This window comes from Tamandua tetradactyla, chromosome 6, assembly GCF_023851605.1.
Source record: "Tamandua tetradactyla isolate mTamTet1 chromosome 6, mTamTet1.pri, whole genome shotgun sequence".
NCBI classification, from domain to species: Eukaryota; Metazoa; Chordata; class Mammalia; order Pilosa; family Myrmecophagidae; genus Tamandua; species Tamandua tetradactyla.
Window position 1 is genome coordinate 85,977,163 of NC_135332.1, and position 121,896 is coordinate 86,099,058.

Genomic DNA, 121,896 nt, shown 5'->3' on the forward strand with positions numbered 1-121,896 from the left:
CACCGTGGTGAGGCCAAAGGCCATGGGGGACCTGCAAGGACCTCTGGCAGGGTTTTGGGGTGGGAGACTGGTGGGAGGGACCTGGGGCTTTTGCAGAAGAGTGGGTGCTCCAGGCTTCCTTGCTGTGCAGGGGGCTGCCTGCTCCAGGCTCCCTGGACCCCAGCTTGGAGCCACCATGGGTGCACAGAGCCCTGGGGTGGGCAGGGCGGGCCCCTTGGGTCCTGTTGGGGGTTGGCACCTGACTCCCTCCAAGTGTCTCGAGTGCCCCCAGCAGGAGAGGGTGGTCTCTCAGCAGCTCCACCCATACTCAGGCTGGACAGACCTGCCACCATCCAGAGAAGGCAGGTGACCAAAGTCCACAGCTGGGAGCCCAGCCCGGGCCTCCCCTCCCCCGCCCCCACACCCTTGTCCCTCGTCACATCTTCCTTCATTCGGCAGCACCTGCCAGCTCCTACATGTGTGGTAAAGGGCAGGCAGTGGGGGTTGGGGCTGAGCAAGCATGCTGCAGACCCCCAGGCACCCACCTACTCCCGCCTCCTTCCCGTTCTGGGCTCAGCCAGTTGCACCTGGAGCCCTCTGCACTCCCTCCAGCCCACCCGCCTGGCCTTCCTGAGAGCTCTCCCTATCTGCATCAGGCCAGCCCCCCCCACCAGTGTCCCCCCCACACACACCTCCTGGAGGGCCCCCTCCTGCCCTCTGTCCCCTGCCAAGCTTGCCCCCACCACGCCTCTGTGCCTTCACATACGCTGTGCCCTATGCAACCGTGCCCCTCCCGAGGGGAGAGTGCCACTCGCCCTTTGGGGGCCAGTGCCACCCCACCTGGGTGCCCCAACAAGGCCTCGGACCCTTGCATCGAGGCATCTCCATCCCCTGCCTCCCACATTCAGGCACTCCCTGGGGGCAGGTGTGTCGGGTGGGAGCCCCTCCGTGTCCCAGCACTGAGCACACAGCCTGGCACAAGCAGACCCCAGGGGACACTGACCAAGGGTCTGTGAAGGCATGTCCTGGGGGGACCTCGGTTTCCCGCCCTCCACCCCACGTCCTCTGTCTTGGCAACGGCTCCTTGTCGAGGGCTCAGGTTTTCCAGCCACTCAGATAAATTAATGTTCCCATCGCTGCTGATTCATGGATGAGGACATCAAGGCCCCTGCCCGGGGCCGCCCCCCACCGTGGCCCTGTGCCACTGGAAGCGGCAGCACACTCAAACACACACACCCTGCCACCCGCCATCATCCAGGGCCCCCGCCTCGGCTTCGTTCCTTGTGGAATCCGGAGTCCTTGCAGTTCTGTGCCCGCTGCGGCCTTGTTCGAGCCCTGGGAGGCAGGCAGGGACTGCACGGATGGGGAAACTGAGGCTCAGGAAGGGACAGGGTCTGAGGGTCCACATTCTCATCCGGCTGTGACACTACAGGGCCCGGAAGGCAGGGTGCCCCCACCCCGCCACCGCCACTCCCCCTGGATCCCTGGACCCGGGAGGTCTCAAGGACCAGCCACAGCCCTTCATCTCAGAACAGCCCAGGGGACCACACCACCCAGCCCCACCCTACCCCCAGGCCCAGGGGACCTCGGGGACTCTGTGGCCCAAACAGGTCACATCACAGGGCAGGACGTCGAGGTGCTGACGGGGAACCCAAGAGAACGGCCTCTGGGCCCCTTTGTCCCCCTGGGGCAGCACTGCGACGTGGACACTTCTGCTCTACCCTGAGCCTCAGTTTCCCTGACTGTAAAGTGGAGGAATTGCAGCTTCCGTCCAGGGCTCCAAGGGTAAGCGCGGGGCCAGGCTGCCACCACGCTGGTTCTTGGTGCCACAGGAGGCCAGTGCAGCACCGTGCCGCCGGGTAAAAGCACTCCAGGGGCCCCCACATCCCACCAGAGTGGAGGGGGGGAAGGACCCCCAGCAGGGCCAGCCCTGAGGGGCTCAGGCACACTGTCCGCAGGTCCCCACCTGGCTCCTTCAGGACACTCGGCAGACATAAGTGGCTTTAAAAAGATTCAGATTCTACTAACATTTATCTGGGGAACACATCCTCCCCTTTACCAAGCATTTAAGCCCCGCAACAGCACACTACGTCTATAAATGTTCAGCGTCACTGCTTTTAGCAGATACGCTGTCCTGTCCCCTTTCGAATTAAAAGCTCAGGGGATTTCAGCAGAGAAGGTGGGACACGGCAAAAGAGAGGGCAGGGAGGGGTGTTTTCCCTCCCGTCCCGCTGTGACTAAGGGCACAGCAGCATCACAAACACAACAGTGGACAAACCGGAGGAGGGAGAGTCTGGCAGAGGCGGGAAGCGATCTTTATCGGTGCAGGGGAAGGGTTCATTATCATCACAGACCTCGCCATTGTTCAGCTCGGTGGCGCGCTTCAGCTCCACGCTGCTCATCTCGCCCTGCCCGGGCAGGCCTCCTGGGGGCGGGCTGCGGACAGGGTGCCGTTTGCTCCCTCACAGGGCAGTCCGCAGGCGCGAGCACCCCCCTGCCCCCCCCCTCCACCGAGGCCACCTTACACCCAGTGGGGGACCCGGGCAGAGGTCAAGGCTGGAGTCTGCCGCCTCCCAGGTTAAGCATTGCCCTTCATGTCTGCGACCAGAAGTCCCGGGGCTTCGTCTTAATGGGACAGGGTTTGTGTTTGGGGGAACGGAGACGGTTGGGTAACGGAGGGTGCCGCTCATGGCCCAGGGTGAATGCAATTGATACCCCTTGAATTGTCCACCTGAAAGTGGCTAGGATGAGATGCTATGTTGCAGAGATGTTACCCCAATACAATTAAATATATATATGGAAGTATTCCTGGGAGAGTGGCAGAGGTCCCCAAACACACTAGTGAGCTATAAGAGGGCCAAGTCTGGGTGGCGAGGGGTTGGGGTTCGAGGATTTGGGATGGAGTCTTGTGACCCGGCTGGACACCACCTCTGGGCTCAGCTTCCCCCCTGCAGAGCATGAAGTTGAGCTGTGGGGATGTGCGTTAGGGCCGCCCCCTTCCCAGTCCCACTTCTGAGCCCGCTGCTGGGTCTCCCCATGCCTTCACACCTGCTCCTCCCTCTGCCTGTGAAGCCTTCCCCACCACGATGAGCTCGTGCTCAGCCCTCCAGACCCAGAGTGGCCGCCGTCTCACCTGAGAAGCTGCCTCCCACCTGCTCTCTGAGCCAAGGCAGGTCCTGCACCCCGGCTTCCCCAGCACCCAGCCCTCACCTCCGCTGTGGCTGTGGCCATGCAAGATGGTCATCCTCCAGACCCATGCCTGTCCTCCCAGGGTCCTACCCAGTGCATGTCTCCTCTGCACACCTCATACCGGGCCCAGCACAGAGGAGCCACCTGGGAAGGCCAGACAGGTGAGGGCTTAGCGTCAGATGTGACAGCGACACGCACCACCGCTGGTCCTCCAGAGCTCTCAGACGTGGGTCACACACCATCCACAAAGGAGCCCCGGGAAGGAGGCAGGACCCTTGTCACCTGCAACAGATGAGGAAACTGAGGCTCGAGGTCACACTGGGAGGGAGTAGCCAGGCCCTCCATGGAGCCCAAGACATGTCACACCCTCTCCTGGTCTTGCTCGCCCCAGCACCAAGTTGAAGACAAATTGGGCTCACACCTTGGCCGAGGACCACCCCCACCCCTAGAAACTGGCATGCACACTCAAGTACACAAATGCACACCTGCACACACCTACAAGCTGCCTGGTTCCCCAAACCATCTCTCCAGCTGTGCCAGCCCACGTCCTGGCCAAGGTGTGCATGGGGGTGGGATTGGGGAGGCAGCCTCGGGATGTACAGGTTGGGGTGGGGGCAGGGCAGGCACACAGGCGAGATGGGTGGGGAGGGCCAGGGCTTTGGGCAGGAGCTCGTGGTGTTCACTCCAGACCCAGATCCTTAGCACATGGGTAAGGGGACAACACCCAAGGTCTCCCTGACCCTGTTCCTCCCCGTCCCAGGCAGGGGTCACCCTGAAGGTGAGGATCTGGGTTCCAGCCGGGGTCAGTGCCCTGAGATGTGTAACTTTAGAAAATGACCTGACCTCAGTTATATACCGAGCTCTGACGTTGGTCACAAACTGACCCTATCTAGGCATACTCTGAGCCCTGACTTTGGTCACTCACTGAGTCCTGACCCTGGTCACACACTGAGGCCTGAGTGTGGTCGCACGCTGAGCCCTGACTCTAATCACATGCTGAACCCTGACTCTGGTCACACACTGAGCCCTGCCTGGTCACACACCGAGCCCTGACCCTGATCACAGGCTGAGCTTTGACCTTGGTCACACATTGAGCCCTGATCCTGGTCACACACTGAGCCCTGATCCTGGTCACACACTGAGCCCTGAGTGTGGTCACACGCTGAGCCCTGATCCTGGTCACAGGCTGAGCTTTGACCCTGGCCACGCACTGAGCCCTGACCTTCTCCACAGTCTCCTCCACAAGATTTTTGTATGAGGGACTTAACACAGTTTTTGTTAATTAACTAATTAGCTGGTTAATAAATATATCATTATATGCTTATCCCCCATCCTTCTGTTAGATTATAGGCTTTGTGTTGGGCAGAGACCAACCATGGAATCAGTGCTCAGTGAATATTTAAGTTGAATAATTGGATGAATGGATGGATGGATGCCATTATGTCCAAGGTAGCAAGAGATGCAGCAGAATTAGAGGAGAGTCCCTGTCCCCCTGCCCAGCTCTCCCTGCATTTGGAGGGAGACCACGAGGCCTGGGGAGGGGAAAGATGCTCTAGATAAGGGCACAGCATCTGCCAGGGCTCTAGGGGAGTCAGAGCTTGGCACCTGCAGGTCATCTGATGTGAATCCAGGTGTGAGTCAGACAGGCAAGAGGGAAGCTGTAGAGCTTGGCAAAGGCTGGGCTGGGTTCTTTAGTGGGCCCTGCTGTCCTGAGAGCCCTACCTTGTTCCACTTTCCCTGTCTTACCTGTGGAAGGTCAGAACCCGGCACTGGCTGCGATTGGCAAGTTTTGCTCTTAGTGAGCCCTCGGGCTGGTCTTTACCTGTGCCCTCATCCCACCTTTCCAGCCTCTGAGGGACCCTGACAGCCAGGGTGGCCATGTACAGTTGTGCAGGTTGTGAACTACATTTGGGGTCAGATAATTCAGCTCACAATTAACTCACTTAACTCATGCTCTGGGCACAGGACTACACTGTCTGCATCTGTCCTTTCCAAAACAAACAGTGACAACATTTCGGGGGTTCAAAATAACAAAGACTTTCCATGCATACAGTCTGCTGCAAGTCCAGGCAGCCCTGCAGGGCAGCGGACCTCCAATGCCAGGAGCCAGAAATCCAGGCTGCTGCCATGTCAACAGGGGCATCCTGCGCTGTCACCCCAGCAAGAAAAATCTTGCTTCCATAGGAGAGTCCAGACTCTGCCTTGCCCTTCATCCTTGTCCCAAAGTCCCCTCCCTTTGGCCAGCATGTCTCGGGGCCCAGGGCCCCATGGAGGCATGGAGTCTCTGGTTTGCAGAGGTGAACTCTAGGTAGGCAGGGCGGGTGCCATTCTCCCCATCACTGCCTAGGAAAGTGAGGCTCAGAGGGCCAAGCCCGGGGCCCAGCATCCCCCAGACCCAGGGCAAGCCCTGTGGGTTTCAGCCCCTGCTGAGGCTGAGCCTTGGAGAGCCAGATCCAAGCCCCCGCTGCAGCCTGGCTCTGCTCACCAGTCTCAGCATACACCATTCCGGGGGCTGCCGGTCCCAAATCCTCCTGACAGCATGAGGTAGGCGGATGAGGGTGCGATGACATCTGAGCTTGACATTGGAAGCAAAACCCCCAGGGCAGGGAAACCCCAGTCTGTGTAGGGGGTGGTGAGGACAGGGTGGGAGGGGGGGCATCAGGATGCACCAGGGGGCCACTGGGCTCCAGTTGGGTGCTCAGGGCACCCATATCGAGGCGCCCACATCAGGGCCCCTATCGGGGTACGGAAGGGCTGGTGCGAATTGTGGAACTCCAAGCACTTCCCATGAGAAAGCAAGTCCAGGAGAATCACACTCCTCCCCCCCAGTGCTCCTCCCTTTCCCCCCACTGCATACCTGTGGATGTGCTTTCCCTGCTTTCCCAACTCAATTCTCAGTGAATGAACGATAGAGGAGTGGGGCATGTGGAAAGGCCAAAGCTCTGGGGTGCAGCCCCAGGGAGCTGCCCCAGTCCTCCTCAGAGGGCCCCCCGCCCCGGGTGCCTCTCTAACCCACACCCCAGGAGCAGGACAGTGCCAGGGGAGGGCGTGGGGCTGAGCATGTGCATCTCCCTTGGCAAGAGGAGGCAGGCAGGGAGTGGCTCATCAGAACTGGGGAGTTCCATGCCTGGAGGTGGTCTTTTAAATCAGAGGGCCCACCCCTGCTTGACTCCCTTAAGGGGTTCCCATTGTTCTTGGGGAAAAAGCCCCATGTTTCAGTGTGGCCTGTGGTCCAGCCACGGTCCCTGCCACCACCGGGTTCTGCCCCAGGCCTGCCCTGCGCAGCCAGGAATCTCCAGCCACAGGACATTTGCACTTGCTGCTCCCAATCCCACCCCCTCTTCCTATGCTTTAGGCCTTCGGTGGTCACTTTCCTGACCCCCATCCCTCTGTTCTTTACCCTCCTGACTCAAGCCATGTACCACCCCTTCATAACATCGAAAACAGTTCACATTTTTGCAGTTATCACCTGCTAGTATCTGTTCCCCATGCCACCCCAACCCCCGACTACCAGGTCCAGGAGGGCAGGGCTTTGTCTCTTGTGTTACTGCTGTATTCCTAGTGCCTGTGATGGCGCCTGGCACACAGTAGGTGCTCAATAAATGTGGGTGGGAGGAATAAAGGAAGGGGGAATGAAGGAGGGAGCTGGGCTAGTTGGAGGACCCTGAGTGCTCATTCTGTAGAAAGATGAGCAAGGACAGTGACACATTAGGTTCCCCGGGAGGGGTAGGGTGAGTCCAGGTGGTGGAGTTTAGCTCAGGTGAGGGGAGGCCACACACCAGGAAAGAGAGGAGCTGGGACCTGGAGCTTTCATGGCAGAACCACAAATAGTTCTGCAGAACTATTTAGCATCTCCCCCCGCACCCCCCCCCCACATGCATGAGCCCATTGAATTCTCACCTGCCCCAATGGGAGAGGTGCCCTGTGCCCCCATTTTAAAGAGGAGCAACTGGAGGCCTAGGTAGGTAGTGCTCCTCCCCCTGCCCCACAGCCACAGCTGTTCTCCGCAGCTCTGCAGCCCTACAACCCCGGGCAGGGGGCTGGAGAGGAAGCTGGCCTGCTCCCGTGTTCCCTGAGGGCTCCGGCTGTCTCCTGGGGCCACTGAGGGTGGCCCTGGAGTCCCTCATTGCCTGCAGCTGCTAGGGGCCGCCCTGGCAGAGAGCCCACTGGAGTGTGAAGTGCTTCCCGAGGGAGTCCCCGGGGAAGCCCCCGGCAGACGCCTGCTGTGGAGTGCACCAAGGAGGAGACCTTCCTTCCGGGCTCTGGCGCCAGGGCCTCGCTGTCACCCCCCCAGCTGGACAGGAAGCCTGACAATCAGTGGGGGTGGGGGAGGCGACCCAGAGGGCTGGGGACACCAGCTGTCTGGACTGACACGGACAGGGTCAGGGGACGGTGCTCTCTGGCTGCTCTCCGGCTGCTCTCCTGCTCGGCAGCCAGCCACTGGAGACTCACGGGTCCCAGCGCTGTCCCCACCCTGGTTCTGCCGCTGCCCCATTGCACAGGCTGTGCTGGGCCATTGTATTGTCTCTCCTGGGTGCCCTCCTGGGCTAGGCTGTGAGGGGAGAGCCCAAAGTCCCTGACACAACTCCGGGCCCGCCACTGCCACTCTCTCCTGGACAACGGTCTCCTGCCGGCTTCCCTGCCCCGGCCCTGCCCCATAGCCCACAGGCGACACCTGTATCGTCTTCACCTGTGCTGTCCAGTTAGGGAGCCATTAGCCCCGTGTGGCTCCTGAGCACTTGAACTCCAGGCACGAGACTCCCCAACTGAACTGTGGCCCATACGAATTGAGATGTGCTGTAAATGGGAAACACATGCCCCACATGAAAAAAATGTGCCCTAGTACAGCAATAATTGTTTACATTAATCACATGTTGAAATAATATTGCAGATCAATTGGGGTAAACAAAATATAGTATTAACCTAAATTTCCCTGTTTTTGTAGTAAGGTCTCTAGGAAACTTTAATGTGCCTATGTGGCTGGTATTAGAGAGCCATTGCACAGCATGGTCTACACTGCCAACAGAGGGGGACTTTCGAGTCCAAGTCAGCTCTGCCCTCCCTTGCTTAAAGCCTCCTGGGGGCTCCCATTGCCTAGTGTGGCCTGTACCTCGTTTCTCAGCAACAACTCCACCTTTCGGCCACCCCAGCCACACCACTTTTCCTTCCATCTCCAGACCTGGTATAAGCAGCCCCCTCTGCCAAGAATGCCCTTCCCTGCTTCTGCCCTTGCCTGGGGTGGCCCTCCTGGCTCCCCTTCTCCCTGCCCACCCCTCACACAGCTGGTGTGCCACCACTGGCCTGGGCAGACTCTGCACGTGGTGCAGGTGTCAGCCAGGTTTGGGTGAAACCCCTTTCCTCTGAGCTTCAGCTTGTTGGTGTGTGAAACCGGAACCATGCTGATGGGACCCACGCCACTAGGTGCAGCTCGGGTGAGAGGGTGCCTAAAGCACCTACGCAGGGCCTGGCCCACAGCAGGTGCTGGGAACCTCTAGTCATTGGGACAGAAGTGGGAGAGGTCAGTGGGGCAGCCACCCGCCCAACAGAGCCGGTGAACTTCAAAGCATTTCCCAAACAGGAGCCCTTGCCAGGCCCAGAGGTAATCAGGTGGATCCTGCCAGCTACTTGCCAGCTGCTGAGAGGTTCAGCTCCCTGTAGGACAGGCCCAAAAATTCTGGTCCAAGGGGCAAATCTGCCTCAGCTCCTGTTTCTGTGAGGCCTGCCAGCTAAGAATGGTTTCTACCTTTTTAAATGATTGAGGAAAAATTCTAAAGAAGAACAATATTTTATGATGCATGAAAATGATGTGAAATTCAACTTTCAGTGTCCAAAGATTTATTGGAACACAGCCACATCTATGCATTTATGTATTATCTAGGGTTGCTTTCGAGCTACAACAGCAGAGTCGAGTAGTTGTGACAAAGAGTGGGTATCCTGCAAATAAGAAAATGTTCACTCTCTGGCCCTTTCCAGAAAGAATGTGCCAACCTCTGCCTTAGGTAAGCCTCCCAGCCACCTGGACAGGTACTACTTTTAAGCCCCATTTGGCAGATGGGGAAACCGAGGCACCAAGGGTCTAACAGATCACCCTTGGGTCCCTCCCATGTGACCTTGCTTCCTAACCACCAGGCACCCCTCCTCACGAGGGTGCAGACAAAAACTTCATGCCCTGCTTTTCCTGGGGCTGCCTGTTGTGGGGTCCTGGCCACAGATTTGTTGTTTTATCGAGGGTATGATCTTTTTCTTGGTAGGGGGTGGTGGTGCATGGTCCTAGAATTGAACCCGGGTCTCCCACATGGAAGGTGGGCGCTCTAACCACTGAACCACCCGTGCAACCCTGTGATGTGCTTTTTCAACTTCAATATAATCACTCACTCTTGCTGGAGGCCCACATCTGCCAACCCCTGTGCTCAGCTCTTCATATATATTAAACGAAGTCATCTTCACTAACATCCCCAGGAGGGGAGGCCCCAACACCCTTGTCTCGGTGCCCCAGAGATTACCAGGTCACCCAGTGGGCAGGCGCAGAGGGGCTGTGCTGCACCTGGCGGCTGGGAAGCTCCCAGAAAAAGGTGGAACCCAGACCGTAAGGTGAATCAAGTCCAACAGGAAGGTTGTCCTAGCCAAATTTCAAAATCTGGGGCCCTTGCAACAGCCTCCTCCTCCCCGATTAATTGGGGTGCTCAGGCGGCTGGGCCTCTGGCACCCACAGAAGTATCGATGTTTCTTCTTGAGGTCCCGGGTGGCGGGTTCCCACAGACGGGCCCCTGGGAACGCGCCCCACGCTGCATGGGGCCAGCCCCCCACCCTGCCCGGGCCCCCCATCCCGCAGCCCCCCACCCTGCCTAGGACCCCCACTCCCTAGTCCCCTCACTGTGTAGCACCCACCCCACAGGCCCCTACCCCGGGCACAGGGTGTCTTTCTCCCAGTGTGTTCTCAGCTCCACTCCATGGCCCGCTGGCTGTGCCTGGGCGCCCGTCTGCAACACGGGCTGCAAAGAGGGGTGAGTGAGTCCATGTGTCCAGGGAGCTCCCAGAATGGGACACACCACGCAAGCAGCAGTATTAGCACGAGAAGGAGCTTTGCCAGAGGTGAGTGGCCAGAGAAGCCCTACAGCCATCGGTCTTTATTGCTCTGCTGAGCCCCAGCTGGGGAAAGGGCAGGTTGGAAAGAGCATCTGTAAGACTGCAAAACCTCCTGCGGGGGACCTAACCCAGAGAGGGCCCCGATGGCAGCGTCGGGCTGAGCCAGCTGGAACTGGGGCCTGGCTTGGGCCTCACAGAGGGCCCCCGGCCCCCTCCACCTTCTCCTTGGCCGCTCACCCCTTGGCCTCCAAACCCCACGGGAGTGTGGGGCCAAGTGACTGATGGCCCCACTTTCTGAGCTCCTTCGTAGGGCACACGGGGAGCTTTCTGTAGTGCAGCCTCCTGTGCCCCGGCCCCCTGGCCCCAGTCCTCTGGGCGGACGCCCGGCCTTGAGCACATCTCGCAACTGCAGGCCTCGGTGTTTTTGCACATGCTGCTCCTTCTGCTGGAGCGCTTTTCCCTGACTCCTCTGTTCACAACGGCTGTGCCCTTGCTGACTGGCTCGTACAAACAACCCCCCCACCCCTCCCTCACTTCCCAAGCCGTCATAGTAACAACGCGAACGGCAGCACGCTCTGGCAGCCCCTTGACCTAAGGGTTGCCTTTCCTGTGCAGCAGCAAGGTGGTCTTGACGCCAGCCCTGTCCCTATTTCACAGATGAGGAAACTGAGGCACAGAGAGCCACATCCCCCTCTGGAGGCAGCCATCGAGGCCCTGGGTGCCCTCCCCTCCTTGCACCTGGGTATCTTCATCCACAAAATGGGTCGATTCCATCTGTACCACCTCTTACCCCTGGGGGGTTCAGAGTGCCAGTGGACTCCTCAGAGCCAGGCCATCCTAGCCACGCCACATTCCCTGCCACCTCTGGGCCTGGTATAAGCAGCCCCCTCTGCCAGGAATGTCCTTCCCCACTTCCCCCTTTGCCTTGAATCGCCCTCCCATAGCACCATGTGGCTCTGGGCAAGTTCATTTTTCCCCGAGGCCCTGGCACTTACTCTGGGAAGTGGGGTGGCAGCAGCTACATTGTGGAAGCCCCTGGGGATCATATCAGGGACCCTGCTAATGGCTTAGGGTGGGTTCAGGGTCGGGGCTGATTATTATTTCTTGAAGTCTTTTTTTCATTCTTCTGAAATCAACAATGAGGGGGTGCTGTGTGCTATGCAGGATGCAAGATCTTTTCTTGTCCCCAAAGAGCTCGGGCACAGGGAAAGCCCCTAAAAAAGGACCCCATGTCGTGGCCAGTGAGCGTGTCTGCTGCAGAGAATTTCCCCATCAACCTCAAGGAACCTGAGAAGCTTCTGTAGGAGCTGATGCCCCTCCAGGCCAGGCCACAAGCTGGATACAAGGAGGGAGGGACACAGGGCACACAGCCCCCTGCCCCTGGAGCAGTCCCCAGAAGAGGCGTGCATGCAGTTCGCCACTCTGGGCACAACCTGTCCCGTCCACCTCCTGGGGCTCTGTCCCCCTCCGTCTGCAGCAGGATCCCCAGAGGAACCTGCAGGGGCCTGGGAACCTGTGTCATGAGGCCTGACAGACCTGCAAGACAGGGCAAAAGCATGGCACACCCCTGGGGGGCAATGAAGACTTCCCCCTGGGGTATGCTGCCGGGCCCACATGTCCCAGTGTCCCAGTGTGGGTGAATGGGACATCGGCCTATGTCGGCCACTCGGGTGAAGAACGGGTGTGGGGACATATAGGTTGGACTGTGTCCCCCCAAAAGACATGTTCGAATCCTCAACTCCAGACCTCATTTGGAAATAGAGTCTTTGGAGGTGCTATTACTTAATGCTACACTGGATTGGGGTGGACTCTGTTCTGCATGGCAAGTGTCCTCCTAAAAAACTGCAGAACTGGACACCGACAGACACAGGGGAAATGTCCCAAGGCAGCAAATTGATGCCCCAGGACAGCCGCGACCCACAGAAGCCGGAAGAAGCCAGAAGGAGCCTCTCTTCCAGCCTCCTGGCAGTGGCCGTGTGCCACTCGATTGGCCTCCAGAGCTAGGAGAGAGAAACGCCTGTGGTTTTAAACCACCCAGTTTGTGGTACTTTGGGTGACCATGTCGCCACCGGGGCCCAGGCGGTGGCAGCAGTGAAGAGGGGGCTCGGTCCCGACACTTTGGCCAGTTCCTATTTCTCTTAAGCCGCTTAAGGCCTGAGGCCGGCTCCCTCAGGGAGGATGTAAGCTCCTGCACAGGTGTCCCAAGCAGAGGGGTGGGACGACGGGGGGGCGGGGGTTGAGGGGGGAAGGGAGGGGTAGGGGAAGGGAGGGGGGTGGGGGGCAGGGAGGGAAGACCCATGCCAGGTTTCAGATGTGTTTGGGGAGCCGGGGTGGGGCTGGAGGGCTCGTGCGTGCGAAGCAGGGGGAGAATGGGCGTGTGCTCCATGTGTGCAGTGGGCGGCACGAGGGGCAGGTGTCCGGGCGTGGAGCTGTGGCATCTGGGGTGAGCCTGGGAGTGACGTGTGTTTGTGCGTGTATGTGTGTGTGTGTGCACATGAGTGAATGTGTTCACCTGGGGGGTGGGGGCGGCGGCAGGCGGAGCACAGGCGTGTGTGCGTGTAGACCAGCACTTGACGGCCCACAGGCTCTCTTCGCCAACCTCTGAGAATCGAATACTCTCAAACAGTCCCTGCTGTGGTGCACACGGGGAAACTGAGGCCCAGAGCACAGCGGGGTGGCAGGCAGGTTGTCTGCCACCGTGCCGCTTGCAGGGTGTAGAACTGAGCCCCAAACATGAGGACCCGTCTGATTCCGGCCCCTGCCATGGGGCAGAAGGTACCAGGAGGTAGGCTCCAGGGCGGGCTGCTACATCCACGCACCTGACCCCATTGGTGGTCCAGGACGAGGGCGCTGAACCTTGTGTGTGCTGGGCCTGGGCCTGAACTCACAGCCCTTGCTTCCCGGAATCCTCCCAGGCCTGAGAGGGTGCTGGATGCTTATGTTACAGATGTGGAAACTGAGGCTCAGGACATTGATGGGCCTTATCTACAGACCAGACTTGAGGTGGGGGGGGGGAATTGTTTGTCACCCTAATGGGCTCCCCCAGGGCACAACTGCTTGAGATCTGTGAATGACCTCAGGGCCTCAGGTGGGCATCGCAGTATCTGCATTCACCCCTGAAGCTAGTGGGCCTGAGGCTTTGCCCCATGACCTGAGAGGGTGCAGTCCAGCTTCTGGAACCAGGTGTTCTCCAGATGCTAAGGACGGTAGCCCCAAGAGCCCACACACCAAATGGCAGGGTGAGGCCAGCCCGCCACGGCAGCAGAAGTTCATGCTCTTAGAGAAAGCCAGTGGGGAGGGCGGAACGGGCAGGTTCCCCAGGCGTGGGGCACTGGCAGGGCAAAACCGACCCAGCAGGTCGGGCAAGAACTGGGTGGGCCTTGTTCCACCCTGCACCCCTCTACCTGCAGGACTGGGTGACCTTATTCCTGGCCTTGAGGGTTGCCTACGGCAAGAGACAGATGGGTCAGAGCTCTGCAGTCATCTGCAGTGTTGTCAAACTACTGGGCCACTCTGAACGTTGGTCTCTGCATTCATACAATGGCGATCAGAATACGGTTCCCAAATGGCAAGGGTGAAGCTCAAACGAGCAAGGGATGGAAAGGCCTTTGCATTTAGTAAGTGCTCAATAAATGCCAGCCATGTTGCTATTATTATCAGGCATGTGTGACATTATGTTCAGGAAAGTAGGAGGAGTGAGGAGAGTAGAGAGGGTAAAGGAGTCCTTAGGGGGCCCTGGGAGGGTATTGGGCACCACTTATCAGCCCCCATTCACCTCTGAATTCAGATAGAGCCCCACTGTAAGTGGTCTTGACAGTTCCTGAACCCTGATACTTGTTCGTACTCTGAGACCTCACTTTGGTCAGACATTGAAACTCAATCCTGGTTACACCTTGGTCCCTGATCGGACTTAACACTGGCTCTAGTTCAGCTGACTGAATCCTGACCTGACTTGCTTCCTGCCCAGGTCTGACCCTGTTTACCGAGCCCTGATCCCTTTGCCAGGTGCAGGCAGCCTGGAGCAGAGCCTCTCAGCTCGGTCTCACCCCAGCCCCAGCTCCGTGCCTGGATCTAAGGTGGGAATGAGAGTGGTTTCCCAAGACTGCAAATGAAAGAGGGGTTGAGCCGCCCACCCCACTCACGTGCCATCTGCTGCCTCCACCCTTCTCAGCTGGCCCAGGGCGGCACCCACCCAGCCACCCCCACTGGCTTCCTCTTTCCCAGTGTGCTGCTGAGGGGGTGACCCTGGGAACACGGCCCAAGTGCTCAGAGCGCCTTCAGAGCCAGAGGAGCTCAGGAAACACCATGGAAAATAGTTCCCGCTGGCACCACGGCCTCGGAAAATGGGGTCAGCCTTCTCTGCACCCTTCCATCCTTGGCTCGGCCATCAGTCACCCGGGCAACTTCTCAAGGGCTGGCCTGCCTCGGGGTCAGATGGTCCCAACCTTGCCACCAGCAGCCGCCTAGCAGGGCTCCCACACTTGATCCAAAATGACCAGCCTCCACCCAATCACGATGGCCCCAAATCCTCTATTGGCTTCGTGCCTTGGGGTTTAGCATGGCCCTCTCCCACCTCCTTTCCAAAAAAGAAACCACTGTTTGTGAAACGCCTATTGCATGCTGTGTGCCTCTGGCCAGCACTCGTAGGGCCTCAGTCTGTAAAAGGCTTTGTGGAATGCATGGTCACTCCCCGCACTCCCCTTCCCTTGCGTTCTTCTTTAATAGCCTTGGCAGGGAGGTATTAGCACCCCCATTTTATGGATGAGAAAACTGAGGTGCAGGGGGGCTGATATGAGCTTACAAGGCCACTGCCATGTCCCGTGGCCAGTTCATAGGGCAGTCCTGTGGCTTCAGGGTTCATCCAGAATCCGGCCGCAGCTCATCCCTCCCTTGCCTCCCTACTGGGTGCAGCCACCTGCACCCTTGCAGAAGCCGGCCCAGTGGTCCCCCACTCTTCCCTTGCCCTTCCAGTAATCCAATGCAGGAGCCTGAAGGGTCTTTTAAAAGAAAAACAGGGGCTTTCCTGGCCCCCACCATAAGGAATGACCCTGTCCCTCTCCTCCCTCCTTTGCTTTCTTTTTCTCTACAGTATTTATAACCACCGGGATGCAAGCCCCCCTGAGAACAAGGACTTTATTTTACATGGAATATGAGCCTGGCACTGGATGAATGAATGATTGAATGAATGAATGTGGAAATAGGAGGCAACCCCATTCCTATTTCCTATTGGTTTTTGAAAGTTGTGCTGGTTCCTACATGGCCTGGGGTGGAGGGCAAATCCCTCTCATCTCCCACACCTTGGAAAAAGGCATGTGGTGATCCGGTCAGCACTTACCACCTGGCCTGTGCCATGCCTTTGTTTACCAAACGTGTGATGTGAGAGGGTCTGGGACCCATGCTGTGGGGAGCTCGCAGCTGAGTGTGGGGGCACTGACAGGCAGACAGGTGTGGGGTGAGTTATGGTGGGCCTGAGAGGGCTGGGCAGGTGGCGCCGGGAACAACTGCAGCATGGAGGCTGAGTGGGACCCCCTGCCCTTTGTTGGGGGCAGGGGGTGCAGGAGACAGGGCTGGCTTCCAGGATGGACACACTGGAGGCTGCTCCCCACCCATCCTTCTTGGCAGCACCTGGCACCATGTCACTTACTGAGCTCCTTGTTGTCTGTCTCCTGGCTAGAATGTGAATTCCAGGAGGGAGAGTGTGTCTGTTGTCTCCATCGCTGCTTCCCAGCATCAGGGGCAGAGAGCCTGGCACATAGAAGGTGCCCAGTCAATGATGAATGAAGGAAATCATGTAGACCAGCCTTGGGGGAAGCCTCTTGTAAAGTGTAGACCACCGTTCGTGCTAATCTGGGTCACTACTGCAATCCGGATGGTTTTTGCCACACTCTGCGGGAGACAGGGTTGCCATCCACTGAGAAGGCTTGGGAGGGCTGCCTGGAGAAGGTGCACATGGTGCAGGCAGGAGGAGAGCTCAGGAGGAGGCTGAGTCCTGAGGTGGAGGCAGGCTGAGGACCGGGCCCTGGCAGGGACACCTGGAGAGGGAGGGGTACCCCAAGGTACCCCTGGCCTTGCTGACATCAGCCCAGATGGAGCCTGCCTTGGGGCCCTGGGTGGGGTGGTCCTGCCAGATGCTCTGCCCTGCCACCTGTCCTGGTGGCTGGCTGCCATGATCTTCTCCAGGTCATCTGGTCATCTGACTCACAGCTCCAGTGCTCAGCAACAATTCCTTCACAAACCCCATGACCTTAGGTGTGGGGAAGCAAGACTCGGAACCAGATGACCTGAGTTCAAATCCCAGGTCACTACACTTTACAAGAGGCTTCCCCCAAGGCTGGTCTACATGATTTCCTTCATTCAATATTGACTGGGCACCTTCTATGTGCCAGGCTCTCTGCCCCTGATGCTGGGAAGCAGCGATGGAGACAACAGACACACTCTCCCTCCTGGAATTCACATTCTAGCCAGGAGACAGACAACAATTTTGAAATTTTGAAATTTCTTCAAAAATTAAATAGAGTCTCCATAGCTCTGGCTATTCTGCTTCTGTTCACCTCAAAGAATTGAAAACAGGGACTCACAAGATAAATGAAATGTATGTCCATGCAATGGAATATTATTCAGCTGTGCAAAGAAATGTAGCTCTGAGCTAGGCGACGACATGGGTCGTCGTTGAAAACATTCAGCAGAGTGAAAGGAGCCAGACCAAAAGGACAAGTATTGCATGATTCCACCTAGATGAAATATATCTAGAATAAACAAATTCATAGAGACAGAAAGTAGATTGGAGGTTACCACAGGTTGAGGAGAAGAGGCATCCGGAATGATTGCTTCCTGGGTATGGAGTTTCTGTTTGGGGTTGGTAAAAAAGTTTAGGTAAGGGATGGTGATGGTGGCTGCGAAACACGACAAATGTAATAACCAGCACTGAAGTGTACACTTGAATGTGGCTAAAATGGCACATTTTATGTTTTATGTATGTAACCACAGTAGAAATTTTTAAAGTATCCCAGTTTGGCCACTTCCCCTGGGAGAGACCTTGCTTGCTCCCTTACCTCTCTGCGGCTCGGTTTCCCCATTGAGCAGCTGGCAACACTGAACACAGGAGCCCGGGACTGTTGTGGGCCACGGCAACTCACCCCGTGCGCCGGTGGGTGGCATGCGGTCCCTCATGGTGGTCACTCCTCACCACTAACCCGGCTCACGATGGCCCAAGCTCAGCCCTGGTGGCACTGAGTCTGCTGAAACACGTTTCACAGATGAGAAAACTGAGGCACAGGGAAGCAAAATGTCCACAGCCAGGACTGGCTCCAGCACTTGGGGGCCTCCTGCACACTCAATAGTAGGAATTGGAAGACAGCGACTGCGCAGCCTGGAACCCAGCATGCAGCGCCTGTCCCGACGGTGGGATCCTCCCAGGGGGGTGGGGGTGTGTGGTCTCCTCACTGCCAGGATACCCGGACAGACAGGGGCCCCTCCCAGGGTTCAGGGTCAGTTGCAGCACCTGGGGTCTTGGACCTGTTCATGTGGTCTAGGAACCCTCAGGTGCGGGCCTCCCACCCTGCATCCTGGAAGGCCTTGTCCCACCCCTGGGGGTTCCCTCCTACCCTATGTCCCCGGGGGGTCCCCAGGCCCACGCTCTAGGGTTCCCACCATAGTCCGCACTTTGCTGCAGGGCCTACACAGATGAGGTGATTTTTTCCATTCAGCTGAAAGTGGCAGAGCTGAAATTCTGACCCTGGTGCTCTCTCCACTGCAGCCAGGTATGAGGTTTGGGGAGAAGGGGCGGGAACCCTGGGTAGAGAGTGGTTAGCATGGGTCAGCATCATCTTAGGGCCACACCCAGGGCCTCAATGGCCTGAGAGCAGGCATCCAGCATCCTCCTTCCCAGGGTGCATGGCGTGTGGCTGGAGCAGGAGCTGGGAACTCTTGGGCAGCTGCTGAGTGTGGTGACTGATGTTCTGGGGTTTTGCAATGGGGTTTGTTGCAAATGAGCAGAGAAGGCATCCGCAAATGGACTGTCCAGTTGGGACCCTGTCCCAGTCTCCACCTGTCGCCCACACTATGAGTGCTGTGGTCTCAGGAGAGAACTGTCTCAGTTCTATAAAGAGAACTGTGCTGGAAAGGGACCCGGTGCAGAGTAGGTACTCAACAATGAGTGTTCTCATTGTCTCTAATCACCATAAAATCTAAGCCAACTGGGATGAACCTAGGGTTTCCATGCACAGCACCTCTTCCCTTCCAGCAACCAGGAAACTGAGGATTTCTTAGGCGCAGGCCTGGCCCTTGCCTCCTGTGTGCCTGCACTTGCTGTATCGGAACTTGCTCATTTCTCAGAACAACCCAACGAGGTAGGGACAGTCTTTAGTCCCACTGGGAAGCTAGGGGTACAGAGGTCCAGGGAGTTGAAGTGACACACCCAAGGTCACAGAGCTGTAAAGGGCAGAGGTGTAGCTCTGCCCTCCTACCTGCTCACAGGTCCACTCTCTGCTACCTTTTCAGGTTAGATCACCTGCATTTCACAGAGGAAGACACTGAGGCTAATTTACAGTAAAGTCAAGGCTAATTTACTCAAGTTCAAACCCAGGACAGTGACCCCTGAGGCTGTTCTACTCTCACCTATGCTCTACTGAGGCCCCTTCCCTGCCCAAGCTTGGACCTGCCCAAATCCTACCCTTCCCTCTCCAGGCCAGCAGCTCCCATCTCCACCCACCTCCTAGCATTTGGGTCAGGGAAGCCAAAGGGGGCAAGAACCTTGTGCCTTTCGTAGCAAGTGTCCCGGACCTGCTGGGATTGCAAGGCAAAGATGGAAGCTGTGGACTCCATGTCCGGAAAAATGTAGTTTATGGGACTCATCCCTATCATTATGTGTAGTTATAGATTATTTGTTGTCATTCTTGTACAGTATTCCATAGTGTGAGTACCTCACGTTACACATCCATTTTAGGGTTGACAGGCATTTGGGTAGCTTACAGTTTTTAGCTATTATAAATGGTGCTGCTATGGACAGAAATACAATCATATTAGGTCTGTATCTAGGATTATGATTGCTGGGTCATAGGGTTTAAGTATAATCAAGAACTTGGATTATTTCCAAAGCCGCTGTACCATGTGCATTCCCACCAGCAGTATGGGAGAGTTCCAGTTTCTCCACCTCCTTGTCAACACTTGATATTGTCAGATGTTCCCATTTTAGCTTTTCCGGAGGCTGTGCAGTGCACCCTTTATTTCTAAATCCTTTCAACACCCCCCACCAGGTGGCTGCTACAATCACTATTTTACAGGTGGTAAAGCAATTTGGCCCACGGCTGGCTGGATGTGAGCAGAGCTCTGATACTACAGCCCTTCTATTACTTATTTGTCAAGTTTTCCCTTAGGTGTTGATGCTGCATTCAGGGACCTTCCTGGGATTCCCCACAGTTCCATCCTCAGTATCAGCCCCTCTGTAGACCAGGAGAGACCCAGGTAGGTGGCCCTGGAAGGCACGGGGACCAGGGTCCCAGGTGCTCTGGTCTGCAGAGGGAGTGGGGAAGAACAAGCCCAAGAAAGGGGCTCTCAGGGAGGGCGGAGAGCTGGAACCCTGAGCGGAATGGGCAGGGGAGATGGCCCAGGAGAGGGAGGGGGGTTGCAGACAGAGGCAGGGAGGGAAAGGAGGGTATTTGAAGCCCTGTTACAGGGTCAGGAGACCAGAGAGGTCAGCGGGTGTTTGCAGAGGGATGGTGGGTGGAGTGGCCTGGCCTGGCTCGCTGGACCCCTCCGTGAGGAGGGCAGAAAGGTGTTTACGGAAAGGGAGGGAGCGGAGGAGGGGCGGGGGCATGCAGAAGTCCGGCTATGGGGAGGAATGGGGATGGATTTCGTGGCTACGGCTTTGGGGGAAGGAGGGCAGCTGCTGAAGTCGCGAGGAGTTGGGGCTCGGGAGCGCGGGAAGCCCCCTCAAGCCGGTAAAGGGAGGAGGGGTATGGGGAGGGGCGGGGCTGGCCCAAGGGGCGGGGCTTTCGTGGGGCAGGGGTGGGGGAGGGGAGGGGGTAGGGCGAGGGGCGGGGTCCGGGGGCGCGGCGGGGGCGGGGCGCGGTCTCCTCCGGCCAGTGGGCGCACGCGGGTTAGGCCCCGCCCCTCCGGCCCGCCCCGCGGCGGCGGCTGCTGCATAGTCATGAGGCGCAGGGGCCGGCGCTGCGTCAGCGGAAGCGGCGCGGAGCGGCTGTTTCCGACCTGATAAAGCGGCGTTGTCCCCGCGCGCCGGCCGCAGCCTCGCAGCGCTCCCTCCGCGCTCGCGTCGCTGACTGACTGACCGAGCGAGCGGCCGGCCGGCCGAGGGAGCTGCCCCCCGTCCCGGACGCCGCAGCCTCTGCGCCTGCTCGCCGACCCCGGTGCGCCCGGGGCTCCGCGCCCCCGCCGTCCCTACCCGGCCCGGCCCGGCCGCCCCGCCGCCCCTGCGGCCCCGGCCGGAGGAGACAGGTGAGCGGCCGCCGCCCGCCCCCGCCGCGGCCCCCAGCACCTGGCGCCGAGCACCTGCCGTCTCCCAGCTCGCCCTCTGCGCGGCCTTGGCCTCGAACTCTTGGGTCCCGCTCGGCAGAGCCCCGGCCGCTCGGCCCGGCATCGCTCCTGCTTTCGGGAGGCGAGACCCGCGGCCTCTCCCGGAGCTAGCCCCGGCCCCTCAGGGCGCCCCGCAGCCCCACTCCTTCTCCTCCCTGCTCTCTTCTCTGGCCGGACCGCACCTGCCCTCCTTGGCCGGTCACGGCGCCTCCTCGAGCATCCCGGGTCTGCCCTGGCCCTCCCAGAGGTTGCACCTGCGCTTCCACCCTGCCCTCTTGTTGACCCGTCAGCATCCTTCCCGGGCCCGGTTCCCTGTGGCTTTCTTCTCGGACCCCAGCCCGGCGCCCCTCCCTCTGTGCCCGACCCTGTACTGCCTGCCTTTCCCTCGGCCTGACATCACCAACTTCTGGGAGTTTAGCCTCTGTCACCACCACTCGCGAAATAGGGCCCTTGCCTCCCCTTCTCTCCACCCCCACCCCAATACGTGCAAGCCCTTCCCAGCACGCTCCTGCAGTGTCTCACATGTCCAACTCGGAGCCTGCCCTGTGGGTTGTGGCTCGGTTCTGTTTTATCTGCCCTCCCCTCTAGCCTGCTCGTTTGGAGATACGTTTATTACCTGAGGCTCACCTTGCCCCAGTCCTGGTGCCAGCACCCAGAGCCTCTGCTTTGGGGAAGTCCCTGCAGTTGTCCGGATCTCGTCACACACTTTCCCCTTCCCAGCTCTCCTCCATCTCTTAGCCCTCTCCGACTTAACCCTTTCCTCCCCCAAGGTGCGACTCCCTCGATGGGATTCTCCGGGAACACAACTGCAGCCAAGGGCTTTTCAAGGGGAGGTAGAGCAGAATGTTTTTGTTTTGTTTTTTTCTTAAGTCCAGCATCCCGGTTAGCTGTTTCATAATGATTCTAGAAATAGGAGGGTTGGGAGGGGTCAGTAAGTTTCCTAGGGAGTTTTTATGCTTTTCAAATGCGGACATTGCTTTAAAAAAATGGAGTGTGGCCTCAGGTTCACTGACTCAGTCTTCATCCCATCTGGGTGACTGGGGTTGTCTTTCCTAGCTTTGGTCTGGGAGGGGAGAGGGCTTGGATGACAGTGATTGAAGCAATCGTGGCGTGAAATGACTGCTGTGGGCAGGGCATTCAGAGTTGAAGACTGTTTCTACCGGGAAAAACCTGCCCCGGCTCTTCCCACCTTTACCGATTGTGCCTGCAGTTTTCATTGAAGGCAACCTTTCACCCAGTCCTTGTCATCAGCAGACAGGTAGGGTGTGGTGGGACTCTCTCACCCCTTTGGTTGTGCACTGGTAGTAAAAAAAAAAAATAAAAGATGGGGATTTACTGATTAAGAAGTCTAACAAATGGTCAGGTATCAGAAACAGTCCTGCCTAGCCCCCTTTTAAAAATGTGAATGATTTCATCAGTTTTCTGTTAGGTTCGAATTATGTGTTTAAAAATGAGTCAAGTTATTTCATCCTCTGGAAAGCTTGCAGGAGGTTTGAGGATGGGAGAGGCAGACATTGCAGGCTCCAGATGTAATGAGGCTTGAGTATGATAAAGAACTCAAGAGCTTTGGTGAGAATTCTTAAACATGGAGAATTTTAGTTCCGTGGAGACTTATTATTTTTGTGGGGAGTGGCTATAAGGGCGAGAAGTAGATCGTTTGAGATGCATATTAGGTTTCCAGTTGTGGGTTTGTGTGGACTAGGTATGAGGCAGGGTGGGAGTGGGGGGTAAGCCCACAGGCACTGTGGGACAGTCCTGCTCCCCCTGCAGAAATGATGGGTGCCGCAGCCCTGGCCCAGTGTCGCATCATAAAATCAGATTCCAGGTTGGACTGGCAGATCTCCAAGGTGCCCCGCAGCTTGTCACATCCCCTGGCTCATTGCCCTCTAACTTAGCTTGCAGGCGGGGAGAGGAGAGGAGGAGCATGTAAAGAGGATTCTACCCCCTCTTCTGGAGCAGGCAGGAACCAGGAGATTCAGCCTTGTCCCCTCTGCAGATCTGAAGGGGAGGAGAGGACTGCGGCAAAAGCTGTTCTCCACCCCCCAGCCCCAATAGAGGAAAGGAATAGAAGAAGGTATTTTGGATTATGTTTGGATTGCACGGTGTTGAATTGATTTCATTCGTGTTGTTGGAGAGAAGGGTGGAAAGAAGGAGGAACAGGCAGTGCTACGGCTCTAGTTGTCGCTGCTGCTGTCATTATCCAGCCTCCGGTGTCCACTGGTCACTGTGCTCAGGCTCCATCCCGCCTTGCAGCCTCACTGCCCTGAGTCCAGCCTGGGTAGCCGGCAGGGACGGCTGTGACTCACAGCTTCCCAGCCTGGCATGCAGCAAGGGCGATTGGTGAGCTCTGTAGGTGGCAGACAACCCCTAATTGCCAGTGCCTTCCTCGGGGACACCGCTGGCCCAGCCATGTCTGTAATTTGTGGAGCCAAAATGTGCTGGAGTCTCTGTTCCTGCCAAGGATGGGTGAGGATGTCTGCTCCTCGTTTGCCTCATATGGTTCTCCAGATTTTTTTTTTTTAATCAAAACATAATTATGTGGATGAAGGTGCATTTAGTGAAACACCCTTGGAAGGGCTGCCTGTGCTGCAAGCCAGGGGCCATGGGCAGCATTTTAGCCTTGCCCAGTGAACATCTGGCCAGAGGCAGCAAGCAGTGCAAATGGAGGGCAGCCGTGCAGAAAGGAACGGGGCAAGAACAGACCCCTCGACACAGGAGTAGGACGCTGCTGTGTCTGCAGTGAGTTTACACAGTAGAACTCGGCTGTACCTCCCCCGCCCCCTGCAGGACAAGGTCCCCTTGTTTAGATTAGCTTAATTGCCCCACCAAAATCCGTGAACAAGGGTCTTTTTTAACTTGGATCTCTCAAAATGTGCTTTGAGCGGCCTTTCTTTTCTTAACGTTGACAAATGCTAAGCCTTGGTGAGACAGACATACTTTTAGCAACCTGGGAGATTGTGGGTCTCTTTAAGCCACCTGGAATCAAAGCTTCCCTGCCTTCAATCAGAAGAGGGCTTGCCGGAAGACAAATTTCACCAGCGTTTACAACAGTAGTTTTCAATCAGTTGCTGTTAATACCATTAGAAATTTGTCGTGGAAGTCTCGTAGTGTTTATGAACTTGCTGTCTTGGCAAGTGACTTTCAAAGGAGGCACTTTAAGAAGATTAAAATATTCTCAGAACCGGAGGGTGACAGCATAATCCACTTATTGTTTTTATATCACTAATGTATTTTTCCTTTTAAACTTGTGTTCTCACAATGGCCCTTTGAGGGCAGTGAATGTACCGATATGGTTCCCAATCAGTGTGACCATTTATTGAGTGTGAGTTAAGCACATTAGTTTTTCCTGGGCTATGAGTTTGGTTTGGCTTATCTGCTGGGCAGCTTTGGGACCTTAGGGGAGAATAAAAGGTATCTTTTGCTTTCAAAACAGAGGGTCTGCAATGACTTTATGGTGGAGATTGCTCTCAGGCCCGTCTTCCTTGGTAGTAAGGGCCATGGGACACACACGTCCAATCGCAGTGCCTGTGGGGGGCCCCTAAAGGCAGAAATGAGGGAGTGTTAGCTGTCCAGGAGTGGGTGCTCTCGCAAGTGAAGGGGCTTCTTCCGACATTATAAAGCTTGGCTCTGCTGCCCTCCCACCTCTGATTGGTCCGAAGCCTGGGCTGACCTTCATGATGGGTTTTCCTTCTCCTAAGCCTGTTGGGAGGATTTTGTTGCCAGGGAGAGGATCACCTGGGGCCTGAACCAAAGCCCCTGCCCCCACCCAGAGGGCCTTTTTTTTAGTTACCTTTGAAAAGGCCCTTGCAACATGAAGTCCTGTTGCACTGCTTATTTAGAAGCTGTGTACTTTGCTTATTTCCTGAGTTTCTGTCTTTCAGTCATGGAGATGGTTGAATTGGTTGGCAACCAAATTCTTCTCATTTCAAAAACAGGAAAATCTTGAGTGAAAAATACGTAGCAAACCCTTGAAGTAGACGATAAAGAGAAGGTGAAATATTCTATTTCAGTTATTTGATTCAGGTGTAGTAGTTGCTGTACTTTTGCATTCAAGTCTTATTGCATAATTTTAAGCAATTGTTGGGACATTGTAAAGGTCCGACAATAAGTTCCTTAATGCTGACATTTTAGTCATATTTAGGAGAATATATTTATCCAAAAGGAGTATGGTTTTTGGTTTGCTTCTTCCCTCAGAAAAATGCCTTTGGGGACAGAAAGGGAAAGGAATATTTTTCCATCAACTTTTTTTGAGGGGAGGGATCTCGAAATTCCTTACCTTATCAAAAATGTTTTGAAAATAAGCAGAGGACTAACTGGGTGGCAATAGGAGCAGCTGTTTTATCCTCAGTGATGGGTTAAATTATGAAAGTTTTAGAGGTTTATGACTTTAAAGCAGAGATCTTCAAGTATTTTTGCTCATGTGTTCTGTAAATGATTTTAAAAAACTATATCCCTTTTGGTATTTTGATTTTTTAGAATTTATTTTTGTGGTGAAATATATATAATATAAAAATCACTTTAACCCTTTTAAGTGGACAATTCTTTGACATTTAAGTACATTGGTGGTACTGTGTAACTTTCGTCACTAGATGTTTCTGGACCATTTTCTTCATCTCAAACCAAAACTCATACTCACTTAGCAGTAACTCCCTGTTCCCCTTCCTGCCACTCCTGGTAACCACTATTCTGCTTTCTATCTCTATGAATTCACTTATCCTAAGTATCTCATCTAGGAGAAGCCATGCAATAGGTTGTCCTTTTTTGTCTGTCTTGTTTCATTCAACGTGATGTTTTCAAGGTTCATCCATGTTGTAGCATGTACCAGCACTTCACTTCTTTCTGCGGCCAAAGAATGGTCCATTGTAAGCATAGACTGCGTTTGGGTTTGTCCATTCATCTGTTGATGGACGCTTGCTTCTACCTTTTGTCTGTTGTGAGTAGTGCTGCGATGAACATTGGGGTACAAATGTCTGCCCAAGCTCCTGCTTTCAGTTTGTTCTGTATAATAAACCTAGGTGTGGTATTGCTGGGTTGTATTGGTAATTCTGTTTAACTCTCTGAGGAACCACCTAACTGTGGTGCAGCTACACCATTTTACTTTCCAACAATACGGTCCTGCTTTTCCACATCCTCTCCAGAACTTGTTATTTTCAGTTTTTAAGGTAATAGCCATCCTGGGGGTGGGGTGGGGATGAAGTTGTATCTCATTGTTTAATTTGCATTCCTGTAATGGCTAATGATGTTGAGCATCTTTTCATATACTTAGTTGACATGTGGGTGTCATCTTTGGATAAATGTCTATTCACTTCCTTGATCCATTTTTTAATTGAGTTGTTTTTTTACTGTTGAGTTGTAGAAGTTCTTTGTATATTCTGGATATTAAACTTTCAACAGATAAATGGTTCCCATATTTTTCTCTCATTCTGTACATTGTCATTCCACTTTCTTGCTAATGTTCTTTGATGCATCAAAGTTTTTAAATTATGATGACGTTCCAGGTATCTGTTTTTTCTTATATTCCTTATGCTTTTTTTGTTTGTTTGTTTGTTTTACATGGGCAGGCACCGGGAACCGAACCCGGGTCCTCTGGCATGGCAGGCAAGCATTCTTGCTGCTGAGCCACCGTGGCCTTGCTTATGCTTTTTGGTATAAAGTCTAAAAATCTATTGCCTACTGCAAGTTCCTGAAAATATTTCCCCATGTTTTCGTGTAAGAGTTTTATTAGCTCTTATATTTAGGTCTTTGATCCATTTTGAAGTAATTTTTATATAGGGTAAGATATATACATTCATTCTTTTGCATGTGGATTTCCAGTTACCTCAATACCATTCGTTAAAGAGACTTTTCTTTCCCCGTTGAATGAACTTGCCAGGCTCGTCGGAAAATCAGCTGGCCACGGATGTATGGATTTATCTCTGGACTCTCAATTCTGTTCCATTGATCTAATGCCTATCCTTTTGCCAGTGCCACACTGTTTTAATTACTGTAGCTTTGTAGCCAGGTAGTCTTGTACCTCTGGAGCATTCTGTGAAAGGAGTGTCTCCTCCTGTCAAGTGGGGAGAGGGAGAGTGAAGGTGAGGGGAGGAGGAACAGGGGGGACTGGAGGGTTGGAATTTCCATCACTACCAAATTCCCAGGCAGTAGATTTAGAAAAAACTTATATGGACGTTGGAGGTCAGTGAGTTAGTTCTCTTACAATTTATCCTCACCTGTGCCCACCTCAAACAGTCTCCGAGTTTGCAGACTGTGCTTTAAAAACAACAACAAACTTTTGTTTTGTAAAATATAACATATACAAAGCAAAGAAAGAAAAAAGCAATTTTCAAAGCACTCTTCAATAAGTAATTACAGAACAGATCCCAGAATTTGTCATGGGCTACCAATCCACAATCTCAGAGTTTTTCTTCTTGCTGTTCCAAAACACTGGAGGTTACAAGGAATATTAATATAATTATTCAGCAGCCATACTTGTTTGTTAAATCCCATTTTCTCTATTATATCTCCTCTTTCTCCTTAATCCTTCTCCTAATCTATAGCGATCTTTGGGCAATGTCCGGTCTCACTTTGTCATGTTGAGAAGAGGTGCTGACACTAAAGATAGGAGGACGAAATTAATTGATAATTTTGGAGTGGCTGGTCCCTCTGAGTTTCAGAATTTGTCTACATAGGAACCCTCTGGGAATTATATGTTCCTAGTGTATGAAACCTTTTTAGAGTCTCAGTTCGAGCCCTAGTTCTTCTTAAGAGTCAACAGGAGTGATGCTTGTTGGGGTTTAGCAAACCATGGCAATTAGCACTATCTAACTGAAGCTTGCATAAGAGCATCCTCTAGGACAGCTTCTCTATTTGATCTCTCTTAGCCACCAATGCCTTATTTCATTATACATCTTTCCCCCTTTTGGTCCAGAAGGCATCGTCAGTCCCATGGTGCCAGGGCCAGACTCATCCCTGTCACACCCCACGTTGTGAAGGAGGTTTTAACCCCTGGATGTCATGTCCCATGTAGGGGTCTTTTATGTAGTAATTGTTGTACTTGGTTGCTGGAGGGGTAAACAGTTGTAACATCAAGTTGGGACATGAGTGTAGCCCTGTGTATACTTTAATATTTAATTGCATATGTTTGCTACACATGCAAAAGGTGATGCATTTCATAAATGTGTAGCTTTTGTTTAGTGGTGATGTGTGTTTAAAATTTGGCTGGATTAAAATATAAGCCTACAGAACTACATCTTGAATTAAATCTCGAGTTGCTAGAAATCTGTGTGAGAAGCAGAAAAGACTAATGCAGGTGGGCTTTGCCCCGTGGGAGTCCAGTCCTCCTACTCTGCTCACCTTCATTTGCAAGGTAACCATTTTTGCATTTCGGGAGAAAGCAGGCTTCCTGCTAGAATTCTTGGTTGTCTCTAGGGTTAGGGCCATGGGGTGGTTGAGGTGGAGCTGGACCAGGCCACAAGGATTGCAAAGAAAGCTGAGGTTCCCCCTGAGAAGCAGGGCGAGTTTGGCTTGCTGAAGCATCCATACTTAGCCCTCCTAAGAGCTTTCCTAGAAAAGTCCTGGGTTGGTCCTTTCTTGGGTAAGATGTGAGATGTACTTTGACAGCCATGCTCAAAGTATAAACATTTAATATTTTTAGCCTAAAAGCCAGTTGAAATTTGATCTGAAAAAAGAAAAAAACAAAAAAACAAATTACCATACCTTCACCCTCCGAACCAGAACATGCCTTGGACCAAAAGCAGAGAACCTGTCATTATGTGATTGTTTGATGACATGTAGGGAGATTTTAAGTAATTGCTCATCTCTGGTGTAGTCCAGCTTAGTGGGAGAAGAAAGCAAGCTGCTCGCCAACTCTTTGGATTTTGGTATTGTGGGTCATAGTAAAGATTTTACCATCTCCATCCTTGGGTGGCCAGTAAGTATTCTCTTAAGAATGTGGGAACGTGAATTTGGACCTGCAGATATTTGGGGAGTGACCCTGTCCTCTGATTGCCAGGCCAGTGCCTTTGTGGGGACAAGTGAAAATACAGCTAGTTCCAAGATCGTTTTCTAGAAATCCCAGGGTTTATCTAAATTGCAAAGAGTAGAACTGGACCAGACAATGCAGCCCTTTCAGCTCCTGCTGGAGGAGAACGGGATGAAGTGGAAGATGCAGCCCACATTGAGCTGGTCTCCAAAGTAACAAAGCCTTATTGTGTTTTCCTGGCATTTTGGCCATTGGTACTGAAATCAAGGTTGTCAGGCTCTGACTTGGAGAAAATCCTTTGGCGGCTGGTGGTGGACAGTTAAAGCAGCCAATTGATAGGTACAGTGATAGGTACCCCTGGGGTTCAGTTGTTTCTAGAGATTCCCACCCCACCCTGGGGTTTCACTCCAGCAGGCAGATCTCCTCTCAGCCCTCTGTGCTTTTGAGGCAGGGATACTCTAACGACCCTTATGTAAAACTGTTTGCGTTAAAAGCCTGGGTTAGGAAAAACCTGCCCCAGGCCCTGCAAAGCTTTACTCTTTCCTGCTTGTAGCCCCATCTTTCCCTGACCCCAGCAGGCTGCTTTTCCATTGTGAAGCGCGTCCTTAGAGCTGGCATGGGTCTGGTTCATGGCATTGCTGAGTGGCCAGCATGAAGTCGGTGACCTAATGGGAAAGATTTCCCTTGAAAAGGTGAAGGAAGTTCAGGGCTGCCTAAAATGTTTCTAGCTCCTAGTTGAATTATTCAGATGTGCAGAGTGTTTTTGATTCTCAAGAGGTTGGGGGGGGAAAGGGGCTATTCCTGTCCTTCAGAAGAAATGTGAAGCCTGGGATGTGGGCGGGGTGGGGAGCTGCCCCCCATCCCCCACTCCCATCTCCAGGGTTGTGACCAGGGATTGGAGCCGCCTTCTGCTTGCAACTTCTGCTGCTGCATTAGCACCTGCGGGGTACTCAGTGGGCCCTTGAGAAATGATGATGATATCTGCCAACAGAGAGAGTGCCTAGTCCTGTACTGAGCGCTCTGCCCTGGGCCTTGGCTCTGTACCCACAGCCAGAGACCCTGGACCTGTTGCACAGCAGTGCTCCCACCACCCCCGATTTTAAAATGACCTTTATCTACCATATTCAGATTGAGGGATACAAGTGGAGCAGGTGGCATTTCTTGGGCTCCCCTCCGAGGCCCCTTGGTGGTCGCCAGACAGGTCTTCCTGGAAGGGGTCCTTGAACAAGGGCTGTAGCTTCTGTATTCTCTTCCTGCACTGCCAGGGCCTTGCTACAGCCCCCCACCCCCAATAAAACAGGCCTAGAATGCTGAGCTGCATCTCTTGTAGAAGTCAAGAAAAGCTATTGATGTTTCCTTTAAGTGCCCCAGAAGTTTTTTTGATCTGGCCCTGCGGCTTGCTGGGAGTTCTTTGGGTACCCAGGGTTTGGCAGGTTTTGGTAGCTGCCAGTAAGGTTAGGCTGTCACCTAGGGAAGGCTTCCGGGAGCCATTGACATCTGCGTGCTTCGTGCGATCCCAGGGTACGGTTCTTGACTCTGGGTGCTGGGAGGGTGCACACACTAGGTGTCATCAGAGCCCAGGACGGGCATCGGAATCAGCGTGGGGTCATGGAAACTCCTGGGGGAGGTGAGACATGAACTGAATGGAGAGTTCATTTAAAAGCTTTTTATTATGGGTATTTCCAAACATAGGTGAAAATATTCTAATGAGCCCCATAGATGGGTAGCCCCATTTCAGCAGTTACTGACATTGTGCCAGTCTTCGAGCTGAATTTCAAAGGTCAGGTGGGAATGAGCCATGTGAAAAAGAGAAGAAAGGGTTTCGCAGTGAGGACATAGGAAACGAAGGTACAGGACACAGGAATGGGGGAGAGGATTGGGGGCGCACCTCACCTTGCGTGGCACTGGTGAGGGTGAGGTGATACTGATGTGTCTGGCTTTGCGGCAGGGCCTGTTCCTCAGGAGCCATGGGTCTCCTTTGTAGCCCTGAGAGCCCCTGGACAGGGTACGCCTCTACTGGGCAAAAGCTGGGTATATGGGATGTTGGGATATGAGTGATTTTTGCAATTTGAGGGTCTCATAGTTTCCTCTTCAGTGCTGTGCTTGGCGTGTGAAAAATATTGGTACCTCCCCAAAATGAAAAGAGGTGGTATTTAAGCTAATCAAATGAAAAATAAAGTTGGAACAATTTTAGTCAGTGACAGTTATATTGGTAATTCAAAAACTATGTGAGAAGAGAAAAAAGTACTTTACCAATTCATAGCAGAGCTGTATGAGCTGGAGCATTTTGTTAGGGGGAGGGGAGGTTCTCTGGGGCATTGTCACCAAACTGGGCCATTAGTCCTCAGTTAACTTGACAGTTTAAGCAGCTTTGGAGGCAGCAGAACTGTATGGTGATAAGACTTCTGTGGACATTGTCAGTTTGTGGTTGTAAAGTTCAGATAGGTTTTGGATTAAGTTTTGTGAGTCTGGGAAAGTGGATGACAGCCAAGCAAATGCTGGCTGTGGCTTTCTGCATGATTACGATATGGTTTTGGAAAGTAATGTTTAAACCTTTTATGCGCACACTTGGTATGTGCTACTTAATCCCACTGAGCCCTGGACCCCACCTTTAAAATGGAGTCAACCAGGCAGTGCGATGGTGCCTCAGTGGCAGAATTCTTTTCTGCCATGCCAGAGACATGGGTTTGATTCCCAGTGTCTGCCCGTGCAAAAAAAAAAAAAAGGACTCAATCGTTGGCTGCTGCGAGGACTGAGGAAGTCCATGAGTGCCCTAAGTCCCCACCGAGTACTTCTTGCCATCAGTAGCCAGTCCCCACACCCTGGTTGAGCTTTCCTGAGCTGTGGCCCTCTCCTGCCCACTGACTTGTGCACGTCACACATACCCCCAACCTGTGGTTCCTGTATCTTCCAGAGGCTTCTTTCCTTGGATGACCCAGCCCAAAGGGTGACACGCTAGACCGTCACAGGGACTTTTTGGGGTACATCTTACCCAAAGGACTTCCTCTTCTTGGCCTGGGTGGGATAGAAGTAGATTGCTGTCTTTAAAATGAGTTATTGCTTTGCGTGAGCTCAGGCCTACATGGCCAGCTTAAATAGAATTGCATAAAAGTGCCATTTTCTTGGCATTGTTCCCAAGTCACTACAAGTATGTGGGCATCTAGTGACTATTTCGAATGACTACTCTGTAGTTTGAGTCCTTAAGGCAAATATACCCCTTGCCGAAGTGACATGGAGTCAGGAACTTACTTATCCGTGCTTTCATCCTGCAGCTCAGTGTCAGTTTTGATAATGATAATTCTAGTCTTGGTTTATTGTAGAAATCTTTTAGAACATTGATCAAGAATTTCCTAGAATCAGGCCTTCATAATTGCAAAGAGGCTACAGTTTTTATCATTGACAGTCTCAGTGCTCTATGGTGGCTGTGCATGGGTATGCACGTGTGTGCATGTGCACTTGTGCATGCTTTTGTGTGCACGCCTGCACATGCACACATGCATGTGTGTGTTTCTTGGAGGGCTGTTAGTCGTTGTGTCAGTCAGGTCCTGGTCTTGCTAGGAAACAGAAGGCATTTGCAAACAGAGGAAGTGAGGAGAGTGTAATGAAAGGACTTCACACAGGGGTAGGCCTGGACACCAACACCCACCTGTATCCCTGACCATATTCTGCATTCTTCTGCCTTCCTGGGCCAGTGGTGACAGTTGGCCTGCACCGTCCCTTGTTGCTGGATGAGAGCAGCTATGAGTTTTGTGGGAATGTGGGATCTTGGAGAGGTGTAGAGGGGAAGAACTGCGTTGGTCAGTGTAGCTGAGAAACCGGAGCTTCAGGCAGGCCTGGGGCATCCAGGGCACGCAGCAGTGACCCTCCTCAGAATTAGTCCTGGTCTGTGTGCTTGCTCCATTTCCCTTGCTTGGTGCACATGTCCCGGGGCTGCATGTCTCCACCTGTCTTTCCTCCTTGTCTGTCTCCTGTACAGCCTTGTAGCACCCCGGGAGCAGTCCTGACCAGAGTATAATTGGAGGAGGAGCTCCATGGAATCCTTGCTGGGTGTAGAGTGTTTGATGTATTCAGTTTCTGTGGATTGTGGTACCTTGAATAATGCCCCAAACCGGTAAGTGTCTTGTGAGCAGGAGCAGCAACTTCTGAGAGCCAAACACATTTGAAAGAGCAGAAGGAAAGAGATGAAGAGTGATGTCTGAACTCCTTGTTGAAACCTAATCTGAAGATAAGATTGATGTTTAATCTGGAGTGCAGCTCATGTTTTGGTTATGAAATGTGAAACCAGTGTTTTGCTGACGCTGTTTTTTCTAGCTAAGTCTTTCCTCAGCTGGGGTCTATCTTAGGTTACTTCTCAAAATAAATGAGCTAATACTATATACAGAGGGTTCAAAACAAGCTCATTATCGCTGTTGTGTGCCAAGTAACATTTTCTCGGGGATTTAATGCCAGATACCATTGCTTGTCTGATTTATTTTGATTTGGTAGAATGACAATAGTTTTTCTTGTAGTTCATACTTTTGTCCACTCTTTGGAATTCAGTTCTAGAAATTCTAGCTTAATCATTGTTTTCTGATGTTACTGAGTATATGTTTGGTGAGCTCTAGAAAAATCTTAGGTTCATAACAATCTAGGTTAGCCCTTAGGGTTTTCCCTAAACTTAGAAGCTGTTTCTCTGTTTCTCTTTCCCTTTGTCGTCTTCTTCTTTTTTTTTGTAAGTATGAACCTAAATTGCTCAAAAGTTCTAAAGGACATTTAAAAAGAAGGATTTATTTAAAAAAAAAGGATGTAAAAGATATGTAATAACCATATCAGTACAAAACAAATTGGGTGAATGTGTCCTCTCCTCCCCCCAACTCTGATTGTTCTTTTCTGAATCCTTTCTGGCCATGGAATTCCTTTGAAAATATTGTGAAAGTTATGGACCTTCTCAGAAAAATGCATGTATACTCGATTTTGTGTATTATTTCAGGAATGTTCAAACATGGATCTCTCCTAATACGTTTCACCCCCACCCCTACCCCATCTCTGGGCCCCAGATTGGGAACCCCTGTTCTGGACCCCAGAGGGTGGGACTGTAGATTCCCAAGGGCAGTGGTTGGCCTGGTAAGCCTAGAGTTAGATTAAGCCCCTAGGGTGGCCGTCCCCAAGCCTTTGGTTCATTCCATGTCGTTATGGTAGGTCTTAAGGCACCAGTAGAATCCCAAGCCTGTGCAATGGAGCCCCTGCCTTCTGTGGAGCTTCTGGAATGCTCTCCTAAGTGGGTACAGGGGATGCCTTAGTTCGCTTTCATTGTAGGGAAGTGTAGGGTAGTTAAAATTAGCAGTGAGAGCCATGAAAAGTCAAGGTTATCCAAAAGAATTACCCAGTGTTGCATAGAGAAAGGCAGTGGAAGTACGCTTTGGCAGCCTGACACGAGGAGGTAGAATGCCCCACGCTGAGCCATGCCCAGGGCTGGAGTTAGGAGTCTGCTCATTGTCAGCTGGGCCAAGCGATGGTGTCCACTTGTCTGGTCAAGCAAGCACTGGCCTGATTGTTACTGTGAGGATGTTTCATGGATTTAAATCCTTACTGAGTGCATCCATGGTTGATAACATCTACAACCAACTGAGGAGATTGCCTTTAGCCATGAGAGATGTCTCATCTAATCAGTTGAAGATTTTAAAGGGAGAAGTGATGACAGAAGAGAGAATCCCCATTTCTACTTTAGTCAGCCAGCTTCTCCTGGGGAATCCATCAAAAACCTGCATCAGAGTTCCCAGCTTGTGTTCTGCTTTATGGAATTTAGACTAGCTTATCCCCACAGTCACGTGAGCCATTTCCTACTAAAAAATCTCATGATAGTTGCGTATATGTGTGCATGTGTGTGTGTGTGTGTGCGCGCGTGCATGCATGTGTGTTTGTGCATATATATATATGGGTCAGTTCTGCTGCCCGAGAGAACACTAATGTAGAGCCCCAGTATGGGGCTTTAATGTTTGCCGAAAAGTCCGGGAAGAGGGCTCTGTCTTCACCACCCCTGTTTGCACGTAGAGTTAATTCCATCGCCAGAAGTATCACACAGCACAAAGATTTCCCTGGGTTAAGGGGGGATTAAATAAATAAATAAATACATGTGGATATTTTAAGTTCTGCGAAGGGGAGGAGGAATCCTGAGGGTCAGGGTTCAGGCTTCCCAGTGGCATGTTTCCACTGATACAGTGAGTCTGGCAGTGTAGGATGTGAGGACTTTAATTGGGTGCTAAAGCTGTTGGGCCACAATCCCTGGTGGCCCTCTGTGTCCTTGGCCTGGGAGGGCAGGTGCAGTTGGTGGCTTTGCCCAGAGTCTTTTGCCCTGGTGGGAACTAGAAGGTCCCAGGCTCTCAGCTTTCTCCTGCTCTGCAGAAGTCCTTCTTGGCCCATGGACCCTGCATGCCCTCCTGGCCTCTAGTCACTGAGCTCTGTTCATATCTGGAAGCATAAGCCTTTGTCATATGGCTTATGCACAGGTAGACAGCTGGCTTCTTGGCAAACCAGCCCAGGAGAAATCCAGAGCCTCACCCATTAATAAAATCACCTCTTTGTGCACTTCAAATAGAGAAAATGTGTCTTTGGGATGTCCTGATGGCCTTACTCTGTAAGGCCCTTAAAGATCTGAATCCTTTTCAATAGTAACCGTGATTCTCATAACGTCTTTGTGTGGCTCCTCAGACTTGGCTACAGTTCCCGTCAATTATAAATGCAAAGTGAGGTCAAAGGCTATTTTACACTAAGTTTGATCAGTCCAGTTTTTAAATTCTTCACTTAAAAGAAAAATGCATAATCCAAATACCTCTAAAGATTGGGAGAAAGATCAAAGAAGAAGGAGTTATAACAGAGATGTTAGGATTTAACAAATGAGTGTGACTGCCAAATCATTATATTGATATTTCTTTCAGTCTCCAGTGCCTTGGAGTAGCTAGAAGGAAAAACTAAAATGTGAGACTGTAACCCATACCAAACTCTGAAATCCGTTCTATAACTATTTGTTACAGTGTACTTTGAAATTTATTGCTTTTTTGTATGTATGTTATATACCTATACCAGTGAGAATCAAGGGAGATAATGCAAGTGGAAGTGTTTTGATAGAGAGCTCTATGTTTAAGGTTTTATTGTTATTTCCTGTAATTCCACTGTTGGTTTTCTATCCTTATATCCATGCTCATAGCAACTTGAATTCATTCTTTGGCTGAGACATCAGTATCTTGTGTCTAGTACTCTGCTAAATTCTAAATATATTGCATGAAAGTGTGCTCCTCTGTCAAATGTTGTCAGGAAAATTCATAAATTTTTTTTAGTCTAACTTAGTTTTCATTAAAAGAAAATAATTTAAACAAACAAAAGCAAAACCTCCTTTGACTCTGCATCTGCCCAGCAGTGTTCCATTTCTTTGTTCTGGTCTACTTCTCTCAGAGGTTTTGCCTGCGCTGCACTTGCTCCCTCTCTGCGGTACCCCCTACCCCATCCTCTGCCCCTCCATCCTACTCTGCTTTGGCTTCTGGGGCCTCCCCAACCTCCAGCCGCCCCTCTCCACTGCCCCTTGCTGGTTTTCCCCTCCTGGCTCTGGGGATGATAGCTCCGGCTTTCCCCTTTCCCACCCCCCTACCTGGCCCCCTGTTCCTTCTCCCCCATGTCATCTGTGCCCAGAGGTTAGCAGCTTTATGTTACAGACTCAGGTTTCTGACTGTAACCCAGACCCCTTTGAGTTCTGGACGTGTGGGTCCTGCTGCCTGCTTGACTTCATTTGGGTAAGGAGGATTCTCACCTCAAAACTACACTAACATGGAACTCTGTTCCTTCCCTTCCTATTCTTGAAGTTTTTGCCCACCCAGCTCTTGGTGTTGCTTTAGGTAGCTTGACCAGGAGAGCAGGCTTGGAATGGCAGGTGCGGTGGCCGGTGAGGGTGGGGACAGGTGCTGGGAGAGGCTGCCACAGTGACTGCTGGTACCCAGTTGGGAGTAGCCTGTAGCCATGCAAACCTTGCTTGGGAAGACGGACTGAAGTTGGACTGAGGCTGTTTCCAGTTCTTAGCAAACAGCACTGCAGGGACTCCCCTTGGCCACGTCTGTAGGATAGTTTGAGTGGGTTTTGCCAGGTTGCCTCGAGGTGGGTAGGAGTGGAGCCTCTCTCCCTGTATAGCCCGCCAGGAATGTTCTGGGGCCTTCTGTAGCCTCAGCACTGCTGTGGATCACTGTGTATAGTAAATGAAAAAGTGGTGTTTCAAAGTAGTTTTAGTTTGCTTTTCTCTTACTGTATGTGAACTTGAACTCCTTTATATATATATTTAAGAGCCATTTGTATCTTCTTTGAACTCTCTGTCATAGTATTTGTCCATTTTTGTTTTGGATTATTGTTCTTTTCCATAAATTTTCTTTTCTTTTTTTTTTTTAAATTAATAGACTTTTAGAGCAGTTTTAGGTTTACAAGAAAATTGCACAGAAAGTACCAAAGGTTCACACCTATCTCCCACCTCCTGTCGCCATTTCCCCTGCAGTTTGCATCTTGCGTTAGAGTGGTCTTTGTTAGAATGGATGAACCCATAGGATTCATTAGGAATGGAAGCCCAGGTTTATACTAGGGTTTATTCCATGTTCTGTGGGTTTCAACAAATGTATGATGTCCTGTGTCCACCATACAGGGTCACACATGACAGTTTCCCTGATGCCTACATCCCCCGGCCTCCACTTGGTCACCTCCCCTTCCTGCCCGAAACCCTTGGCAACCACTGATCATTTTACTGCTCTATGGTTTTCCTTTTCCAGAATACCATTTAGCTGTAATCATCATGTGCAGCGTTTTCAGATGGGTTTCTTTCACTTAGCAAGATGCGCTTAAGGTCCCTCCATGTCTTTTTGTGACTTGACACCTCATTTGTCTTTATCACTGAATAATATGCCATCATATGACTGTACCACATTTTGGTTATCATTCATTTAGTAAAGGGCTTCTTGAGTACCTCCAATTTTTGGCAGTTATGAGTACAGTTGCCATACACATTTGTGTTTTTAGGTGGGTATGTGTTTTCACTTACGTGGTGAAGTACCTAGGAGTATTCTTTAAGGTTTTGAGTGAGCACTGTGTGCATGAGGGCAGGTCCCCTCTGGTCTGTGCAAGGGGCTGTAAGTATTTATTCCCAGCTTGTCATTTATCTTTTGGCTTTGTTCATGATGTCGTTTTTCCCTCCTGTGCATGATTTTTTGATTTTTTGCATGGGCAGGCACTGGGAATCAAACCTGGGTCTCCAGCATGGCAGGTGAGAACTCTGCCTGCTAAGTCGCCGTGGTCCGCCCATGATGTTTTAATTTTCTGTGTTCATATGATCAATGTTTTCTTTAATGCGTTTGGGATGTCTGTAGAAATCTTAGAGAATCTTAGAGAAACTCAGTGATTATAAGACCTTTCTTGCATTTTAAAATTCTTTTCTGCTTTCGTGTTTACATGTAAATCTCTGATCCATTGTGAACTTCTGGTGGACAGCGTGAGTACCAAGTCTGGCCCCTTTGTTCCAATGACTACCCGATGTCCCAGGAGCTGTTTTGAATCGTCTTTTCTTTACTGAACTGAGATACCACCTTTGTCTTAGTCAGGCTCACCCATAGCTCTGGATCTGTTTCTGGATTTTCTGTCAGTTCTGCGGACTTCCTGCCTGTGCCGGAGCAGGCACCATGCTGCTTGGGCCACTGAGGTGGAACAGCATTTCTAAAGCTTGGTGGGACTGGGCCCTCTGCCTCCAGCCCCACCCCACACTGCCCAGTTGCCAGCTACTTTTAATTTTCAGTTTTCCTGGCATTTCCCCAGGTGAACTTTAAAATCCCCTTGTCCCGTTAAAAGCAAGAGAAGGAGAAGAAAGCCTCTTGGTGTTAGGAGGAGGGCTGAGGGCAAGAGCCTGGCACGTTGGCCCACGCACACCAGCCTTTTCTCCGTGTCCCTTGGGGTGGGGGACATTTTCTTCATCTGGTCTTCTGGGTTTTTTATGTCGTTTGCCTCTTGATACCTTCTTTTTTTTAACATGGGCAGGCACCAGGAATCGAACCCGGGTCCTCTAGCATGAGCCACCGTGGCCCACCCTTGATGTCTTCTTTTACATGATGGGGGACGACTGTTTTCTCCATCTACCTCTTCCTTCTATTTTGTAAAGTTCATCCTCGGTGTCTTCTTTTTTTTTTCTAAGTGGGGTTATCTCTGTGAACGTGTAGGCGGCCAGCCTCTCCATTAGAGACGTGGCAGTCTTTTTGAGATAACAGACGGTGGCTGAGAGGGTGGGCTTCTGAACCAGGCAGCCTTTCTAGTCTTGGCTCTTCCGGGCTGCAGACTGAACGTTGCGTCCCTCAGTTTCCTCATCTGTAGAGTGGAGGTGATGATAGGTTTTGCTGTGTTGAATTGTGTGAAGATTGAGTGAATTAATAAATATAAAGCATTTAGAGTAGTACTTGGCTTATAGTAAGAAAGTGCTTTATGAGTTTTAGCTGTAACATAATTAAAAAAATATTTTTATTGATAAACCTTCGCACACATACATTCTATACATTGTGTGATCAGTGGCTCAATATCATCGCATAGTTGTGTATTCAATGCCATGATCGTTTTTTAGAACATTTGCATCACTCCAGAAAAAGAAATAAAAAGAAAAAGCTCGTATGTACCATTCCCGTTACCCCTCCTTCTCATTGACTACTGGTATTTCCATCTACCCAATTTATTTTACCCTTTATCACCCCTATTTATGTATTTTTTTATCCATATTTTTTTGTTCATTTGTCTATACCTTGGATAAAGGGAGCATCAGACACAAGGTTTTCCACAATCACACAGTCACATTGTAAAAGTTATGTCTTTATACATTTGTCTTCAGGAATTCAGACTACTGGGGCACAGCTGTACAGTTTCAGGTACTTCCTCCAGCCACTTCAGTACACCAAAAACCAAGTAGGGATAACTGTGCAATGTGTAAGAAGACCCTCCAGGATAACCTCTCAACTCTTGTTTGAAACCTCTCAGCCACTAAAACTTTATTTCACACAAAGTGTCTTAATAGGTAGTATCTACAGAGAGACGTCAAAGTACAAGGGCTTTGCAGTTCCCCAAAGAAAGGGGTGGGATCAAACAGTGCTGTGAATGGGAGGCCTTGGTGGCGGTGACTCATGTTGACACCCCTGTTGATTGGAGTGCACCCCTGGGTTAGTGGAGCGTTCCAAACTGTGGGGATATCCTAACCAACTTCAAAGAGGGGAGTGGCAGCCTGAGCTGGGCTGGTCAGGGGCCTGAAGAATGGTGAAGCAGGAGGAGGCCAGCAGCGGTAGCCAATGGTGGGGGGAGCTTGTTGCAGTAGATGCTGTGGAATTTGGAAGGGTTGTGACCAGAACTTGGAGTGAGAACAGGGGATTCTGGTGGACGTTGTCCATACATGTCAGTTCCCCTTGTGCATAGGCCAATTTGGGTGCTGGGGAGGCAGCAAGAGCTGGGGGATTAGGGCATGGGAGGGAGGGGAATAGCCTGGGCGTGGAGAGAACAACTCAACTGGCTTGCCTGGAGGAGTGAGTCAGGATCCTCTGGGAACACTTGGGATTCTAGAAGCAGGGTGGAAGGGGGACCGAAAGGAGGCTGTTGAGCAAACACAGGCTTGCAGTGGCCCATGGGCTGGCAGGAGGAGCTGAGTGGGTGAACAGGTTTGGGAGGCATTGCTAAGAAATCCCACTTGGTGGCTTGATGGATGGGAGATATAAGACCTGGTGCTCCCTGGGCTTCCCCATCTATCATGCACTCCTTTCTCTGGGTCCTGCTGGTGCTGTGTCCAACACATGGGGGGCCCTTGTGCCTCTCTCACTCAGCTGAGAGCTCAGTGGCCTAGCTGCAAGTGCTCCAATAATGCCCCACTCCCCGCTGTGGCAGGAGAAAGGGGAGCTGAACTCGAAGGGTGGTGGGATGAAAAGTCACTTTTAGCATATTTAATCTTTTATAACCTGGAATTCTTTTCTTAGTAAGACTTAGGATATACCCAAAAGAATGGCCTCTTCAACCACATACTTAAATAATTGTGATATTTGTAATTAACTATTTAATTGGCTGTTCTTCTAGGCCACAGGAATAGTTTCCAAAAGGAATTTGAGAGTCTGGGTGAGCCATGAAGGGTTCATGAGGGGGGCCTAATACAAGCATGGAGCTTAGAGGGCCTGGGAGGTGGAATGCCACAGGAAAGGTGGTCCCAGATGGGGTCCTGAGGAGAGTGCCTGAGGGGGTGGTGACCAGGCACCCTGGCTGTGGCACAGGGGATAAGGACGATCTGGGAACAGCCTCTGTGACAGCCCCTCCAGCCCCCCATTGGCCTTTGCAGGCATGGTCCACTCTGCATGCCCCCACACCAGTACTTACTTCCTAATAGTAGTGCATCCTTGTGAGCTCAGGTGGCCCGGCATACCAGGTCTTGGAGCAGTGAGTCATGCGCTGAAAATTAGTATCCTCAAGGAAAGGTTTGCTCATTGCGGTTATGTTTTTTCCCTGTTAAAATGATCCCTTTGAAGAGAGAGTGAGGTGTTGAGTTTATAGCATCTATTACCGGCTTCCTCCCGGGCCGTACAGGCCTTTCCCATGTGATGACACTGCCTTTCTGTGGGTTTTCTGCATTGCGGAGTCAGAGTGCTTCGACTTGGATGCCACAGCCAGGGCCTGGAGACTCCTCACACTCTGTCCTCTTGTGTGTGGCCCAGGGCATTAGGCGACTTATTCGAGGTCACGCACTGGCAGGGCCAGGACTCAGACCCGCTGTGTGGCCTTGGATTCCAGCTGCTTGCTGCCTTTGTTCTTCTCCTAAGAAAAATCAGCGACAGAAGTATGTAGGGTCGAGTTGGTTAAAGGTGAAGCTCAATGGTGAGCCAAGGAGGGAACCCCTCTGGCCCCCAGGGCCTTGAACTTCAGAAGTGATTCATTTGGTTCTGTTTACTGTGAGGTGTAACCTTGCAGTTTGCAATGAGCAGCTTCTTGGTTTCCCCCTCTAGCTTATGGGTGTAAGGTGTGGCTGGGGTAACAGGTGGTGGTATTTGGAGGGGGGGTGCAGGCGGTTACAGTAAATGAGCAAGCTTGAGATTTGGGCAGACCCCATTTGTGGGGTCTCCAGGCAAAACACAGGGAGGGTCTGTGTGGCTGAGGGTCAGGCTTCTGCTGTGTACCTTGCTTTGTCCTAAATAGTCCCCAGTAGGGGCGGTCTTAGTTTTTGAAATGCAAATGCTATTTTGTTTGTATTCCTCTCATTCTGGAAAGGCTCTGAGATGGTTTACCAGAGAGTGAATTAAAGGTATGAGTAGGATGTATTTGCAGGCTTGTGTGCTCCCCACTCAGCCCTGCTCTACTCCGATTGCCCACACCTGCCAGGACTGCCTTCCGCTGCAGGCTGAGTGCGCCCCACATTATGTAGTGCCGTGCTTGTGAGCCCGATGGCTGACCATGGAGATGGAGGCCTTGTCAGAACACACATTAAACCACCAGCTCATTGTTTTCTGTTACCAAGTCCGATATTCTAGGAGGAAGTTAGAAAGAAAGAGGGATCAGGAGCTCCCCCAGGAAGACTGGGGCTGGGTAGGAGCAGAGGCAAGATACTGGGGTTCCATGCAGCAGGCTTGCTGAGAGCCAGGCCCCTGTCTCCTGCCTTTTTGACCCTCTGGGTGCATCTCATGTCCGTGTTCCTAGGCAGAGGGCACCTGCCTGGGAGCACCCCGTTGGGGGTCCTCTCACCAAGCCAGTGTGCAATGGGGCCCTTTGACTAGCATGCTCATGCCTATGTTTTCAGTAATGGAGGAGGGCCAGAGTACTTGCATGTGTCTCCCTCACTCCCCAGGACCCCCACCCCCTGCAGGCCCCCTGCTGTGCCTGGTTTTTTTTTTTTTTTTTTTTTTTCTCCCAGAGAAGTAGCATTTTGAGGAGGTACCCCCTGTCTAGGCTGGCATGAAAGCAATGGAAGGCGTCCTCCCCAGTGCTGGATGTATTGAGGATCGGCCATCCACAGGCAGTGTTGAAACTCATCATTGAACATCTGTAGGCCAGCTCTGGGGGAAGACTAAAATCTCAGTTTTCCATCATGCTGGAAGTGCAAAGCTGGGGTCTGTTAGGGATAGGCTACAGGCAGTTTCCATTTGTGTGCACAGTTTGGTGTTCCTTCCTCTGGCTTTTCAGCAGCGTGCCAACCTCTGTCGCAGGGCTCCCCACCTGGTAGCTTGTGTGTTTCCTGTTCCATCTTGTCCTTTCGTCTTTGTCCTTTCCAGCTGGACCGTGCACATCTTCGGAAACTCAGATGGACATGGCTGTGCATTGAGTAGATACACTCTTGGAGATTTAAAGATAAATCTGCGGGGACAGACTGCCTTGGTGAGGTTTATGCCCAGTGGTGGCGTCTTATTCTTCTCTAAATATAGGGATACATTCAAGGCCCCTCCCTGAGGAGGAACTCAGTAATGGATGGCATGTGTGAGTGGGAAGCAAGCTGGAAGCTGTATTTTGGCTTTGGCGGGACCAGTTATGGTATAAGGTCGGGAAGCTAGAAATATAGGTGAAAGCCCTAAGGTGCCCACACCCAAGGAAGCGTGTCAGGGATGGCTCGTTGTTCAGTGGCCGCTCTCCCAGTCGCCATTGCCATCTGGAAGGTCAGGGTGGGGCCTGTGCGTGCGGCTGCTGTGGTCTTTTCTTGAGTGCTCACTGTGTGCCAGGTGCTGCTGGGCCTCTGGAGACGAGGTACAGGGAGGCCAACAGGCCACCCCAGCGACAAGGGGACCCACACAGACACCCCCACCCCGGTTCCTCCTTGTTCTGCCCCAGCCTCTGTCATTTAGCCTCACTGCCTCAGCCTTGCTGGGTCGCTGCAGCCCCTGGGCGCAGGGCGCGTGTGGGAAGATTGGGTGGTGGACACGCAGACACACACTCCACGGCAGAGCCGTGGTGGCGGTGCAGGCCGTTTGTTTTCCCCTCAGTGAAGGCTGGCTGCTGTGGGGACAGAGGAGACCCTGAGGGGGACAGGGGCCAGCACATAGGGTCAGCCCTTCTTTGGGGATTTGGACAAACATGAGCTGGCTTAGTATTGGATTAGTTTTTTATTCCCCAGGAGAGTTTTCCTACAACCACATAAACAGAATGGAGGCACTTTTGGCCACTGGCCAAACTAGGCATATTTTGACGTGATGATCTTTTCCTTTGGGTCACTGGTCTCTGTAGAAGGTTTGACCTGTATTCCATTTCAGAACGGGAAAAGCAGCTTATTTTTTCAGAGTGGCAAATAAGGAAAAGAATGAAAGTATCTTGGAATGCCTATTTCTTGAGGCCCCTGGGAGGTACTGAGGTCCTTGTTGCTCAGTTCGGCTCTCCTGACTGAGATGATGGTGTGAAGCTGCGTGCTGACAGTTTCCCCAGCCTGCATGAGCTGCAGCAGGCCCTCAGTGGCAGGTGCTGCCTGCAGGTCCTGATGTCTGTGCCTCAGAATCCTCCTAGACCCTGTCCCTGCCCTCGCCATCAAGGCCCCTGACCGCTCTTCCCACTCAGCATCTCTTAGGACTTTGAGCTCTCTTTGGGGACTCTTCCTTCTTAGGTTAAAAACCTAAACGTTTCTTACGTTAAGGGTTATAATTTAACTTCAGAGTTTGGATCTGAGTGCATTTGTTCTCAAGAAGTTCACTGTCATTGGATAATCGAATTTCAGAGACAAAGCAAATTAGTCATGTATGTACTTTAAATTCCCTTAGTTCAGCTGTTGGTAAAGCAAGTACATATTGTTAAGGTGAACATAAAACCCTCAAATCTGGCTTTCTGAATCTTGTCACATGACATGTGCTCCAGAGACACTCACTCGTGGTTTGTATCAGTGAAATGGTGTTATTTAGAATCTGGGTGCAAGGTGTGGGCTCAGAGTTGTCACTTTTCAGATGCCCAGCCTTAATAACATATTGTCCTGCAGCCAAGGAGCAGTGTGGAGTGAGAAGTTTCTGTGCTGTCTCACGACGATCTGCTCTTGACTTGAGCTGGAGCATGTCTTGGCTTCTGTCTTCTGTGCTTTCAAGCTGCAGTTCAGCTGTGGCAGGGAAATCCCCGAAGCTGTGCTGTTGGTAGCCCAAAGCAGACTAGCCATGGTGCCTTTGATACCCATTGTCTGTTGTGGGGCCCTCTGGGACTGTCCTTAGGTGTAGGGAGAAGTGGTGCTGGCAATATCACCCTAGGCTCTGGAGAAGTTGGGACATTTTAGGAGGCAGTGTCAAGAGCATCCTCAGTTTTCTTCCCCTATGCCTTCTCCTCGCCTGTTCTTGGGCCCTGGGTGGGAATCTAGAGGCCTAGAACTTTCTGACTGGGGAAGCTCTCCTTTGCACTGGGACCCCCTTATCTGTCGCACTTGTGCTGCCCTCCTCTTTGAGCACTTCCAGGGGATGACAGTCCTGCTGTGGCGGCAGTGCTGACAAATGGCTGTACAAGCCAGATACCGCCTGCTCTGTTCATCCCCATCTCGCCAACTGGCCCACCACCCTCCCTTCTCCGCCCTGCTGCCCCACACTGTCACCCCCGCCCCACTCTGCTTTTCCCCACCCTGCCCTGCTTGGTCAAGGGCAGTTTATCACAGATGTCCTAGGAGGGGAGAAAGCCCTATTCCCTGGAGCCTCTGTCTGGACCTTAATCTATGTGCATATTGTCTTAATCTATGTGCATATTGTTGGTTCATTGTGTTAGGGAAGCTACCATAGGAGGGCAGAAACTGGTGGTGGTGGTCCTGGTTTTGTGTACTTTATACTTTAATTTAAAAAGAAATGGTAGAGGGGCAGCCAGTGGTGGCTTAGTGGCAGAGTTCCTACCTGCCATGCCAGAGACCTGGGTTTGGTTCCTGGTGCCTGCCCATGTGAAAAAAAAAAAAAAGGAAATGGTAGAGGGTGTGTAGGTGGTTCAGTGGTAAAATATTCACCTTTCATACGGGAGACCCAGGTTCGATTCCTGAACCAGGCACCCCCCCCCCAAAAAAAAAAATAGAAATGGTAGGAAATGTAGCCTTACCTGAGTCCCAGCCTCTTGCCTTCCTCTCCAGACAGCGTGAGCTTCACCACCCGTTCCACCACCTTCTCCACCAACTACCAATCCCTGGGCTCCATCCAGTTGCCCTGCCACCAGGTCCAGCAGACCAGCATCTGTGCAGGCGCTGGTGGCTTGGACTCCTGGATCTCCATGTTTCTCTCCTCTAGCTCCAGAGGAGGCTGGGGGCTGGGGGCCTGGCCGGCAGGATGGCTGTAATGGAGGACATCCAGGGTGAGAAGGAGACCACCATGCAGGCCCTAAGTGACAGCCTGGCCTCCTACCTGGACAGGGTGAGGAGCCTGGAGACTGAGAATTGGCGACTGGAGGCAAAATTGGGAAATACCTAGAGAAGAAGGGATCCCAAGTCAGGGACTGGGGCCACTACCTGAAGACATTCAAGGAACTAAGGACTCCGCTCTTTGAAAATTTTGTGGACAATGCCTGCATTCTTCTGCAGAGTGGCACTGCCTGACTGGCTGCTGATGACTTCAGAGTCAAGTATGAGACTTATAGCTGGCCATGTGCCAGACTGTAATGTATGACATCCATGGGCTCCGCAAGGTCATTGATGACACTACCATCACTCAGCTGCAGCTGGAGACCGAGATCGAGGCTCTCAAAAAGGAACTGCTCTTCACAGAGAAGAACTATGAGGAGGAAGTAAAGGGCCTACAAGCCCATGTTGTCAGCTCTGGGCTGACCGTGGAGGTGGGTGCCCTCAAGTCTTAGGACCTCAGCAAGATCATGGCAGACATCCAGGCCCAGTGTGATGAGTTGGCTCAGAAGAACCAAGAGGAGCTTGACAAATACTGGTCTCAGCATATTGAAGAGAGCACTACGTGGTCATTTCTCAGTCAGCTGAGATAGGAGCTGCTGAGATGACACTCACGGAGCTGAGAGTACTGTCCAGTCCTTGGAAATTCCCTGGGTTCCATGAGAAATCTAAGGCCAGCTTGCAGAACAGCTTGTGGGAGGTGGAAACCTGCTATGCCCTGCACATGGAGCAGCTCAGCGGGGTCCTGCTACACATGGAGTCAGAGCTGGCACAGACCCAGGCAGAGTGGCAGCACCAGACCCAGGAGTATGAGGCCCTGGTGGACATCAAGGTCAAGCTAGAGGCTGAGATGGCCACCTACCACCATCTGCTAGAAGACAGGGAGGACTTCAGTCTCAGTGATGCCCTAGACAGCAGCAGCTCCATGCCAGCCCTCCACAAGACCACCACCCGCAGGATGGTGGACAGCAAAGTGGTATCTGAGACCATTGACCCCAAAGTTCTGAGACATTGAGGCAGTAGATGCCTCATACTGCAAGGTGCCCTTCAGGGAATGGGTGGCCCATAAAAACTACTGCATCCTCAAAAAAAAAAAAAAAAGGAAATGGTAGGTTACACTTAGTTTCTGATAACAAATTAAAAACACTTATTGATCTAAATATTTGTTTTTGAGAACAAAATATTTTGCCCCTTTAAATGAAACTCTGGGTAAAAATCCTCATGAAACCAATGATCTTGCTATTCTTTTATTCTTTTGAGCCATTGAAACAAAAATTAAACCCTACTTTTGAGTTGAAGACTGTGACAGCTGCCTGCCACTCCTTTTATTGAGAGCCTGCTGTGTTCAGGCTCCATGAAGGCACTACATCCGCCTTTGTCCAGTGCAAGAGGGTTGCTGCGTACAGATGAGGAGCGCAGGCTGGCAGGTGCAGGCAGGCCACCTAGAAGGCCGGTTCTGCTGCTCCAACTTTTTCTGCAGTCATGTTGGAAAGCTGCTTTGACTTTCAAGTCACCTCATACAATGCTAAGGGAATGTTGAGGACCCTGCTTTGTTTCAAAACAAAATTATAAAGGAGAAAGTAGCATGGTGTAGAAAGAACAAAAGTTTGGGGAGTCAAGGTCCAGAGTCCCTGTCTTTGCTGCTGCCCTTCCCGAGCCTTGCTTTCCTCGCCAGCCCCAGGCCCCTGGCAAAGGAGAGCCCTGCCCTCAGTGTGGCTACACCAACAGGGTCAGGCATGTTGGCAGCATCTTGCGTCCTCTGGCTTTGTCCTGTTGAGTTAGTTGGCTTCCACGTTCCAAGACCTATGATCCGTTGAGTTGAAAGCTGTTGTATTAAGCTTACAGAGACTCCCACAGCTGAAGCATCTAACTAACATCTGGAGTCAGCCACAGAAATTGGTTGCCCAGACACACTGCATGCGAGCCCAGCTGCACGCCCAGGCTGACTGTTTGGGGATGGGCCTGATGTGGGCACAGGGCAAGGGGTCAGTGATGACAGGGTGCCTGTCACCCCAGAGGGTCGCTGTGAGTCCAGGTTTGGCCTCCCCTCCCGCTGCTGGTCTGCACGTGGTCAGCCAGGCCACTTCCAAGTCTTTCAAGAAATTAATTTTAAATCAGATTTAAGCCTTAGTGCTCCTTTGTTCTTTTTCATCCTGAAGTCTGTCCTTTTAGTTAAGTCCATTTTTCCAGTCCTTTCTGTTTGCTGGAGTGGCTATTTGTTGAGTGCCTGGAGCTGAGTTAACTCTCAGGGGAGAAAGATGGCAGAGCCACAGCCCTGCCCTCAGGGCCTCCGCACCCAGTGTGGGAAATACTGACCCCCACACCAGGGAAAAGCAGAGGTTCTGGGAGGGGTCAGAAAGCTGCAGGAGGGTCAGCAGTTTGGGGTGTGGAATTTCCAGGTCCAGAACTCAGGGTGAATGGCTGGTGAAGGGGCAGACTCAGCAATTCAGCTTGGGGCCTTGGCAGGTCTTGGAAGGCAGGAACTGAGAGGGCGGCCCATCCTTGCCCCAGGGCTTGAGAAGTCAGATGGGAAGCCTGGTAGGATAGGCTGGAATTCTAGCCATCCTTGTGGGGCAGGGCTGGGCCACTAGTGATCTGTTAGCTCACCTTGCAGGGTGCCAGGGATTCACTATAATGAGATTAAGTGCCTAGACCCTGCTGGGTAGGCCAAGGTCCTCGGAAATGGGGCTGCAGGATTGGGTGTTTTGGGAATGTCAGCAGCAGCTGCTGCTGCTTTTTTTCTTTTCAAACTGCTTCTTTGGCAGTTTTCACTTCTCATGCAGGCAAGTCCCAAGCTAATATTTATCCTGTAAAGTATCTTAAAAATGCTGGCGGGCAGAGCATTGGCAGAAGGCTTTATTAATCTTTGAAAGAGCATTATTGTTACAGTGATAAACTGAGGCAGTGTTTACAATAGCCAGATTGTGTTTGAACTTGCAACCTTTAATTCAACAGTTAGTTTTTGTTAACAGATGGAATTGTTTGGGCTGTTCTTTAAAGACTTCTTTATCCATGTGGTTTTTGTTTGTTACTGGCAAGAGCTTGGCTGGGGGAGGGGGGAGGGGGGGACCTGTGGGTGAAGCTGTCTTTGTAGAAAGTTCAGGTGTGGCTCCCTTTATGATGGGCAAGCTGTTCCGGAGTGTATATTTTTGCACTTGGAGCCCCAACATTTTGTGAACTGTCATTTTAAAACTGGAGGTACATTTTTGCAGAGAGAAAGCTAGGTCTCCCCGTCACACAGTCTTCAAAGTCTTAAAAGCCCATCTGAAAGAAAAAGTGACCATTTGGGGAAAAATAACAAGGATTTGGCATAGATGCTAGTTATGTATGGTTTGGGAGATTTCAGGTCTAAAGGAAAATAAATTAATCCTTTTTTAAAAAAACAAACAAACACAGAAACCCTTCTTGAGTGCGTTACAGTGAAATATGCTCCCTTCTGGATCCTCCCTGGAACCTGGCAGCCATCCTGAGCAGGTTGGTGGGGGTATGGAAATGCCTTGGGTTGGAGCTCAGGGCTCCAGAAGTTCAGGCACATTCCTTTGCCCCTCCTTTGCGCCAGACCCCTTATTATGCGAGTGGTGGTGTTGGGACTGATTGGGGGAGTGTGGATACGGGTGGAAGGAGGGAGGGGAGCAGCACAGCTGAGGCTGGAGAACGGACCCTGCAGAGTGTATGCGGGGAGACACACCGGGACATGGGGGTGTCTGGGGCACGGGGTGTCTGGGGCAGTATAGCACTGTATGCCCCTGTGGTTGGTGAGAGTTGGATACCCTGGAGATAGCCTTTACCCAGAGGCTGGGAGAGGGGCTAGTGAAGGCCAGGCTCTAAGCAGGTCTGGCCTTGTGGAGGCTGAGAGATGCCAAGGACAGCTGCCCCTGGAGTGGGGGGACTGGGGTGGAGCAGTGTTGGAACCCCCTGTCACCATCAGAGGTAGTTCTAGGGCTCAGGGGAGCCCCAAGCCTGGTGGAGTGAATGGATGTGCATTGGATGCTCAGATTTGCCCTCTCCCTGTATAAGTGCACCCAGCACAGTCTAAGGGCCTGGTTCTAGGGCTTGTGGCAAATTGTATCTCTGTCCTGGGACTTCCTCTCTGCTCGGCTGACTTGCACTTTCTTGTTCCCTTGCTGTCCTCTCTCAGTGCTGACTCACACCCTGGGTGTTAGGGCCTGGGTGTTCTGTCTGCTCCCACACTCATCCTGCCTGCCGTCCCCCTGCGGCCGCATAGGGTCTCATCACAGTTCATGGCAGTGTCCTCGTGGGTTTCAAAATGTGTGTTTAAAGAGATTCGTGGTTTGCTGAGTTGTTTTGGCATGCGCTGAGATCCTGCAAGGAGAAAAACCCCACTTCCTCAGTAATATTCCTTTCTAAGTCATTTTCTGTATGTGCCTCAAATCACATTTATTTATTTATTTTCTTGGGGCTGTTCAGATTAGGCAGTTTGGTTTTTGTTCTTTTTTAAGCTTCTTATTCTAGTGAATATCTATAAATCAATATTGTTACATTTTGTGAAAAGTTTCACTGTTCTCTGTAAAATGAGAGTTTTTATATGTCTCTAGATCAGGGCTCTTAACTTTAATTTCTCAAATTGATAGACTTTCCTTCAGATCTAACTCAGAGATGATAATGTTTGACAATTTCTTGAAAATTTTACTTTTCACACATTTAAAACTCTGTGTTCAGATATTAGATGGTATATCCCTTTCTGGGTAAATGATGTATTCTGTGTGGTGAAATGTTGGACCTCTCCTGGTCGTGGAGGCCAGTGTGGGTCACAGCTCTGCACCACCCAGGATGCCGTCAGGGACTTCTCCATGCCCTGAAGTCACACCAGGATGCCGTCAGGGGCTTCTCCACGCCCTGAAGTCACACCACCTTTATTAGCTGAGGGGAATCACGTGTGTCAGGATCCACCCGTATGTGCAGAGGTACTCAGCAGAGAGCACAGTTATTCCCAGCTGCTCACGTGGGATCTTGGCTCCTTCTGCCTTTAGTACATGAGCCCCAGGGTTCCCTGAGGTAGTCTGTGTGTGTTCTGACAAGGGGGGCATCTCTAACAAGACGTGTGTCAGTCTTTTCTTTTTTATTGTGGTATTTTTCTTTTATTTACTTTTTGATACTTTTACTTATTTATTTCTGAAGTTATGGGTTTACAGAGCAATCATTCATAAAATACAGGATTCCATATACCACCTCACCACCAACACTTGTATTGGTGTGGAAAATTTGTTACAGTTGATAACACTTTATTTTGGTAGTTACTTTTTTACAATTGAAAAAAGATTGGTAAAGTAGTACTGTAATTATTGTCCATGGTTTTTCCCCCTCTTACTGACCTATATTATTATTACTTTTTCATGCATGTCTTTATTTTGTTACTTAACTTCCCATACGCTGGATAAAGGGAGTATCAGTCACAAAGTTTTTACAGTCACGTAGTCACACGATTAAAGCTATGTTGTTATACAGTCATTATCAAGGATCAAGACTTCTGTTTCCTTTGGGCTATCCCAGTACATTACAAACTAAAAAGAAACATCCATATAATGATTTAGTAGTTGTAATCATTTGTTAAATCCTAATTTCTCAGTTACACCTCTTCCCTCTCATTCCCTCAATCTTCAGGGATATCTGGGCAATGACCATTTTAACGTCTTCATGCTGGAAAGGGGTGTCGACCTTATGGGGTAGAGGAATGAACCTGGTTGATGTTCTTGGAGAGACTGGTGCCGCTGGGTTTCAGGGCTTATCTAGCATAGTAACAATCTGGAGGCCTTATGATACTTTTATTTTTAATGCATCTAAAAGCCTGTCATAACCTGTATGCTCCCGTTATGAGTGCCGTGTGTTGAAATATTCCGTGTCTGTTGCAGGGTATGCAGAGCACTCCCATGTCGGTGTTGGGATTGTCAGGTGTCAGAGGTAACTGGAGAGAGATGCCAGCATGTGTAAAATGGTCTACACGGCTGGCTCTTGGGTGAGAAGTGCTGTGTTTTAAAGCCACTGCTTTTAAGTAAATTACTGTTTGTTTCCAGTGGAGGTACAACCTAAAATATTTGAATCCCGTTCATTTCAGCACATGTGGTTTCTCTCTGGAGCTAACACATCAAGGTTGTCCCATCATTTTAAGGTCACGTAAAGCAAGTACCATCTATTTATGGCTAGAGGTCTCTGTTGTGCCCAGAGGTGTTTGGCTTAATTAGTTTTCTAGATTTTGAAGACTCTTATGCTGCAGTTTCATGAACTTCTGTCTGGAGGTTTTTATATTAAGGGGAAAATCAATTGACATTCTTTGAATTTGTATTCTGATCTGAAGCCACACAATCATACTTAAACATTGCCAATAATTATTTTACTTGAATCTGCAAATAAAGTGGATTCTGATGAAGTTTGCTGGTCTCCCAGAATGGTGAAAGAAAAGATTTGTGTATGCCTGTTGGTTTGATATGTGAATTTGCTGTTTGGTGTGGGGCCCTGTTTCATAGAAGGAGAGAGACACGCTCACTCGAACCTTTGTGTTAAACATACTTTAGGATGGCACACCCGTAACTGTGCCGGGCCTGTGAGCCAGCACCCTCTGGGGTTGCAGGTGCCCAGGAATCTTGGCTTCCTTTCCAGTTCCCCTGCAGAAGGCAGGCAGCATTCTTCTGCCGGCTCACAGACAGGGAATCTGATCTGGAGGGAGGTCCTTAGGCCTGGGGACGTCAGCACCCATGAATTAATGTATTGGAAAGGTGCCTGTTGATGTTTTCAGCTGAGAAACCTAAATGGGGCATTTGGCCTTGGTAGCTCAGTGCTGTCTGGGCTTCTGGCCAGGCAGGATGGCTGTAAATCACTCAGACAAAAATTCAAGCTTCTCAGTGCCTCGTGGACCTATTTCAGATCATGATGCCAGCTTCTCTGTTTTGTTTCTTTCAGCCTAGAGAAAAGAAAGGAGTGGTTGATTTCTTTCTCCTTGACAGGCTCAGTTCCTTATAGTTGACGCTGACCCAGGAATGCCCCCTGATGCAATGCATTGTGGGAGAATCTGCCCTAAAGCGAGTGGCAGACAGAGTAGAGATGGGACTTCTCTCAGGTGAACTTCAGTCAAATGCAGGAAGACGCACACACTGTAAGGCTAAAATATAACAGGGAAAACGAGCTACAGAAGGATGCAGGTCGGTGCTGCTGAATGAAAAGCCCCATGATTGTGCAAGTACTTGGAAACTGGAGGAGAATGCGGTCAGGTTACCATGCCAGGGATATAGTAGGAATGAATAGCTGCCACATGGCAGAATGTTTGGGTGAAATCTGCTATTTCACGCGATGTTGGGCTAGGGAGTGCTTCCATGGTGTTGTTTGAATCTGGTTCCACTGTCTGCTTTTCAAGTGTGCCCTCGCCAGCTCCCCCCCAACTCCACCCCTTCTAGGGGCTGCTGGCCTTGCAAGCCACTGTGGGCACTGTTTAAGCCAGCTGGGACTTGAGTTAATTGCCTCAGTGCACTCCTGAACTTCATTTCACTTGTCAGTCTAATGCAGTATTTAGATAGGGAAACCAGAAAATCTTATTTTTAAAGCTAATTTACTGTTTTTGCTTTTTATTAAAAATAAAGTTTAGGTAATAATAAAAGCAGAAAGAACCTAACTACAAACACCCAGAAACAACAAACACATTTTCTATGCAGCTTTTTTTTTAAAACTTGATGTGATTTTACTGTGCACTTGATTTATAATCTGCTTTTTGCACTTCATATTAGGTAAATATATTTCTCTGTCAACACATACTCCTCTGCGGCATTATTTTGTGTATGGATATGCCACAGTTTATATAACCCATTTTTTTGGACACTTAGCAGTTTCTTAGTGGTGTAATAGGCATCCTTTCAGCCTTATCATCTTAAGAGTTCCCAGAAGTGAAATTGCAACATCAAAAGACATGTACATGTTAAGCCTTTTGATACATATTGACTAGGACTCCAGTTTTTAAGAAGTCGTTTTCAGTGGTGCTGAGACTGTGATAATTAATTCCATGGGTGATAGTAATCCTTAAAAACTACAGGGGTCCATAATCCCACGAAAGCACTTAATTCTCGATGCCTGAAGGATGACTCATTTTGGGGGGATTCCTCATCACAAAAACATCAGTGGGGACCCCAGGTTAAGGAGTATTAGTTTTACTATTGCAGTTCAAGGCTGCCTGTTTCCTCCTTTCCCCTTTGGGACATGTGTCCACACCTCCTGCCTGTGGTGGGTCTTCAGGCTGGGCCCTTCTAAGGACCAAGGTCACCTTGCTTCTGAGATGGCAGGTTTCCTGACCAGAGCTCCAGAACCTCCTTTCCTTTGCTGGGAAACTCTACAATACAGAGGGTCTGTAAGAAACCAGAAGCAGCTCACTAAGGGACTGGGGGGCACACAAGACACTAACCCTTGAAAAGAGTGCCCTTCAGACCACAGTGTCGGGTGTTGCATACTCTCCCCCTTTAAGAACGTTGAGATGTTTTGTGTTTTTCTGAATAGGCATCAGCCGTCAATTTAAAAATTCCCTTTTGTGAGTTTCCCATTTTCACTTTTATGATGTTACATGCTTACCTTTTTTGGCTCCAGATAAATTCAGAATCTAGGAACAACTTTGATTCGATACTGCCTTTGGGTTTCATTAAGTCTTGGCAGTCTTTCGTGCCATTCCTCGATTCGACCCTGTGTGTGAGATCAGCTCTTGACTGTAAGTAGGTGAGGGATCTTAGTTCTACCTTTATGAGCGTCACACTCGGCAGCGTGCAGCCTGACTCTCTCTTCTCCACATCGTGGAGGACAAAGTATGGGCTGTTTGTACCTGCGCTTGCTCCTGGATGAAATAATTAAGAGGTTCATAGAAACACTCATTCATCCTAGAACTTTTGGCAGTGGTTGCTCATTTAGCATTTTAAATTGATCCTAAAGGCCGAGATTTCCAGAGCTAGCTGGATTCCAGGGACTGTATGGTTTAAAGCTTGCTGTTGTATCCATGGCAGCAAAAGCTTCATTCTAACTCAAGTGGCTTAAACTAACAAATCAATGCTCGGAACATTTACAAAAAGGGGAGAGAGAAGCCCTCACTACCTTGTAATTTAAAAAATAATAAATTGCTCAGCTGATTGTACAAATCAAGGAAAACTAAAGGTCAGAGGTAAAAATTGAGCAAGATTTTATGTATTTCAGCAGAAGCAGAAAATGTTCTCTTCTGGGGCAGTTTGTCCTTGTTTCAATGTAATTTCTTTCTTAATTAAACTTCTGTTGGGTGCTTTCTAAGTGGGGTGCTAAATCTTGTTTCCCTTCATTTCTCAGTAACAGTTTATTCTAGTAGAAGATGAAGAGGGATTCTGTCTAAAATGGTGTTTCATTTCAAACCATACTACTTTGTCCCCTAATATTTTAGGAAGTGGAATAATAGATACTTTGATTTAATCAATCATTTGAAAGTACAATTATGCACACCATCACTAGGATTAGCCTGTTTAACTTAAAACAGACTCTGGTGTTGTGCTTTTAGCCCAGCCAGTGACTGCTGACCATGGTAGGAAAGGGCAGGACTTTGGTATCCCTTTGTAGTGCAGGCTACAGGAGCGCATCAGCACTGAGTGGGCTGGGGGTCCGGGGACACAGAGGGAGGATTCTGTGAAGCAGGGCTGTCTGGGGCAGCACCTCTGATAAGGCACCATTGGAGGAGGAGGAGGAGGCCCTACAGATGCAGGCGCTAAGGTGGAATGGAGGGTGCCAGGGAAGGTGGGAGGGAGAGGGGGCCTGAGCCCACAGGCCAGGTGCCACAGCCCTGGGAAGGGCTGTAGGGGTGTGCTGTTGAGTACCAGTGGGGGACTTCCAGGCAAGGTTCTAAGAGCTCCTTCTGGTTACAGTATTGAGAAGAGACCCTGAGTGTCCAGGGTGGAAGCCAGAAGGCCCTACCAAGCAGTCCTGTTGGGTTCTGGAATCATCTGGAGGTAGGGCCCAGTGAATTTGCCGACAGAGTGGCCTTGGGATGGAGCTGATAGACAAATCATAAGCCAACTTGATTTGATATTTTTCCTATTCTGGATTTTGGCCTTAATGTCGATCCTGGCCTCTTCAGCAACATTTTTAATTATGACCCTTAAACTGAATGAATTTATCTCTAATTAGAACATGTCAAGGAAGGAGATTGCATTTCCCTTTCTTTACATAATTAAAGCTCAGGAAGATCAATGCAGATGTAGAATTTTGTATTTTAATGAGATGCCGGTGGTCCTTTTAGTTCAGCCTCCCTGTGTGCGCGTGTGTACGGGGGGTGCTCCCGTGGTGTGCTGTGTCTGTGCTGGGTGGATGTGAGGAAGACAAGTACTGGTGAACTGTGAGCTCTCTCCCCAACAGCTGATGGGGGATTGATACTAGAGTGTCTCGAGAGAGATCCGAGTTTGTCCCCATGGGGTGTGTAGAGGAGACTCGACCTGCCGTTTCACCCCTCCCCTTTGGCTCACCCCAGGCAGACCTGTCTTCTGGCTGGATTTTACCTTGCTGAAAGGCGCCTTGCCTTGGGCCACAAGTCCTGGGGTTTCCACAGAGCCTTCTCAGCTGGTGCATCTGGTGGGGAAAGGGTGTGCCTGCAGGGAAAATTCAGGATCTTTGTGATTGGATAGTGTAATCTTCCATTGTTCCTTCCTGCTTCAATGACTGAAAAGTCATGTTCAATGGGAGCCTGTTGGTGCCTTTCCAGCCATAGGTCAGTGCCCGGACGGGCTTCCCTGCAGGCAGGGTCACCGCAGCTGGCTGGCCCAGGGGGCCATGAGAGTTCCCCTTCATCATGGTAACCATGAGAACAGTGTGAGTCACCTTCTTGGGGGTAACACTGCAGCTGCTGTTCTTTTGCTCTTTTTTAGCATTAGTGTCAAAGATGACTTCATTTCTATGTTTTTAGGTCTGGTTGAGTCTGTGCTGGAGTAATGGCCTGCCAGCCCCTGGGGTCACAGGTCTTGCCACTGGATGTGGCAGACAAACACAAGTAGCTGATTATACAGGGAGACAGGAGTGCGGTGGAGCAGCAGGTGGGGTGAGGGGAACCCAGAGGCCCGCCCAGAAAACCCTCCAGGCTGGGGGAAAGATTTTGTTGTCTTTATGGTTGAGAAAGTAGGTCCAACCAAAAATAAGTGAGCTTGCCCAAGATTGCTGTATTAGTCTGGGTTCTCCAGGGAAACAGAGCAGACAGGAGATATATTATGCAAATATTATGAGATTTATTATAGGAATTGGCTCACATGACTGTGGAGATTGGCAAGACCAAATTCTGTAGGGCAGGTCATAAGCTGCAAACTTCAGTGAAAGTTTTGATGAATTCCCTAGGAAAAACTAGCTGACTGAAGTAGTGCTAGAAATCCTTCTTTCTATCTGCTGAAATAATCAGTTCTCCCTTTATGGCTTTCAATTCATTGGATGAGACTTTTATCATTGCTGAAGGCAATCTCCTTTGTTGATTGTAGATGCAATTCAGCCACAAATGCAAGCAACTGATGATTTAAATCCAGGCGGTATCCTCACAGTAACATTTAGGTCAATGCTTGCTTGACTAAACAACTGGGCATCATAACCTAGTCAAGTCGCACTGAGCTTAACCCTCAGAGTTGTCCTGCTGATCTGGGAGAAGTCTGCCAGCCTATACTGGCATCAGATGTAGGTAGTTGCACTAAGGCACTGACAGGGCAGTGGTGGTTTGATGGTAAGAATGGCAGGGTTTCCACTTGCTTCATACCACATGTTTAATCCTTGACACTGAAATGTTACCTATTCCATGAGACCAAGTCACACACTGAGAACCACTGGACCTTCACTCTGTTGTTTTAAAATATAATAATTCATTAAAAATTAAATGTAGTGTGAAATTAAATCATGAGCTCTTGATTCATCTGGAGGATGTGGTGACTTTTCATCAAAGGGATTGAGTAGTTCTTGAGGTATGTATGTGTGTGTGTCTTGAAAAAGTTTTCTTAAATTCCAGTTTTAGGTCATAAGAATTTTTAAGAATTTGATCTCTACTACTAATTAGCATCAACATATATTTCTCCTTCCTATTCAGAAGAGAAATGGATTTTCTTTGAGCTATCTTCTTGGTCTGCTGGGGTTTACCACAGCTGGTTGGTTTCAGCAACAGAAAATTTTCTGTCCCAAATCAGAGTGTCGGCAGGGTCACACTTTCTCTGAAGTTAGCATCCTAGGGTGGTTTGTAGGTAGTGTGTAACTCAATCTCTGCAGCTGTCACTGTCCCTATTTTTCTCCTGCCCCTGTCCAAGTGTCCTCTGCTTGTGAGGACTGTAGTCATAGTGGTTTAGGGCTCTGGTGCAGTTTGGCCTCGCTGTAGATTCCAAGGTCCCATGTGCAGAAGGCCCCTGTTCCACATCTACAGGACCTGGGCTTAAGATTTGAACGTGTCTTGGTGGGGAGGGGGACATGAATCAATCCATGACAATGCCCTTCTTGCTTTTCCTGCTAAAAGAGAGGGATTTTAGAACTTTTTATCTTTTTGTAATGACATGTTCATGGGTTAGCTTGGTGCTCATTTCTTTTACCACCACCTGTGTTCCTGCGCTGGCGGTGGGCTGGGCATGTAGAGGGCAGCTGTAGGACTGCTGGGGCCATGCTGGGATCCTGGCCTCCTCCTGGAAGCGTCTCCTGCCTTGATCTGAGGGGGCCAGGATGTGATGAAGGCGGAAAGCACAGCCTCCCGGATCTGGTCGAGGGCCAAAGGCAAAGTGTGGGAGGGCAGACACCTCAGAATTCAACCCGCTCCCCAAATCATGAAAGTGAGTTTGATTTCTTCACACGGCAGCAAAGAGAGAAGTGGCGCTCCGGGCAGGGCCAGGAGAGGACAGCGGCAGCCGTGCCCACGGAGCCAGGGCGGGGGGGTTAACAGTGCAACGAGTGCAGGTAGCCCTGGCCAGGGGTGGTGAGAGCGGAGGAGGGGACTGGGGGAGGCCAGGCCTGCCCTTGGCAGTTGGGGACCAGGAGGGGCTGATCAATGGGGAGAACTCTGGGGCCAGGTTGGGAAAGAGGGTGGGGCCAGGAAGAGGAACACCTGGGGTCCTTGGAATTTGGCTCATTCATATTTGTTGCTGGCCTACTAATCTACTGAGATTCATACTAGTCTATTGAGAAATCCTTAATTACAATTGCAGTGTAGCAATATTTTGATCCCCTCACTCCCTGCGGCCACTTTCCAGATTTTCCTTGAATCCGTCCTTCTGTATGCAGAATAGTTTACACACATGCATCCTGCGCATCTCCCAGTCACTCTGCCCCCACCCCAGGTCTTCTTCCTCTGCTGATACCAGATTCACCCCAGACTCTGATCAAAAGGAGTAAAATCAACAACGGATATGAAATCTGACATATGCCATGTTTCAGTTTTGGAAATGTCCCTGACTGTGTCTTGTGACACAAAACACTCCAAAGCTAGTTTTTTAAAAGATTTAAGGCACAGTTTAGCTTCTGATCATTTCTATCTAAGGCGCCAGGTTGTTGTCTGATATGGGAAACTTGAGAGTAAAATGTTAATAATTACTCCAGGATAACCATTTGTAATGTGGGACTGTCTGTGTAAACCAGATACGTGATCATATCTGTAGCAGAACATTTTGAACCCAGTTTTTTGGGAGTGTGTTAAAATGCAGATTCTCAAGCTCTTCCCACAGATGATCTGAGGTGAAGCCCAGGAATTTGCATTTTTAAGAATGCTTCTCCATTACTTCTGATTTAAACTGATTCATTGTGACCCACATGGGTGTCTAGGAGATGTGTGTTTTGTGGGTACCATTCCTAATTTAAATGGTAAAGTAACATTCCTAATTTAAACTTATGCTAATAAGTTAATTTTATATAGCATTAGCAACCTGTCCTAGACTACAGGCACACTGTACCATCAGAGGAACCCAGCTTTATAGTTTCTGCCTATAAAATACCTGGAGGTAGTTAAATTCACAATTGGATAATCTCAGATGTGAGAAAGTGTCACAGAAAGCATTCCTAGATATTATAACGTTCAGTATGAGCTCATCTTAAATCCTTCCTTTCCAGAAGTTTTTTTACTTCATTTTTAAAAACTTTAAGGATGAAACAGTTGATTTTTTTTTCCTTTTTTTATTTTTTACACAGGCAGGCACCGGGAATCAAACCCGGGTCATCTGGCATGGCAGGCGAGCATTCTTGCCTGCTGAGCCACCGTGGCCCACCCAACAGTTGATTTTTTTTATGTTGAAAATCAGTAGGATTTCTTAAATGGTTTTTCAGAACAGAACCTTATAGTCAAATTTGCTAGAATGGTTTTTTTCATTCTTACGTTGATACTTTGAATTTGCTTGATTTGATTTTAGATCTAACTGATATTCTATGGTATATGCTGCCATTTGTCTGGTTTCCCTGGCATCGCATTTGTGGATTGGTGTTTATAGCTGTGGTCATTGGGGAGAGAGACATGCTGACAGTAATTTAGAGGACTGAGTTAGGAAACAGTAAATAAGGTCACCAGCTCTTGAAGGACTTAGGTTGACATAACCCTAAAGACAGAGAACATGCTAGTCATGGAGTTAGACATGGATTTTATTAGGACTTAGGAACAGAAAATCTTTCCCGGTGGTGGCCATTTGGAAAATGAAATTAGCGCATCACAAGGGCCGGGGTGCAAGGGGTAGTTTATAAGGGTTTAGGACAAAGACATTCCACAGGGTACGAGGACAGTTTCAGCAGGATCTTATGAAACAGGGGTTGGAGATTTGTTATCAGCATATCAAGGGAGAGGAGTTTGAATGATTTTCAAGATAAGTGGTTTGTGATACTATCTGTACGTTCTTTCCTCCTTGAATGGGTCTGTTGACCTTCACTTCTGTCCCGGTCATGTCCGTGGCTACATGCAGTAACTTACTCTCAATGTGGAGGGGGATCCTGGGGCCTGGGTCTCCACAAATAGTTACCTTATTTTTTAGAAAAAATATAGTGGCACTTTTGAGAGTAGTATCCCTATTTGTGCCTGTTTTTCGATGGTAGATGTATAAAACAAATAGCTATTGCAACAAACCAACACCACAAAACATTTGCTGCACACTTACAGTGCTCAAAACACACTGTTAGGTTTGTGTGCATGTGTGCACTTGTGCACGTGCATGAATGAGTGTGTTGGGGACTGTGACAGGAGTAGACCATGATGCGAAAATGGATCATGAATTCTTCCCTAGATCGTTTCCCAGGAATTGTGGGTTACTGCATTTTGTAATTGTGTTAATTCCAAAACTCTAATGCAAGCTTGGGGTACCTGTCAAAAATTATTCTCCAATTGCCATTTTGATCAGGTTAAGTTTACAGGCAAGCTTTTCCACATAGCAAATTTTAGGAAGTCACGTGTTTTGGCATCAGTAACCCTTAAATTAGAAACAGGACAATAGAGGAAGTTGTTGATTGGAACAATTGTAGTTTCACTTGTCTGAGTGCATCTGCAAATCATAACAAAATTGTCGTCACCAAACACTCCAACAATCATTGGAACAGGTTCTAAAGGGGGAAAATTTTTTTTTTCTATAATAGTGAAAACGTGTCTTAAAAGTTTTGCTGCTCTTTTGATTAGAAGATTCTGAAATAGGTTATAATTGACTATTAAACTTCTCCACATTTTAAAACAACCCAGGAGGAGATTCTAAGGAATACAGAATTGCTTACACTTTCAGGAAGGACTGGCATAATCTTTGCTTAAATTGTTTCAGTGTGGTGTCATATTTTGGCTTGGGCATTTTAAATTATGTGCTTCAGAAGAAAGTATCTCAAGATTTCAGATATTAGAATTAACACTCTAGCATTCGTAGAAGGCTGTTTCCTTAGGACAAACTATTTGCCTGCTATAAGAAGATCGTTTCCATGATAGAAGTTTATGGGCCTTAGACCTGGCCCCTCCTGCACCGGGCAGCTCCTCTGCATGGTGGGGACTTCTGGTCCCGGACCCATGCTTTATTTCTCCTTGCTGCTTCTGGCCTAGCCCCTCTGCTGCCAGTGCCTTCCTCTTCCTTTTCCTCTCAAAGCTGCTTTGCTCTCCCTTTCTCATGGAGCCCCACTAAAAGGTACCCTGGAAGCCAGAAAGGGAAGGGTTTCAAAATCTTTTTCAGAGTCTTCTGTGCCCAGGAAAGGTAGAAGCTGTACGTCAGGTGGGCCTGGTTCAGGACCCCGTATGTGTGCTGTGGGTTAGTTAATGCAGACCTAGGGGGACTCAGAGGCCACTGCTGTCTCTGAGAAAGTGAACAGTCATATTCCAAACAAATATATACATGAGCTTTAAAACGTAGTCTGTCATTAAGTTAAAGTACCAAGCTTCATGTATGCAAACTACCCAGTTAGATTTTATAAAGGAAAATAAAATCCCATGCACAGTGGCCACAAGAAAAGGTCAAATAATCAGGAATAAACTTCTCCAAAAATGTATAAAACCTATAGAGGGAATCTTTTCAAATGTTTCAGAGAGACACTGAGGTCAACTTGTACAAATAAGAAGATACCTCTTATTCTTGTATAGGATAAAGAAAGCAGCAGCCTAAACATGTCAATTCTCCCTAAGTTAATTTATAAAATTAATGAAATTCCAATAAAAATACCAAAAAAGTTTTTTTTTCTGGAGCCATCAATCAGCTTTTAAGGTTTGTTTGCTCATAAAGTTATTATAAGTAAATATGCAAGAACAATTAAGAAAATGCTGGGAAAAGAAGCATTGAGAGGGTAGTAACTTCCCAGATACTAAAGTACACTAAAGCCCATTCTATTGAAAGCAGTTGTTAGTGGGCGTGAGAAGGCGGGCCTCCTGTGAAACAGAAGAAAAACTTGAGAGGTAGGTTGACACAAGCACAAATAGAAATTTGATATATAATAAAGGAGAAATCTCAAAGTGCTAGGAATGGACTTTTAAATAAATAGTATTGAGATAACCCAATGGTCATCCATTTATCCAAAAAGATAAAAGTGAATCTTTACTTCACACCATACTCAAGAATATAAACTCCATCCCAGTCAGAGATCTAAAATGGATCCCCTCAGTTTTCCACTTGGGATTAATTGGCTGCCTGAACGTTCTACAGCCCAATAAGAGACCTGCCGGATCTGGCTTATGACACACCCTCTGTGTTCTTTTCAATCTGAATTGACAGTACTTTTCTGTAGACTGTGGCACCCAGCTACCTAACCTTGGGCCCTGTTCTGCTGGCACTGCCCCTGGGGCCTTGGCTGTACTTCAGTGGGACCTGCACCCAGCCTGGACCCCTGAGCGTCCAGGTGGTTCTCTCTCTTGCCAGCCCCACCTCTTAGATCTTTAGGCACCCATGCATCCTCCTTGACGAGGTGACATGAACCTTACTTCCACATGTGTGATGCTTAACCTTTATTTTAAAATTATTGTGTGGCATCCCCTAGAACGCTTATGCAATACCAGAGCTTGGCAGGAATGAAGTTGTAGAAGCAGAGGCCATGGCCAGGGTGTCGTACTGACTGAATAGTTTATTGCCTTTCAAAAGGAGTCTGGTTTTAAACCTGGGTTAGTCCAGTCAGTGCGTGTATTTAAAGAAAGCCACATGGTTTGCTAACACAAGCTGATTTTGTTTTATTAGTTGTTCTAGTTTGCTAGCTGCCAGAATGCAATATACCAGAAATGGAATGGCTTTTAAAAAGGGGAATTTAATAAGTTGCAAGTTTACAGTTCTGAGGGCATGGAAATGTCCAAACAAAAGCAAGTCTATTCCCTAGCGACATGGGAGAGGACTCCCAGGGATGAGTCTGGCCCTGGTACCGTGGGATCAACAATTCCATCCTGACCAAAAGGGGGAAAAGACTTGTAACTAATAATGTATCAGTGGCTGAGAGAGTTCAGATAGAGTCGAGAGGCTTCTCTGGAGGTCACTCTTGTGCAAGCTTCAGTTGGACATTGCTACCTATTGTAATCTGCCAAACCCCAACCAAAACCATTCCAGCCAATCCTAAAAAACACCTAGAGCAATATATAAATGCTGCAATGTTTCCGCGTACTGGGGTAACTTTCCAGAAACCTACAGCTTCCAGATGGATCCCTGGACCAGATAAATCCTGAAACCAAGAGGTGCCCAACCTCTCTAGAACATCAGCTAGTTCCATCTCTCCACCCCATGTTAACAACAGCCCCTTCCAACATGAAAAAGATATAATGGCCATAGCCCAAATACCCCTAAAGAATTGGATCAAAAGATCAATTGTGATGATGGAGTTGTACAGAGAAAGTAGGTTTTAACAAATGAATATGATTGCTGAATCATTAAATTGATATTTCTTTTAGTCTCCAGTATCTTAGAGCAGCTAGAAGTAAAAACCTAAAACTGTAGAATTGTCACTCACACCAAACTCTGAAATCTGTTCTACAATTAATTGTTGTGGTGTGCTTTGAAATTTATTGCTTTTTTGTATATGCTACTTTTCACAAAAAAAGAAAAAAAAAGTTGATTGCAATGATAAGAAAATATTTATTCCTTCTAGCTACTCCAGAATATAAGAGGCTAGAAGGAAAAATCTGAGAGGATTGTATGGTAGCCCATGACAAACTCTGGGATCTGTCCTATAACTATTTGTTGAAGAATGCTTTGAAAACTATTGCTTTTTTTTTCTTTGCTTTGTATATATGTTATTTTATGCCATAAAAAAGTTAATTAAAAAAAAAGACTATAAAAATATCCAAATTAAGGGAACAACAAGAGGTTACTTTCACTCAAGAAAGACCAATGAAATTCAGGGATCTTCTCTCAACTGGAAAGGCACGTGGCAAGCATGGTGACATCTGCTAGCTTTCTCTCCAGGCATCTTGTTTCATGAAACTTCCCTGGGGGCATATTCCTTCTTCATTTCCAAAGGTCTCTGGCTGTGTGGTGTGGGCTCTCATGGTTCTCATGACTCTGATCTGTTGCTCTCAGGTGGTTCTAAAGCTTTCTCCAAAATGCTTCATCTTGTAAAGGATTCCAATAAACCAGTCAAGGTCCATCTGGAATGGGTGGAGTCAGATCTCCTTCTAATGAAAAGTTAATATCCACAGTTAGGGGAGTCGCATCTCCGTGGAGATAACCTAATCAAGTCTCCAACCTACATTATTGAATAGGGATTAAAAGAAACAGTTGCTCCCTAGGGTACATAATCCTTTCAAACCAGCACGGTAATTAATTTAGACTTTTTTAAAAAGTTACTGTTTGAAGAGTTGCCTGAACCCTTTTAAAAAGCTTTGCTCGCTGTTGAAAATTTTGCTAACTTGGTCATTGTGGCTTCTCTAGATTGTTAACGTTAAGCACATGAAAGGTGACATTTATACTTAAAAACTCACACAATGGGTGCAAACAGATTTGTTTTCATCAGTATAGATGACAGTGAATTTACCTAAGTACGGAGTATTTATGGTGCTGCTGCATTTGCGCGGCTATCTTGGTGAACAATAGGTAAACCCCGAGCCACCTTCATGACATGTCAAGGGGGTGTCAGCAGTCCCCTTGGTGCCCCAGACGTGTCCCCTTCAAGATGGTGGGGTGGGTGGGTGGCAGTGCAGGTCACTGTTAGTAGTTATTGGCTGGCAGTCTTTGTTCATGTATTCAGTCTTCCAGCACACCTCACTGAGCTCCAGCTGTTTGCCAGGCCCAGTGTGGAGGGAGGGGAACCAGGGGCTTAGGCTGGAGGACTGGAGCAAGTGGAAGCCTCCTGCTTGCCCCCAGGAGGGTTTTGGTATGAGTAGGGTAGCCCTTTGCACAAGGCACAGCGGTCTTCAGTTCTGCTGGGAAGGGGTGTGTCTAGGCAGGCAGGGGCAAGGGAGCCTAGCCCGACAGAGACCAGGGGAGCTGGTCAGGGGCCGGTGTTTTTTTTTTGTTTTTTTTTTTTAAGGTTAGTTTAAAGTATTTAATAAGAACAATCTTGGACAGGCAGAAATAGCTTTGCTTTGGAAGATTGCAGCAACAAACAACTGGGAAAGAACCACAGAGATGGTCAGATTAAATAGTTTGTACCTCTTTTAGAGACTGCATTAAAGACACTCTGCTCTCTTTCAGAGCATATGCCGCTTCTTAAATCTTGTCAGTTTTCCACACAGGGTATGAGATTTACATTTTAAAATATGTTTTCTTCTTCAGGGTAGTGGAAATACCCAGAGATTAATCTGTGATATCCCTCCCTAACAGAGGTGGGCAAATGTGGTTCATTCATTCCGAATATCATCCAAGTGGTTATCAAAATCCACAGTGGTCTCATGGGACTAGCTGTCTAGGAGCGATGTGGAGATCTGCTGGGCTTCTGGCCAGTCTTTATGGTAATCATGGGTTGGATCTTTACACCGCTGTTCATTTTCATGGTGTTCGTACACATGGATCATAGGTATTAGGCAGTCCATTGTAAACTTAGTGTTGTCTGCCGTGATGAGCAAAGTGTTATTGAAGCCTTCAGTGATTATGGAAGCCACCCTTCTGGGCCACCTAGTTTGGACTAGTTGCCTGCCCCACAACTTCGTTCATTCTTGCGGTCACTCAGTAGTCTGTTGTATGCATACCATCATTCTGCCTTACACTTCTGGGTCAGTGTACCTTTAAAGTACCTCCATCCATTGCAAGTCAGGAACACTGTCACCATAAACACCAGTATGCAAATGTCCATTCGTGTCCCTGTTCTCAGTTCTTCCAAGCATTTATGTAGTAATGGGGTCGCAGAATCATATGGCAACCCCACCCCTAGCCTCTTGTGGAACCACCACACTGTCCTCCAGAGGGGCTGCACCTCTCAGCTTCCCTACCAACAGTGAACAGGTACATCTTTCTCCACATTTTCTCTAGCACTTGTATCTCTCTATTCACTTTTAAACAGTTTTATTCAAGCTTCATACATTCCAACCTAAGTAAAAAATCAAGGGTCCCTGATACAATCATATAGCCATGCTTTCACTACCCCAATATATATGAGGACATCTTCAGGGACCTTTTTAAAGTGTGAGCTCTGGGGAGTTGTGAGAGAGGGATTGAAGGATGCAAGCGACAACAATAACTGGACCACTGACCAGTCCCACTAGAAGGCCACAGCACTGCCATGGGTGGGTACCCCAGAGAAGGGGCCTACTGGGTGAGTCTTGAACCCACTCCTGGCAGGTTCCCCTTTAGAAGGCCACATGTGCAGCGAGGTTAATGCAGGGCCTGTGTGCTCATTTGAACTCTAAACTGGATTAACTCAGCAGTGCTCTAGGTGTAAAACTTGCTGACAGTTTAAGTCACTGTGTCCAGCTGTTTGGTTGCTTGCTGGCACCTGACTGTGTTGGAGATGGAAAGGCAATTAAGAGACTCTCCTGGCCCTCAGGAGGTTTAGGAAGCATAGAGCTGGTTACTTTTGTGTCAACCTGCTAATCATCCTCCTTTTCATTTTCTTCCTAAGATGAAGTTTTACCATCTTCAGAAATTTGGTAAGGAAACTTCAAACATTTTATAAGTAACTCAAATGTAATAATTTACTTTGAATTTTAGAGGGAATTCTGTATCAATTTGATAGTTTTATTATTAAGGACACAAAGTCTACCTCTCCCTAAGTGTTAAGTTTTATGAACTCCTAGACTTTTCCCAGGTCAAAAAAGATATCTTACTTAGAAATATTTAGCTGACTCCTCAAACCACTTACCAGATATCTGCTTAGGCCTATGGTTGGAACCTGAAACTCGAGTGCGTATTGCACAGCCATGATGTGTCTTCATGGCTTGTCAGTGACTGTAGCTTCACCTTCTCTTTGGAAGCAAGCTTCTAAGAACTGGCACTGCCTGAAGTATTTAGTAGACTGGAAAGGAATATTATGCACTATTTTCCCTCCAAGCCTAATGCTAGAGGTCACTTTCAAGTTAGCAGGACCAAGGGTGCTTGTAGCTCGCTCTCACATGCATTTTTCCATTCTGTTTGAGGAAAGATTTTGATAAGACAATTCAGTTAAAACCAGTGGTCATGGGGTTGGGTGGGTATTGGAGGCCTGGCCACCACCCCCTACCCACCACCTTTCTGTTGATTGGTAGAGAAGAAAGCTGTTGGACGTTGGAATTGTGACGTTCGTGACTCCACTCGAGTGCAGAGTAGGCACACTGTGGCCCGTGGGCTAAATGCAGCTTGCAGCCTGGATATGGGCAGCCAGCAAGTTAAAGAATGGTTTATATTTTGAAAGGGCTATTAAAAAACAGCAACAAAAAAAGAAGACTGTGCGACCAAGGGAGACTGTGGCTTGTAAAGCCTAAAATATCCTCTCTTGCTATGGAGTAAATTTGCCAGTTTGGTCTGATTGATTCAAAATGTAATAATCAAGGGTTTTAGCATTTTTCAAGAAAATCCTTTTCCTGTTCGTAGGCGTAGAGACGGGTTTCTCCGCCTCAGCACTGCTGACATTTTGGGCTGGATCATTTTTGCTGTGGGACGTCCTGTGCACTATGGGATGTATAGCAGCATCCTTGGCCTCTGCCTCCTGTTGTGCTTGGAGCCAGAACAACCATAGGTGCCTCCTGCATTGTCAGGTGTGTGTGTGGGGGGAGGGGGGGTGGGTGGGTGGGTGCGCGCAGAACTGTCCCCAGTTGAGAACTGCTGCCTTGAATAATTCAAGTGTACTTATTACCGAGGTTTGTTGCCTGATTTTTAGCTGCTAATGAGCAAAGACTGCTGCTTTATGTGAGGTGAGGGTCTTGGAAAGACAACAGGGGCAGTAGTATGTGAACAGACTGGAGGGTCTGAGGTTTCTAATCAAGCCACCAGCACTTTCTAGGAAGCTGATTACTATTATTTCTGTCAAAAGCCCAGCTGATCTATTTTGGTTTTAAAAAAATGTCTTGAAACACTTTCTTCACATGAAACATAAAAATGATCCCTCTTACCTGGTGGAAGAAGGCATTTAAAGTCATTGAAACTAATTTGATGTACCAATGACAGGCTGACAAGAAGGGAAAATCAGAGTTTGTCCTAGCATAGGAGTGGCTCAGAAAAGATAGTTCGATAATCGTTAAAGTTGGATGGTTTATTATACTATTCTGTTTCTTTTGTATATATTAGAAATAATTTCCTAATAAAATGAAATTTTTTTTCCTTACTTTGTTGTGAAAGATAACATATACACAAAAAAGCAATAAATTTCAAAGCACACTGCAACAGTTATTTGTAGAACAAATTTCAGAGTTTGATATGGGCTACAATTCCATAATTTTAGGTTCTTATTTCTAACTGCTCTAAGATACTGGAGATTAAAAGAAATTATCAGTATAATGATTCAGCAATCATACTTATTTATTAAACCCTACATGCTCTGGGTAACTTCACCATCTACTTTATCTTTCTTCCAATCTTTAGGGTTAATTGGGCTATGGCCATTCTAACCTTTTCAGGTTGGAAATGGCTATTGATGATATGGAATAGGAGGATGAAACCGTTGATGTTTTGTAGACTGGGCCCCAAAGCATTTCAGGACTTATTTGGGCTAGGAACCCATGTGGAGGTTGTAAGATTCTGGAAAGTTACCATAATATATGTTACCTTTGTAGAAGCTCAGGTAAAGCCCTGTTCTTTAGGATTGGCAGGAATGGTTTTGGTTGGAATTTGGCAAAGTTATGATAGGTAGTAATGTCTAACTGAAGCTTGCATAAAAGTGACCTCCAGAGTAGCCTCTCAACTCTTTAAACTCTTTCAGCCACTGATACCTTATTTATTACCCTTCTTTTTTTTCCTTTTGGTCAGGATGGCATTGTTAATCCCACGGTACCAGGGCCAGGCTCATCCCTGGGATTCATCTCCCATGCCGCCAGAGGAACTTTCACCCCTGGATGTCATGTCCCACTTAGGGGGGAAGGCAGTGATTTCACTTGCAGAGTTGGGTTTAGAGAGAGCAAGGCCACATCTGAGCAACAGAAGAGGTCCTCTGGAAATAACTCTAAGGCATAACTATAGGTAGGCTAATCTTTTCCACTATATACATAAACTTCACAAGAGCAAGCCATAAGATCAAGGGCTTGGCCTATTGCCTTGGGAGTACCTAATGTTTGAAACAGTATCAGGGGTTTTCCCAGTAGTAAAGTTTAATAGTTCCATATTTTTTGTACGAGGCACGGTTTAGAAAAACTGAATTTATTTAAAATGGTTATATGTTAGCATTTGATGGATTTAAAAGAATTTTCAAATAAGGGCTGCAATGTGGAGTTGTAGTGAAGTTTGGGGGACACAAGAAGCAAAGGTATAGATAGCACTACTCAGCTTTTATTCCTAAGAAATCAGTATGGCCCTAGGTTTAGACTGCAGCCAGAAGGCGAACATAAGAAGGATCTGGAATGGGGGTTTGCAGAAAGGACCTTCTTCCAGGGAACCTCCTGGGAGGAGTAGCTCTGGCCTTCCCACTTGCCCTAACCCTGGTGGCTTCTCGGCAGCTGACGCCTGCCTGGGGACTTGCCATCTGGGTCCTGGGGCTTTCCCCGGAGAGGGTCCCGAGTGACTGACTCTTGCCTATTCTGCTTCCTTCTGGGGGAACAGGGAGGAGTTGCTCATTAAGACCATCTGTCAGTGACTAGGACCTAGAAATATTTTTATTTAACCAGTGGAGAAGTTTTTGGTGAGATATTAACCCACAGCCCTCCCTTAATGGGAATTGTGAGCATCATTTTGTCTCGGGTTCTGAAGGTCGCTTATTTTATAGCCCTGCAAACTGGCCTGGAACTGCCATGTCTGGAGACCCGGCTCCAGGGGGGCGGGGTATGTAACCACAGTCCTGATTGTGCCTTGCATGGGAGAGGTTGACCTTGTTCTGAAAAGTATCTAAGGGGGAAGTTTCCAGTTACTCACCTTCTCAGCATCCAGGGCTCTCTTATAGTGTGTGTTCACCCAGGTAGAGACTGTCACAAAACCAGGGCACAGGAACCAGGGTGGCGGGAACTTCAGGGCTGGACTTGTGGAGGTCGTGTACCCTCCTAGGGTGCCACGAGTGGGCTTGGATGGGGACCTGGGAGCCCCTAGATACTATATTCAGAATTTGGCATGTATGCACATTTCTCTGGTGAGAGGGGCTGTAGCTTGACTCTCAAAAGGGCAGACCTTGAGTTTCTGTTCCTGGTGTGAATCTCAGGGCTTCCTCTGGCCCTCTCCCACTTGAAGTTTCCTTTTTGAGTTCCCTTCGACCTGCTTCACCCCCCCTACCCCACCCCACCCCCGCTCTGCCTTTACCTTTCTGCGCCCCCAGTGTGGGCAGGCCTGGAGGGTGCCACTGACCACCTTCACGTGCAGATGTGTTTATGGCCCACGAGACCAGCGCATGGCACTGCAGCTGAAAGCGTGAGCGCATGGTCTGTTTGTGGCCCACTTGTCTTCTCTGATGCTGCTTTCCCTTGTTACACCGATCTTTATTCTACCCCCAGGATCCAGTTCTCCACCAGAAAATGCCTTTTTTTAGAAACTAGGTTTTGCTGTTCCACACATATATTCCGAGTAAGCACCAGAGAACCAAGACCAGAGAGGCCTGTAGAATTCTCCTGCGGGTCTCAGGCCCCCTGGGGTGCCTAGATTGCCCGTGGGGAGGGGCTCGGGGCCAGCCCCGCTCTGACTCTGGTTGGGTTGTGTTTCCTCTCTTGCAGATCAACCAGTCGCTCGATGGGGATTAACAGTGGACTGCCTTTTTGTGTCGCCTCGCCACCTCTCTGTAGCAAGAAAGATAACTTCAGCACCTCTTCAGTAATAATGATGAAACTGGTATTAACTGAATGGCAGTTATGGATTTTTAACTCTAATTCACAGTAAACCAGCAAGCCATATGTTGCAAATACAACCAAAAATCATTTTGTTTTGCTGCATGTCTCATCTGATTGTGAGAAGTTGTGAGATATCTATTTGTACAAAGAGGAATATAAGTATTACTTGCCTGAGGAACACAACTGAAGCAGAAAGAGAAGACATCTTAATTTATCATTAAAGATATATGATAGTGTTATTTATATAGATAGAATACATATATATATATATATATATATATATATTTTGGTGGTAATGAAAATGGCTCCGCAGAATGCCGACTCAGAATCTATGCAAGTTCAGGAGTTACCTGTGCCCGTGCCGGACCCACAGAAACCCAGACACAAGGAGGCTGAGAACCGCGACGAGACCATCAGTGAAGGCTCCATCGACCGGATCCCCTTGCGTCTGTGGGTGATGCATGGGGCCGTGATGTTTGGCAGGGAGTTCTGTTACGCCATGGAAACAGCTCTGGTCACGCCAATACTGTTACAAATCGGTGAGTAAGTGCCGCTCACGCGGGCACACAAGGTGCCAGTGGCTTGAGTGAGGGCATAAATACCAGCCCGTTTCCTCTGACCAGTAATACGCAGTCAAAGGACAAATGTCCTCAAGAGCCCTAGAGCTCCCGGTCTTTGTCCTCTGTCCCTTCAGCCTGCTGACAGCTTTTCTTCTGGTCTTACACCAGGGCAGGAGTGCTCCTTGGATCTCGACATGAAGTAGCAGGTCGTGGTGATGTGGTGTGGCTGAGCCTTTTGGGCCCAAATGGGCCACTGCTGTGTGATGATGCTACAGGTGGGGCCCAGCTTCCCCAGCATCGCAGTGTCACTGAGCTTTTCTCAACCCCCCCAGTCTTCTTGTCTGTGAAGTAGGGGATTCACGGGACCAACCGCATACAGAGAATACAAGGCAGGAGCTTAGAACAACGACCAGGCCCCAGGAAATACTGAATAATGTCACCTTCTTTATTGTCATTTCGTTGTCAACTTAAATCTGAGTCTTTCTAAAAACCTGGGATTCAGTGACACAGTCCAGTTAGCATTTCCAGGCATGAGATGGTAGTGTCCTTTCCAGACAACTGCTAGGGAAATGCCAAATCGTTTAATATTCCTTATTGTCTAAGGAATTGAAACAATTTGCAAATTTCCAACTTCTTAGCCTTTTAAGAGATCTGGGGGAAAGGACCAAGCAATTCAAAAACAGCTGTGTTTTCCTAGAATTCCGTATATAAATGGAAAAATATTTTTAATCTGTTTATATTGGTTATTTTAGGAATGGTTCTTGCTACAAATATAGTAACATTTTTTTCTTCAGTGAGAGGTGACTAGCCCCACTATAATGCAAACTGTCAGTGAGGTGTATGAATGGAAGTCCAATCTGAAATTATAGCATTTCCTTCCATTATAAACATGGGCAGCAGTCCCCAGTAGCAACAGTAAACATAGATTTCCTATCACATTGCAGTGGTAGCACATCTCTTGAAATACCATTTATACTTATTGTTATTCCAAAATTATAGCACTTACTCTTTCCATCCCTAGATCTTATTTCATAAGGAAGCATACATGTTACTTTCAGTATTTCTATTAAAGTATTTCTACATTATCCCATTTGCAATCCTATAATTTGTATTTTGCATCTTTAGAAATCTTGTTCTGAGGCAGCTTCAGTAGACTGCCAAAGGGCCAGTGGCATAGACAGGGTCAAGGACTCTTTTCTAGAGGGCTGGGGAATGGCAGAGCGTGGATAAACCTAGGCCATTCGTTTGTCCGTTCATCTTTGCATTTGTTCTGCCACCGGTCCTTAGGAGTCCATCATAGTCAAGGTGCTGGGGGTGGCCAGGACCCCTCATCTGTCCTCATGTGGCTTAGTTCCAGCAAGTAGGCAGGGCAACAGTGATGAGATAAATAGGTGCCACTTCGTGAGTGGTGCTGTGAGGTGATGGGGTGGGGGCGGGCATGGGAGGTCCTCTCAGTGGTCCCACTCTGGGGTATGGAGAGCAGGGTGAGGGGCACCAAGCTGACAAGCCTGGCACATCCAGATGACCAGGGACAGAGAGGGTTCAGTTTGTTCAAGGAACTGTAAGAAGCCCTGTATGCTAGTCCCCAGGAGGGGAGAAGTTGAGTAGCTGTTAATTTGCTGAACAGTTTTGTTCTTTCAGTGTTTAAGGGCTTGAATTTGGCACCGCAGCTAACATGATTACAAAAACAATTGTTTTGACTCTGCTAAAGCCGTAAGAAGTAGAAATTGGGTGGTGTGTTTCCATTTCACCTCCATGGCTGTGGTGACAGATATAAAATTCACAACCCCAGGTGACTGAGAAATAGGTTGAAGGTCCAAGTGGTTGGCGTTTGGGAACTGTTACCCATATCTTCTTTATAGTGGAGTCTGTGTGTGTGGGTTGAAGACCAGCACTAACATAACTCGGGGGAGTTTTCACGTTGTAGATTGTGAGTCTCAATTTCCATATAACTTCTAGCACTTTTAATAGTTTGATTTTGAGTATGTATTATATGAGACCAGTGTAGATTTTAGATACTCTCAGATGAAAATGGGAGAATTGCCTTGAGTGAGGCTATGGCAAACTGGCAGGAGGTGGGTGAAAGTCACTCTTGACTTTAAACATTCTGGGTCCATGGAAAGCTGTGCACACCTAGTGCATGTGCAGCAGTGGGGTGGGGCCCTTGAACTTGGATGTTTCATAGGTAGACCAGCAGCACCTAATGCAAGTTGTACTTGTACGGCGCCTATGCACGTAAAACCCGATATAGCGCTCTGATTTGAGTCAGAGTTTCTCCCAGAAGTTGTCTGCCCTACCTATGGTTAAGGTCTTTATTACTGAATTTTGTATATTAATAATTATTGAAACTGGTAATGAAATAGTACAGTTCTTCCTCTCTAAGTATGCAGTTTGATCAGCTTTAATAGATGTCTGCAGTATGTAATGTCACCAAAATTAAGATCTAAAATCTTTTCATCACCCCCAAAGGCTCTCCAGTCCCCCTTCTCATTTGTCCTCTCCCTTCACCCCCAGAAACCACCAGCCCACCTCGGTCCCTGTAGTTTTTTTTAAATGCACTTTTATTGAGGTATGTTCACATCCCATATAAAAGTATACAATCAGTGGCTCACAGTGTCATCATATAGTTGTGCATTTATCACCACACTCAATTTTAGAACATTTTAATTACTCCAAAAACAGAAATAAAAATAAAAAAGAGAACCCAAAACATCCCACACCCCTTATTCCTCCTATTATTTTTGCCTTTATTTTATTACTCCTCTGTCTATACACTGGATAAATGGAGTGTCAGTCACAAGGTTTTACAATCACACAGTCACACGATAAAAGCTATATAATTATACAGTCATTATCAAAGATGAAGGCTACTGGATTATAATTTAACAATTTTTCAAGAATTTCCTTCTGGCTATTCTAATACACTAGAAACTAAAAAGAAATCTCTGTATAATGAGTAAGTGGTCATGTTCATTTGTTAAATCCTAACTTCTCAGTTACACCTTCTCCCTCTCTTTTGATCTTTCTCTCAGTCTTTAGGCATATCTGGGCAGTGAGCATTTTATCTTGTTCATGTTGCAAAGGAGTGTTGACCTCTTTGTCCCTGTAGTTTCCCTTCCTGGAATTTCGTATATGTAAATGGAATCACATGGTATGTGGCCTGGCTTCTTTTCACTTAGCATAGTGCTTTTGCAATTGATCCACTCATGTGACAGCCTGAATCCCTTCCCTTTTGAAGGCTGGCTAGTATTCCATGGAATGGACATAGCACAGTTTGTTTCTCCCTTAATCAGTTGATGGGCATTTGGGTTATTTCTATTTATTATGAATAAAGCTGCTATGAACAATCAGCTACCTGTCTTTGTGTGGGTATGCATTTTCATTTCTTATGGGTACACATCTGGGAGTGGGATTGCTGGGTCATGTGCCAACTGTAGGTTTCTTAATAAGAAAAAACCAAACTTTTCCAGAATGACTGCAATTTTGCATTCCAACCCAGCAGTGTAGGAGAGTTCCTATTTATCCGCATCCTTGTACTTGGTATTGTCCATCTTTTAAATTGTAGTCATTGAAGTGGGCGTGTAGTGCTGTTTCATGGGTTTTCATTTGCATTTCCCCAGTGACTAATGATATTGAGCATCTTTTTATGTGCTTATTGAATATTTAGTCTTCTATTCAGTCTTCTTGGGTGAAGTGCCTGTTCAGATTTTTTATTAATCAGGTTGTTTCTTTTTCTTCTTAATTGCAGGAGTTCTTCATACGTTCCTGATAAAAGTCCTTTATTAGCTTTATGTTTTGCAAATTTCATCTCAGTCAGTGGTTTGCTGTTTCATTTTCTTAATGGTATTTTTCAGAAAGCAAGTTTTTTGATTTTTATGAAATTTTTGTGTATCAGTTTTTCTTTTTTTAATTAAAAAAATTTTTTTAAACATAGCAACATACAGACATGAACATTCTTACCATATGATCATCCCATTCTTGGTATATAATCAGTAACTCTCAATATCATCCCATCCTTTCCCACTGAATTCCCTGGCACGCCTGTTGAAAATCAACTGACTATAGGTGAACCCGTTTCTAGACTCTTTATTCTGTTCCATTGATCTACAACCCTATCCTTCACCACCCAATGCCATAATTATTCCAGCTTTAGGATACCCCTTGAAATTAGGAGATGTTCTCTGACTTTATTCTGCATTTTTTAGCTTGTTTAAGCTATTTTAGGTCCTTAACATTTCCATGTAAGTTTTATAATTGTCTTATCAGTTTCTATAATAAAATTGAGTTCTTACTCATATTGTATTGAAGCTACAGATCAATTTAGGGAGAATCCGCATCTTAATGATATAGAGTCTTCTAGTTCATGAATACAGAAAATCTTTTCCCTGTACTTAGGTCTTCAACATCTCCTACGAAGACTTGGTAAGTTTTGCTGTACACACATATTTGTATGGCAAAAATATTTCCTCAACTCTTTCATTATCTGGAAAAATATATTTGTTCTCAAGCAGATTTTAAGTTTATCTTTAGGTGTTTAATTGTGTTATGCTATTGCAAATGTACTGTTTTCATTCAAGTTTCTGATTGTTCATTCCCTCATCTAGAAATATAAATTTTGTTTTTACGTAACAACCTTGTGTCCTAAAACCCTACTATACTCACTAATTTGTTCTGACAGCTTTTTATATAGATTCCTCTGGATTTTCTGCATATACAATCATGTTAAATAAAGGCAATTTATGCTTTCCTTTCCAATCTTGATACCTTTTTCATGCCTTTTTTTTTTTTTTTTGGCACATGTTACAACCTAATACAATATTGAGGAGCAGTGATGAGAACAGACATTCCTACCCTTTTCCTATCTAAGGGGAAAGCATTCAATATTTCACATTAAGAATATGCCACTAGCTATCTATTTTTTTATACATATCTTTTATCAGATTGAGAGAAGTTCCTATGTATTCCTAGTTTACTGATAATATTTATCATCAATAGGTATTGGATTTTTTCCATTGCTTTTTCTGTATCTAAGGAGATGGCCATATGGTTTTTAGTTTTGGTCAGTATGTAGATTAATTACATTGATTTATCTTTGAATATTATACTGACCTTGTAGCCTGCAATAAACTCCTCTTAGTCATAATTATCCTTTTTAAATATGGTTGAGTTCAATTCACTAATATTTTCATAAGACTTTTTGTATTCATGAGGGATATTGGTATATAGTTTTCTTGTAATGTCTTTACCTTGTTTTGGTATTAGGGCAATGCTGGCTTCATAGAATGTGTTGAGAAATAGTTCCTCAACTCATTATCTGGAAACATCGTATAGAATTTATTTTATTTATTCGTTAAATGTTTAGTAAAATTCACCAGTGAGGTCATCTGGGCCAGGAGTTCTTTGGGGGAAAGGTTTTTAAACTATGAATTAAATTTAGAAATAGGGATATTTAGGTTATCTGTTTCTTCTTGAATGAGCCTTGATAGTTTGTCTTACAAAGAATCAGCTTTCAGTTTCTTTGATTTTCTCTATTTGTCCATTCCTTAATTTATTAATTTCTGCTTTTTCCCCCTTCTGCTTACGTGTTTTAATTTGCCCTTTTTTTCTAGTTTCTTAAGGTTAAGCTTGAGATCATTGTTTTTTAGACTTTTATTTTCCAAAATAATGATTTACGAGAAATGATTTGATTTCTAATAAGTAAAATTGCTGACCCACAGATGGGGCAGGGAATCTGCGATCCCCTGGCACTCGTTCTTTGGCGAACAGCCTCTGGGATGGGCCCCGTGGCCTGATCCCTGGTGTTACAGGTCTGTGTGACCCCTACCTCTCTGCTTTTGGCCAGTAGAATCTGGCAAGGTTGTGGGGATGTCATGACGTCTGTGATGAGGGACAAAAGGTTGTGCTGTTTTGCTAAATGGCTCTGAAGGCTTGCAAAGGTTGAAGCAGGCTGCCTTGTTGGAGAGGTAAGTGTGGCAGGAAACTGAGGTCCCCAGCCACAAGAAGCCGAGGCTGTCAATCTAAGAGCCCGTAAGGAGTGAATCCTGTGAAGTGGGCAGGTCTCTCTCAGCTCTGGCCACAGCCAGGCCACGCCTGTTCCTGACCCCTAGAAAATGAGAGAGAAAGCCTCTTTTTCAGATACTGAGTTGTGGGTAATTTGTTCTGTAGCAATAGATAATCAAGACATACGTGCTCTGAATAGTTTGCCTTGTCAAATTTCTGACTGCACTCTTTCCCCATTTATAGCTTAGGACATGTACTGTGTACATATTCCTTATGTTAGCAAAAGGGGTTAAGTGCTTGAAAAAAACACTTGATTAATATCTCACCTTATAAAACCTTAGTTTATAATTTGTGTTTTGAAATCTCAAAGCATGGCATGTCTGCCTTTTCTCTTTTCTAAGGTTGATACCCCAAAGAAAACTTTTCCGTTGAAAGTAAGTAAGCTGAAAACAGAAGGAAATTAGTTTAAACCCTGTGAGTTCTACTCTAAAAATGAATGAAAGAGTTGTTTTAATCCAGGAGTAACCCACTAATTGAAAATACGTGTGAGATAGCTCATCATGGAATGTTTCTGAAGTTATTAAACTCATGCCGTCCTCGTAGGCAGGTGACTTAACACAGATATAGCAACTAAAACGATTTTACCCTCAAGGAGGGTATTTTATTGTCCTTACAGCAACTGATACATAGTCTTTTTTTTTTACTTTATTTATTTATTAATTAAAAAATTTAACAACAAACGAACAAAAACGTTAACATATGATCATTCCGTTCTACATATAGAATCATTAATTCACAATATCACATAGTTGCATATTCATCATTTCTTAGAACATTTGCATCTTTGCATCAACTCAGAAAAAGAAATAAAAAGACAACAGAAAAAGAAATAAAATGAAAACAGAAAAAAAAAGATTATACATAACCATATGCCTTACCCCTCCCTTTCATTGATCACTAGCATTTCAAACTAAATTTGTTTTAACATTTGTTCCCCTATTATTTATTTTTATTCCATATGTTCTACTCGTCTGTTGACAAGGTGTATAAAAGGAGCATCAGACACAAGGTTTTCACAACCACACAGTCACATTGTGAAAGCTGTATCATTCATTATTCAATCATCATCAGGAAACATGGCTACTGGAACACAGCTCTACATTTTCAGGCACTTCCCTCCAGCCTCTGCATTACATCTTGAATAACAAGGTGATGTCTACTTAATGCGTAGGAATAACCTCCAGGATAACCTCTCGACTCTGTTTGGAATCTCTCAACCATTGACATTTTGTCTCATTTCACTCTTCCCCCTTTTGGTCGAGAAGGTTTTCTCAATCCCTTGATGCTGAGTCTCAGTTCATTCTAGGATTTCTGTCCCACGTTGCCAGGAAGGTCCACACCCTGGGGGTTATGTCCCACGTAGACGGGGAGGGTGGTGAGTTTGCTTGTTGTGTTGGCTGGAGAGAGAGGCCACATCTGAGTAACAAAAGAGACTCTTTTCGGGGTGACTCTTAGGCCTAATTTTAAGTAGGCTTGAACTATCCTTTGTGGGGTTAAGTTTCATATGAACAAAGCCCAATACTGGGGCTCAGCCTGTAGCTTTGGTTGTCCACACTGCTTGCGAGAATATCAAGAATTCAGCTTGGGGAAGTTGAATGTCTTCCCGTTCTCACCATTCCCCAAAGGGGACTTTGCAAATACTTTTCCACTCACTGATCGAATCACTCTGGGATTCATCAGGGCATCACTGTGGACAAACCAGCAAAATCTCATGTCCTACTCAAGATTCCAAGTACTTATGGTGTTCAATCAAGCTATCTACATAAGTTATATTAGGAAACGCCCTAGTCAAAATATAAATTTGATACGTAGTCTTTTGTTGTTGAAATGGCAATAAAAAAATTGCTTGGTGATGAGCGCAGATTCAGCTAGAGCATCTGGGGGGACGAAGCCACCTTTCCTTGGTGCATCCATCATTTGTGGCCATCCAGGGCAGTGGCTGGGGGCATTCAGCTCACAGACCATGCTCTCTGCCCAGGAAGACCCCTTTGTACATCCTGGCTGCTGGAAGGCTGGCCCCCCAGCCCCTCTGGTGCCCCAGACATTGAGGGCTGTGCCCTTGGCCTTCACTTCTTTTGCCCTTCCCTCTGGTTGACCTCAGCTTGGGCAGCTCCTGAATCCGTATAAAGGGGTGGGAGTTGGGGATAGAGTCCAGCTCTCTTGGCCCCATCTCCCTCCAAGCTGTTGGCTCTCTTAGCATTGTCTGCCCAGGGGTAACTTCAGGTACATTGCAGTGCTGCAGGTGGGTGGGGTCTCCCTGGCAGGCTGCGAGATCCTTGTTACACAGACCTCTAGGCTCAAGGGTTCTGGAGGCCCCTGGGGAAGGCAAGAAGTAGTATGGGCAGGAAAGCTTGGGCTTGATGGGATTGAAGTGGTGTGAGGTCCCAATAGTTCTTTTGTTTGGTGATGGACCAACTTTTCTGATGAATTGTAACATTTTTCTTCATGGAAATAACTCAAGGTCTGTTTCTGGTTTCTCTTTGACTCCCGTTATTTCTTCAAGCGACACAAATGTCCGCGTCCCTGCCCTCCTGTTGATGGAAGGTAGCAGCCTCCCTTAACCACACATTGAAACCTCTTGGAGAAGAAACCCTGTCCTTTTGCATCTCTGTAGCCTTATTTCTCCCTGGGGATAACAGTATCTCTTTTTCTAAAAATACTTACAAGAGTTTATATAAAGAGAGTGCTTTGGAACTGAGAATGGTGGGTGGTGAGCACCCAGGCCTTGTCAGCTACCACTGCTGCTGTCCTCTCTGTCATTGTTAAGTTTTTCCCCAATGATCTGTGTGCCCACATGGTGGGTGTGGGGCATCCCAGAGCTCGGCGCCCACTATTGCGGGCCTGGACACCCAGGGCTGGGAAAAGGTTAATGAGCATGGCATCCTGCCTGGGTGGGGGTTGCGTGCCTATCTGACAATGTTCACAGATTGGTTGCTGAAAAAATGCTGCTGTCTCCCCTCTGCTTTAACTCACAAGAACTTTAACAGGGTAAACTTTAACAGAATCTCTGAGTTGTCATATTTCCTCTCTGCTGCTCGGGGACAGAAAGACATCAGGCTCAAAGCCAGTTTTGAGTTAGTCAAAATATCTTACTTTTTTTTAGAGTAGTCAGCTGGGCTTAACAGGTGGCTGGAGGTAAAAAAGTAAGAGAGAGAGAGTGCTGATCACCGCTTGGGGTGGTGACCCAAACACCTCTGATGTTTGTGGAGATTGTTTTTCCACTTTGGCTGGACAGGGCCGGACCCTGTGGTCTTAACTTTTAAAATGAGCAGTGACAGCAGTTCACTGCCTCCCTCTAATGGGAGGCTAGTGGGTGGGCAAGTTTACTGCTTGATTTTCTTTGCTGCAATCTGCAGTCTTGCCTGAAAAGGAATGTTTATGTAGGTCTTCTTGCCTTATATCCATTTTTTTTTCTTAGTGCTTCCCATATTTTTTCCTCTTGTCCATCTTCCTCTAACAACTTCACGCTGAAGTATTTCTTGTCCATAGAAAGAGTTTGAATCTCTGAGTTGTCATATTTCCTCTCTGCTGCTAGGGGACAGGCAGACGTCAGGCACAAATGCAGATGGTGTGGGAGAGGGGCACTGGGCCTCCCATTGCCTCCTGGAGCCGTGTGGCCTTCGGCAAGTCCTCTGCAGTGTGCTGTGCCTCAGTCTCCCTGTCTGGTGTGCATTGGGAGTGTTAACTGCTTGTGTAAGACACTTAGCACAAATGGGGCCTGGCCTGTCGTCATTGCCACTCAGTAACTCTTGGCTGCTTTCTATGAGCTAATAGCTACATTTTGAATATTTCCAAATTTCGCTCATATCCGTGTGAGTCTCCCAGTCAGGGGTGTCTGTTGCTTGGAGTCATGGATAAACTTTTGGAGGAGACACAGACAAAGCCCCCTGGTGTCCATGCAGATGCCCAGGGAAATGAGAACTAGATCAGACACTAGGGATGCTGTGGGAGGCGCTCAGGTTGCTTAGTGCTTGGGCCGGATGCTTGGAGGGGGAGTGGCCAGGGCCTGGTTCAAAGTGAGGAAGGGAGAGGCAGTGGGGGCATGCCACTTGATGCCCCAGCTGAGGCTTGACTAGCGTGTATGACAAACCAGTGGCTCGATGTCAGCTCCACTGTTTAGGCTCTCTGTTAACCAGAAGGAAGAGCCTTTCCTAGCATGAGAGCCTTAGTGGGCTCTACAGACAGGGGCAGGCAGTCGTGAGACTATTTTTATAGCTGTAGTAGGTTGGAAGGTCTCCCTGAAAAAGGTGGTGGCCACATCCTTAACCCCAGGTCCTGTGGATGACCTTATGTGGAAGTAGGGTCTTTGCAGATGTAATTAATTTCAGACGCTCTAGATGCCGTCATCCTGGAGTTAGGGTGCACCCTAAACTCAGTGACAGGTTTCCGTATAAGAGAAGACACAGAGAGGAAGACCCTGGGAAGATGGGGCAGAGGTTGGAGCGATGTGGCCACTAGCCAAGGAGACCCTGAACCAGCAGAAGCTGGAGGAGGCAAAGAATACTCCCGTAGAGCCTCCAGAGGGAGTGGGCCCTGCTGGCCCCTGGATTTGGACTTCCGGCCTCCAGACTTAGGAGAGAATACGTGTCTGTTGTTTCATACCACTCAGTTTATGGTAGTCTGTTACCATGGCCTAAGAAGTGAACAGTACCCAGTAGCATGTATGCAGAGAAATCTAGCAGATCAGAGACACCAGCTCTGAGGGTGATTGAATTCTCTTCCTGTCAGCAGTCTGCATTTGTCCCGTTCAGGACACACCTGTGACAGAGCTCCAAGAAGACCTTCTACAGGTGCGGCTAAGTGTTCCTTCTGTTTTCTAATAACTCCTGTATGAGAGTGTAAGGAATCATGTGAGATTGCAGGGCTCATTGAAAACACTTCTTTGTGGAGCTCAAATCATAGTTCAGGGTGGTTGGACTGTTTAGAAATTCAGAGGCGTGAATAATTAACTCAATTATTCTCAGTTATCATTTGTCTCAAACACGTTGTTAAAATGCTTACTGCACTCACCCCGTGCCACCAACCTGTGATGAGGTACTGAGTGTCAGCATGCTGAGACCCCGTGTTTCCTGGCACCACCTTCACCCACCCTGTTCTGGCCTCCACCCCTTTCCCTTCCTCAAATGTTCCTGCTAAAGACCCAGTGATGTCCAGTTCCCCCATACAGCAGACATTATTTTGCCTCACTAAATGTCCCACATATTCATTCACATCGTTGCATGCCTCACAACTTTTTTCCTTTTTGTAGCAGCACAACCTTCGTTCATAAATATACACCGTTGTTTGCCAATCTACTTCTCTGTCAGTGAGTCCTTCAGCCACCTGCATTCATCAGGCATCATGTATATTGCCCAAAGTCCACAGTCCATCAGCATTCTCCATTTTAAATAATTTCATTGTTCCCAAGAGCAAGAAAACCAATAAACACACCCTTGCCAAACAGAAAATCTAAACCTCCTCTTAATTCTTGTCTCTCCCCCCATTATTTACCTCTGCTGTTGCTGTGGTAGTGCTGATGTTTTCCTTTTTAACTTAGCCCATAGCATGCAATAGCAGTTTTCCCCCTGTACCCTGGACTTAAACACTCTTTGTACAACAATCTTATCTTTGAAGTAATTCTTGCAAGAACTAATTCGTATTTCTAGTGTGAATCAGCGGAATACGTAGGTCTATACAACCCCTTTCAGTCTTGCTCATCTTCGCTATGATAATATTACTTATAGACCCACTAGAGAACCACCTTCACTTCTATTTATTCCCCTACATTGGAGTTCAACCTCATTAGCTAACAGTTCAACCATTTCTAGTTTCTATGTATCTCTAAGTCCCCTATATTCTGTATTATAAGCCTCTAATTATACCTTTATGCTGGTTGTAAAAGTGGAGTCATCCAGTATCTACACTTACTCATCTTTGGACCCCTGTGCAAAGGGGTCCAAAGTGCAGGGTTGGGCCCACAGGAAAGGCTCACTTCGTATTTGTTGAAGGAATGAACAAATGCCTTGTTGAGGAAGAGGGAAGGTATGTTCCTGAGATACCTGATATGCAGAGAGCCAAGAGCACATGCCATTGCAAAGCTCAGAAACCTGGCATATGATGTCCTTTGTGGGGTAGGAGGCCACTCTACCCCCCAGGGCATGGCCAGGGCACCTTTGGGGCCACCCCTTGTACACTGCAGATCAGCAGAAACCCGAGTTTTAGCCAAAACAAGCTCCTGGCCTGGTTGTCCCCCTGGGAATCAGTGCCTCCCTTGAGCCCTCTAGGATGAATCGGTGGCAGAAAACAAATAGCTGGGTTGACCTGTAGTGGAGAGGGTAGTTGAGTACATTTAAATCTTAGAAAGTATCTGGAAAATAGTAATTTCAGTTTTATTATAGTTGACGATCAGCTATTTTGTTTTTTCTGACAGCAGAAGTAAGAGGATTAGCTGATTTTTGGAGCCCTTCCTACTTTGTGGTAATAAAACCATCTGTAAACACGAAGACCATTGCTTTTCTTTTCATTTACTGTGGTGGGTGGGCCGTGCACCAAGTTGAACTGATAGATGCCACATCTGACCCCCACAGTCCTTTGTTCAGGGTCTCTAAATGGGGACTCTTGCCCTAACCCCCCCATAACATTTAAGGATCAACTGTGTGGAGGGCCTAGACAACCCCAGGCCAGCGTTTTAGATACAGGGAGAAGCAAGACATGGGGTCCTCCAGCCTAGCCCACCACGAGATAGGTGCTCAGGAGACGAGCTAACACTGTGTAAGAAATGCTGGATGGGGATGATGTCCTGGTCCCACTCCTCTTCTCTGTGGTCCCTGACAAAGCCTTGGTGGCTGGGGATCTTCTGTCGCCTCCCTGTCGGTTGCCTGCTGACTCTCCACTGCACAGAAATAAGTGTCAGCTGATGCCGAGAATTATCCAGCACTTTCTCAGTGAAATGAGACCACATTTTCTTGGTTGTCAGAAGGCTGTTGGGAGTTGAATCCCTTTCCCCACAAAAAAATGTCCCAAGCCCTGGTCCTGTGGGTGTGAACCCATTTGTAAATGTTATCAGTTAAGGTGTGGCCCAAACTGGATGAGGCTGGGCCTTAACCAATAGGACCGGAGTCCACATAAGCCAAGGAAACTAGACACAGACAGAGAAGCCATGCAAGCAGCCAGAAGCTGGAAGTCAACAAAAGCTGAAAGAGAAAGGAGAGGATGCCACCATGTGTGTTGCCATAAACACAGAGCCCACAAAATTCCTGTGGTTCAGCCAGCCATTGTGTGGGATTTCACATCAAGTTAATGACGACTTTGGAGAGGGATGTAGTGTCGGAGGTCGCCAGAGCATGTCTTCCTGGTCAGCCGTGCATGGACTTAGCTGCATCTTTGCAGTCCCCCACCACCACACTCTCGTCCCAAGACCCTCTGAGCTGCCCTTGGCATTGGTGGGTGTGCGCCTTCTGAGGTGCCACAGCCTCATCAGGCCTTGAGGATTCACAGGATGGTTTTGAGGCTTACTGAAGAGGAGTGGTGTCTTAGCTGCATTTCCTGTTTGGTTGAATTAGTTATTTTCCTTGTTGAATGTGTCATTAAAATGTAAACTGCTTCTTTTAAAGTCAGCTGGATGCCCTTGGCAGATGTTGGGTGTAATGTGACAGCCTCCTGGCAGACTGGCTTATCTGAAAATTCCTCGCTGGCTCACTAGGGAGCCCACAGCTGAACTTTCTGTAGTTGCACTGTCTGGCCTAGGCAGAGACCTTAAACTTACTGCAGTGTTATCTGTTTTTTTAAAGATACAGTAAGTGACAGTTGAGATCCAAGTTAAGTTCACATTCAGCCTGGTGTGGTGCTTACCTGTGTGAACTCAAACCAGGTGGTGATGGGGTGGAGATGCCTGTGGTGCCTGTGTTCACGGTCTACGTGGTGCTTCACAGGATGCCTGTGTGCCGTTCCGGCGTGCAGCTGTCCCCCCAACACACAGACCTGTGTATGAGGGCAGAGGTCGCCACCCTGTGTAATAGGTGAGCCAGCCAGCACGTGGCCAAGCAGCATGTCGCTAGGGCTTTCACCTTGGGGCAGTGTCCATCACCTCCAAGCTCAACTAGTCAGCAAGCCCTGTGAACTTTTCTTCTCGTGAGAACCTCCAGGAAGCTCTTGTACCCAAGTAGTACCAATCCCCATTCTGGTACAGTGCTGAGTGTGTTGTTCTTGTTTTGGATCCTCGGTCCCCAGATTTTAATTGCAACTGTTTTTTTCCTGTGTAAATCTCCTCTGTAAAAAAATAATGTGAAAGCATCATAATCAGTATCCAGTTCCTGGCGTGAAAGGCAATTGGGCCTGGCCTATAGGCTATTTATTTTGGGGAAAATAAAAAAGAAATAATTCCTGTATTTATTTTGTTTGATTTCTTAAATTTCTGCTCCTCACATGAGCTGGAGTTGCTTCGAAGAATCTGGACCATTGGTTGACCCAGTTGTCATTCTTAGTTGTGCAGATTTTTGTTGTTTGTTTACCTTTCACAGTCAAGTTTGAGTCTTTGGGTTTTATTTTTGGTTGCAAGTTGACTTCTGTAATCTTCAGCTGAACATGCATATAGTGAAATGTAAGCTTGGCAGGCCGTGCTAATTTCCTTGCTTTGGGGACGGTGTCCTGGCTGTTGGCATGGGCCTCTGTGGAAGGAGTAAAAGGCTGGGGTCTCAGCCCCTGGGACTGCTCTGCTTCTGTCTTCTTGATGCTGGAGCTGAGGTCCCAGCAGGTGCCTGCAAACCCAATCGCTGCTGGTGTGCTCTGATAGGGAGGGAAATAGGACACTTTGCCATGGAGAGGATGAATAATCTTGTGAAGTGCCAGTTGAAGCAGGGACCCTCCAAGCATCTGTGTTTACACTTCTTTCAAAAGCACTTCCCAAAGCACAGGTCAGCGCCGGTGTGCGTTCTGCAGAGCTCCATGGCCACTCTTCTCTCCATCTGCCTCATCCACAAACCTGGCATGCAGTTCTTTGGCGGAATGGGGCTGGGGGGTGAGTATTAATAGAAGCGCCTGAGTGAGAAGAGGTGGGGAGGGGACTGGAGAAGGCCCAGGAGAGGGGGTGAGATGGGTGGAAGCATCAGGGACTGCTTTGCAGCCTACAGAGCGTCCAGCCCTGCCATCAGGGGGGAGTTCTCAAGCCAAGGCAGCTGTTGGGCTCTGTGGTGCAACCTCTCTGAGGGTGCAGCTCGAGGGAGGCATGGCCTTCGGCAGACCTCAGCATGGTTTCAGAGCAGAGCAGGTGGCCTGTGGCCAATTGCGCTCCCCCATTTGGAGGTCTGAGGGGGCCTTTTCATGGCTGCTGCACCTCCATCTTCTTGGTCAGAACTTGCTACCCACTAAGCTTATTGCCTGGAGTCACTCTGGAACTTTCCTGGGCCGCTTTCCTGTGTTAGATTCCTTTTTCTTGGATCCTGGGTCACTTTTGTTTTACTACCTAATTTTGATAAAGTATTTCCTGTAGTAGCTACCTGAGAAAAGGGGCACGGGAGGCAATTTTACATTTAAGACCTTACGTATCTTAAATATTATTACTTGATCCTTTGTTAAAACCTTGACAGTTTGGCAGGGTGTAGAATTCTAATTTGGAGGTTACATGTCTTCAGAATTTTGATGGTGCTGAGTGTCTTTTAGCTTCCAGTATTGGCAGTGAGAAGTCCAAGGCCATTCTGATCTTTTTTAAGTACTTGTAGGTTTACAGAAAAATCATGCAGAAAGTAGAGGTCCTATATCCCACCCCACCCCATCCTTATGCACAGTTTTTCCTTGTTATTAACCCTTTACATTAGTATGTACCTCATTTACAATTGTTGAAATATTATCCTAATTGCATTAATAGCTGTCGTCCATAGTTTATGTCAGGGTTCAGTCTGTGCAGTTGTGTGTTTCCTGTACGTTTTCTTTCTGGTGGCATTCCTGGCCTGTCTTGCTAATTGCTCCTCTACGTGGCTTTTAGAATCTCTGTCCAGGAGTTCGCCTTCACCGTCTCATCACTGCCTTGGGGTCCTTCATTTATTTGTTGAATAATTTGGCTAAAGGAAACTTTAAAAATACATGTTGTCTCAGGCTCAGGCTCAGAGGTTCCAGCAAAGCCCATCAGGGCAGTACCTACAGGCCTGTGTTTGTGTCTTTGAGGGGATTTGTTGATTATAAGACCCGGGCTTGCCCTGAGGAGGAGGGCAGATCTGGATGGATGCTCTGGGTGCTGGGGCTCCCACAGCCAGGGCCCCAGCAAGGTGGGCTCCTGTTCCCATAAAGTGGACTGCTGCCCTCACCCTCCGCTCCTGGAGTGCTTCTGGGGGCCACTGAAGGGCCTTGTAGGAGACATTTCGTGCACTTCCACCCACACCTGCTGTCCTGCTCGGTGTACCTACCCCGAGCTGTGGGTACAGGTGCTAAAGCTAGATCTCAGAGCTAGACTCCAATTTGAATGCCTGGTCCCTTTTAAAAGGAAAGTTTTAGAAACAAATTGCTCTGCAGCCTCTTGGGACTAAACAGCCCTTCCCTCTGAGCAAGTGCCACAGCATCTGCAGTTCACGTGGCATGGCCAGGCCACCCAGCACAGCTCAGCATTCCGGCTAGGGTGGGTAGGGTGGGTGTTTTCCATCTAGCACTGTCCTCTGGGAAGGAGAAGTCCACTCACCTCTCAGGCTGTTTGTCCTCTTCTGGTTCAGAAAGTAGAACTCAAGGGAGGAGGAGAATTATAGAAGAGGAAATGTTTTAGTTTGCTAAATGCTGCCAGAATGCAATATACTAAAAATGGAGCAGCTTTTAAAAAGGGAATTTATTAAGTTAGAAGTTTTTTTCCAGAGAAAAAGCTTCCTTAACTCAAAAACAGCTGATGTGCTGATGTGTCTGTCATATGTGAAGGCACGTGGCTGGCGTCTGCTGGTTCTTGTTCCCCATTCCATTGCTTCCAGCTTCTGATGCCAGTGACTTCCTCTCTAACGTGTCTATAGGCCTTCACTTAGCTCCCCCAGGGCAAAACTCTGGGCTGTGTCTTGCTTAGCATCTCATAGAAAAGCACATGGCAACGTCTGTTGGGCTCTGCATCTCTAAATGTCAGTGTCAGGTGTCTCCTCTCTCTATTGGCACTCCAGGCATCTCCAAATGTCTGTGTCTGTTAGCTCTAAGCTTTCTCCAAAATGTTTCCTCTTTTAAAGAACTCCAGTGAACTAATCAAGACCCACCTTGAAAGGACAGTGACACATCTCCATCTAATCAAAAGATCATATGCACAATTGGGTATCTATCAGAAGGTAGAGTTGATGACTAGCTTATGGTCATTTTATAATGTCTTTTTACAAAAAAAAGAAAAACTCCAGTCTTTTCCATTTTTCATTGTAGCTTAATATGAATCCAGTATGGTTTGTTGTAACTTGAAACCCACCTTTTCCTCCTATGGGAAAAGCCTGCTCTTTAAAAGCTTGCCTGAAAGAAAACATCACAGACTTTGAATGCAGGAGTGCTCGTCATTTTCCTCCAGTCCCTGCATTGTGTGGGGAAACAGACATCCGAGGCCAGGGGGCCGGGGGCCTGAGTGATGAGACCTGTGTAGCTGTGCCTACTTCAGTGTGACTCATGGTTAGGTTAGTGATTAAAATCCACAGGGGCCATGTCCTTGAATATAAGTCTCTGGCAAGAATTGCCATTTATAGATTTTCCTATCCCAGTGAAAATGCATCTCATTATTCCACAGGCGTGTGGGCATGCGGATAACGGTGCAGTTAAATGCACACGCTCTTGAGAGGGGTTGCAGTTTTCAAGCTTATGTTTATGTCCTGCTCTTCTTGCCCAATCACGGATATTGCTGAGCAGGTGACTAGTAAGCCATGACTGTGCATTCTGCAGGATGTGTTCAACTGAGACCTTAGGAAGAAGAGGAAGTGACAAGTGAGTTTAAAACTTTGAGGAAGGCTGATTTGGGTGAAATTATTAAATTGTAACTCCCCTCTCCTGGGAGGTTTTCACCTTATGCTAACAGTGTGCTTCAAACGTATTTGACACCATTCTAGGAATTTCCTTTGTTGAAAAGGATACAGTAAAAGCCATTTTATTTTGTCTGAAGACATCTAGAGATCCAAGGAGCTTCTGCACATAGCATTCTTTTGGTTGGTTTTCCTGTTTTGAAAAAACAGACCCAGTAACCAGCTACCCAAGATGGTTTCATTTCTGGCAGAAGATTGAGAGGCAGTCCTGCTCATTTCACCCTGATCACATGGCACCACTTTATCCCAGTACGTACCTGAAATGGGTTAGCATCCTGTTGGAGAGTCAGAGTGGGGCCTGCAGAAATCCCGGTGGGCCCCACTCCCCGTATGGCCAAGGCATCCAAGCCCAGAAAGGGGTGTGAATTGCCCCTGGCTCCAGTGTTACAGGCAGAGTAACAGGGCAGGCCAGGGCTAGCGTGGTCAGCCAGACCATGGAAACACTTTTCATGCAGGGTGTTGTGTTTGAATTAGGTAGTCGGGACTTCCTCACTCTCCAGATCATTGTATTTTAGAAAGAATGAAATGCCAACTATCATTTTTTGGTCCCAAGGAGTTGTATGCCCATCATTCTTCCATCATACACTCACTGTGCCCTGCCTGTGAGGCGGCACATCCCAGGCAGGTGCTGGGGGTGAGACCAAGAAGCCCTGTGCTTCAATCCAGGTTTGGGGAGACTGAGGAAAGTGTCTTTCATTCAATAAGCTGGTGCTAATGACTCACTGGGTGCTGGGTGCGCCTGCCAGCCTTTGGAGCTAAGGGTGGTGGGTTTTGTCCTCGAGGTACTCATGGTCAGAAAAAGAAGTATCAGGGAGGGTTGTTAAAATGCAACATCACTTCCTCTAATAAAAGTGAGCATGGGCTCCAGTGCTTGTCCCCCCGCCCCCCAGTAGCCAAGCGCTGCCCGGGGGCCTCCTCTCAGAAAGGGTGCACTGTTTCTCGAGACAGGATATTGCAATGGAATTAATCTATAAATGTTCAATATTGTCTTTAAGCATAGTTAAAAGTGGAACTAGAATCACGGGGACAAATTTTTGTTTTCCTTTTATAATGGATAAGTTTTAGAGTAAACTCCTTCTTTCCTTTGCTCTTTAAAACACTCAATATGGAATGTGTAGCAAAATATTTTCTAGATGGGTAATTTTGTCATTAAAAATTAGCTTTCTAAATCTTACACAAGGCTGTAAATTATGTAAATAACTTGTAAATGAGATTTGTCTTTGGCTGCAGGATGTCATTTCCCCCATTTTAAAAATGAAGAGCTGGCAGGGACATGTCTTACAGCTTCCTATTTATAAACTGGGCAAAATTACAGAGACAAAACTGCCACCTAATATGTTGTATTGGAAGTAGTTTATTAGAAGTACTTAATATGTGCAAATTTAGATGTAGGCATATCACAGTGGAAAACTTAACGCAAGCTAGAAGTTCAGGTTTGCATTCGAGATGGTCACAGCCGGACAAGAGGGTCAGTCTTGGGGAGACTTTCTCTGAATACCTGCTTCTGCATTGGAGAAAGAGCCAGGGCCTGGGCTTCCATTTTACAGCTGGAAAGATGGAGGCAGAGGCAGCCAGAGGCTCACCCAAGGGGGCACCCAGGGCCCCACTCTGAGGAGAGGTGGTTGTGTTGCATACATTTCAATCACCGTCTTTATTTTCACTTTACATTCCTGTAGACAGATACCTGTTACCAGCTGTGCTCTTGTTTGGAATGCCAGCTGACGAGGATCGCTACCTCTTGGCTCCCTAGCGCAGGCTGCCCTAGGCCTCTTCCTTGGCTCTGGCCCTGAGCACTGGCCCATTTCCCAACCTCTGGCCAAGCCCTTGGCCCGTCTGGCTGCCCGCAGCTCCAGTTTGTGACAGACCGTCAGTCAGTTCTTAATATAGTCCTTGAGAATTTGTTGTGGACTTCCGGGTGGGACCTCTGTACCCCTTCTCCAGAACAAGATGTGCCTCATTTTCCTTTTCGTCTGGTGCAGGTGCCTTCTCTGTGGATGGGGCAGTTCCCGGCTCTCTGTGGCACAGTGCTCAGGCACTCTAAGTGGGGCTCAGGTGTCTTGCATGCACTTAAATGACATCATCTAATGAGGGAGGGGCACTGGATTCCTTTCCTCTCGATTCATCTTGGTCAGCATTCGGCTAAGCTGCTGGGGTTCACAGCACTTCCTGGTGTGACCACTGTGAACAAGCCCACCTGCCACTTCTGCAGATCTCTTGAACTGAGAGCTAAGGGCAGAGACATCACAGGCCAAGTGAGCTGAGGGAATGGCAGGAGATGCCATACTGAAGAGTCATTTCATTTTGCAAGGAGCCTATTGAGGGCCTGTTAATGCCCAGGCACTGGACCATCCAAGGTGAACAACACAGATTTCTATCTGCTGAGAGGGCAAACTAGCAGAGGACACCATTTAAATAGGCTTGTCACATGGTGAGCAGTGGCCACCCAGAAGGACAGGATAGGGAGTGAAAGCCAGAATGTTGTCCATGGAGAGCCTGACTGCATGCAGAGCTGAGGCAGGAGGGCCAAGCATAGCTGGACCCAGGCGAGGGCCTGTGAGCAGTGCTTGAGGGCTTGGACTTCACCGGCTTGTGGTTGATGGCTTGATGCCTTTACGTTGTTATTGGGTCTGGTTCTGATCATCTGCAGGCAGTGGGGAGGGTGGACTGCAGGATCGGAAGGTTAACTCGGCTGCTGTCATGCAGTGGCAGGATAGGATGGGGTCCAGGCCATGGCTGTGTGGAGAAGAATGTTCTAGAGACATGCTATCTGCCACATCAGGGCCCTGGAATAGGATCAAGCAGTTCCTAACCACCTCGTGGCATCTGGTGGACACTGATGCTCTTTGGGGAGCTGTGCCACCTGGCGCCCTGTTTGGTTGAGACTCTGTGAAAGGCAAGCATAGGTATGGGGGTATTGGGGTTTCAGAAAATGGACTGGTATGAGAATGGGGGTAGTAGGGAATCAGAGAGTGGGCTCAAGTGATAATGGGGAGCGGTAGGGGTTCAGAGAGGGAGACATGCATGGGGTGTCAAGAGCTTGTTTTCCACATTGGCTGGGGGTTCATCTGTCACCCATTGGCTCTCCTAAAGACCCTAGGGCAGATGCTGGCATGGCCATTCTACGTGAAAAAAATTGAGGCTCAGAAAAGTGATTAGGTTGCCCAGGCTCCGTGGCCTGTGAGTGGTAGAATCAGAGTTTGACTTATATGTAAATACAGGTAAAAATGTGTGGAATTGTTGATATTCAACCATATTTCACGAAGAGCAGTGTCTTCACTTACTTCTCCCCAGTGTATCTGCCGCCAGAGCCACCACTTTTCTTCAAGGCCCCCCAGGCCAGGCAGTGGGTGCAAAATAGGCCTTAAGGAGTAGAATACAGAAGATGCTGAAAGGTGGGGAGAGAGCAGAGGTGGTTGTGGGAGTTTCCCACTTGTGCAAGTTACATGTGGAGATTCCAGTAGTAACGCCTTGTTCATTGACATCTGGGGCCAGCAGCATGCTGTCCATTATTACTCAGTTCTCTTAAAAAAGCTGGATATGATAATATTTTACAGATTGTTATAGGTGAGGAAACAGACACTTGCTGAACTAGTGAGTGTGGGAGCTGAGATTCAAACTCACACTCAGATTCCAGACCATGACTCTTGGCCACTCCACCACTGTTTTGCCTCTGTCATGCTAGGTTTGCCTGTCACTTACACAGCCTGCAGCGTGCTGGCTGCTCATTGCCCACTCACAGGCATCTCCCTGAGAACCTGCTGTGTGCCAGCAGAAGTGTGAAGGAGGGAGACTTGCTTACAGTGCCTTCCCTCGTACTCGAGATCTTTATTGATACTCTGCAGTAGCAACCATTGGTAAGAATTGAATTTCCCAATTTCCAAACACTAGTTTCTTTTAACAGCACTTAAAAACCACTTCCAAATCTACTTTGTGGAAGAAGGTAAGATGTCGTATAATTATTGAATCCTGAAATTTCCAGGTACCTGCAGCTCATACTGACTTATGAGAGCTGAATGTTAAATTTTCAGGGATTTTGTGAATTGGTTGTTAAATACATCCATTATTAAAAATTAAATTACATACTTGCAATTAGGTTAAAAGCAAAGGTAATAAGTACTTAAAACTCATTGCTTCTTATTATTTTACTCCATTTACCTAATATGCATGCTTTTGAGGTTCTGGCTATTGCATCTGTGTGGTAGAAATGCTGGAAAAGGGGATACTTCTTATCTCTTCCTGACTCTGCATTCAGTGATGTCGTATTGGTAGCTTGAAATCAGCCACAGTGGGAGTATTTACACTGAGGAAATTGGCAGACATTACAAAGGAGGCCCATTGTTTGTCGACATGCCCAAGTGCATTTATGGCTGTGACAACATTCCACCAATGAACAAAATGTGATATATAGGTTCAGCTGTCAACTTGACCAGGTGCTGGTGCCCAGCTGTTCTGTTGCTGTGGACTTAAATCATCAGCACTTGAATTTCATCTATGGCTAATTACATCTGAGATAGGCTAAGGGGAATGCTTCCACAGTGAGTGACGTTTGATTTACTCAGCTGGAGGCTTAAAAAGAGAAGTTAGAAGAGAGAGAAGCAACTCATCTCAGAGCTCAGAGCTGGTATAAGCCAGAATGTTTGGAAATGCCCTGGAAAAAGCTGTTTGAAACCAGAAGCCAGGATAAAAGGCCAGCAGATATTGCCATGTGCCTTCCCATGTGACACAGAAATCCAGAGGAAAGCCAGCTGCCTTTTCTCCAAAAAACTGTAAATTTGTGACTAAATAAGTCCCTTTATAAAAGCCAGTCCAAGGGTGGTGCACTGGTGGCTCTGTGGCAGGATTCTCACCTGCTGTGCCAGAGACCAGGTTTGATTCCTGGAGCCTGCCCATGCCCAAAAAAAGGCCAATCCATTTCTGGTATATTGCATTCTGGCAGCTTTAGCAAATAAAACAACTACCTAGCCACTCCCCTCTCAACCACTTAGGGTGTTGGTAGCCACTTGTTATGCATTAGTATAAAAAAAGGGGTGCTGTTATATTTTCTTCTTGTCCGTCTTGCCCCAAATTCAGTACCTAGAATTTGAGAATTGAAGGACTTGTGCCTTGGATATGAGTCAGTCCCAGGACTGAGGCATAGAACCCCGTGGGGAAGGATAACATTGTGCATTGGAGACAGATTCTCTTTAGGCGGGTGACCTTGGGCAGTGCGTGACCTTCAGGAAGCTCAGCTTCCTCACCTGAAAACCCACTTCTGTAGGCTGCCCACGAGGTGGTCAGTGTTGGGATGGCATCCACACACAGAAATAAGCTTCTGTTGTCCCCACCACATCCCTCAGCCAAGGCACCGTCTCGTGACTTTGGTCCTTGGCTACCTGGACTTTCCCTTCCAGCTCAGATGAAGGGAGAGGAAGCTCTTATTGGAGCCTTTGTAAACAAGATTCCTTTTTAGGTTCCTGGGCTTTTGCCCTTGTCAGACTCTGGGCGCTTTCTGTCCAAGTAATTCAAAGGTTTAGGAGCAAGAATCCAAATTTGGTTCAGCATCATTTTTATGGGGCAGCCCAGAGGTTCAGCATCACTCGTGTTGACCACGATTCCTATCTGTGGCAGTAAATGTCATGGATTGCCTGGCCAGGGCCTCCTGGCCCACTGTGTGCTGAGGGCTGGGGTCTGTCCTTGGCCTATGAGCCTCTGCCTCCACGTCAGCTTGCTGCATCCTTTCTCTTTAGGTACTATGAGGTGACCCCCAGGTGATTGTGGTCTTCACCTGTCAGCCTGCCTCTGGTCACCATGGCATTTTCCAGCATCCTGCTTGGCCCCAGGTGGCTGGGTGGCCCTATGAGCACTGGCCTCTCCTGCTGATGTTCCGTTTATTTGGGTGGTGTCCTTTGAGCCAAGTCACCTGGCTTTGGAGGACTTGCCAGTCCTGTGGCCTGGGCATTTCTCCCATTTGGTGGATGAGGAAACTGGCTTCTCAGAGATGGTGGAAACATCTCCTGGGCTATACCTGGCAGGTGGCCGTGCCTGCAGGCCTCATCATAGTGTCACTGTGGGAAGGGGCACCTCACACACCTTCCTAGAGCAAATCTGGCCTCAAAGGGGCTATCCTCTTGGCAGGACGACCCATCCCAGTTTCCAGTCGGGAAGGGATAGAGTCACCATATCCATGACATGTGTCCTTCTTCAGCATTTCCCTGCCACTTTTTTCTATAATAAAAGGAAAATGGCTGATGTCCCAGGAAAACAGTGTCAGGTGTGTGGCAGTAGGGGAAGGGGTATTGCCGGCTGGAGCATTTGGATGCCCTCTGGGATTAGGAGCCCAGGCTTCGGGGCCTCTGGGCAAGAGGGCTTGGGATGAGGGGCTAAAGGCTGGGTTTCCTTCCTGTGCCCACTGGGCCTCCCTCCCGCTGCTCTTCCCACTTGCCCCCCGATTCAGGGACACCCTCGCCCTCACAGTGGTATTTATGTACAATCTGAGGATGGTGTTTTTGTTTGTAGGGCCCAGCCTCCTGTGTGCAGGGCCCCCAGGCCACTCGAGGTTGCAAATGTGGCCTTGACAGGGAGCCCCTGAGCCCTGACCATTCATGCTGTTCTTTTTATTCGTGGGCTTGTGGTTTAAAGGGGGAGGCGTCTGAAATTTATTCCAAGTAGCTTGAACACAACTGACAGCAGATGGGCCATAATGGTTCTTCCTTCAGTTGTGGATGCAGAAATCAGGACTTGTTTCCTGGACCACCTAGGAAATTTCACTTCAGGGAGTGTCATGGAGGATAATCTAATACAAGGCCTTTACATGTCATCTGTTAATGGATAGCAGATGGATTCTGAGAGAACTTTCTCACAATCATGTAATTGAGCTACTGAGTTGTCTTCTGACATTTTGAAGTCACTGTCCACTTAAATCATACCATTGCAGCTTCAGGAATATGAGGGAGGGTCCTAGACCAAGGTTCGGTCCTGCAGGCCTGGCACTGTGTTGAATGGCCCACTGTTACCAGCGTCCCCACTTCCCGTGAGCCGAGAGGGCTACTCAGGGCTGGCTGCCCAGAGGCCCACTTGCCTCCCACCCACAGAGCCCACTGTGGCCCTTCTTGTACAGGGAGCTCAGCTTTGAGCTAGTGGTGGGTACTGTGGGGTTCTGGCTTGTCTGGATCAGTCTCAGGCTTCTTTCACATCAGATGCTGGCGCGCCCTCTGCCAGTGGGGAGGCTGGTGAGAGCCGTCACAGCCAGGCACCTTATGCAGCAGATGTGTGCTGAGAACCGTGGGTGTGCCAGGTGTGCCAGGCACCACCCTAGGTGGGCCCAGCAGTTGACCAGACATCCTAAAGCTCACACTCAGACAGTAGAAGAGTGAACAAATGAACAAGAGAAGTTGGGATGGTGATGGGTGCTCTGAAGCACAAAACACTGTGGGTAGGAGGATCTGAATGATAAGAGGGTCTGCCCTGCAAAGATGAAGGTGAAGGGGGTACGCACACATGGAGCCCACTACTGTGGCAAGGGTCCTGGTGTGGATGTGAGCTTGGTGTGTCCTAGGAACAGAATAGGATTGGGGGCTAGAGCACAGGGCCAAGGGGGTGTGGATGGGCAGGGTGGCCAGAGCCCAGGGAAGTGGGGGCAGAGGCATGGGGCTGGATAGGATAGGCCCTTAGAGAACACAGAAAAAGTTTAGATTTCATTCCAAGTGTGCTGGAAGCCACGGGAAAGTCTAAGCAATGGAGAAACATCATCTAACTTGGCTTTTGAAAGGTCACTGGCTGCCAGGTTGCCAGGTGGTGAGCGAATTAGAGGAACAAGAGAGGCAAACAGTCAAAAGTTATTGCCTCAGGGAAAACCATTTTCATAAAACTGCCATTTCTGTAAGTGGAGTTAATCAAGTAAGAGGGAAGGAAGGGTGTTTAGGCTAAGGGAACAGCATGTGCAAACACTGTGGGAAGCAGGAAGGATAAGGAGACAAGTGCAGGCAGCCTGAGGAAAGGGGTGGCTTGGACTAGGGATGAGGAGAAAGCAGTGAGAGGGAGACAGGCTGCGACATGGGATGGTGGTCTCAGTGCACTGGGTGTCAGGGAGCTGGAGGTCTCGGGTCAGAGGTGGCTCCTGGGCTTCCTGCCAGCATCACGGGGTGGGTGATGGTGTCCTTCCAGAGAAAAGTCTTTCCACCTTGGGGTGGAGGTGACACTTGGCTTCTGGGATGAATGAACAGAGGTGGCAGCAGACTGGCCCTGGAGCAGGGCTTTTTGTGCTCTTCAGAAAGCTTCTGAAATCTCAAGCCGAGAGCCATACAGTGTCTTGTACAACTAAGATAACATCGCTTATGTCATTGTGAAGGTGTTTGCTTATTGCAACATTTGTTTTAAAGATCCTTAAGGATGGATGGTTGGTTTACTCGTTGGGACAGAGAGCCGCCAATGTCCTGCCTTGCAGTGGGCCATACTCCAGAGGAGCTCGTAGGTCAAGGCTCCCTGGGAGCCGGGCACCACAGCTGTGCTTGGAATGGCAGGAAAGTAGGAGGTGTGGTCCCCTGTGGCTTACCAGATGCTCAGGCCTGGCTCGGACCTGGCCAAGTGAGCCAGCTGGCCTGATGCAGCTCTTCCCCTCTTAGAGATAGAAAGAGCGCCATCCTTGCAGGGTCCTCACATCCCTGGTGCAGGGGTGGCAGGGGCCTGGCCACAGGCACCAACATAAGAAGCTGTGGATATTTATTTTACCAAAAGAAAGATCCTTTAAAACTTGGGGAATTAAAGTAACAGAACCTTCAGTAGGTTTGAATACCACCATTTGAAACTGTTGCCTGCATCCAAAATCAACCAGTCTAAGGGGGCACAGTAAGCCACAAAGGTGCGTCTTGACTCTCTTCATCATCGTATATCTGCTGGAAGCAGAATGAATATATGAGATGGACTCGGCTTTCAGGTCACTTTTCTACAGCTGCCTCCCCCAAGGGCACTCTCATGGGTGCATTGCAGAGAAAGTGGCACCGCAGGGGCTCTGAGCCAGCCCTTTTCTCAGAGGTGCTACTGAACACCGTCATCTGTGGATAGGAGTGTGTCAGCAATGCTTCCTGGAACTGAGGACTTTCCTGAGGTCCCGGGAAAACAGCTATGGCCCAGGCCCACCTAGGGAGTGGCATCCCAGGCCCCAGCTCCTCAGAGCCCTCCCCCTGTGGGGTCTGTGGGGGTTACTGAGCCTCTCATCTGAGAATGGGGCTCCATGGCCTCGTCCATGCACCCTGGGGGTGGCAGAGGGGTCCGGAGATGAGTCTGATAGCAGAAACACTTGCAGTCACACTCCTGTGTGCTCTCAAACACCAGTAAGGTGCAGTTTGAGCCAGAGCCCCAGAAAAAGTGTTCAAGCTCACTTCCCTTTCTTTTTAATTCTTCCTCTCTACATTCCCATGACTCCAGTGTTTCTGGAATGCTCCTTGCTGTTCTGTAGTGCCCCCCTTCGGCTGTGGTGTCTGGATCCCATCCCACTCAGCCCCTGGCAGACCCTCACAGCCCAGGGAGGCGTCCCCGGAGACTTGGCACAGCCCTTCTTGGGTCCTGGTGTTCGAGCAGGGCCACCAGTGGCATTTGCTCATGCCTGGCTCTTGTACCCGATTTTGAGTTCTAAAGTACAGAGACTGTTGTTTCTTTTGCTTGTCTGAAGCCCTGAAAGTGGATGGTGCATGGTCATTGGTCATCGACTTAAGTCATCAGAGGTCATTCAAGGATGCTAAGTGTTTCCCACCAAAACCTAGTTCTCATGAGTTTAATGTCACTGTGACATTTGTCTAAGAATACAAACGTATCTTGATGTGGAAGGCTTTGTCCATTGAAAGAAAGAGTGTAAGTTCCTATTCCCATTTCAGATCTTTTGTTAAACATTTACAGGCAACTTTCCCATTGCCCCGCCCCTCCCCCAAGCACACCAGTTTATCCAGCGCGGTGCTGTGAATGGAGGTCCGTGTGTGCCTGTGCGCCTTGCCGTCCCGTGACCTCACAGCCCTCTGCTGGAGGGGACACGGGGAGTGTTTCCTGTGAACAGGGAGCCCGCCTGCTCCCACCATTGTTGTTCAACTTTTGCCTGGAAAAAAAACAACAGTTATTTACTATGAGCTGGTATTCTGTTTGTTTATAGCTCTCTGGGAAATGCCATGTCCGCGGTGTCCCAGTGCAGCCTCTCGCTGGTGGCAGAGTTGTGCCGGGTGGCGGCAGTTGCTCGGGGTGCCAGGACTGCCTAGGGGGTTGACGACACCACTTGTTCCTCCGGGGCTCCTCTAAAGAAGTCATGTATAGCATTTATTTATTTTTGCCCACATGCATAAGCAGAGAAAGTGACCATGGTACCCCATTGATGTTCCCCTCAGTGCCCATGCGTGCTGCATGGAGCAGGGAGGGGCAGGCGGGGAGGTGAGGGCAGGGGCAGGCAGCTGCTGTGCCCACCTACCCCAGCTGTTCCTGTGGCCAAGTCCAAACAGCTCAGGTATAAGAACTGAAACTAAGGGCTTGAACACCTAGTGTGGGGTTGGACTTTCTTTGCAGCCTAGAATTTACTTTTAGGTAATTTAGAAAAAAAATTAAAAGGAAGAGAAAAGCCCCCTTTGGTGTTGGCTCTTCCTGGGCCTCATCCCTCTTTCCTCGGCCTGCCCAGCCCCGTCGCCTTCTACTGTGGGCAGCCGTTAGGGAGTCAGTGAGGGCTGAACCTGGAACTCTCCTGCAGCCCCCTTGGCGCCCACAGCTTGTTCCTCTTGCTCTCTGGTGGACTTGAGGCTCCTCCAGGGTGGGCAGGGCAGGCTGGGGTAATAGCATCCCAGCCTCTGGGGTGGCACCAGCCCCCTGTGGGCAGTAGCATGTGATCTGCTGTTAGCATGGCTGTCCACCCCAGGCTCTCCCCCTTCTAGGAGAGGGCTCTCTGGGTACACCTGTTTGGGGAGCTGGAGCTGTTGGATTTGTTTGGAGTTTGTGGACTTGCTGTGTTGTCTGCATATCAGCTCTTGTGTTAGGAGCCCTGAAAAGAGCCCAAGACCCAGTGGGAAAATGGTACCCACTCACAAAATGGGGGTGACAGTACTCTAGTTAGGAGCCCAGCCTCTGCAGACAGCTCTCCTGGAGGGAGCCTAGTGCTACCCTGTGTGTGATCCTCAGTTTCCCTTCTGGAGCATGGTGGGTCCGGGACTCCTCCCTGATAGGGTGGGGGTAAGGACACCTTAGGTGGGGCCTGTAGTCCCATTGGCAGCCCCCAGCTGGTCAGCAGCAGCATGGGAGGCCCTGCTTAACATATGCCTGTTGACTGTGAATAGAAGTGACTGGAGACAAACCACACCCCACTTCAGTAGAACATTTGATGTCTGTTACCCCATCAGGACCCTCATGGCAGTTGGGTGAAGTAGTGGGTGGGCAGGGTATCATTGTGGCCTCTTCCCTGTACTCTGGGCTGGGCTGGGTATTTCCCTGGCATCCAGCATGGGGCTGCCAGGCTGTCCTGGGCAAAGGGTGTTGGCCCAGAAACCAGGGAGACTACTGTGTAGAACCCTGAGGCATCACTGGCAGCCTCCCTTGCACTGCTTCTGCTTTCACCACCTGGTGGCCTGTAAACATAAAGGCAGGGGCTTGTTGAGAAAGTGCTCTCCCCTGGCTGCACTGGCCCATGCTGGTCTATGAGGGACCCACCAGGTATGTCAGCTACAGGCAGGTGGGGATAGAGAAGGGGACCTGGGCTGAGCTGGAGATAGATTGCCCATGTGCAGCCCAGCCATGGGGGCTCAGGACTCCCCATCCTGGCTGGGCATCAGGGGGCAGTACCACTTGCCTTCCCAATGCCCAGGTGGGGCTCCAATGAGAGTAGCTGGTAGGTACCCCAAAGTATACTGCTCCCAGTCCCTCCCTCCCTGTGGTGACTCTGTTGTCACTTGGGGTCACAGCAGATGGTGTCGTCTGGGGCCTGCTGTGGGTGTCAGAAGATGGTCCCCTGCTTGGCATAGGGGCTGCCTGTGGGGCTGGTGGACCTGCCTCATTGTGGGATGCCTTTGGTCCCATGAGGGGCTGGAGATGGGGTACGGTGGGGGGTGGGGGAGGACTGTGTTCTCAGTTTTCCCATGAGACCCAGCACTAGTCCCTCAGTAGGGTGAGACACAGGGGACAGCTGCAGCATGGGCTCCACTGCCTCTGGAAGGGTCAGTGGGGAGGAGGCACTCCTGGGCCTAGATATGGGACAGGTGGGGCCAGGAGTGCTGACACCTGGCCCTAGGGAGTCCCGTCAGGTTAGAAGCATCACTTATGATCTGGTGAAGCTGCTCAAGTTCTGGGGCTGGTGGGGTGGGGAGTACTGTTGTGTCCTCAGGGTCTCTCCATGTGCAGGAGCTGTCAGCACAAAGCTGGCCCCATCACCGGTCAGGACTGGCCTGCTTTAAAGCAGGGTCTGTGAGTTACACGGGCAACTCCTCTCCTTCCTGAGGAGCAGCCAGGATTCCCCAGACCGAGTGCTATCTGCCCACAGGTGTTCCTCCAGGAAGGCAGCACCCAGTGTAGGTTTGGACCTGGATTATTGACTAGCATCCCTCTCAACAAATTTCCTAACAAACCTGCAAGTGGAGAGGCTTAAATTACATGCCTTTTTTTCCAGAAAGGAATGAGAGAATTTCCAAAGCCATTTTTGCCAGTGCTGCCCCTGAGAACCTCACCCTTGCTCATACCCTGGCCCTGTCCTGGCTGGTGCTGCCATCCTGTGTCTGGTTCTCACAGGAACATGCCGCAGGCAGAGGTGCCCTCACTACCCCCCACACGCCCCTGGCCCTGCACCACTGCATGCAGTTTGCTGGCCCCAGGGCAGCACCCTTGGGGCAAGCAGGCACTCCTAGTCTGTGCCAGGGAGTGCGTGGACATCGGGATGGTGATGCTGGTGCTGGGAACCTACATCTGTGCCCCAGGCCCTGCCATACTAAGGCTTGCCAGGGCGGGAGGGGGCCGGGGCGGGGAGCCAGCTCCGATTGCACCTCCTCGCCTAGTGGTGGCTCTTTCACGAAGCACGTGGCAACCAAGAATACAAAATTTGCTGCCGGAGCCACCATCCTACCCACCTGCAGGTGCTCAGATGGAAGAGCATGAGCGAAGTGTCTGTGGGTGCTGCTGATGCAGGTGTGGCGAACTCCAGAGCCCCTGGGACTTGTGGCCACAGTCAGCATTTTCCGAGGGTCTGCAGGGTAGAGGAGCCCTCCTCGGGCAGCGCCAAGGCCTCTCACATCTGTGGTTCCTCTTGTGGAGGACAGCGAAGCCCTCAGCCACGTAGAACCAAGTGACGTTCGCCAGCACAGCTTGACCGGTTTTTTCTGTGAACAGAGTGAATGTTTGACTCTGGGCCACACGGTCTCTGTCGCAGCTCCTCAACTCTCATGGTAGTGCGACTACAGCCATAGACGTTACGCTGACAAATGAGCTTGGCTGTATGCCAATGGGAACTTTATTCGTGGACGTGGAAATGTGAGTTTCATAACACAGTTATACATCACAGAATATTCTCATTTTGAATTTTTTCAACTATTTAAAAATGTAAAACCTTTTCTTGCAGGTTGCACAAAAAGCAGGTGGAAGGCTAGATTTGGCCCATGAGCTGTAGTTCGCCACCCTCTGCTCTTGGACCTTGGAAGTTTCTGCGCATAGCAAAAGGGAGGGCAGATGGGTGACAGCTTATGCCCAGCTGGAGGGTGCCTGGAGGAACGCATCCCTCAGATTTGGAAACAGTCGTGAATTTTGGCAACTATCTTACTTAAGTCCCAAGCAGGTGTTGGAATGATGCAGAGTCCACCTCAGGTGCCTGTCCTGGTGAGAAGTTCTGCCCTCTGGACCACCCCATCTGCCAGCACAGATAAACACTCCTGTTGTTGGCACTGCTGAAGCTCTTTCTGCGGCTCTTCCCTGGCCTGCTTGCTCCTCAGACTTCTGCGTGACGGGGCTGAGAGCCTTCCCAGGCCACCTGGGCAGTTCTCTGATGCACGTCCACACACAGGCTCATTCACGTGGTGGTGGTGTTGCTGAGGCCTGTCTTCCCCCGGACTGGGCAGTGTGAGGACAGGGCTGAGTCTGCTGACTCTGTCTGCATCGTTCTTAGTGCAGAGCCCAGCTGGCCACACATTGCTGCAGGCACCGGTCCCCTGGCACCTGGCCAGCAGCAACCGGTCAGCAGGTGCCCAGATTACAGATGCCAGAAAGGGCATGTGCTTGGCAGGGGCTGGGCCCAGGAGGCAGGGAAGTAAAGTGTTCAGTTATTCATCTTCCTGAGAGTTGGGAAAGTGCCTGATAACGTGGGGCAAACCAGAAGGCCTGGGCAGATGAGGGCCCTCAGGAGTGAAGATGTGGGTGAGGAATCAGTGAATTGTGAAGGGCGGGGGCCTGTGGGCCAGCCCAAGGGGTGGCAGGTGCTTAGTCAAGAAAGGGAGTAAACCGTAGTTCAGCACAGTGGCCGGGCAGAGCGAGGAGGTGCAGACCTGGCAGACAGACGTGGACTTTGCACCCTGAGTGGTATGCCAGGGGCTTGCTGCCTGGCATCTCAATTTGGCATAGTTCAGAAGCACTTGAGTGCCTCTGTGTGCACCTGATGTACCAGGCTGGGAGTAGGCAGGGGAGGGGTGGCTGAGCCATCACTGCCCCATGGAATTCAATCTCCCAGAGGGCACGCAGATGGTTTCTGGGCCCTGCGGGGGAGTGACGGTGGCCTGCCCAGGTAAGGGGGGAGGGCACAGGAGTCTGCTTGAACAAAGATGAGGTTCAGCCTGGCATGGGTGGGAACCAGAAGCACTTCCTCATGTTAGAGGATAAGGCAGCAGGGCCAGGAGCCAAGGTGGGTGGGGTGAGGAGCAGGTACGCCTCTTGTGCGCGAATGCACTGCGGCCAGTGAGCATTCATCCAGGAGGTCGTGACAAGTTTAAAATACAGACCAAAGCCGGAAGCTGTGTGTGCTGAGGCTAATAAATGCATTCCTTCTTTCTGAAATGGGGCTATATTGAATTCTCTAAGTAAATAGTTTCGCTAAAGAATCAGGGCCAAGAAATATGATAACTCAATGTATGTGTCATTGAATGTGATCACCATCTCCACGGGTCCAGCTGCTGCTGCTTCCCCTTCTCTGAATAGCTTGAGTGATGAAAGACAAGGAACCAGGGCCCATCCCACTGGAGCACATTCAGCAAACTTCTTGTTTCCTGAAACATTTTGCTGACTTTAAATCAGAATAAAGTTCAGCCTTCCTAAAGCTCTGTGTGGTGACAAGGTCAAAGCAAACACCTGAAATTCTGGCCTGAATGCATCAATATTTTAATGGGCAAGTTAGCAAGAATTTTGGAAGGTGCTTCCCTTCTTTGAAAATGATTTCCTCCTACACAGCTTATTTTTCTTACTAGCTCAACACAATATTCCATTTTTCACTGCCTTCAGGGCTGGGGTAGATGTTAGCCAAATGACTCATGCCAGAGTCTCTTTATTTTTATTTTATTTTTTTAATGTAATTTTATTAAAATATATTCACACCCCATACAAACCCCTAATCCAAAGTATACAATCAACTGTTTTTTAAGTAAACTTTTTATTAAAGGGTAACCTGCTAAGAAATGCAAAATACTTCTGAAGTCTCCAGCTGGAGGGGTTGTCACTAAGAGAGCACACCTGCGTGATCGCCGTCTAGGTCACTGCGGGACCAGACCAGCCCCCCAGTCCCCTATCCAGCCCTGCCAGTGGAGATCCCCACCCTGACCTCTCACACCAGTTACAGGGTGGCCCATTCTGAGGCCATGTGGGTGGAATCATGGAGTACACCCACTCTGCATCTGGCTTCTTATATTCACTGTTGCGTTTGAGCACATCCACGCTGCAGTGGCTTGCTGCAACTTGTTCATGGCCGTAAAGTGCTCCATTGGACACTGCTTCATTTGTCCGTTCACCTGTCAGTGACATTCTGGTTGGGGTGATAGGAGGCAGTGTGTGGGGGGGGGAGGGATGTGGACTGGGAATTGGGAACCCTGAGTTTAAGTTCTCTTGCGGTGTGGCCAGGGGCAGGTTCCCTAACCTCTCTGAGCTTCAAGTTCCACATCTATTCGATGGGCACTACCCCCTCCCTCCCTGGGTGGTTAGGAAGAGTCACAGCCCTAGGGCTCAAGCTGGACACACATTGATGCTCTTTCTCGCCCCCATTTAGCAGCCACTCAGGTACCCTCCGATAGGACTGCTGTGGGGTCATTTAGCATGTTAGTGGCAGTGGCCGTGTGACCCCTCTGTGGTCTAGCATCAGCCTGCAAAGCCCAGAATTCTGTTAGCATGGGTTCTTGCAACCTCTCTAAGTTGCAGTCACTGTCCTCGTCTTGGTCACAAGGGACAGTGTCTCAGGCTCAAGAGAAATAGTCCATCATAGGCAATGCTGGGATCTCCAGTAGCATTCAGCAGCGTCCAGCCCTGAGGCCTTAGTCAGCACCGGTGGATGGAGAAGGCCTTGGCTTCTACCACAGCCCCCTCCAGGTACCTGTTGTGTACAGACTCTGGGCCAGGTTCTATCCACAGGTGCTGTGTGCCTACTGTGCTCACTTGATGTGTTGTATGCCTACCCGTGGTATTGGACCTGAAGGTCCCCAGGTCTGCCTGGACTCCAAAGCTCAGGAGCTTTCCTCTGTGGTGCTCGGCCTCTGGTCACTTGATACTAACAGGGTTTGGTTGACTTAAAGTAACCATACCTCACAGATAAAAGCAAGTCTACCCTGAGTGGAGTGAGTGTGTATGTATATACAGGAAGCCTGTCCCAGTGCTTCCCGAGTGACGATAGCAGAGTCTAACCAGCATGAATGTATGCCTGTACAGATAACCTGTGTGTGTATGTGTGTGCCTGCATGTGTGACCAGTGTGTATCTGTGTGCCTGTATCTCTGTGTCTTTGTCACAAGCAGGTGTGTGTACATGTCTGTCTGTGGTATCTGCATGTGTGCAGGTAACTGGCCCGTGTCTCTGTTTCAGGCCTTCCAGAGCAGTACTACAGCCTCACCTGGTTCCTGAGCCCCATCTTTGGCCTCATCTGCACACCCCTCATCGGCTCTGCGAGTGACCGCTGCACCCTCAGCTGGGGCCGGCGGCGGCCGTTCATTCTTGCCCTCTGCATCGGCGTCCTCTTTGGCATCGCACTTTTCCTTAATGGCTCTGCTATCGGTAAGTGCTGTGTATCCTAAAGCATCTACAGGCGAGTTCTAACCTGGGGGACCTTTTCACTCACTGAAATGTGGGTCGTGTTCACTAACTCAGGCCCTCTGCTTGTGTGACCCACATGGGCCTCTGGGCTGGACCCCTTCCATCCAGAAATGGGGTTGCTGGGCTGGGTCCTAAGCTGGGCCTGGCCACCATCTGCCCTGGCCCTGATCACTGGCACGGCAGACTCAGCAGCGCTGGAGCCAGGCCCATGTGGGAAAGCCGTAGCAACCTGTTCACAGGGAAATGTTTCCTGTTGTGATCCATTTGTTTTTAATGCATATCTGACACCACATCCTGTTTCCAGCATTATTTCAGAAATTATCTTTTCTTTTTTTTCTCTCTCCTTTTCTTAGACTTGGTATTGAAAATGTACAGAACCTAGTTCAGTGTTTGTTTTTTTGTTTCACGTGCCTGTTTTGTTTTGTTTTTCTTTTTCTTCTTGTTTTTAATTAAAGCAGTTCTACGTGGGAAAATAATTTTGCCTTTAGGGCACCTGTCAAAACCATCAAAAATGAAACCTTGTTTTCTGCTTTTTAAGACAGAAGAGTGTAATGTGTGTTCTGATATACATAGAGCTTTGCCTCAAGGTCTGCCTCAATTCAGCTGGTAGCTGTGGTGCCCAGAAAACCTGGCAGCAGCACAGGGAGGGCTGCTCAGCTTCTCGGAGCTTCCCCATGCCCGCCAGGCTGTGCCTTGCTGGGAAGGCTGCTCTCATACTGACACCCCTTCCTGCCTGAGCATGCCCCCAGCCCAGACATTCAGGGGCCATCACCTTCCCAGGCAGAGCAGGGCAGAAGTCCTCTCTTCCTGCAGCCTGCTGGGCACCAGAGCAGCTGGCTCACTCAGGCTATTAACTGCAGCCTGGGGTGTCACTTTCATGTCTCTCGTTTTCACAACAAGAAAACTGAGGTTCAGAGAGAATGAAGTGTTGTTTTCAGGCACATCCTTGCTTGTTGATCTCACCCGAAAGTGACCCACCAGGGCTGGCTTGTCCCCACACCCTAACAGCCGTACCCTTTCTTTCCCCAGGCAGCTCACCTCCAAGATGGCAGGCAGGGGCTCCCTACCACACAACCCTTAGCTGCACCACAGGTAGGACAGACCCTCTGTGTTCAGACTGCTTCTGGGCCCCAGACTGTGCACCGGAAGCCACTGCCGCAGCCTCTTTTTGCTAGAGGGTTCCACTGAGTCTGACTGGCAGTAAATTAAGGTTCATTCAGTTCTGTTCCATTCATTAGGGTTAGCTGTTTGATCTCTGGGTTCAGGAACAGATTCCTCAGAGGTAGGTGGAACTCATGTGTGGGCGTAGCTTCTTTTGGAGCTCGTACTCATTTAAGGAGGCCTTGTATACAAGCTGAGACTGTTTGCTTCTTTTCTCTTTAGAGCCGCAACCCCTCTGGAACTCAAGCTGATCAGAGACTTTAACTTGAAAATCTCCCAGTAGAAAGAATTATTATTTTTAGGTAATATTTCACTACAGGTCTAGAATCCCTCTAGGGTACCATTTAGGTAGCCACAGGTCTCCACTAGATGCCTTGGAGGTAGCCTGACTCTTAAAATGAAAATGTTATCAGCATCGACCTTAGGGGATTAATTGGTGTCCCAATTAAGACACCAACAAGAGGTTACCTTCACTTAAGAAAGGCGATGAAGTTCAGGGGTTCTCTCTCAACTGGAAAGGCCCGTGACAAACATAGCAATGTCTGCTAGCTTTCTTTCCAGGCTTCTTGTTTCATGAAGCTCCCCTGGGGGCATTTTCCTTCTTTATCTCTTAAGGTCTCTGGCTGCGTGGGCTCTGTGGTTTCGTTTTTCTCATTCTGAAACTTTCTCCAAAATAGCTTCCTCTTTCAAAGAATTCTACTAAACTAATCTAGACCCACTTGGAATGGGTGGAGTCACATCTCCATCTAATCCAAGGTATTAAAAACCAATATTGGGTGAGTCACATCCCTAAGGAGATAATCTAATCAAAAGATTCCAACCTACATTGTTGAATAGGGATTAAAAAGAAATTTTGCTCCCACAAACTTAGATTGGGATTAAAACATGGCTTTTCTAAGGCACATAATCCTTTCAAACCATCATACAGGTTATATATCAACATACATATCACTGTAACAGTGATAAGGCCAGTCCAAACCTGGGTCTTTTGGAAGGCCTGTAAAACCACCATTTCCGAGTCATTGTTTGGATAATTATAAATATGTTATTTGTTTAGTATAACTGAACATATGACTGGGCATCAGTACCGTGCCAGCTGCAGGGCGTAGAGGCAGATGGAGCTGCCTGCCTGCATGGGGCCCAGGCCCGGGACGGGGGCTGACATACAACTTCCACACGGGGCACCATGGGCTTACAAATGCCACCCCTGATAACTAGCATGCCCAGCCCAGCAGACGTCTTCTCAGAGGTGGCTGGAATAGGAAGGTCGAGTTTCCTCTTCTTAATTAAAAAAATAAGGATAAGCTCTGTAAGGTTCCATGGGTATCTACAGTGAGTGAGGAGGAAAAATAACCTTGCCAACAACAAAAGTGGGAAAAACAAAACCCAGCTTCTTTACCGTGAGTCCATGCCAAAGAATACAAATTACTTTTCTGATCACAGGAGAAGTTGTTGCTGGTCCCTCATCCGTCGCCCCCTTCTAGGGCTGACAGTTGTTTTCCAGAGCCTGATTTCAGACCCTGAGATCTGTGTCCTTTCCCGTGTGTTCTGCACAGGTCTGGCCCTCGGCGACGTGCCCACCCGGCAGCCCATCGGCATCGTCCTCACGGTGCTGGGGGTGGTGGTCCTGGACTTCAGTGCAGATGCCACCGAGGGGCCCATCCGTGCCTACCTGTTGGATGTGGTGGACAGTGAGGAACAAGACATGGCCCTCAATATCCATGCCTTCTCTGCTGGTAAAGCGCCCCTCACCGATGCCCTCGTGTGGCTGAGGCGGTCCCACCTGACCTACCCAGAGCCAGAATCACAGTCCTGTGGGGAAAACGGGTGTGGAGGAGGGCTGGGTTCTGGGTTCTAAAGGTTGACACACCTAGCAAGCCTGCCTGTGAGCTCGGCCCGTTCCAGAATGGGAGAGGGTGTGCCTCAGAGCCAGAGCCTCAGGGCTGGAAGTTTGAGGGCATCTCCTGCTGACCACTGAGGCCCAGGAGGACCAGGAGACAGTGGGAGCTGGGAGTGGGGAGAGGTCAGATAAGACCGGCCTGGACGGCAAGCTGTTCCCCAGGGGGATGAAGCCAGGGGTCCTGTCTAGACCCTCCTGTGAGGCACAATGCCCATGTGATGACAGCTGGCATTGTCACTTGCACAAGAAGGCATGTCCTGGCCATGGCTTATCCCAGATCCTGAGCTTTGTCCATTCTTAATTGGTTAAGTAGAGATCAGTTAGATTAGAATTCTCAAGCCCAGAGTCAGTTGTGTTTTTTGTCTTTGTTTTGTTTCTCCGTATTTTCTTATTCTCTCTAAACCTTGGGTCCTAACCTGTAACGTAACTGCAACTAAGAAGTGTCCCTGGCACCACGTTTGACAGTGGAAGCCTTCTAGACCTTTCCCTGCAAGAGCTGCCCCTGCATGGCTCATGGGCCACTCTCTGCTCTCTCTTGTCACCCCCAGGCCTCGGAGGGGCCATCGGCTATGTGCTGGGAGGGCTGGACTGGACCCAGACTTTCCTGGGTGATTGGTTTAAGACGCAGAACCAAGTCCTCTTCTTCTTTGCGGCCGTCGTCTTCACGGTGTCCGTGGCCCTCCACCTCTTCAGCATTGAGGAGGAGCAGTATAGCCCCCAGCAAGAGCGGGGCGCCGAGGAAGCCGACGTGCCGCCCGGCACCAAGTTCGTGCCCCTGACCCCCACCCTGGACGGGGGCGAGCCGTACGGCCCATCTCTGCTCCCCGAGGAGGTCCAGTCGGAGCATGAGCTCAGCCTGGACTACCTTGACGTGGCCATGGTGAGGAGCAAGAGCGACTCTGTGCTGCACATGCCGGACGCGGCCCTGGAGGTGGAGCCCGAGCTGCTGTTCCTGCGTGACATCGAGCCGTCCATCTTCCACGACGCCTCCTACCCCAGCACTCCCCGGAGCACCAGCCAGGAGCTGGCGAAGGCCAAGCTGCCCTGCCTGTCGACATTCCTCAGGGAAAACTCAAAGGACGACGACGGGTTGCTCGATAATCACTTGAATGAAGCTAAAGTCCCAAACGGAAGTGGCTCCCCACCAAGAGATGTCTTCGGTGTCTGCAGCAGGGTTGACGTGAAGCCCTCAGCTGCATCTGGCTCTGTGCGGCGGCGGCGGCACCTGTTCCGCCGGCAGGCCTCCAGCACCTTTTCCTACTACGGCAAGATGGGCTCGCACTGCTACCGCTTCCGGCGGGCCAATGCTGTTGTCCTCATCAAGTCCTCCCGCAGCATGAATGACCTCTACGACCTGCAGAAGCGGCAGCGGCAGCGGTGCCGGCACCGGAACCAAAGTGGTGCAACCACCTCCAGTGGGGACACAGAGAGCGAGGAGGGTGAGGGCGAGACCACAGTGCGTCTACTCTGGCTGTCAATGCTGAAGATGCCCAAGGAGCTGCTGCGCCTGTGCCTCTGCCACCTACTCACCTGGTTCTCCGTCATCGCTGAGGCTGTCTTCTACACTGACTTCATGGGGCAGGTCATCTTCGAGGGGGACCCCAAGGTGAGCCACGCCTGCTGCCCCCACCAGGTTCCTGGGATGAGGACAGGTGACATAGAAAGCTTAGTCAGCAGTGGCAAGCAGGCTGCCCCGAAAACAGGGCAGGCCTTGGAGTCAGCAACACATGCTTGCAAACCCCCTTTCATGGTGCACTCCTGCCAGCTGCCCAGGCTGCGTGTCCTTGAGCCCCACCTCTCTAAGCCCTAATCCCACACACGTCATCCGGGATGACAGTGCTGTGCTTTGCGAGCAGGGCTGAGAAGACCAGTGGCAGGCAGCCTGCCAGCATGGGCCCTGCTGGTGTGCTTGGGAGCCCTGGCACAGGTCTATGAAGGGAACTCTAAACCAGATCTCAGTTGAGCAGGCATAAAAGCTAAGAGCATTCCTGAGGCAGGCCTTCAACTTTGCATTGCCATGTACCAAAGCACCCTAAAACCTGGCAGCCAGGATTGTGCCCTATTGATATCCCTGGCCATCCTCAGCTGGGTGGCTGTTCTGGCCCCTGGCATTGGCTGGGCCTGCACCTCTGGCTGCATTTAGGGGCTGTCCTGGGCTGGTTGGAAGATCTAGTCTGAGCTGATCAGAGTGGCAGCTGGCCCCCCAGGGGATGAAAGTGAGAGCTGTGGGGCCCTTGAGGTGAAACCTCGGAGAGAGCATCCCTTAAGTTGCTGGTTGGCAGATGACCACCAATTCTGTGAGCCAAGGAGAGGGAAGGAGATCCCATGTCTTGAAACATCCCAAAAGGGCCTTGGGCTGGGAGGGATTGCTGCAGAAGTCTTTGGAAAGCATTTGCAAGGTCTGCCCTAGACTTGTGATCAAGTCTCATTGTCAATATAGTTTTTATCCCTTCTTTTGAGATAAACAGCCTGCCTGTGACTGAAATATAGAATAACCTTTTTTACCTGGAGAGGCTATAGCAAATTTTCCCAATCCCCTTAAGACCCCAGTCTCTGTCTCTGGAACAGGCACCCTCGAATTCAACTGCTTGGCACGCCTACAATGCCGGAGTAAAGATGGGTTGCTGGGGCTTGGTCATTTATGCTGCCACTGGTGCTATTTGTTCAGGTAAGTGGTCCCCAATGTTGCGGAAGCGGCAGCACCCCAGTGGTGCCTGGGGACTGGAAACCTCATCCCGAGAAGGTTGAGGTGACTGCTCTGCTTTCCAACCAACAGGGCTGCCACTTGGGGAAAGAAGCATCCAAATTCATGTGTTCTCATCTTTGGGATAAAAGCTGCAGCAGCCCTGCTGGCTGGAACTGAGGGTTTCTGGAACCCTATTGGGGCTGCCCTCTTATCTGCTGGCCCACTGACATGCTGGCTCCCAGGCGCCTACCTGTCTGGGCATATGCTTCCTGGCCCTGGGGGCCTCCGAGCTGGATACTTCTACTGTAAGAACGGAACAGGCATAGGTTGGTGCCTGTGGGAGCTGCATCTCACTCGGCCTGGGAGGGGGTTTAAGAGGGTTTAGCCGGAAGATGGGCAGGGAGACGGTGGTGTAGGCAGCAGACATGTAGGCAGGTGGTGTAGGCAGCAGACATGGGGCGGCCCCATCCTGGGGAAGAGGCTTACACCTAAGGGGCCACAGGAGCCATTCTCCCTGGAAAGAGGCTTCCTCTGAAGGCACTGTTCTGTCATCAAAGAGGAGGATGTGGTGACCAGCTTCTGGCATGGGACAGGACTGAGCAGGCCTTTGGAGATGGAGCACAATTATGACCAGGGATCTCCTAATTGAGTTCAGGTTCCAGCTCCCCTGCCCATTCTTTAGTTAAAGGATGGAGGGAGGAGACCAGCTTTGTTTCAGCCTTAGCTAGGCTTGAGGCTGACCAAGTAAATAACTCATGGCCCCATGTCCAGAAACACAGCCTGGCCAGCAGTCCATGTGTAGAAACATAGCATTGTCAGCACTCCAATGGAGGAGCTCTCAGGAGTGTGCTGGAGATGCATCCTGGAGGAGGTGACATTTGAGATGCTGGGTTTGGAAGGGTGAATAGGAGTTCAACCTTTAAGACCTGAGAGGCAGTCACAGAAATCCACCAGTGACCTGTGTCCCACAGCCAGGGCTGGGTACTGAAGGCAGCCCCTGTGTGGGCCTTAAAGGAGGGCAAGATCTGGGTGGGGCTGGCCTGACAGTTTGCTGCAGGCCAGAGCCAGGTGATGGGGTGTAGAGCTGGGGAGGGCGAATATCCCAAGGGGTCCAGTATCCTGGGAAGTCTGCCAGGTGCTGCAAGGTTCTGAATGGTCAGGGAGCAGGTATCATGCCAGGTGCAACTGCCTGCCTGACATGGGGGTGGGACAGGCAGAGGGGAGGTGGTGGCTGAGTATACCCGAGAGCCAGGTGGAACATCAGTGCCAGAGCTGGGGAGGGGAGCTGGCGGTGAGCATGAAGGAAGGGCCAGGGGGGTGAGCCTCTCCTGCAGCTGCCTTCTCTCTGCAGCCCTGCTACAGAAATACCTGGACAACTACGACTTGAGTATCCGCGTGATCTATGTGCTGGGGACGCTGGGCTTCTCAGTGGGCACAGCAGTCATGGCCATGTTTGCCCATGTCTACGTCGCCATGGCCATGATCAGCACCATGGGCCTCGTCTCCATGAGCATCTCCTACTGCCCCTACGCCCTACTGGGGCAGTACCATGAGACCAAACAGGTATGCCAGGGGGTGGGGGTGGGGAGGAGTGGGGGCAGAGGCTGACCCCAGGGCCCTGTCCCCAGATCTGTCTGACTCCAAGCCTGTGCATGCTCCTTTCCATGGTTCTTGAGACCGAGCTGAGTCCCTTGCATATTTTATTTAACCCCCTATGCTATCTTTCAATGGGTAGTCAGTTGGAAGTCAATGTGGATATAATGTGTACAGCCAACATGAAAATTGTTACTGAAATATTTTATATTGCTCTGATGTTTTTGAAATTTGGTGTTTATAGTATGGTTTCTGCACATCTCAGTCCATACCAGCCCTGTTTGCAACAAGTGTGCCCACAGCGCAGGTGCTGGCCGTGGCTCCCAACTTTACGAGGCAGCCTTTTAAAGGGAAAGGGGAAGAAAACAAAAGCTCATGTCTCTTTCCTCCTAAACCTAAACTGTTTAATTGTCTAATCTCTTAAACTGTTAAAGCAAAATAAATTTGCTACTAAATGCATGCCAAATACAATATGCATAAAAATCTGCACTATAGCATTATTTTTTAAATATCTGTTTATTTGGAATACAGCATGTATATTGAAAAGGGCACACCTCAGATGTCAGTAGCTTAATGAATTTTCAGAAAGGAGAACACCCTTGAGAAACTGACCCCATCCAAGAAACCCAACATTACCAGTTTTGGGCAGCCCTAGTGCCCTTCCACTTCCCTAAAGCTAGTTGGCATCCGACTCAAAACCCAGGGAATGTCTGGTTTCTTCTGTATTTCCTTACATTGGTGATTAGTTCGTGTTGTTTCTTGGGGCAGCACTTCGCTCACTTTCATTGTCCACTTGGCCACAATTCATTTATCCAGGTTTTTCCCATTTGAAGCTCTTACAAATGGTGCTGCAATAAAGATTTTCATACAGGTCTCTCGTGGTACTCATGTTCTCATTTGGGGACGAGGAATAAAAACCAAAGTGTGGAAGTGCTGGGTCGGAGAGAGTATGTGCTCAGCTTTCGTAGACACTGTCAGTTTTCCCATGCCAGTGTATTAATTACTCTCCCACCAACAGTGTGGTTTTGCAGTCTGTGTATGGATAGTAGTGTCTTGTGGTTTTAATGATTTCTGATTGCTAAAGAGGTTGTGTCCCTTTTTCATGTTTATAAGTTATTTGGATATCTGCTTTTGGGAAGCACATGCTTTAAGTATGTTGCCCACTTTTCTGATGAGTTATTTTTACTTTGCCTAGGTTTTCATAGTAGTTTTTTATTCTGAAACATGAGACCTTTGGACAGCTATGTGTGTCATAAACCTCTTCTCCCACTCTCTGTCATCCATTTCCATTCCCTTAATGAGTCTTAATGAAAAACAGTTCCTAATTTTTTTTTCAAGGTCCTAATTGTAGTGCCATTTACTTTATCAGTCTTTTTCTTTATGGATAGTACACTTTGTGCCCTGTTGAGTAAACCATTGCCTGGCCCAAGTTTGTGAAAATACTCCCCTATATTGTCTCCAGGACTCTTTATTTTTATCCCACATGTGGACATACACATGACCTAACACCATTTATTGAAAAGACTCTGCTACCACCCTCCTGCATTGCTGTCACAGTGCTGACATATGTGTGCAGTCTGTATGTGTGCAGGTTTGCTTCCAGCCTCTGGATTCTCTCCCATGATCTATCTTTGGATAAATGTGTTACACTGTCTTAAAGTGGTTTATTTAGATCCTGAAGTGTAGAAACATAAGGCCTTCATCTTTGCTTTTCAAGAATTTCTGGGCTATCTTTGACCCTCTATGTTTTCACCTAAATGTTAGAATCATTTCTTGGCTGTTTATTGGAAACACATTGATTATATAGATCAATTTTGGGAGCACTAATGTCTTTATAGTATCAATCCTTTCTATCCATAAATATGGTATACTCTTTTATTATTATTAATTCTCATAGCTTATCTTTAGGTTATTTTGGGTTTTCTGCATACACAGTCATGTCATCTGTGTATAATGGGAGTTTTATTTCTTCCAAATCCTTATGCCTTTTATTTGTTTTTCTTGTCTTATTGCAGTGGCTTGAATGTTCAGTACTATACTGAGTAAAAGTGGTTTCTTATCTACAAGGGGTGAGAACCTTAGAGATCCAAGTTGTGTGTTTCTGGGAATTTGTCATTTAATCTAAACTTTCAAATTTATTGACATTAGTATCATCTTATGCTCCTCCTAATATCTTTAGCATCTGTAGTGACATTCTCATTTTTACTCCTGATGTTATTTAATTACTTGGGAGTTAATCAGTGTATTTTCAAAGAACTTCTAGCATTCTCAGTCTTTTGTATGCTTGCTTTGCATTTTGTTAATTGCTGTACTTACTTTCATTATCTCCTGCCTTCTATTTTCTTTGGATTTTGACTTGCTATTTTCTGATTTCCTGTTTAATTTTCAGCCTAATATTTACATTTGCGGCTATAGATTTTCCTCCAAGCGTAATACCTCTAGTTGCGTTTTGCAAGTTTTAGTATATTGTTTTCTTTTCATTCAGTTTGAAATGTTTTCTAATATTGTGATTTCTATTTAAACTATGAATTATTTTAAAGTGTATTGGGGCGGGCCACAGTGGCTCAGCAGGCAGAGTTCTTGCCTGCTGTGCTAGAGACCCGGATTCGATTCCCGGTGCCTGCCCATTCAAAAAAAAAAAAAAGTATTGATGAATTTCCAACATTTGGGGACTTTCTAACTCATGCCATTAATGATTTCTAGTTTGATTCCATGATAGTCAGAGGACACAGACTGTGTGGCTCCAGTTGTTAGAGTTAGCTGAGACTTCCTTTGCAGCCCCTCACCTTGCCGGTGTTGGCAGGTGTTCCCGGGGCACCTGAAGGGAACCTGCCCCATACTTGGGCTGGCTGCATTCCTCTGTGTACCAGTTGGGCCGTACAACTGCCCTGGTCTGTCCCTTGCTGAACCCTTCTTCACTTATTGATTTTTTTGTCTGTTTTATGAAAAGTGCATTAAAATTACCTGCTGTGATTCTTCTTTGGTCTGTTTTACTGTGGTCTGCCAATTTCCTTCTCCATTTTGATACACTGTGTGCACACATGCGTAGAATTTTTTTTATCTTCTGGGTGGATTTGCCTTTTTTTATCAGTAGAAATAAAGTGTTCCCTGTCTTTAAAAAAGGAGACTGTCTAATAAATCCTACATCGAAGACATAATAGTATAGCTACACCAGATTTCTTTTGTGCATTTTTTCACAAAACAAACATGAAGATGTTGACTCTGTGCTTTGGCCCTACCTGCCTTCTGTGACATGTGACCCCACACCCACATGCGGTTGTGCAGTGACATGTGGCCCCACACCTGTATGTGGTTGTGCAGTACACACGGCCCCACACCCCTATGTGGCTGTGCAGTGACACGTGGCCCCGCACCTGCATGCGATTGTGCAGTGACATGTGGCCCCACGCCCGTATGCGGTTGTGCGGTGACCCGCGGCCCTGTACCCACCCATAGTTGTGCTGTTGGAAGCATTCACTGTTGCTCACAGCACCGCCAGGGCAAGGTCCAGGCCTCCCACTCCTGGCCTCCTTTGGGAACAGGCTTGCTGCCTCCTCTGCCTCCCTGGATCTGGGGCGGGGAAGGGAGGAACTCAGGCAGTGTGCATGCCAGGAAACTCAGTGAAGGAAGGTCCTATTTCCAGTCCTTCTGAGTTAATACTCAAACAACCGAGACGTCGCGTGACGGACCAGCTCTCTCCCTGTGCCTCTCACTCGTGTCCTTCTCTCTTGCAGTACGTCCACCACAGCCCCGGCAGCTCCAAGCGGGGCTTCGGCATAGACTGTGCCATCCTCTCCTGCCAGGTCTACATCTCCCAGATCCTGGTGGCATCCGCCCTCGGGAGTGTGGTGGACGCTGTTGGGACAGTCCGCGTCATCCCCATGGTGGCCTCCGTGGGCTCCTTCCTGGGCTTCCTGACAGCTACCTTCCTGGTGATCTACCCCGACATGTCCGAGGAGGCCAAAGAGGAGCAGAAGGGCCTGTCTTCCCAGACTGCGGGCGATGGCGGGGGCAGCGAGAAGCCCACCATGCTGAAGCTGTCACGGAAGGAGAGACCCCAGGGACTGGTGGAGACGGAGTCGATGGTCTGAGCCCACACTCCCGCTTACATGGTCCATGCTGGGCACTGGGTGGGCTCGGGAGGGAGCGTGGGTGGGAGGGACGCAGGGAGAGCTGCAGTTGCTGTCGCTTAAGTTGCCACCCAAACCTGAGTTTATTCACAAAACATAGTTGAAATTCAGTAGTTGTAGGGTAGGTTTGAGCTACAAGGCAGAAGTACCACACTAGTTACTTTTTCCACAATTAAAAGAAATCATTTGAAACCCTTTTTTTTATTAAAAAAAAACTTTTAATTTTAAGTCTATTTTTTATTCTGCAGGCATATTATTCCGCATGTTTTTAAATTGTAAAACAGATTTCCAATATAGACAATAAGCAGTTTAGAAAAAAATAAGATTTTGCATTTCTAGGATTATAATTGAAAACAAAAGAATTCTTACATCCTTTGTGATGTCCTATCTGAATACTTCAGATAACAGTAGTGACTCAGCGTTGTCATCAGGGTTTGTTCTTTGTGGACGCCTGCCGGCATTTGGACATTTAGTGTCAGGTCTCACCACGTTTTGTTGGTGCTGCGGCTGTCAAGAGAGTATTTTTATTTATGATTATCTTAGAAAAAAAATTATTTCATAACCGTGGTTTTCTCAGAAGAACAGCATCTCTTCTTTTCCTTGGCGAGTTTGACAGTTGTGCATGGGCTACCCCGACCTTGGACAGAAGGTGGTGGTCTCGCTGCACACCAGGGGTGGGGGACACAGGCGCCTGCGGGGCACGTCTCCCTCGGGGGTGGAGAGCAGCTCTTTTCAGAGGCAGTTCCCAGTACCCCCTTCCGGTGTGCATGCAAGTGCGTGCGTGTGTGTGCGTGAGTGTGCAAGCCCCGTGCCCCTACCCTGGCCTTGGTCATCTCCGAATACCCACCAAGGAGGCCAGGCGGCCTCCCTACCCCCGTCGTGGGCAAAGAAGCGGTGGACTTCTCTCGTTGCACTTTCATTAGTCCTTAAACCATTTGTTGGGGAAATCATGCAAGCTGAGCTCCGGGCACAGCGTGGCCTCTGCGGGCCCATCACCACGGCCTACCTCGGGGGGTGTGAGCACCGGCACCCCTACAGTGCCAGGTCCACACGCCCGAACACTTTGAACTTTGCCGACTTTGCCTGCTCACCCTGCTGGATGCTGGAATCAGAAGAGCATAGAGCGGAGGTGTTCTGCCCGGACAGAGGCACGCCCGCCACGTGTGGAGCCTCAGCACCGTGTCCAAGCAGAACTCGGACTTCAGGGGAGTACAGTAACCAAATGCTGCAGCTGTTTGGAAATGTTTTTCAAACCACAGTCTCTTTATAACAGTTTATGCTTTTCTTATTTGAAATGGTCCGTCTACGCTGATTTCAGGAGAAAGAGGGGGAGGCCTCCTGCACAGTGAACAGATAAACTAAAACAATTGTAATACTTTTGCTGCCTCAAGTCGATGTTTTTTAAATAAAGTACTTTAAATGCATGAGAATCATGCTGCAATATGATCATTCTAAAGCAAATATATATATATATATTTCAATATGAAACTAAGTAGTTTTTCAATAAATTACTTGAATTTTCTCTGTATGTAAAAGAATGAATATATGTTTAATGCACTGAACTAACCTTTGGTCCTGCCTGTCTGCCGGTCCTGGGCGGCGTTTGGTCGGCTGTTCTGTCTGTGTCCGGGCAGCTGTGCTGTTTCCCGTTGGGGCGCATTCTCACAGGGTGGAAGGTGCTCCCCACGGCCTGGGTGCCCTCCCTGGGAAGCCCAGGGTCCTGGAGGGCCAGCTCAGACGTGGCTGCTTTCTGTTGGTGTTAAGACTGGAGAATAGTAGTGGAAGTTTTTGTGCTTGAATGGGAAGAAAACCCGCCCGTGTGCCATGCAGCGCCTGCTGTCCTGCACGGCGCTTCTTGCCTGGCTCGCTGTCAGTGCTGGGCCCAGGGATAGGCCCCCCGATCCCTCATGTCTGCCAGGCATCCTCAGGTCACCTGCATGCAGTGCTGTTTTCATTAACAGCTTTAGGATTGTTTCAAGTTACCAGGGCCTGGTCAGGCAGTCCGCTGTGTTTACCCTGCTCTTGGAGGCCCTCCCCAGCTGGGGAGCAGGAGGGCAGCTGGAGGCAGGGTGGATGAGGGGGTGCTGGCACCTATTGAGGCCTGGAATGCAACGGGCACATGGTTCAACCAGGAGGGGCCTCCTACCCTGAATGGGGCATGTCACTGCTTGTCCAAAGCTGGCCCAGGAAATGGATTCAGCAGCCAAAGAAGCTGGCTTCCTGGCAGGTGTGTGCACAAGCAGCTCAAATGCCAGCCTGTGGCTGATGTTTGAGGAAATGTGTGGGGTTAGGCCTGTCCCTGTGGGGTGGGCAGTGCCACTATAGCCGTGCACAAGCCCTTGAGATTCAAACTGGACCATGACCCAAAATAACAAACACAGCAAGCAACATATTCACGTTTTAGGCCTCATTAAAGTCACTGTTGCTATAGTAATCATAATGCACTGAAAGGGGAGGTGCTGGTGGCTGGTATCAAAGCGCCCAGCGTGGTAGCTGTTCATCAGTGACGGGTGGCATGCCCCGTAGATTTTTAAAGCTATAAACCCTTTGGGATATTTGCAACCAAAATCTGTAGGTCCAGTCAGTACCTGAACTCCAAAGGAGGGGCATGTGCTTTGTGGTTTGGATAAGAAAGCATTCGTGGCTGGGTTGGTTTCCGAACAGTCAGCCAGAGGCCCTTGCCCTCGGAGTGGGCCCCAGCATGGGGCCCCTGTCCAGGGAGAACCAACTCAGTGAATCCTTTTGCCTCAGCCCCTGCCTTGCAAAGAGCTTATTTCAAGATTGCGCTAATTGAAATTGTCAGTGTCGTCACCTTGTGTCTTAAGCTGAGGAGAAGGTGTCTT

General features: G+C 49.0%; 1 protein-coding gene and 1 pseudogene across 1 annotated transcript; both read left to right on the forward strand.

The window, feature by feature from the left end:
• The first annotated feature begins 45,186 nt into the window (after positions 1-45,186).
• Positions 45,187-64,415, forward strand: LOC143686744 (keratin, type I cytoskeletal 18 pseudogene; annotated as a pseudogene).
• Positions 64,416-72,072: 7,657 nt separating this feature from the next.
• Positions 72,073-120,483, forward strand: SLC45A4 (solute carrier family 45 member 4). Its single transcript, XM_077166673.1, has 7 exons — positions 72,073-72,317; positions 107,356-107,544; positions 110,301-110,480; positions 111,193-112,250; positions 113,213-113,312; positions 114,682-114,893; positions 118,658-120,483. Exons 1-7 carry the CDS (start codon positions 72,074-72,076, stop codon positions 119,012-119,014), a joined length of 2,340 nt encoding a protein of 779 aa, XP_077022788.1. The 5' UTR covers position 72,073; the 3' UTR covers positions 119,015-120,483.
• The last annotated feature ends 1,413 nt before the right edge of the window (positions 120,484-121,896 follow it).

What these genes read in the sequence shown, in the direction of transcription:
- SLC45A4 (XM_077166673.1), top strand. Translation starts at nt 72,074, where the DNA reads ATGAAAATGGCTCCGCAGAATGCCGACTCAGAATCTATGCAAGTTCAG. An exon ending in TCTTCGAGGGGGACCCCAAG is followed by an intron (nt 112,251 to 113,212) that starts GTGAGCCACGCC and finishes TCTCTGGAACAG; the next exon opens with GCACCCTCGAATTCAACTGC. An exon ending in AGTACCATGAGACCAAACAG is followed by an intron (nt 114,894 to 118,657) that starts GTATGCCAGGGG and finishes TCTCTCTTGCAG; the next exon opens with TACGTCCACCACAGCCCCGG.